Consider the following 144179-nt stretch of genomic DNA (forward strand, 5'->3'; position numbering starts at 1 on the left):
CAGCCCAGCTGCCCAGGAGGCCACCACCAGCCCCAGCCCATCTGCCCAGGACGCCACCGCCAGCCCCAGCCCAGCTGCCCAGGAGGCCACCGCCAGCACCAGCCCCGCTGGGCCATGAAGGACCGCCAGCACAAGCCCCACTGGGTCATGAAGGACCACCTGCAAAAGGCCCACTAGGCCATGACGGACCGCCAGCACAAGCACCGCTGGGCCATGAAGGACCGCCAGCACAAGCCCCGCTGGGCCATGAAGGACCGCCAGCACAAGCCCCGCTGGGCCATGAAGGACCACCAGCAGCTGAGACCCTGCAATGTAGACCGCCATCTGAAGCACCGCTGAACAGGGCACCGCCATCCGAAGCACCGCTGAACAGGGCACCGCCATCTGAAGCACCGCTGAACAGGGCAACGCCATCTCAAGCACCGCTGAACAAGGCACTGCCATCTGAAGCACCGCTGCACTGGGCACCGCCATCTCAAGCACCGCTACACAGGGCACCGCCAACTCAAGCACCGCTAGCCCATGAGCGGCGGGGGCACTGACGCAACTGGGTCAGTCATGGGGTGAGTGATGCACTCTGGGCACCAGTCCCCCTCCAGAACCAGTGGAGAGATCCATCCACTACCTCTGTCCTTAACAGGATGAAGCACTCTGGGCACCAGTCCCCCTCCAGAACCAGTGGAGAGATCCATCCACTACCTCTGTCCTTAACAGGATGAAGCACTCTGGGCACCAGTCCCCCTCCAGAACCAGTGGAGAGATCCATCCACTACCTCTGTCCTTCACAGGATGAAGCACTCTGGGCACCAGTCCCCCTCCAAAATCAGTTGAGAGATCCATCCACTACCTCTGTCCTTAACAGGATGAAGCACTCTGGGCACCAGTCCCCCTCCAGAACCAGTGGAGACTGTCATCCACTTGAGAGACTGTGGCTTTGCACTCCCCAGGATTGAACAGTGGGCAAGCCACCCACTGTAGAGACTTGAGAGACTGTGGCTTTGCACTCCCCAGGATATGGTAGTGGGCAAGCCACCCACTGTAGAGACTTGAGAGACTGTGGCTTTGCACTTCCCAGGATATGGCAGTGGGCAAGCCACCCACTGTAGAGACTTGAGAGACTGTGGCTTTGCACTCCCCAGGATTGAACAGTGGGCAAACCACCCACTGTAGAGACTTGAGAGACTGTAGCTTTGCACTCCCCAAGATTGAACAGTGGGCAACCCACCCACTATAGAGACTTGAGAGACTGTGGCTTTGCACTCCCCAGGATTGAACAGTGGGCAAGCCACCCACTGTAGAGACTTGAGAGACTGTGGCTTTGCACTCCCCCGGAAATTGCAGTGGGCAAGCCACCCACTGTAGAGACTTGAGAGACTGTGGCTTTGCACTCCCCAGGATTGAACAGTGGGCATGTGGCCCCCTCGTGGATTTGGTGTCGTGCACTCAAGCGGCTGAGGTGCCCCCCTTTCCCTCCCCCTGAGGTGCCTGTTTTCTTGCTGTCTGATGCCCCTGCAGTGTTCTCTCCATCATGGTCAGGGATCTTGTGTGGGCCTCGCCCATACAGTGTGGTCCCAGTGTTCCACGGACTTTCTTTGTGCAGTACCTGGACTACTATGCCTGGTATTTATTTTGTACATTGTGTACATATATATATATTTCTGCCTACTTGTTTTTAAAATATTCCAATGGTTACACTCATTTTCTTTGGTCTTTGCATTCTTCCATGGGGCTTTGGGGGGTGTAACTGTGATGTATTGATATGCATTAGTGTGTGTGTTGTGGTGGGTGAGGGTGGGGGTGTTGCGTGTGTGTGTCCCTGTTTTTTGCCTCCCCCTCCCCTGTGTCGTAGGTGCTGTACTCACCGTGGTCTTTGCCGCCGGTGTTCATGCTCCTGGTAGAGGAGCAGGAAGACTATTGCATGGAGAATTTGGAGCTCCGGTTCCATGGCGTCCTCGTTCCTCGTGGAGTGTGTAGAGGTGAGTATTTTCCCTTCGAAATTCCTGTTTCCGCTGTGTTTTTATCCGCGGTGAATCCGCCCTGGAAAACGTGGCAGATTGGCCTGTCATAATAGTGTGGGCGGTACATTGTCTCCCACCTGTCTGTTGGCGGTGACCGCCGCGCTGTTTGTTTGTACCGCCGTGGCGGTCTGAGTGTTAAAGTGGCTGTCTTTGTTGGCGGTTTCCGCCACGGTCGTAATTACAATTTCTTTACAGCCGGCCTATTGGCTGTCTTACAGCCGCTTTAACACTGTCCGCCAGGGTTGTAATGACCACCAGATTCTTTCAGGAGCCAAAAAGGTTCCGTCATTTATACTAACAGGACTCTACACCATCCACTCTGATAAATACAAAAAATCAAATTTTTATAAACACATGCACAATTATAACTCTTCAATAGCCTTTGTGGCGCTTTAATGACTCATCCCAATCCTGTCTTCAGAAACTGGGAATCAGCAATAGGAATGTCCATAATCTGTGATGGCACTGCAGGAGCAACAGCAGTCTGTGGTTTTCCAATTGTCTTTTCTGAACCGGTCTGTGCATTGACGTCAGTATCTGATGAGTGATGAGCCACGTGTCTGAAATGAAGGAGTGTTCTGCGATGGATTTCTCAGGATGTTAGGCTGTTACCATGTGTCCTTCGCTGGTTACAATATGGAATGGCTTGGCATCAAATGGAGTGTCAGATTTATGCTTTTTTGGCTGATGGATGAGAACTCGAGCTCTTCTTCTGAAAACATTTTATTTTGTACATCATCTCTTGTTGGCACAGGCATTCACTTTCTTTTTACAATCCAAGTCTTCTACGTGGGTCTAGTCATCAGTTTCTTGATCTTGAGTTGGACCACTGAGGTAACTTGGTCGTCATTGTTCTGCTGAAGATCAATGTTCCAGGGCTTTCACCTGTGGTCGATTGCGAAGTTGAACAATAAGCTTGTAGAGTAGTATTCAAGACAGTCTTGAGATTTAACTTTTCTAATGCAGCACACTGAAAAAGCTTTCTTTAAAATACTCATGAAATGTTCAACAAGGCCATTAGCCTGGGGCCAAAAGGTGTGCTACTCTGATGCTTTACGCCAAGCAGATTGAGAAGGTCTCTGAATTCTCGACTCTTGAAAGGTTGACCATTGTCAGATTTTAAAATTGCAGGAATGCCACATGTTGTAAAGATGCCATCTAATCTCCTGGTGACTCTTTCCAGAGAGATAGATGAAAGATCTTCTATTAATGGAAAGTGGGAGTATTCATTCACAATGACCATCAGGTGATGTCCATTGTCAAGTGGACCAAAAAAATCGACAGCAATTCTTTTCCATGTATGCTTTGGCAATTTTGACATATTTAAGGGATGTTGAGTAGTTTTTGAAGACAGGCAGTTGCGTAGATAACAGGCCTTCAATTGTCATTCAACTCTTTCATCGAGATGAGGAAACCACATTCCATTTCAGGGAGCTTGTTTGTGGCAATGATTACACTATATGCTTCATGGGTTACTTGTGGAACCGCTAAGGATAGTGCCTTTTTGTGTCATATACAGATCACCTTTGACATTTTTATACTTCGGGTATTCACACTCAATGGTAAAAGGTTGAGTATGTTTGTTCCATGACTGTTGTGTAATAATGTCTTTCAGTTTGAACATGTTACTATCCTGTCTCAGGGCCATGACAATTTGTTCCAAGGAAATAACAGCTAGTGTGTTTGGTTTCAAAATGAAGTAAATGTAGGCCTCAGCTGCCTTAGTTGGGGTACCTTGACACGGTGTAGGTACTCTGAGGAAATAGTCTGCATGGTTTTTATCTTTCCCTGGATGATGTCCAATTGTGTAGTGGCACTCTTGTAATTGTAAATCCCAACATTCAATGTGCTGAGGCATTTTATCAATTGGATTGCCAAAGACAGTCAGCAATGCTTGATGATCTGCCACAAGCGTGAACAGTTTTCCTTATACGAACAAGTGGAGTGTTCACAAACCCACACCACTGCTAAACCTTCTTTTTCAGGTTGTGAATAGGCATATTCAGTTTGGGACAAACATTTGCTTGCATGCGCTACAACATGTCTTTGAGCATTTGGGTGCCCCTTGTGCTGTACAAGGATTGTGCCTAACCCGATCAGAATAGGATCAACAACAACTTCTGTGTGTAACTTTGGATCAAAATATGCCATTTCTGTAGTGTAGGAAAGAGCCTCTTATTGATTTGTTAACCCCCACTTTTGCTGGGTATCTGATGTGATTTTGACTGAAAGTGCACTGGGTTCCTGCTAACCAGGTCCTCAGTGCCAGATCTCTTTCCCAAAACTCACCAGTTGTATCTCCAATTGGAAAAACCTTTAGCACCCCCTGTAAGTCCCTAGGAAATTGTTCCCCTGGCACCTAGGGTACTAAAGAGGGTCCCTAAAGGATGCAGCACAGATTGTGCCACCATGAGGGACTACTTTCTCCAAGCACATGAAAGGCTGTCATTCCATTGCAGGCTGCATGTCTTGGTGCAGACAAAAGTGAAAACACGCTCCCTATCACTGCATACAATACATGTAAGTCACCCCTCTAGCAGTCCTTACAGCCTTAAGGCAGGGTGCATTACATTACATGTAGGGACATTTCTGCAGGAGCAGATTTACCTCTGCTATGTCTTTGTCGATTCTCAGACATAGTATGTGACCAGGGAAGCCATCTTAAATACATTTGCTGGACACTGATCAATATGAGTTACCCAGTTACATAATGGCTTCACTGAAGATAGGAGTGTTTGGTATTAAACATCTCATATTGGTGAACCTACACTGATGTCAGTTTTGGATTTACCAATATATGCACTCAGAGGGCACCTTAGAGGTACCCCTGAAACCCTACAAGCTTCTGGTGTGCTCGCTGCCCAGTTTCTGCCAACCTGCCACCCTAGACACCGTTCTGGACCCCTAGGGTGAGAGCACTCTGCTCTCAGGAGGTCCAGAATAAAAGCCTGTACAGGAAAAGGATATAACACGCTCTCCCACAGGATGACATGTTGGTTAGCCTTCCTAAGGTGGCAAGCCTCAAAGGACTGCCACCTTTGAAATGTGAATCTGGCTCCGTTCACAGGGGGAGGAAGCCATCCCCTCTGTCCAGAGCCCATTTGGCACCTGGACAAGTTGGAAAATTAGCTAGTTAGGTAGGCGTGAAACCCACAGTGAGCTGCTGTGAGGTGGGAACAGTTTTTCAGAAGTAGCCATCTTGGCGAGGCTATACTTAGGAATTCTGGGAGATGGCTATGGAAGTAGTCACATAGGGGCATAGTGACCCCGAAGGTCAGTAGCCCATTGGCTACTACCCTATACACCTCCAATCCTGATGACCTAAGAAGAGAGAGGACACCGAAGAGCTGGAGAAGCAAAAGAGGAGAGATGAAGAAGCTGACCTGGCACCAGCCCCGCCGGTCTGTCTACATCCCTCATCGAAAACTGTGCCAAAGTCAACTCGTCCTGCAGCTGTTGACTCCAGAAACCTGGGAAGACTTCCTGCCTTTAAAAAAGACTTAAGAACCCCCGTGAACAGCAGACCTGTTTTAAAAAGTCTCCAAAAGAAAAAACTCTGAGGCTTCTGGAACCACTATAACCCGACACAGGAAGCCACCGCTGCACCCGTCACCTCTAGCCCGAGTTGAAGTGGGCCACTGGTGCCAACAGAGTTCCCCAGCCCTCCAAAGCTTGAGTGCATCGTGGTTTCACTCCTTCCTGGACTCCCCAATCAACCGAGACTGCTCCGGTAAGGAAAAACCTGACACCTAAGGACACCCCTGTATTCCTCATCCCTGAGCCATGGAGAAGAGGACCAAAGTTGTCCCCTCATCCCCGAGCATTGCAAGGCCTGAACCCACTTGCTGGTTCAGCCCGACTGGCTTCCTATGCAGAGCCTGCAGCCTCTTTTCTCAGTGACTGATCTCCATTGAAACGCATTGCGAACCCGAAGCTGAAAACCACCTCTGCACTTGGACACTCCAGGGCCTCCTGAAGAGACCTGTTGGTGCTGCCTTGGACCTTGTCCCATACTTACCTTAAGTCCTGGAGATTGGTCCTGTAGGTCAGTGTGAGATGCCCAAATGCTGTACATGTTTTTCCCCCATAGGATAACATTGGGAACCAGACGCTGAAAAGCACCCCTGCACACGGACACCCCATTACCTCCTGAAGTGACCTGTTGGTGCTGCCTTGAACCTTGCCCAATACTTACCCCAGCTCCATAAGATGGTCCTGTAAGTCGCTGCTAAGTACCAGTTTGCAGAACTTGTTTTTCCTCCCATAGGATAACATAGCAGAACTCAAAAATTGCACTCTGTCCACTTTTTAAAGTGAAAAGAATTCCTATTTAAAACCATATTTACCTGAATAATTTTTCCTTAAACGCCTAAACATGTCTAAAGATACTTGTGATTTTTTATAAATTTGTGTGGATCTCCTTTTTGAGTTGTGTGTCGCATTCATTGAGTTTTGGGTGTATTTGTAGATGTCTTGCACTCCTCTGTGTTAAGCCTAAGGCTGCTCAACCACACCACCTCTAAATGGAGCACTTTGGGATTGCATAGCAAGCCATGCCCAGTCACTGGGGAACCCGTGGACCCTTTGAACAGTAATTACATACCACATAAAGTGCCAGCTTCCTACATGTAGCATTTTCAATAGCTTGTTTGATTCTCTTAAACTTTGCTTGCATTCATACGACCAGTAAAATGAAACATTATTTTTCATTAACTCTTTCAATGGAGCAGTCACAGTGGTAAAGTCTCATATGTATCTAGAACAATAACTGGCCATGCCAAGGAATGAGTGTAACATGGAAACATCTTGTAGGGGACTAGCAGTTGACAACGCTTGCACTTTAGCTGGATCTGGTATCATGCCCTCATCAGAAAAGCTTTGGTCAGAGAATTTTAGCTTTGTCTTACTGAATTCACAATTCTCAGTATTTAGCGTTAAGCCTGCTTTGATGAGTAAATTACAAACTTGTCTGAGAGCTTCATCATGCTTCTTCTGTGTACCTCTGAAAACGAATGTCATTGCTATAGTTGAAAACATTCACAACAGTCTGTGTGATATGAGGAATGACATCCTGAAAAATCTTTGCAGCTGATGGCCTTAGGGCCTGATTTAGATCTCAGCAGATGGACTATTCTGTTGCAAATGAGATGGATATCCCATCTGCCGTATTATGATCTCCATAGGATGTAATAGGATCGTAATACAGCAGACGGAATATCCGTCATAAATGTGACAGATATCCCATCCATCTTATTACGATCTCCATAGGAGATCATGGAATGTAGTCACGTGGTCATGACATCCGTCACGTTTGTGATGAGTATTCCCCTCCGCCAAGACCAAAATCAGGTCCTTAGTCTTTTGTATTGAAACAGACTTGTGTAGAAAAGGTTGTAATGTACCTGCAATGCTCCTCAAGTTCCAACTGATGATATGCTGTATTCAAGTCTAGAGAAGACTTTTTCACCATTGAGTTGTGTTATCATGTCAGCAATGTCTGGACCTGGATGTCATTCTCTTTCAATTGCCTTGTTTGCTTGATGCACATCCACACAAATGTGCAAAGGTCCTTCACTGTCCTTTTTGGGCAATACCACTATGGGAGAAACCCATGCCGTCAGGCCAGTTGAACCCTCAATGATGTCATGCTGAAGTCATGATTCAAATTCTTTTTCAACAGCTTTTTATAAATGACATACAATTTTTTTTGTCTTTGAGCGACAGGATGGACATCCTAATTAACATGCAATTGTACTTTTATAGTCTTAAGTTCTCATAATCCATAAAACAATGAAGGGAGCTGACACTATTTCATGATGACCATTCATACTGTAGTTCACTGAGATCAGTCCCATATCAGCAGCTGTGCTGAAATCAAGTGAATACGCACTTGATGCTGTACCTTGAAGTACGTGATTTTGGAGAATGCAGTTTTGTTTTCTTTTGTTTCATAGTCACTACGAATTAACCTTTAATTTTCAAGAGTGTGGCGATGCAGCCCATGCGCACACTTCAGTTTTTGATGTCACCAGTTGTGGCAATGGAGATAGTCATTATATTTCTCCCCAGGAATAATGTTAATCGACACTCCACTGTCGATAATGAGATATTGAACAACCATTTATTTTCAGTATAATCTTCGGACAATGTTTGAATGACTTGAGTGCTTATTCATGTTGACTTTTCTGTGACTGGAATTTTTTTTCACATGCAGTCGCTCTGACATGTGGACATTTTTCTCGACACTGCACAATCATCTTCCTCACTTTCAATTAATACTGACACTGCCAATTTTGTTTGACGGTGATTCAGATAGCGATTGACTTTGGTTGGTATTGATTTGTCTCAATTGATAGTGTCATTTGGCTTTGTGGGCCTGCATTGAAGGTCACTTCTGGAACATTTGGTCGGCCATTTTGTCTTCTCGCTGTGACACACTGACTTTTTCCTTTGCCGCGCGAACAGTTACAAAATAGTTCTCTTCACTACAGCCTTTGCACTTTGTCCAATGGCGGGACATTTACCTTCGTGCAGAAGCTATGATTTGCATCTGTAACACACCTTGTTTTTTCCATGGAGACATCAACTTGTGATCTTCAGCTTTGTGTCTCGGCTTGCTGTTCATGTTCATGACTGACTCACACTGACTCACTTAGCATCCTCCATTCCATCAGCCTGTTGATTAGCACTCTCTTCATCTCTGGCAGCCATGAGAACATGCTCCAGACTAAATGTCTCTCTCAGCATTCATTGTACGCAGCAGCAGCTCCTCCTTTATGGCGTATAAGTGTCACTGCCCTCCGCTGAGAGCCAGCAGAGGGAAAAGTGAAAAATAAAATGGTAATCAAACAATATTATTATCATTTTATTTTTCTTGCAGCAATAGAGCCAGCAGAGTCTAGGTTGAGGTGGGACCATTATGACAGCAGGGGGAGGACTATTGCACACAGTAAGTGTGCATGTCGGTTTGGCCGGCTGTGCAAGGATAGTCAAACCAACATGCACACTTAGATCTGAGAGGCACAGGCTCTCAGGCCGTGCACAAGAGTTAAACCAGCCTGCTCAGGCAAATCACAGCTCTGCTTTCATGCTGGTAAACAGTTTTACCAGCATGAGAGCAGTGTCTTGATTGGCACCTGGAAGCCTGCACAGTGTGTACCAGCTCTTGGGGAATCTGGAGTCAGGACCTGAGCAGATGAAGACAGACGGTGGCTGGCACCAGCAGGTAAGTACTTTTGTATTTTTGTGCTATTTATCACATTTCCCTTCCACACCCTCCCAACACACCATCCCACCACTTATCATCAATAGCAGCAATCGCTGATCATCTGAATGAATCTGACAGGTATCAGTCGATAACTTTGAAACATATTGTTTCTTCACCATTGAATTCAATACATCTACAGTGTTTGATGAGTGTATCCAGTCTCTCAACAAATTTGTCTATGGTTTCTCCAATTCTCTGTCATTTTTTACTGAAAATGAATCTACAATCTGCATTGGATTGAACTTGAGAATCAAGGCTTCTTTAATTTGATAGTACATAACTTCATCAGCTGACAGCATTTTCTTTATGACTTCTTTTACACTAGAAGCAGCAAGATTCTTCAGGTACTTGATAATCGCTTTGTTATCTGTTTCTTCTAGCTCATCAATGAAATCATCAAATGTATCCATCCAAGCAGTCCATTTATCACCAATATTTAGCTTTTGGCAGTATTGAAGGGTGGTGGTGGTGGTTTTAAAAAGACGGCAGCGTTTTAACTGTTTACAAGCGTGGTTGACACAGCTCTGGTAAGCACATGAAATTTTCTTGTGTCTGAATTGCTCCCTTTTCAGGTGCTATTTTGTGCTTTTGATACCTGGTTGATCACTGCCTTTCAGCACTTCTGATCATATCGTTATTGTGGAGTTTTCTGTTGCTATTTGCTGATCTTTTAAAACCTGGTTGTATCCGCCTTCAGCAATAGCACTCGGTATACTATATATTGTGGGGAAACAACCTGAACAACTACGTTGGAACAATTACTTGCCTTAACAACAAATCCTGAACAACTACTAGGTCTTAAAAATGAAGTTCAGAAGAACTACTGCCTTAGCACCGATTTTGCCTTAACAACGAATGCCAGAACAACAAAATTTAAGGTAAGTGCTTTTTTAACAATGAATTTTAAGGTAAGTTTTGTGTTTTGCATTTTATTCGTTTAGATTTTAATTATTATGTGTTTAAATTTATATACATGTATATTTAATATTTATATTATTGGATATGTTGTATTTATTAATGTTTGTGTTTGTATATTTTAATGTATATATGTATAAATATTTCTTTTTTGTTTTTTTTGTTTTTAGGTATTAGGTAATAATGTAAATAATTGGGTATTTTTAAACATTTTTTTAAATCATTCTGTGTATTTAGGGGTGGTATATGTGGGATGGAGGGGTTATGAGTATTATTACTCAGGTATTAAAATATGTCTTTGAATATTTTTTTTTAATGGGGTGATATACTGTGGTTTAAGGGACGGGATATGTGGGATGTAGGGGTTATGGGTGGTGAAGTGTATTAGTAATTGGGTATTAATTTATACACGGGTATTTTTTTAGTTTTTGAAATCTGGGTGGGGGAGTGTGTTAATACTTGGGTATTTTATTAGGACTTTGAGTATTTTTGTAAATAGTTTTTTAAGGATATGCTGTTGCTTAAGGGATGGAATGTATGGATTGTGTACGTTATGGGTGGGGAAGTGTATTAATACTCAGGTATTAATTTATACACTTGTTTTTAAAAAAAATTGAATTTATGTTGTGGATTTAGGGGCGGGATATATGGGTTGTAGGGGTCATGGGTGGGGAAGTGTATTAGTAATTGGGTATTAATTTATATATTTGGGTATTTTTTTTATGTTGTGAAATCTGGGTGGGGAGTGTATTAATACTTGGGTATTTTTTTAGGAGTGTGAGTATTTCTTTCAATATTTTTTAAGCATATGCTGTGGATTAAGGGATGGAATGTGTGGGGATGGAATATGTGGGTTGTGGAAGTTATGGGTGGGGAAGTGTATTAATACTCAGGTATTAATTTATACACTTGTTTTTTTAATTTTTTTTAATTTATGTTGTGGATTTAGGGGCGGGATATATGGGATGTAGGGGTTATGGGTGGGGAAGTGTATTAGTAATTGGGTATTAATGCATATATTTGGGTATTTTTTTATTTTGTGAAATCTGGGTGGTGGAGTGTATTAATACTTGGGTATTTTATTAGTACTTTGAGTATTTTTTAAATATTTTTTATAGGATATGTTGTGGATTAAGGGATGGAATGTATGGGTTGTGGACGTTATGGGTGGGGAAGTGTATTAATACTCAGGTATTAATTTATATATATATTTTTTTTAATTTTGGAAATTATGTTGTGGATTTAGGGGCAAGATGTATGGGATGTAGGGGTTATGGGTGGGGAAGTGTATTAGTAATTGGGCATTAATTTATATACTTGGGTATTTTTTTAATTTGTGACATCTGGGTGGGGGAGTTTATTAATACTTGGGTATTTTATTAGGACTTTGAGTATTTAAAAAAAATATTTTTAGGATATGGTGTGGATTAAGGGATGGAATGTATGCATTGTGGACGTTATGGGTGGGGAAGTGTATTAATACTCAGGTATTAATTTATACACTTGTTTTTTTTATTATTTTGGAATTTATGTTGTGGATTTAGGGGTGGGATATATGGGATGTAGGGGTTATGGGTGGGGGAGTGTATTAACACCCAGGTATTAATTTATACTTTGGGATAATTTATTATTGTAATTTTAAGAATTTATGTGGGTAGGGGGTGGGATATATGGGATGCAGCTTTTTATGAGTGTTGAAGTGTATTAGTACTTAGGTATTAATTTATACTGTTGGTTATTTTTTTTATTTTTTTTAAAATTGTGGGATAATGGACGGGATAGATGGGATGTAGGCATTATGGGTGGGATAGTTTATTAATACTTAGGTATTATTTTAAATAGGTTGGTAAATTTTTACTCATTTTTAAAAAATATTGAACGGGGTAAGGTATGGGATATATTGGTTGTAGGGGTTATGGGTAGGAAAGTTTATTAATACTGAGGTATTTATTTATAGAATTGGGATTTTTTTAGTATTTTTCGAAAACTTGCTGTGGAGTTAGGTGCGGGATATATGGGATACAGGGGTTATGGGTGGGTAAGTGTATTAATATTGAAGTATTAATTGATATAGTTGAGTAATTTTTTATATAATTTTAATAATATGCTGCAGGATTAGGGGTGGGATATTTGAGATTTAGGGGCTATGGGTGGGGAAGTGTATTAGTACTTTGGGTATTAATTTGTACATTTGGGTAATATTTTATTTGTTTTTTTATAAATAAGTTGTGGGATAACAGATGGGATATATGGGATGTAGGTGTTATGGGTGCAATTATATTAATATTCAGGTATTTTTTTAGACACTTGGGCAATTTTTAATTTATTTTTTATAAATAAACTGTGGGATAAGGGATGGGATAGATTGTATGGAAGGGTTATGGGTGTGGAAGTGTTTTAGTACTTGGGTATTAATTTGTACATTTGGGTTATTTTGTATTTGTTTTTTTACAAACAAGCTGTGGTATAATGGATGGGATATTTGGTATCTAGGGTTTATGGGTGGGAAGTATATTAATACTCAGGTATTATTTTATACAATTGGGCAAGTTTTTTATTATTTTATTAAAAATATGAGTAGGATTAGGGGTGGGATATAGGGGATGTAGGGGTTATGGGTGGGTAAGCGTATTAATACTCAGGTATTTATTTATAGCTTTGGGTATTTTTTATATTGGTGTTATTTTTTTTTAGGGATGGGATTTTTTTTATTGGGGGATAATGATTTGGGAGTGTATTGATAGTGATAATTTTTTATTTAATAAAGGTGATTTTCTTGTATTTTTTTATTTTATTTATTTTTTTACTTTTTGGTGTTAAAGATGTTTATATTTTTTAGTTTGCAAATAGTTATGTAATAACATTTATATTTAAATGTTTATAATAATAATATTTTGTAGAGTAGAATATTGATTGTAAATATGTAAAACTTTATTATTTAAAATAATTTTAATTTTTGATTTATTGTAATTTGTTTTTATCATTTTTTAAAATTGCTAAAATAATTGTGTTTATTTATTTGGAAAATGTTTGATTTTTTTCTGGTGATATAAAATTATTATGATATTTTTTTTTTAATTACCAATTTTGGATGTATAATTTTAAATATATATTAAATTAAATTATTATTATTTTATTTAAATGTATTATCTAATTAACTTTTTTTCAGAAAATACATAGATATAATTTTTTTAATTGTTTTAGGTGTTAGAATTTTTTTCATTCACAAAAACACATTTTTATATGCAAATTTAATTTTTAAGTAATAAAAACAAAAAAAATTTTAAAACAATTTTTTTTTCAACATAATAGAGTTTAAAAAATGCAAAACATTTTTTTTATCTATTATGTAATATTTACAGATTTTGTATTTTTTTTTACACATTTATTTAAATTTATTTAACCATTTTTTGTGGTATTTTCTTCTTTTTCCTATTATACTCTATGAGTGAAATAGTCTGCTTTCTATCTTTAGTGCTTGACGTTGTTTGACGTTGTTTGACGTCTTCTGTTTTCAGTCGGAGGAGCGTTGCGGTCTAGATAGGACAGAAGCTGAGACCTCGTTCGGGTAAGTGGAATTATAATTTTTTTTTCAGTATGTTTTAGAGTATTTTTCCTACAGAAATAGTTGTCGGAGGTAGTTCTAAGGTAGGCAGTAGATTTTCGATGTTTGTAATGTTTTTTATGTTTAATTTTTTCTTTCCGTACCGTTTTGTACACGATAGTGGTATAGTATATAAAAAAAAATTTTTAGCAGTGTTTTATCTTTACAATAATTGTACTGCTTTTCTAATAAATATCAACAATTTTCTTTTTGATTGTGATCATTTAGTTTTAGGGCTTTACAAGGAAGGCAATTGTTCAGTTTTTTAAAATAATATTTGGTTAATTGTAACAGCCTTCGTAATTCATTTTTTTTTGTATTAGTAGTGTCCTTTATTTAGTTTTCATGTCTTTTTGTTGATTATTCATATTTTATTTAATGCTGTTGCTTTGGTAAGTATCTGATTATTATTTTTTCTTTTTTGGGGTAAAAATTGTTTTTGGGGTGTTTTTAATATTGGTTATTATTTTAAATTGGTGGTTTGGTAAGATGTTATATTTTTTTTTTTTTACTTTTTATTGTATACAGAGTTTTTTTATCATCCTTCTTGTACCACCAATTAAAACATTTTTTGGATGATTAATGTTTTTTTTTAAATTTCTGCAGTATAAATGCTTCTTCTATATTAATGAAGAAGATTTCTTCATCAACACGTATTTGGATAAAGACATGAAAACTTCAAAGGTAGGAACAGTTTTGGTTGGATTAATTAAGTGTAAAAATAATTTCAAAAATGCCAATTTAATTATTGTTTTTTTTTTAAACTGGCAAGTAATTTATGAGTAGGTTAGTGGTTGTTAGTAATGTAGAATGTATGCTAGACTGTCAAGGTAGTCTGATGCCGTTATTGTATCAAATTCTTGTATTTTTGTCAAAATTCTTTATGTCATTTCTTTGCTTTTTTGACTTGTGCGTGGGTTCAGGTTACCTGAGAGTGACTGAGCAAGTCTAATTTCTTGAAAACTTTGCTCCTTCTTCAAAATTTCCATGAAATGATACAGGTTTTGGTGGGGTTTCCCTGTTGCTTTATTGAAGGAGTTGTTCCATCCGTCTATGGCATTATTTAGTCTTTGCACCACCTTCTAAGCAGGTCTGGTAGCAGTTCCACCATTCTATTGGAAATCTTGGCTTTCTTCTGCGACCAGATCTGTTTAGGTTTCTTTGAAATAATTTAGTTAGGGTGCCAATTTGTCTTCATTTACTGTATAATAGTTAGAATCTGTTATTGTTGTGTATTACTCATCTACTTTTTGAGGTGGTACAAAGCATAATGCTGTGAGTTTTCTTAATTCAAATTGTAGTATGCAGTCTGAGAAATATTCTCTATTTAAGGATGATTTTTGAATTCTACGCCAATATGCTTGTGAAAAGTGGAAAAAGCATCCTTGAATTTGGGTTTTTGGATATATTTTCAGTATTGTGTTTATCATTGATAATTCGAAATCCAGTATCACTTTTCTAGGTGTTTTATTTAGTGTTTTGTTTTTGATTGTTGATAAAAATTCAGTGTAAGTAGAGGAATGTTTATCAGGCAATAATGCATACACTAGGGGGACTGTAGTGTTATTTTTTGTGGCATGTATAGTGTAAATTTGAGTGTATGGATGGGGTGTAGATTTAAATGTTCCATCCATCATCCAAATTGCACTATTTTGTAGGATTAGTAAGTTGTGGGTTGTGCTAAATATAAAAATTCTTTTTTGAGGGTTTTCGTTGTCATGCATGAGAAAAGTTTTTTGGAGAAGGTCATTTTTAGTTCTGGGGGGATGTTAATGTCTTCATTGGATCGTGGTCTTACATGTTGGGGGTTACTTGCCAGTTTTTCTCGTTGAAACATTCGCCTGAGGTTTGGTATAGAAGGCATGCTACCTGCAATCTGTACGGGAATACTTTGTACTACCTCCCTTATAACCTGTCCGCAGGAGTCACTGGAGGAGTGTGAAATATGTTTTATTTTTTGTACGTTTTCTCTAGTCTCTATTTCCATTGCAGAGGCAGAGTGGTTGTGCTCCGTTGTCCTAACAACGGTGTCTTCCAGAGTAACAGCTCTGCCTTTGCAATGTGAAGAGTAGAATTGTACACACCTCCAATGACTCCTGAGGTTGACAACCTTGTCTCTGCTATAAAGATACCCTCCATACTTTAGTAGCTGGTGTCCTGTTCTTGAGGTCATGTAACTTGCTTCTCCTTGCGATGCCATGTGTGAAATATCTGTTAATAAGATTAAAAAAATATATATTATAAGAACTTTTTATTTTAAAATTTTAGATATGTGGTGGAATTCCTTTTTAAAATAGTAAGTCAGTTAACATATACTGCATGCTCTTTGTAAGTGTTCCGTGTAGCTGGAATATTACCTCTTACATTTGGCGATTGTGTATTATCTGTGCTGAGGTAAGTAATTTGTGGATTTAGATTTGTAAATGTGGGTCTACTCTGTGAGTAGTGTGTGTTCTGAGGTAAGAACTTGGTGGAATTGTAATAGTACCTTTTCTTATAGTCACTGTTCAGCACCTACCTTCACGTAAGTATGTAGTGAAGTTGGTATGGTTATTTGAGAATGTACTGGACATTTGTTATCTGCTATGAGGTAAGTACTTGGTGGAGCTGGAATAGTAATTTTAGGGCTATTTACTGTTCAGCACCTGCTGTGAGGTAAGTACTTGGTGGAGTTGTAATAGTAATTTTTTTGTATAGTCACTGTCTAGCATATACCCTAATGCAAGTATGTAGGGAACTTGCAATGATTAATTTGCAATGTGCTCAATGTGTGCCATCTGTCCTGAGGTAAGTAGTTGGTGGAGTTGAAATAGTAATTTTAGTTATCTATAGTGTCCAGCACGTTCTTTGAGTTAAGTATTTGGTGGAGTTGTAATAGTATTTTTTTTATATATTCACTATCCTGCACATACTCTCACGTAAGTATGTGGGGAACTTGCAATGGTTAAATTGCAATGTGCTGAATATTTGCTATCTGCTCTGAGGTAAGTACTTGGTGGAGTTGCAATAGTAATTTTAGTTCTATTTAGTGTCCAGCATGTGCCCTGAGGTAAGTATTTGGTGGAGTTGGAAGAGTAATTTTAGGTCTGTTTAGTGTCCACCACCTGCTTTGAGGTTAGTGGTTGGTGGAGTTGTAATAGTAAAAAAAAAAATATAGTCACTATGCAGCACATACCCTCCAATAAGTATGTGGGGAATTTGTAGTAGTTAATTTGTAATGTGCTGAATGTTTGCCATCTGCTCTGAGGTAAGTAGTTGGTGGAATTGGATTAATAATTATAGTTCTATTTAGTGTCCAGCATCTGCCCTGAGGTAAGTACTTGGTGGAGTTGTAATAGTACATTTGTTTTTAAGTTACTGTCCAGTACCTACCTTCATGTAAGTATGTGGGGAATTTGCAATGGTAAAATTAGATTTTATTGAATGTCTGTCATCTGTCCTGAGGTAAGTACTTGGTGGAGTTGGAATATTAATTTTAGTTCTATTTAGTTTACAGCCCTTGCTATAAGGTAAGTACTTGGTGAAGTTGGAATAGTAATTTTAGTGCTATTTAGTGTCCAGCACCTGCTGTGTGGTAAGTACTTGGTGGAGTTGTAATAGTAAAACGTTTTTATAGTCACTGTCCAGCACATACCCTAATGTAGGTATGTGTGCAACTTGCAATGATTAATTTGCAATGTGCTCAATGTGTGCCATATGTCCTGAGGTAAGTAGTTGGTGGAGTTGGAATAATAATTTCAGTTTTATATAGTGTCCAGCACCTGCTTTGAGTTAAGTATTTGGTGGAGTTGGAATAGTATTTTTTTTTTAATAACTTTCCTGCACATACCCTCATGTAAGTATGTGGGGAACTTGCAAAGCTAAGTTTAAGAAAAAGTATTGGCAAAGCCAGTTGGTTTTCCATTTTTAGATCTCTTGTAGACAGTGCATGTGCTGTGTGTTAGAGATAATTTGTTTAGTGTTGGTGGATTTAAAGCGTTACATTACTTACTATTACTGGGTCTCAAAGTCAGTCCTCATTGTTTGGTTCCTGCTGAAGAAGTCTGCAGTCAGCACATTTAGGGGCATATTTATACTCCGTCGGCACCGAATGTGCATCCAAAATTTAGACGCACATGCAGTGCAAACGTTGCCCCGTATTTAAACTTTGACGCCCGAGCCCGCGGACGACGAAATTCCGCCGTGTCCGTCATTTTCTGGATGCGGCAACCCGCCTTGCGTTAATCATATGCAAGGTAGGCGTTCCCGTACAAAAAATGACTCATGCTTTCGGGCAAAAATTACACACGGCCGGGAGGCGGAGCCAGAAAATGACGCACAGCCCGATTTGCGTAAAAAATTAACACCTGGGTCAGGGCAGGCGTTAAAATGGGGAAAACACACCTGTATTTAATCAGAACACACAGAAGCAACAGCAGAGCAGCAGAGCAGCAAAAGGGAGACATGGAGGTGATTCTTATCCAGCGTGCACGCAGACGCAGAGCCCAGCAGCTACAACAGCAGCTACCACAACACCAGCAGGGACCCCAAAGGCAGTGCAGAAGGCAGGAGAGGATATTCCGCCCCAGAACAACCCTTCATGGCCTCAGGGAACACGACATCATCCAGAGGTAGAGGTTGAACTGGCAGGCCATTCAGCAGCTGCTAAGAAACATTGAACCGCAGTTGGCACCCACTTTGCTGACACCCCGCACCATACCAACAGAAACCAAGCTGCTTACCGTACTTCACATGCTGGCAAGTGGCTCTTTTCAAACAACTGGTGCCCTGGTTGCCGGAATATCACAGCCCGTCATTCTCTGCCTTTTTGCCCAAAGTACTGGATGCCATCATTGGACTTACACCCCGCCACATCTGCTTCCCTAACACACTGCAGAAGCAGCAGGAAACAAAACAGGGGTTTTACCTCATTAGTGGCTTCCCACATGTCCTTGGTGCAATCGACTGCACACATGTACGCCTTGTGCCACCTGCTGCAACTGAACACCTCTACCGCAACAGGAAGCACACACATTCCATCAATGTGCAGGCCATTGTCGATCACCAAGGATTGATCACCAACATTGTGGCAAAATATCCTGGGAGTGTCCATGACTCATTCATCTTCCGTCACTGCACCATCAATGAACACTTCCAGGATGGACGGTATGGCAATGGACTACTTGTTGGTAAGTACAAAAACCCACTTCTATGCACACTGCACAGAAACCCTCTAGGACACACAACACATACACCATAACAGCAACATGTCGACAGGAACACACTGAGGTTGTCACACCGCTAGCCATGTTTCTTAGGTCACCATTGAACCTGTCACACATCTGAAATTACTGTATAGCCTAATGTTAAGACATCAATGATCACAACGTGTGGAGTGGGTTGCCTAAATGTCACCTTGCAAATTGTAAGTGTCCCAATGACGTTTACATTAATCCATTGCATAAGTCTAAAGGTATGGGATGTTCAGGGTACATTGATATGAACGTGTTAACAACACTGTCAAAATGAATCTATGTATGGAACTATCATCTCACCCCCAGTGAAGACACACGGACACCTGTATCACAAGTCACAATGCTAGGGAGGGCACACTGTACTGCAAATCCCAAAACATACTGCTGACAAGCGGTCAGCAGCCAAACACTTGTTCAGCCAAGGAAACAACACGATGCAGATGGTACATCCTACAAGCCTAGGAAGGAATACAATAACACAAAAGAGTCACAGACAACACAAGAAAACTATTGCCATGAAAGGTGATTTCAATGGGGCTAGCTACATCAACATGATCCCATTCATTTTCTCTTGCAGCTGATCAGGGGTATGGCATCCAGCCATGGATACTGACACCTATTGGCAACCCGAGTACTGCAGCAGAGCGTGCCTACAATGACGCACATAGGAGGACACGCACCATAGTGGAGAGGACCTTCGGCATCCTCAAGTGGAGGTTCCGGTGCCTCGACATCACTGGTGGTAGCCTCCTATATTCCCCAGAGATGGTCTGTAAGATCATCCTAACATGTGCAATATTGCACAACAATTGCATCAAAAGGAACATTCCCCTCCTGGAACCAGAGCCACACATGCCTGAAGAGGAGGAAGAGGGGGATGCTGGCCTGCAACATGAGGGGGAACTACAGAACACGGCCGCTGGTATAAGCAGGCGGCAACATATCGTGAACAATTTCTTTTAAATATAATCAACATCACCACTTTAATGAACTAATTTAAATAAACACCGATAATAATCACCATATCATGGTCTGGCTAATCATTTTTGCACACTTTCATCTCTAACTATCAGAATAAGAGTGTTGCCTCATGGAGCATTGCTGATATACTGATTAGGACACTGAAAATCCCAGAGCTAATGTGATGCGTAACACACAATGGTCACAGACAAACACACTGTAAATGACATATATCATGTACATTTCTCCTTTGAAGGCCAATAGCAAAGGACCACACCTATTTCACACATACATGTTGAAATCAAGGTCCAACGCAGCATATGGCACACAACTAAGACACCATCACTCAATAATGGGAAAACAAGCCTCATACATGAGGCAGTCGATGTGCTTTTGCATCAGTAACAGGAATGTCTAACCAGACCCTTGACAGCAGTTATTCCAACTGCATCCAATATTTGCAAGGACTATCTGTGACAAGAGTTCCATAGAAGCTATACATAGACAGCACAATTGCCACACATAAGAGCAGCATTGCGCACATGACATTCCATGTACATGTTAGCCCATTTCCTAACTCCTGACACACCCATGCACCTGATCACAACCCACCTGTCTGAAGAGGTCCCTGGAATACTAAGATGTGTACTGTGATATTCCCTTCTCTACACACACAGACTAACAATAGCAATCCAGTGTGCTACACCCTTTCCTATGGTATGCCATTGTCATAGTACATCTGACTGCATGGACGTCAGGTCCATTTAATACACTGACTTCTAGTTTCTAAGCCCTGTTAGCACCTGTAGATTGCTTCCCGTGTGAAAAAGTCTGCTGGCCGTTAGAATGCAAATCTCACCTACAGGACTTGTGAGAAACTGATGCAGGCCACACCTGTAATCACCTCCATGCACACCACCCATTTCAACAAGCACTGCCCCTGCTGATGCCTGGAACAGCATAGGAGTTGCCATTTTGTCAAATACACCGTTAAGCATTGCTACTAATTAAGCTGTGTAACACAGCCCTTGGGTTCATTTGTCACCTTCAAAAACACAGGACATACACAGTTTGACATGTCAACTCTCTAGTTCGTCTGCCAAACAGTCTTAGTCAGACCACTGATTATGTAACTTGTCAAATTGCTGGATCCTGATTCACCCTTCATTCTGTCAGCCTGACTGGCATCTGTCTGTGCGTCACACTAAAGTATCCCTGTGTCTACATATGTACCACACTTGCGTTAGCAAACCTCTCATTCATAAGGGGGTATTTGGACATGGGCTTCTTCAATGCATACCCAAATACATTGTATAGCATCATCTGCCTTTTAACTGTACCATTTGAGTTAAATCCTCTGTGAAAAGCAAACTTCATGGCCCATCCCTTGTATGGGTCTCATATATGCATGAATGACAAAGTGTGACAGTGTCCCAGGGCCGAATGGAGGGATTGGGTACGGTTCCTTCAGCAGAACCAGCAACCTCTGATAATGTCCATGAAAAATCCACACATGTCAGGACCCTGACAGTTCACACACAGATTCACAGTGCTCACAACATATTGATGGGCCATGTGTGGTCAATAGCTGCAAGAATAATCAGCACAGAGGCTATGATGTTCCCAGATGCAGTGGGAATTGCAGAGGCTAACCTGTGTACAAACGTTGTAATGACACCTGCCGGAATATGACACCTGAGACATTATCTCACTCAGCACATCAAGGTTGCCCTGTTGACTGTCTCATTACACGTCTTTAGTGACAGGGTGGGACCATCCCCATGTAGGTTCTCATGTCCACATCCACTTTACTCACATTGATCAACAAAGGATACTCAGTAGATACAGGAATAGCTGCCACTGAGTCATGATGAGTCCTGGACCGAACTGTGACAAATTACACCCCAAAAGATATACGGGATCATCATTGGACCACACACATGAACAAGACACCTATGTGCAATTGATCACTGGAAATATGTGGACACGTGCTGCCTCGTCTGTTGGTCCACCACAGCCACTTGAGAGTTGTGGCTCACTTCTATGACCCCAACTGTGGTGTCATCATACATTTGTGATTCACATTTGTCTGTCTGGGCAAAGAACATGGTACCCATTCCTCAATGCATGTGTATGACTCACTGTGGGAATCACCAACTAGTGCCTAGGAAGCTGTTACCAAAACTCTAGGACATAGGATGTTGTAAATGTGGACCATTGACATAAACAAGTGTCTGCCATCTATCTGGTGCATGCTTTGTCACATGTGGTGTCTACGTTACCCTAAATCTTGCAAGTCCACATTACGGATGTTGCTACATGTATGACTAACACATGTCCTCTTTCATTTCCACAATGACTTGCATCTAAGGATTGGACACATGGATGTCACATTCATACAAGCATATGTGCAATAATGCTTCATGTGATACACACACACTTGGTCAACAAATACATTAGTTGCCAAATCACACACATTGAGACAAAGGCATTTAGGTATTGTACATATGTGCATCTCATTGCTATCCTCTCCTTATGCCAAACATGCCCAATTTGTGCAACACATATATGTAGGCCACACGTATGACCATCTAGTGTGTCAGCCAACCGTAAAAATACTGTGAAGGAAGTAGCGGATCATGGTCCGCTGCAGAATGATGTCACACATGTGAACATACACCATCAACACCATAGTGGGTGCCATCAGCCTATCTTTGATGTGTTCCAAATGTAACATAACATAAAAACTGAAAAAATGCCCAAAACCAGTTCATGCACTGCAATTTTGACGTTCCTAGCGTTATGCGTCATTTTTTGTCCCCAATACTGTATTTGCGTCATTTTTTTGGGACGCACAGGAGTGAACATTAGGCCGCATCCAGATATTTGTACAGACCGTGGATGCAGGCTAATTTTCACTCCTGTGCGTCAAAAAAAATGACGCAAATACAGTATTGGTGGACAAAAAATTACGCATAACGCGAAAAAGGGCAGACATTTTATACAGGAAGTGATGTAATAAGATATCCTGTTTACAGATCATGTACAGTGGGTGTACTTTCACTTTCACTTTGCAGTCTATGATTCTTCTAGACTGTGTGGCTGTGTAGAGAGTGGTGTCCTAAGATTTTGTGCTTTTTTGTCCTGTGTGCTGTCTCTATTGTCAATTTGTGAAATAAATATTGTTGGTGTATACTGTCCTACTGTGTTTTGTGTACATTTGTCCATTTATCTAGTGTTTTTGTTGTTTGTGGGAGTCTGTTGTGGGTAGTGGTAGTTTGGGGATAGTTGGGCTCTTTTAGTGGTTGAGTTTACTTTTCTTCTGTATTTGTACCCTTACTTTCCCCCTTTTCCCCTTTCTATTTCTTTAACCCCTATTCCCTTTCACATTTCTACAATGTCTGGTAGGCTACGTCTTGGCAGGATGGGTGAAGAGGAGTTGGGGGGCTTCATAGGTCTTGTGTGCCATTTCTTGCCACTGATGATTGAGGCAGGGGGCAGGGTGATACAGGGGTATCACACAGAGGCACGCAGAATCCGGTGGGGAAAGATGCTGCATCACCTGCAGCGTGTGTATGCCAGCCAGAGGAGTGACCACCAGCTGAACCACCGGTGGGCTGACCTCATCACCAGGGAGCAGGATCTCTTGGACCACCTGGGAATCGTGATTGGTGGCCCTGTTGGTGAGTACTAATCATGTAAATGTGCACGATTAAATGCTCTGTAGTGACATCAGATGATTTGTACTATGTCTGCCAGCTAACTTGCTGACTGTGTGTAATGCTGGGGAAACATACAGGGATAATTGATGCACTATGGGAAGGATCACAATTGCTAGATGTCAGGTAGCACGTGCTCAGCAAACTCACAGGATACTTTTTCGTGAAGTAAATTGGTGCGGCCTTTGTGTCAGACAACCAAACAAAATAGGAGCCAATCATTTCTATATAGGGCACTTTTGCCACAGAAGTAAAGATGTACCAACATATTGGCTAACTTTGTTGACGCAATAGCTTGACTGACTTTAGAATCATTACATGATGCAGAAAATGAGTGCTGGCTTCACGTCAATTGATTATAGCAAAGTGGCTCAGACATATGTCTTGTGAGTCTGGTGAGTGTGGAAGGAAAGCGTTCACGGAAGTACTATGAATGTTTGGGATTTTTGTGGTCCTTTATCTTTTTGGATACATGTCATATCTGGATTTGGAAACATTGTGAAAAGGTGTAAGGTGCCCTCAGCTAACATCTTAGATTGTTTGTTGGAGTTAGTTGTGCCACATTCCAATTAGGGTTGACAGTCCAAAGGTATGCACATGGGTTCACATCTCCATGGTTGGTGCAAATCACCATAGCTGGGCCACATCAAATGTGTAAACTGTAACAACATGAGGTCTTACAAAAGTCCCTGTCCCTCTGTACATTGTACCTATGTGTCATAAACATGTCCTGGCCACATAGCATGTTTGACTGGTGATGCAGTCCTCAAGTAACCAGGCTGTGGATATCTCTCTTGGATGCACATGATGAGACGATTACACTCCATATTTCTTTCAGGTCACAAATGACGGGGCATGTTTGCCACCACATGATAGTTAGGGCCAATGCATGTGTGCAGATTTGTGTGTAACTGTCACAGGAGACCCATGCTATGTACAAGTTGGCCGTGATATATCAGATGCAGTATCATCATGTCTGAATGGCTGCCATTTCCTTATTCAGCCTACACATTGTATATGTTTATGAAATTGTTGGTCTGTACACAGATTTTCAGCACATTTCTTCCTTCCATGCCTTACAGGTGGACTGGCACCCTACACTGTGGGAGAGGTGGCTACATTTGAGGACCCTGACCACTCCAGTAAGTGTTGATATGTTTGTTATGTGTTGTGTTTGCTGGTTATGGACTCCTGTGTGTTGTGGGCATAGCAAGGTGTGATGCGTTGGGCAATCATTTGTCTTGTTCCATGAGTGGGATTTCAGTTTCTCAAATGTTTTGAGTTGGCCAATGCGTATCCTATGGTATTATCTAGGGATTTTAGGCCATTCCTGTAGGCACCACTGTAGGAGGCTGGACTGGCTTGTAGTGAGTACCAAGGGGTACTTGCACCTTGCACCAGGCCCAGTTATCCCTTATTAGTGTATAGGGTGTCTAGCAGCTTAGGCTGATAGATAATGGTAGCTTAGCAGAGCAGCTTAGGCTGAACTAGGAGACGTGTGAAGCTACTACGGTACCACTTAGTGTCATATGCACAATATCATAAGAAAACACAATACACAGTTATACTAAAAATAAAGGTACTTTATTTTTATGACAATATGCCAAAGTATCTTAGAGTGTACCCTCAGTGAGAGGATAGGAAATATACACAAGATATATATACACAATAGCAAAAATATGCAGTATAGTCTTAGAAAACAGTGCAAACAATGTATAGTTACAATAGGATGCAATGGGGAAACATAGGGATAGGGGCAACACAAACCATATACTCCAAAAGTGGAATGCGGACCACGAATGGACCCCAAACCTATGTGACCTTGTAGAGGGTCGCTGGGACTATTAGAAAATAGTGAGAGTTAGAAAAATAACCCTCCCCAACACCCTGAGAAGTGAGTGCAAAGTGCACTAAAGTTCCCCTAAGGACAAAGAAGTCGTGTTAGAGGAATAATGCAGGAAAGACACAAACCAACAATGCAACAACTGTGGATTTCCAATCTAGGGTACCTGTGGAACAAGGGGACCAAGTCCAAAAGTCACAAGCAAGTCGGAGATGGGCAGATGCCCAGGAAATGACAGCTGCGGGTGCAAAGAAGCTTCTACTGGACAGAAGAAGCTGCGGTTTCTGCAGGAACGAAAAGGGCTAGAGACTTCCCCTTTGGAGGACGGATTCCTCTCGCCGTTGAGAGTTGTGCGGAAGTGTTCTCCCGCCAAAAGAATGCCAACAAGCCTTCCTAGCTGCAAATCATGCGGTTAGCGTTTTTGGACGCTGCTGTGGCCCTGGAGGGACCAGGAGGTCGCAAATTGGACCAGGAGAGAGAGGGGACGTCGAGCAAGACAAGGAGCCCTCTCAGCAGCAGGTAGCATCCAGAGAAGTGCCAGAAACAGGCACTCCGAGGATGCGTGAAACAGTGCTCACCCGAAGTCGCACAAAGAAGTCCCACGTCGCCGGAGAACAACTTAGGAGGTCGTGCAATGCAGGTTAGAGTGCCGTGGACCCAGGCTGGACTGTGCACAAAGGATTCCCGCCGGAAGTGCACGGAGGCCGGAGTAGCTGCAAAAGTCGCGGTTCCCAGCAATGCAGTCTAGCGAGGTGAAGCAAGGACTTACCTCCACCAAACTTGGACTGAAGAGTCACTGGACTGTGGGGACCACTTGGACAGAGTTGCTGGATTCGAGGGACCTCGCTCGTCGTGCTGAGAGGAGACCCAAGGGACCCATAATGAAGCTTTTTGGTGCCTGCGGTTGCAGGGGGAAGATTCCGTCGACCCACGGGAGATTTCTTCGGAGCTTCTAGTGCAGAGAGGAGGCAGACTACCCCCACAGCATGCACCACCAGGAAAATAGTCGAGAAGGCGGCAGGATCAGCGTTACAGAGTTGCAGTAGTCGTCTTTGCTACTACGTTGCAGTTTTGCAGGCTGTAGGAGGCTGGACTGGCTTGTAGTGAGTACCAAGGGGTACTTGCACCTTGCGCCAGGCCCAGTTATCCCTTATTAGTGTATAGGGTGTCTAGCAGCTTAGGCTGATAACTAATGGTAGCTTAGCAGAGCAGCTTAGGCTGAACTAGGAGACGTGTGAAGCTACTACAGTACCACTTAGTGTCATATGCACAATATCATAAGAAAACACAATACACAGTTATACTAAAAATAAAGGTACTTTATTTTTATGACAATATGCCAAAGTATCTCAGAGTGTACCCTCAGTGAGAGGATAGCAAATATACACAAGATATATATACACAATAGCAAAAATATGCAGTATAGTCTTAGAAAACAGTGCAAACAATGTATAGTTACAATAGGATGCAATGGGGAAACATAGGGATAGGGGCAACACAAACCATATACTCCAAAAGTGGAATGCGAACCACGAATGGACCCCAAACCTATGTGACCTTGTAGAGGGTCGCTGGGACTATTAGAAAATAGTGAGAGTTAGAAAAATAACCCTCCCCAAGACCCTGAAAAGTGAGTGCAAAGTGCACTAAAGTTCCCCTAAGGACAAAATAGTCGTGTTAGAGGAATAATGCAGGAAAGACACAAACCAGCAATGCAACAACTGTGGATTTCCAATCTAGGGTACCTGTGGAACAAGGGGACCAAGTCCAAAAGTCACAAGCAAGTCGGAGATGGGCAGATGCCCAGGAAATGCCAGCTGCGGGTGCAAAGAAGCTTCGACTGGACAGAAGAAGCTGAGGTTTCTGCAGGAACGAAAAGGGCTAGAGACTTCCCCTTTGGTGGAAGGATCCCTCTTGCCGTGGAGAGTCGTACAGAAGTGTTTTCCCGCTGAAAGAACGCAAACAAATCTTGCTAGCTGCAAATCGTGCGTTTGGCGTTTTTGGACGCTGCTGGGGCCCAATAGGGACCAGGAGGTCGCAAATTGGACCTGAAGAGAGAGGGGACATCGAGCAAGACAAAGAGTCCTCACTGAAGCAGGTAGCTCTCGGAGAAGTGCCAGAAATAGGCACTAAGAGGATGCGTGAAACGGTGCTCGCCGAAGTTGCACAAAGGAGTCCCACGTCGCCGGAGACCAACTTAGAAAGTCGTGCAATGCAGGTTAGAGTGCCGTGGACACAGGCTTGGCTGTGCACAAAGGATTTCCGCCGGAAGTGCACAGGGGCCGGAGCAGCTGCAAAGTCGCGGTTCCCAGCAATGCAGCCCAGCGAGGTGAGGCAAGGACTTACCTCCACCAAACTTGGGCTGAAGAGTCACTGGACTGTGGGGGTCCCTTGGACAGAGTCGCTGGATTCGAGGGACCTCGCTCGTCGTGCTGAGAGGAGACCCAAGGGACCGGTAATGCAGCTTTTTGGTGCCTGCGGTTGCAGGGGGAAGATTCCGTGGACCCACGGGAGATTTCTTCGGAGCTTCTGGTGCAGAGAGGAGGCAGGCTACCCCCACAGCATGCACAAGCAGGAAAACAGTCGAGAAGGCGGCAGGATCAGCGTTACAGAGTTGCAGTAGTCGTCTTTGCTACTATGTTGCAGGTTTGCAGGCTTCCAGCGCGGTCAGCGGTCGTTTCCTTATCAGAAGGTGAAGAGAGAGATGCAGAGGAACTCGGCTGAGCTCATGCATTCGTTATCTGAAGTTTCCCCAGAGACAGAGACCCTAAATAGCCAGAAAAGAGGGTTTGGCTACCCAGGAGAGAGGATAGGCTACTAACACCTGAAGGAGCCTATCAGCAGGAGTCTCTGACGTCACCTGGTGGCACTGGCCACTCAGAGCAGTCCAGTGTGCCAGCAGCACCTCTGTTTCCAAGATGGCAGAGGTCTGGAGCACACTGGAGGAGCTCTGGACACCTCCCAGGGGAGGTGCAGGTCAGGGGAGTGGTCACTCCCCTTTCCTTTGTCCAGTTTCGCACCAGAGCAGGGGCTAAGGGGTCCCTGAACCGGTGTAGACTGGCTTATGCAGAATTGGGCACATCTGTGCCCAAGAAAGCATTTCCAGAGGCTGGGGGAGGCTACTCCTCCCCTGCCTTCACACCATTTTCCAAAGGGAGAGGGTGTCACACCCTCTCTCAGAGGAAGTTCTTTGTTCTGCCATCCTGGGCCAGGCCTGGCTGGACCCCAGGAGGGCAGCTGCCTGTCTGAGGGGTTGGCAGCAGCAGCAGCTGCAGTGAAACCCCAGGAAGGGCAGTTTGGCAGTACCAGGGTCTGTGCTACAGACCACTGGGATCATGGGATTGTGCCAACTATGCCAGGATGGCATAGAGGGGGCAATTCCATGATCATAGACATGTTACATGGCCATATTCGGAGTTACCATTGTGAAGCTACATATAGGTAGTGACCTATATGTAGTGCACGCGTGTAATGGTGTCCCCGCATTCACAAAGTTCAGTGAATTGGCTCTGAACAATGTGGGGGCACCTTGGCTAGTGCCAGGGTGCCCACACACTAAGTAACTTTGCACCTAACCTTTACCAGGTAAAGGTTAGACATATAGGTGACTTATAAGTTACTTAAGTGCAGTGTAAAATGGCTGTGAAATAACGTGGACGTTATTTCACTCAGGCTGCAGTGGCAGGCCTGTGTAAGAATTGTCAGAGCTCCCTATGGGTGGCAAAAGAAATGCTGCAGCCCATAGGGATCTCCTGGAACCCCAATACCCTGGGTACCTCAGTACCATATACTAGGGAATTATAAGGGTGTTCCAGTAAGCCAATGTAAATTGGTAAAAATGGTCACTAGCCTGTCAGTGACAATTTGGAAGTAATGAGAGAGCATAACCACTGAGGTTCTGGTTAGCAGAGCCTCAGTGAGACAGTTAGGCACCACACAGGGAACATATACATGCACACCTATGAGCACTGGGGCCCTGTGTGACAGGGTCCCAGTGACACATACATATAGGCCACAAACCTATGAGCACTGGAGTCCTGACCAGCAGGATCCCAGTGACACATAACAACCATACTGAAAACATAGTGTTTTCACTATGAGCACTGAGGCCTGGCTATCAGGATCCCAGTGAGACAGTGAAAACAGTGACAACCACCCTGACATACACTCACAAACAGGCCAAAAGTGGGGGTAACAAGGCTAGAAAGAGGCTACCTTCTCACACAGGCTTCCAGCGCGGTCAGCAGTCGATTCCTTGGCAGAAGGTGAAGAGAGAGATGCAGAGGAACTCGGCTGAGCTCTTGCATTCGTTATCTAAAGTTTCCCCAGAGACAGAGACCCTAAATAGCCAGAAAAGAGGGTTTGGCTACTTAGGAGAGAGGATAGGCTAGCAACACCTGAAGGAGCCTATCACAAGGAGTCTCTGACGTCACCTGGTGGCACTGGCCACTCAGAGCAGTCCAGTGTGCCAGCAGCACCTCTGTTTCCAAGATGGCAGAGGTCTGGAGCACACTGGAGGAGCTCTGGACACCTCCCAGGGGAGGTGCAGGTCAGGGGAGTGGTCACTCCCCTTTCCTTTGTCCAGTTTCGCGCCAGAGCAGGGGCTAAGGGGTCCCTGAACCGGTGTAGACTGGCTTATGCAGAATTGGGCACATCTGTGCCCAAGAAAGCATTTCCAGAGGCTGGGGGGAGGCTACTCCTCCCCTGCCTTCACACCATTTTCCAAAGGGAGAGGGTGTCACACCCTCTCTCAGAGGAAGTTCTTTGTTCTGCCATCCTGGGCCAGGCCTGGCTGGACCCCAGGAGGGCAGATGCCTGTCTGAGGGGTTGGCAGCAGCAGCAGCTGCAGTGAAACCCCAGGAAGGGCAGTTTGGCAGTACCAGGGTCTGTGCTACAGACCACTGGGATCATGGGATTGTGCCAACTATGCCACGATGGCATAGAGGGGGCAATTCCATGATCATAGACATGTTACATGGCCATATTCGGAGTTACCATTGTGAAGCTACATATAGGTGGTGACCTATATGTAGTGCACGCGTGTAATGGTGTCCCCGCACTCACAAAGTCAGTGAAATTGGCCCTGAACAATGTGGGGGCACCTTGGCTAGTGCCAGGGTGCCCTCACACTAAGTAACTTTGCACCTAACCTTTACCAGGTAAAGGTTAGACATATAGGTGACTTATAAGTTACTTAAGTGCAGTGTAAAATGGCTGTGAAATAACGTGGACGTTATTTCACTCAGGCTGCAGTGGCAGGCCTGTGTAAGAATTGTCAGAGCTCCCTATGGGTGGCAAAAGAAATGCTGCAGTCCATAGGGATCTCCTGGAACCCCAATACCCTGGGTACCTCAGTACCATATACTAGGAAATTATAAGGGTGTTCCAGTAAGCCAATGTAAATTGGTAAAATTGGTCACTAGCCTGTTAGCCTGAAATAAATGAGAGAGCATAACCACTGAGGTTCTGGTTAGCAGAGCCTCAGTGAGACAGTTAGGCACCACACAGGGAACACATACATATAGGCCACAAACTTATGAGCACTGGGGTCCTGACTAGCAGGGTCCCAGTGACACATAACAAACATACTGAAAACATAGGGTTTTCACTATGAGCACTGGGCCCTGGCTAGCAGGATCCCAGTGAGACAGTGAAAACACCCTGACATACACTCACAAACAGGCCAAAAGTGGGGGTAACAAGGCTAGAAAGAGGCTACTTTCTCACAACCACAGTGAGTACTGGGGTGAGTCATGTGGATGACACTTGTATCAACAAGAGTCGCACTGGAAGTCAGCTCAGATTTAGTCAGCCTGTCAGACCCGCATTCTCCCAGATTGGTACTGCAAATCGCTTTCCAACAGACTTCTGCTTCCCTATTCACCAAGGTACTTATTAAACTGTAGGTAGAACCTCCTAGCAACATGTACTTCCACATGTAGTGCTACAAGTATGTGGAACTTGAGTGCAATGGCCTAGGTGTGCATGCTAATCATGATCATGGGTGTTCTTGCAGCTCTGTGTCTGATGTAAGTAAGGCCTTACTGGAAGTATATGTTGTGTACCAAGTTCTGCATTTCCTGACATGTGTGGCCCTATGATTGGTCTAGGGTTTGTGGACTCCTAATTGTTGACAGACCTTACCTGTGGTGTGTGTGTAGAGCCAAACACATGTGGAATTTTCTATACACTCCTCGGTGTACATGTTGTTGGAAATTGATAGTTGTTTATCAACCTCCCCACCCTCAAACACTGGCATGGGTTTGTGAATGGGGTACCTAGTACTGATGCTACCAGTATGTTACACATACATGTGAATAAGTGACTGTTTGGTTGGAACCTAGTATACACACTCAGGTTTGGCACTTGGTACTATACAGGCAAGTCCAGTTACAACTTGCAGACCATGTGGCTTTAGTTTTCCATTCCGTACACTGACATTTGTAGCCCAGGTCTTGGCGGAGGATATGCAGCATGATTGTTAGCTGATAACTGGCAGAACTCAGATGGCAAGTCAAAGCCAGTTGTTACACATCTTGTAGGTTATGGATGTGCTATGTGTGATGTGACCTTTGTAGGCTGGCCTGCCATGTACTTCCTCAGGGACATTCAATGATCTGTATTGTGATATGAGCTGTTACAAGTACAGTAGATGTATTGTCTGATTAACTTCTTGTGCCATTTCACAAAATGCAGTTACTAATGTAGAATATTTGCATTTGTCTTCACAGCTGCAAACATGACTCCAGACCAGGTCCGTGAATTCCAGCGGTGGGCAATGAGATACCAGCGCATCATGCTGGTGGAGTCGGGGTTCAGGAGGATGGCCTGTCGATATCGCCATGAACGGGCCTCTGGGGCATGGAGGGCCTTCCCACAGGGTGGCCCTACTTTGCCCACCACAGCCACCACTTCAAGCCAGGTGGCCCCACCCACAGCTGGGACTGTTGTGCCTACATCTGCTGGACTTACAGGCCCCAGCATTGCTACAGGTGCAGGACAGCCCACTGGCCTTGGCTCCGCACACACACAGACCTCCTCCACCGGTACCCAGACTGCCCCAACTCCATCTGTTGACCCTGCAGCCTTCCACAACATGGAACGAAAGATGGACCGTGTGCTATGCAAGTTAAGCCACCTGAGCCGGGATGTGCACCACATTAACCGGCGTGTGAATCGATCAAGAGGACCCTCCGCAGGGCCAACCTCTAGACTGTTTTTGATATGGACATGATTCCCTCCCCTCCCACCTCTTTCCTTGTTCTTATACTTACTGGGCTTAGGGGGCTTAATTTTAGGTTAGTATAGGCTGTTAGTTTAGTTAGTGTTAGTGGATGGGGTGGGGGGTCCTGATTGTTTCTATTTTTTCTTATTACATGTGTGGGTGGGTGGGTGGGCGATTATGTTGGGGTTCTTGTGTATTTAATGAAAAACTAATAAAAAAATTAATAATAAAAATATACAAAAAAATATATATCTGTTTAGGATAGTATAGTATGTGTTTAGGTTAGTATGTGTTGTCCTCCATGTGTTCCGTCTCATAAGGGGGGTGGAGGGTGGATGTTTAGAACGTTTCGTTACACGTGATAAGTAAGTGTAGCTTAGGTTAGTTAGGGACTGTAGTGGGTAATGAGTAGTCAGGGTAGATTAGGGTAGGTAAGATTTTTCCCTCAGTTTCCTCTTCTGTGACTAGCATTTAATAAATATTTGGTTAACCCTTGACAGTATGTGTTAAATGGTACATGATCCTGGGCTTGGAATCAGTGTACATGAATGTTGTACGATTACATTTCTGTCCTATGCTACAAACAAATCCCAAATGAGCTGTAAAATTGGCAGCTAACCCAGAGCTACCTTGCAAAGTTTCCACCCTTCGTTGCAACCACCAATCACAGTTAATATGGATGACAATGTGTTTCTGTTGATAAGTGTGTTTTCTACGTCACAAACAGTGCTTCCAGACTTGGAATTGGGGGAACAGTTTAAGGTCTAACTGCAGTGTGATGATCAAGGACACCCTTATAAGATGAGTTCTGGTAGGCACTCTAGTATTCTTGTCTTCATGACTCACATACGTCATTTGTGACACAGTTCAGCATGATTACCTATTTGTATGTAAACTCAGACACCTTCATTCATGCAGTTTTTGTAGTGTTTGCTTAGATTAGTGTGCACTGTTATATGTGTTAGTATTGCATGGTGACAACATTTTGCGGCCACTATTTGATGACTTAGATATCCCTTGAGGAAGCATTATTCTGTCCAACACAGCATGATGGTGTAATGGTTTCTCACTTCATCAGATATGTCCCTCAGGATGGGCAGAGTATGATGCAATCATGGGCACTGTGCAGATTTCTCTGACTACATAATATCAGGACAGTTGTATTGAAAAGCTACGTAATTTGACAGTAGGCACATTTCAGTTATCTACTGCACAGTTGATATGTCACATTACCCAGAGACAGATTTGTTGTGTAAGTGCTATTTATTGAAAAGTGCTGTAGTGCTATCTTTACATTGTCCATGATTGTGAGTCCATTAGAGTGACATCTTACATTGTGATCCTAAAGAAGGGGTTACGGAAATGCTTTTGACATGCTGGGGTTGATGTTTCAGACAGTGCAGAGGGACAGGATTTGCCAATGAGTAGGAGAGAGACAATCACTGGGCAGGCTGACAAGATATACAGTGGTAAGCAGAACAGTCATTAAGTAGAGTTGTTGCAAGACTGGCATGTTACAAAGCGCAGGGCCTTGGTAATAGTTGGCCATGTGGCAGAGACTAGTGCTTCCGGGTACTTTTCCTTGTGAAGGTGATCTGTTCCATTTCTTCTTCTTCTGATGTGTGTGTTGCCTCCTCTGTTCTTGGTGGTGGTGGTTGTGAAGGGGCAACACACACCTCAGTGTTAGAAGAAGTGGAGTCAGACCTGTGAAGGTCTTAAGGGCAGTACTGCAGCAAGGAGGATCTGCTCGTTCTTGAGAATAGCAGCCACATTACAATGGTAGGCAGCCAGGTCGGCCCTGAGGGGTTCAATGTTGCATTCGTGCATGCGTTGACAGGATTGCTTTTGTAGGTGTTGGGTCAACTGTATAACAGCTGTGCTGATTTCCTTCTGGGTTTTTTGCTGTTCCTGCAAGATAGATATTAGGGCTTCCATAGCTGCTGCCTGATCTGCAGATGACATCATGCACAAACGCAACCCCTCTAGGCTGGCTGCCATAGTTTGCATCCCCACCCGCACCTCCTTGGCCAGCTCCCACTGTACCCCAACTACAGTTCTCTCAAAGCTGGTGCCTGTGTCGTCTAAGTCCTCAGATGTATTGGGGTGGTGGTTGGATCCTCTGCGATGGCTGCTTGTTCTGTGCTTCTCCTTGTGACTGAAGGTGGCGTCTGGAGAGTTTCGTGGACCTTTTGGATAGTCTCCTGGGGAATGTTTATCAGCTGGTCATCCATGTCATCAGGGTAATCTGGGACAGGCATATCCGTAGGAGATCCATCTTCCTCTGCAATGAAACAGGGTACAATTAGTGTGTCTGTGTTGTGGCATGAGTGATGTGACATGCCTGCCTTGTGATGAATTCAGTGTGATCTTGTTTCGTGTTCATTGCTCCAGTCCTTCAAATGGGCATTCTCCCAGGCCTATAGCCCACCTGCATGTCACATGTATGTTATTAAGGTATTAGACTTGACGGCATAATCTCTTCTAGGTGTTGGTTTTGGCCAAATAGAGAATTGCCACCTTCTTGTCCTACTTAACCCTCCTTCTACATCCATTCTCATAGTGAGACCTTTCACTGGCTGTGGGTGTTCTGATGGCACTGTCAGCACATTTAACAATCTGGACCTCCCCTAATCTCTGATCTTTCACATCCACTTAACTGTATTTGACATGTGGCATATCCTATGCATAGCAATGTTATGACACGATATGGATGTTGGCATTGGTAATCTGTACTGCTGATGTTGAGGAATGTGTGGTACATTGGATTGCCCTGATTGTCGTAGCAGTGTCCTATTTCCTCCTCTGACTGTGCAGGTGTATGTCAGTGACCAGTTACATGTGTGCTCCCCCTCAATGCTGTTGTCCTGAGTAGTATGACATTTGGGATGTTACATTGTGACCCAGTGTAGGAGGCTGGACTGGCTTGTAGTGAGTACCAAGGGGTACTTGCACCTTGCTCCAGGCCCAGTTATCCCTTATTAGTGTATAGGGTGTCTAGCAGCTTAGGCTGATAGATAATGGTAGCTTAGCAGAGCAGCTTAGGCTGAACTAGGAGACGTGTGAAGCTACTACAGTACCACTTAGGGGGTCATTCTGACCCTGGCGGCCGGTGGCCGCCAGGGCCACCGACCACGGGAGCACCGCCAACAGGCTGGCGGTGCTCCCACGAGCATTCTGACCGCGGCGGTTCAGCCGCGGTCAGAAGCGGCAAGTCGGCGGGCTCCCGCCGACTTACCGCTGCTCGGGGGAATCCTTCATGGCGGCGGAGCGCGCTCCGCCGCCATGAGGATTCTGACCCCCCCTACCGCCATCCTGTTCATGGCGGGAAAGCCTTGCAGACACTGAAATAAGCGACGGTGGGCCACTGCACCCGTCGCACCTTCCCACTCCGCCGGCTCGATTACGAGCCGGCATCCTCGTGGGAAGGGATTTTTTCCCTGGGCTGGCGGGCGGTCTTTTGGAGACCGCCCGCCAGCCCAGGGAAAAACTCATAATACCCTCCGCGGTCTTCTGACCGCGGAGCGGTATAATGGGGGCGGAATTCTGGCGGGCGGCCTCCGCCGCCCGCCAGAAACAGAATAACCCCCTTAGTGTCATATGCACAATATCATAAGAAAACACAATACACAGTTATACTAAAAATAAAGGTACTTTATTTTTATGGCAATATGCCAAAGTATCTTAGAGTGTACCCTCAGTGAGAGGATAGGAAATATACACAAGATATATATACACAATAACAAAAATATGCAGTATAGTCTTAGAAAACAGTGCAAACAATGTATAGTTACAATAGGATGCAATGGGGAAACATAGGGATAGGGGCAACACAAACCATATACTCCAAAAGTGGAATGCGAACCACGAATGGACCCCAAACCTATGTGACCTTGTAGAGGGTCGCTGGGACTATTAGAAAATAGTGAGAGTTAGAAAAATAACCCTCCCCAAGACCCTGAAAAGTGAGTGCAAAGTGCACTAAAGTTCCCCTAAGGACAAAGTAGTCGTGTTAGAGGAATAATGCAGGAAAGACACAAACCAGCAATGCAACAACTGTGGATTTCCAATCTAGGGTACCTGTGGAACAAGGGGACCAAGTCCAAAAGTCACAAGCAAGTCGGAGATGGGCAGATGCCCAGGAAATGCCAGCTGCGGGTGCAAAGAAGGTTCGACTGGACAGAAGAAGCTGAGGTTTCTGCAGGAACGAAAAGGGATAGAGACTTCCCCTTTGGTGGACGGATCCCACTCACTTTGAAGAGTCGTACAGAAGTGTTTACCCGCCGGAAGGACGCCAACAAGCCTTGCTAGGCGTAAATCGTGCGTTTGGCGTTTTTGGACGCTGCTGGGGCCCTGGAGGAACCAGGAGGTCGCAAATTGGACCTGAAGAGAGAGGGGACGTCGATCAAGACAAAGAGCCCTCACTGAAGCAGGTAGCACCCGGAGAAGTGCCAGAAACAGGCACTACAAGGATGTGTGAAACGGTGCTCGCCGAAGTTGCACAAAGGAGTCCCACGTCGCCAGAGACCAACTTAGAAAGTCGTGCAATGCAGGTTAGAGTGCCGTGGACCCAGGCTTGGCTGTGCACAAAGGATTTCCGCCGGAAGTGCACAGGGGCCGGAGTAGCTGCAAAGTCGCGGTTCCCCGCAATGCAGCCCAGCGAGGTGAGGCAAGGACTTACCTCCACCAAACTTGGGCTGAAGAGTCACTGGACTGTGGGGGTCACTTGGACAGAGTCGCTGGATTCGAGGGACCTCGCTCGTCGTGCTGAGAGGAGACCCAAGGGACGGGTGATGCAGCTTTTTGGTGCCTGCGGTTGCAGGGGGAAGATTCCGTCGACCCACGGGAGATTTCTTCGGAGCTTCTTGTGCAGAGAGGAGGCAGACTACCCCCACAGCATACACAAGCATGAAAACAGTCGAGAAGGCGGCAGGATCAGAGTTACAGAGTTGCAGTAGTCGTCTTTGCTACTATGTTGCAGGTTTGCAGGCTTCCAGCGCGGTCAGCGGTCGATTCCTTATCAGAAGGTGAAGAGAGAGATGCAGAGGAACTCGGCTGAGCTCATGCATTCGTTATCTAAAGTTTCCCCAGAGACAGAGACCCTAAATAGCCAGAAAAGAGGGTTTGGCTACCTAGGAGAGAGGATAGGCTAGCAACACCTGAAGGAGCCTATCACAAGGAGTCTCTGACGTCACCTGGTGGCACTGGCCACTCAGAGCAGTCCAGTGTGCCAGCAGCACCTCTGTTTCCAAGATGGCAGAGGTCTGGAGCACACTGGAGGAGCTCTGGACACCTCCCAGGGGAGGTGCAGGTCAGAGGAGTGGTCACTCCCCTTTCCTTTGTCCAGTTTCGCGCCAGAGCAGGGGCTAAGGGGTCCCTGAACCGGTGTAGACTGGCTTATGCAGAATTGGGCACATCTGTGCCCAACAAAGCATTTCCAGAGGCTGGGGGAGGCTACTCCTCCCCTGCCTTCACACCATTTTCCAAAGGGAGAGGGTGTCACACCCTCTCTCAGAGGAAGTTCTTTGTTCTGCCATCCTGGGCCAGGCCTGGCTGGACCCCAGGAGGGCAGCTGCCTGTCTGAGGGGTTGGCAGCAGCAGCAGCTGCAGTGAAACCCCAGGAAGGGCAGTTTGGCAGTACCAGGGTCTGTGCTACAGACCACTGGGATCATGGGATTGTGCCAACTATGCCAGGATGGCATAGAGGGGGCAATTCCATGATCATAGACATGTTACATGGCCATATTCGGAGTTACCATTGTGAAGCTACATATAGGTAGTGACCTATATGTAGTGCACGCGTGTAATGGTGTCCCCGCACTCACAAAGTTCAGGGAATTGGCTCTGAACAATGTGGGGGCACCTTGGCTAGTGCCAGGGTGCCCTCACACTAAGTAACTTTGCACCTAACCTTTACCAGGTAAAGGTTAGACATATAGGTGACTTATAAGTTACTTAAGTGCAGTGTAAAATGGCTGTGAAATAACGTGGACGTTATTTCACTCAGGCTGCAGTGGCAGGCCTGTGTAAGATTTGTCAGAGCTCCCTATGGGTGGCAAAAGAAATGCTGCAACCCATAGGGATCTCCTGGAACCCCAATACCCTGGGTACATCAGTACCATATACTAGGGAATTATAAGGGTGTTCCAGTAAGCCAATGTAAATTGGTAAAAATGGTCATTAGCCTGTTAGTGACAATTTGGAAAGAAATGAGAGAGCATAATTACTGAGGTTCTGATTAGCAGAGCCTCAGTGAGACAGTTAGGCACCACACAGGGAACATATACATGTACACCTATGAGCACTGGGGCCCTGTGTGACAGGGTCCCAGTGACACATACATATAGGCCACAAACCTATGAGCACTGGGGTCCTGACCAGCAGGATCCCAGTGACACATAACAACCATACTGAAAACATAGGCCCTCATTCCGACATTGGCCGGCGGCGGTCGCCGCCGGCTTGTCGGGGGCCGCCAGAATACCGTTCCGCGGTCGAAAGACCGCGGCGGTGATTCTGACTTTCCCGCTGGGCTGGCGGGCGGCTGCCTTCAGGCCGCCCGCCAGCCCAGCGGGAAAGAGGCTTCCACGATGAAGCCGGCTCGGAATCGAGCCGGCGGAGTGGAAGCTGTGCGACGGGTGCAGTTGCACCCGTCGCGTATTTCACTGTCTGCAAAGCAGACAGTGAAATACATTTAGGGGCCCTCTTACGGGGGCCCCTGCAGTGCCCATGCCAGTGGCATGGGCACTGCAGGGGCCTCCAGGGGCCCCGCGACCCAACCTACCGCCATCCGGTTCCCGGCGGGAGAACCGCCGGGAACTGGATGGCGGTAGGGGGGGTCGGAATCCCCTCGGCGGCGCAGCCGCCTTGGAGGATTCCTATGGGCGGCGGTACACTGGCGGGAGACCGCCAGTGTTGCCGGTCCGACCGCGGCTTTACCGCCGCGGTCGGAATGCCCATTGGAGCACCGCCGGCCTGTCGGCGGTGCTCCCGCGGTCCTCCACCCTGGCGGTTTGAAACCGCCAGGGTCGGAATGAGGGCCATAGTGTTTTCACTATGAGCACTGAGGCCTGGCTATCAGGATCCCAGTGAGACAGTGAAAAAAGTGACAAACACCCTGACATACACTCACAAACAGGCCAAAAGTGGGGGTAACAAGGCTAGAAAGAGGCTACCTTCTCACACAACCCCCCCCCAAACGAAGGACAATAAGGCTAACCTTGGCCAGTTGAGACTTTATTGTCTAATTGGTGATAAGTAGAGAGTAGCTCTGCAATAGACTGGTTACTCCCTTTATCATCCACTATATGGTTACTTCCCTGTGGGGATGTAAACCACCCTGTTTGAAGTTTTTTAGCTAAGCAACAATGTGAAGATGTATTTTCAGAGTTTCTATCAGTAAGTTTTAGTTTAGAGCAGTGGGAATTGTCCACTGAACCTATTTGTAGTGATGGAAATGCCAGACAGGGATGCTGTCTCAGAAAAGCCATAGCTGGGCAAAAACGTTGTCCATCTGGCTGGAAGAGAGAACAGGGATGCTGTTTCTCTTGAGTTGGAGTAGGGCAGGGATGCTGTCCTATGATCTCCACACTAGGGCAGGGATGCTGTCCTAAGTGTTGTGAGGTAGTGCAGGGTTTCTGCACTAAAGTTTCTCTGGGAGGGTTGGAGGGATGCTCCATGTTAACTAAAATGGTGCTGTTTTTCTCACCAATGTTAGTTATCCCACAGAGAAGTACTTCCACCTCAGGGAGTCCAGCTTTGCCAGCTGATGATTCCCTTGGAACAGGTGCCACCCCAGGAGAGGTTTCTCCCACCACAGGAATAGTATCCTGAATGGTAGGGTGGTTAGGGGATACTGTGATACCCTTTTTACCTGTTGATGGAGAGGGATCCTGAGTTTTCAGGCCTTCTCTCCTTTGCTTTTTCATTTCACTTGAAATGAGAGGGAACAATTCCTCAGGGATGCCCAGCATGGCTGCATGGGCATAAAACTCTACATCAGCCCAACCTGAGGCCTCTAGGTCATTACCTAAGAGACAGTCTACAGGTAAGCTAGGTGATACCACCACCTGCTTAGGGCCAGTAACTCCACCCCAACTAAACTGAATTATAGCTAAGGGAAGAAACTTAGTGGAGTTATGGAGATCAATAATCTTATACTGTTGTCCAATGATGTGTTGTTCAGGAGGCACTAGGTTTTCAGTCACCAAAGTGAAACTGGCACCTGTGTCCCTGTAGGCCAAGGCCTCAACACCATTTATTGAAACTGTCTGCCTGTACTTATCCATTGTAAGGGGACAAGCAGCCAGTGTGGCAAGGCCAATGCCACTAGGTGTGACAGAAACTGTCTTGGGACTGACTACCCCAGTTTCTATGATGGACCCATAAGTGAACCCAACTACACCCTTTGCTTGACTGTTGCCAGCAGTCCCACCACTAGTACCACTACTGCTAGGGGCACTAGAGCTTGATGTATTAGTGGTGGTAGGCTCAGGGGGTTTACCTGGACAGGACTTATCCCCTGGCCTATGGCCTCTATTTTTACACACAAAGCACCAAGGCTTTTTAATGTGTGCAGGTTGGGAAGAAGAGGAAGAATTTGTTTTATCCCCACCCTCTGAAGAGTGTTTAAGATTTGAAGTGGGATCTTTGGTTTTACCCTTATCCCCATGCTTATCTTGAGATTTTTCACCATCTTTCTTCTTATTGCCATCTTTGTCACCCCCTGTATGAACTTTTCTGTTCACCCTTGTTCTGACCCATTTGTCTGCCTTCTTTCCCAATTCTTGGGGAGAGGTCAGATCAGAGTCTACCAGGTACTGGTGAAACAAATCAGACACACAATTATTAAGTATATGCTCTCTCAGGATTGTGTTATACAGGCTTTCATAATCAGTAACTTTACTGCCATGTAACCACCCCTCCAAGGCCTTCACTGAATGGTCAATGAAATCAACCCAGTCTTGTGAAGACTCCTTTTTGGTCTCTCTGAACTTTATCCTGTACTGTTCAGTGGTTAAGCCATAACCATCCAGGAGTGCATTCTTAAGAACTTGGAAATTATTAGCATCATTTTCTTTCACAGTAAGGAGCCTATCCCTACCTTTTCCACTAAATGATAGCCATAGGATAGCAGCCCACTGCCTTTGAGGGACATCCTGTACAACACAGGCCCTCTCAAGTGCAGCAAACCACTTGTTAATGTCATCCCCCTCCTTATAAGGGGGAACTATCTTGTGCAGATTCCTGGAATCATGCTCTTTTGCAGGATGACTATGGGGAATACTGCTGCTGCCACCATGGGTATCTAAACCCAACTTCTGTCTTTCCTTCTCTAATTCAAAAGACTGTCTATCCAAATCCAGCTGTTGCTTTTTAAGCTTCAGTCTGGTTTGTTCCACCCTCAACTTATTGAGTTCCCTCTCTAACATTCTGTCATCAGGGTTGGTGGGAGGGACATTTCTAGAAACAGAGCTATGATGGGAATGAACAGAAGGAGACCTGTCCCTTACAGAAGCCAACTTAACAGCTTGGTTTACAGAAACATTACTACCAGTATGGTGAGAATAAATGCTTTTGCTATGATGTGAGACAACACTATTTATTTGGTGTGGCTCATCATCATTACCATCTATGCTAGATTGTCTAGTAATGGGCAGGCTAGGAAGTTTCTTTCCTGAATCTTTTCCTGGGGGAGTCCCTGAATCAGATTGGGAACTATTAGGTACTTTTTCAACAGATGGGGCACGTATGGCCTTATCCTGTTCTCTAAGCATGTTAAGTAACAGTTCCAAGGAAGGATTCTTCCCTACACTCAAACCTCTCTCTATACAGAGACTCCTTGCTCTTTTCCAGCTAAGGTTGTCATATGCAAGTTTTGACAGATCAACACTTTGGCCTGTGCCAGACATTTTTTAGAGAGAGTTAAACTGATAGAAAAAGAGAAAAAAGTTTTCAGAACTTTTTGGAAAGACAGAAAAAAACTTTTTAAACTTTTAAGAACTTTTTGAAAGTTTAGAGGTACTTTTCAGCACTTAGAAAAGAGTGAAAAAGAGGAAATGCAAAACTTTTTGGCTATGTGTATATACACTGACCTTGTTTTGTATATTTTTCTCTTATGAAAAGTACAATGACAAGAGTGGTAAGTAGTCTCAAGCACTTATCCCACCACTGCACAACCAATGTAGGAGGCTGGACTGGCTTGTAGTGAGTACCAAGGGGTACTTGCACCTTGCACCAGGCCCAGTTATCCCTTATTAGTGTATAGGGTGTCTAGCAGCTTAGGCTGATAGATAATGGTAGCTTAGCAGAGCAGCTTAGGCTGAACTAGGAGACGTGTGAAGCTACTACAGTACCACTTAGTGTCATATGCACAATATCATAAGAAAACACAATACACAGTTATACTAAAAATAAAGGTACTTTATTTTTATGGCAATATGCCAAAGTATCTTAGAGTGTACCCTCAGTGAGAGGATAGGAAATATACACAAGATATATATACACAATAGCAAAAATATGCAGTATAGTCTTAGAAAACAGTGCAAACCATGTATAGTTACAATAGGATGCAATGGGGAAACATAGGAATAGGGGCAACACAAACCATATACTCCAAAAGTGGAATGCGAACCACGAATGGACCCCAAACCTATGTGACCTTGTAGAGGGTCGCTGGGACTATTAGAAAATAGTGAGAGTTAGAAAAATAACCCTCCCCAAGACCCTGAAAAGTGAGTGCAAAGTGCACTAAAGTTCCCCTAAGGACAAAGTAGTCGTGTTAGAGGAATAATGCAGGAAAGACACAAACCAGCAATGCAACAACTGTGGATTTCCAATCTAGGGTACCTGTGGAACAAGGGGACCAAGTCCAAAAGTCACAAGCAAGTCGGAGATGGGCAGATGCCCAGGAAATGCCAGCTGCGGGTGCAAAGAAGGTTCGACTGGACAGAAGAAGCTGAGGTTTCTGCAGGAATGAAAAGGGCTAGAGACTTCCCCTTTGGTGGACGGATCCCACTCACCTTGGAGAGTCGTACAGAAGTGTTTTCCCGCCGGAAAGACGCCAACAAGCCTTGCTAGGCGCAAATCATGCGTTTGGCGTTTTTGGACGCTGCTGGGGCCCAGGAGGGACCAGGAGGTCGCAAATTGGACCTGAAGAGAGAGGGGACGTCGAGTAAGACAAAGAGCCCTCACTGAAGCAGGTAGCACCCAGAGAAGTGCCAGAAACAGGCACTACAAGGATGCGTGAAACGGTGCTCGCCGAAGTTGCACAAAGGAGTCCCACGTCGCCAGAGACCAACTTAGAAAGTCATGCAATGCAGGTTAGAGTGCCGTGGACCCAGGCTTGGCTGTGCACAAAGGATTTCCGCCGGAAGTGCACAGGGGCCGGAGTAGCTGCAAAGTCGCGGTTCCCAGCAATGCAGCCCAGCGAGGTAAGGCAAGGACTTACCTCCACCAAACTTGGGCTGAAGAGTCACTGGACTGTGCGGGTCACTTGGACAGTATCGCTGGATTCGAGGGACCTCGCTCGTCTTGCTGAGAGGAGACCCAAGGGACCGGTGATGCAGCTTTTTGGTGCCTGCTGTTGCAGGGGGAAGATTCCGTCGACCCACGGGAGATTTCTTCGGAGCTTCTGGTGCAGAGAGGAGGCAGACTACCCCCACAGCATACACAAGCAGGAAAACAGTCGAGAAGGCGGCAGGATCAGCGTTACAGAGTTGCAGTAGTCGTCTTTGCTACTATGTTGCAGGTTTGCAGGCTTCCAGCGCGGTCAGCGGTCGATTCCTTATCAGAAGGTGAAGAGAGAGATGCAGAGGAACTCGGCTGAGCTCATGCATTCGTTATCTAAAGTTTCCCCAGAGACAGAGACCCTAAATAGCCAGAAAAGAGGGTTTGGCTACCTAGGAGAGAGGATAGGCTAGCAACACCTGAAGGAGCCTATCACAAGGAGTCTCTGACGTCACCTGGTGGCACTAGCCACTCAGAGCAGTCCAGTGTGCCAGCAGCACCTCTGTTTCCAAGATGGCAGAGGTCTGGAGCACACTGGAGGAGCTCTGGACACCTCCCAGGGGAGGTGCAGGTCAGGGGAGTGGTCACTCCCCTTTCCTTTGTCCAGTTTCGCGCCAGAGCAGGGGCTAAGGGGTCCCTGAACCGGTGTAGACTGGCTTATGCAGAATTGGGCACATCTGTGCCCAACAAAGCATTTCCAGAGGCTGGGGGAGGCTACTCCTCCCCTGCCTTCACACCATTTTCCAAAGGGAGAGGGTGTCACACCCTCTCTCAGAGGAAGTTCTTTGTTCTGCCATCCTGGGCCAGGCCTGGCTGGACCCCAGGAGGGCAGCTGCCTGTCTGAGGGGTTGGCAGCAGCAGCAGCTGCAGTGAAACCCCAGGAAGGGCAGTTTGGCAGTACCAGGGTCTGTGCTACAGACCACTGGGATCATGGGATTGTGCCAACTATGCCAGGATGGCATAGAGGGGGCAATTCCATGATCATAGACATGTTACATGGCCATATTCGGAGTTACCATTGTGAAGCTACATATATGTAGTGACCTATATGTAGTGCACGCGTGTAATGGTGTCCCCGCACTCACAAAGTTCAGGGAATTGGCTCTGAACAATGTGGGGGCACCTTGGCTAGTGCCAGGGTGCCCTCACACTAAGTAACTTTGCACCTAACCTTTACCAGGTAAAGGTTAGACATATAGGTGACTTATAAGTTACTTAAGTGCAGTGTAAAATGGCTGTGAAATAACGTGGACGTTATTTCACTCAGGCTGCAGTGGCAGGCCTGTGTAAGATTTGTCAGAGCTCCCTATGGGTGGCAAAAGAAATGCTGCAGCCCATAGGGATCTCCTGGAACCCCAATACCCTGGGTACCTCAGTACCATATACTAGGGAATTATAAGGGTGTTCCAGTAAGCCAATGTAAATTGGTAAAAATGGTCACTAGCCTGTTAGTGACAATTTGGAAAGAAATGAGAGAGCATAACCACTGAGGTTCTGATTAGCAGAGCCTCAGTGAGACAGTTAGGCACCACACAGGGAACATATACATGCACACCTATGAGCACTGGGGCCCTGTGTGACAGGGTCCCAGTGACACATACATATAGGCCACAAACCTATGAGCACTGGGGTCCTGACCAGCAGGATCCCAGTGACACATAACAACCATACTGAAAACATAGTGTTTTCACTATGAGCACTGAGGCCTGGCTATCAGGATCCCAGTGAGACAGTGAAAACAGTGACAAACACCCTGACATACACTCACAAACAGGCCAAAAGTGGGGGTAACAAGGCTAGAAAGAGGCTACCTTCTCACACAACCCCCCCCCAAACGAAGGACAATAAGGCTAACCTTGGCCAGTTGAGACTTTATTGTCTAAGTGGTGATAAGTAGAGAGTAGCTCTGCAATAGACTGGTTACTCCCTTTATCATCCACTATATGGTTACTTCCCTGTGGGGATGTAAACCACCCTGTTTGAAGTTTTTTAGCTAAGCAACAATGTGAAGATGTATTTTCAGAGTTTCTATCAGTAAGTTTTAGTTTAGAGCAGTGGGAATTGTCCACTGAACCTATTTGTAGTGATGGAAATGCCAGACAGGGATGCTGTCTCAGAAAAGCCATCGCTGGGCAAAAACTTTGTCCATCTGGCTGGAAGAGAGAACAGGGATGCTGTTTCTCTTGAGTTGGAGTAGGGCAGGGATGCTGTCCTATGATCTCCACACTAGGGCAGGGATGCTGTCCTAAGTGTTGTGAGGTAGTGCAGGGTTTCTGCACTAAAGTTTCTCTGGGAGGGTTGGAGGGATGCTCCATGTTAACTAAAATGGTGCTGTTTTTCTCACCAATGTTAGTTATCCCACAGAGAAGTACTTCCACCTCAGGGAGTCCAGCTTTGCCAGCTGATGATTCCCTTGGAACAGGTGCCACCCCAGGAGAGGTTTCTCCCACCACAGGAATAGTATCCTGAATGGTAGGGTGGTTAGGGGATACTGTGATACCCTTTTTACCTGTTGATGGAGAGGGATCCTGAGTTTTCAGGCCTTCTCTCCTTTGCTTTTTCATTTCACTTGAAATGAGAGGGAACAATTCCTCAGGGATGCCCAGCATGGCTGCATGGGCATAAAACTCTACATCAGCCCAACCTGAGGCCTCTAGGTCATTACCTAAGAGACAGTCTACAGGTAAGCTAGGTGATACCACCACCTGCTTAGGGCCAGTAACTCCACCCCAACTAAACTGAATTATAGCTAAGGGAAGAAACTTAGTGGAGTTATGGACATCAATAATCTTATACTGTTGTCCAATGATGTGTTGTTCAGGAGGCACAAGGTTTTCAGTCACCAAAGTGAAACTGGCACCTGTGTCCCTGTAGGCCAAGGCCTCAACACCATTTATTGAAACTGTCTGCCTGTACTTATCCATTGTAAGGGGACAAGCAGCCAGTGTGGCAAGGCCAATGCCACTAGGTGTGACAGAAACTGTCTTGGGACTGACTACCCCAGTTTCTATGATGGACCCATAAGTGAACCCAACTACACCCTTTGCTTGACTGTTGCCAGCAGTCCCACCACTAGTACCACTACTGCTAGGGGCACTAGAGCTTGATGTATTAGTGGTGGTAGGCTCAGGGGGTTTACCTGGACAGGACTTATCCCCTGGCCTATGGCCTCTATTTTTACACACAAAGCACCAAGGCTTTTTAATGTGTGCAGGTTGGGAAGAAGAGGAAGAATTTGTTTTATCCCCACCCTCTGAAGAGTGTTTAAGATTTGAAGTGGGATCTTTGGTTTTACCCTTATCCCCATGCTTATCTTGAGATTTTTCACCATCTTTCTTCTTATTGCCATCTTTGTCACCCCCTGTATGAACTTTTCTGTTCACCCTTGTTCTGACCCATTTGTCTGCCTTCTTTCCCAATTCTTGGGGAGAGGTCAGATCAGAGTCTACCAGGTACTGGTGCAACAAATCAGACACACAATTATTAAGTATATGCTCTCTCAGGATTGTGTTATACAGGCTTTCATAATCAGTAACTTTACTGCCATGTAACCACCCCTCCAAGGCCTTCACTGAATGGTCAATGAAATCAACCCAGTCTTGTGAAGACTCCTTTTTGGTCTCTCTGAACTTTATCCTGTACTGTTCAGTGGTTAAGCCATAACCATCCAGGAGTGCATTCTTAAGAACTTGGAAATTATTAGCATCATTTTCTTTCACAGTAAGGAGCCTATCCCTACCTTTTCCACTAAATGATAGCCATAGGATAGCAGCCCACTGCCTTTGAGGGACATCCTGTACAACACAGGCCCTCTCAAGTGCAGCAAACCACTTGTTAATGTCATCCCCCTCCTTATAAGGGGGAACTATCTTGTGCAGATTCCTGGAATCATGCTCTTTTGCAGGATGACTATGGGGAATACTGCTGCTGCCACCATGGGTATCTAAACCCAACTTCTGTCTTTCCTTCTCTAATTCAAAAGACTGTCTATCCAAATCCAGCTGTTGCTTTTTAAGCTTCAGTCTGGTTTGTTCCACCCTCAACTTATTGAGTTCCCTCTCTAACATTCTGTCATCAGGGTTGGTGGGAGGGACATTTCTAGAAACAGAGCTATGATGGGAATGAACAGAAGGAGACCTGTCCCTTACAGAAGCCAACTTAACAGCTTGGTTTACAGAAACATTACTACCAGTATGGTGAGAATAAATGCTTTTGCTATGATGTGAGACAATACTATTTATTTGGTGTGGCTCATCATCATTACCATCTATGCTAGATTGTCTAGTAATGGGCAGGCTAGGAAGTTTCTTTCCTGAATCTTTTCCTGGGGGAGTCCCTGAATCAGATTGGGAACTATTAGGTACTTTTTCAACAGATGGGGCACGTATGGCCTTATCCTGTTCTCTAAGCATGTTAAGTAACAGTTCCAAGGAAGGATTCTTCCCTACACTCAAACCTCTCTCTATACAGAGACTCCTTGCTCTTTTCCAGCTAAGGTTGTCATATGCAAGTTTTGACAGATCAACACTTTGGCCTGTGCCAGACATTTTTTAGAGAGAGTTAAAGTGATAGAAAAAGAGAAAAAAGTTTTCAGAACTTTTTGGAAAGACAGAAAAAAACTTTTTAAACTTTTAAGAACTTTTTGAAAGTTTAGAGGTACTTTTCAGCACTTAGAAAAGAGTGAAAAAGAGGAAATGCAAAACTTTTTGGCTATGTGTATATACACTGACCTTGTTTTGTATATTTTTCTCTTATGAAAAGTACAATGACAAGAGTGGTAAGTAGTCTCAAGCACTTATCCCACCACTGCACAACCAATGTAGGAGGCTGGACTGGCTTGTAGTGAGTACCAAGGGGTACTTGCACCTTGCACCAGGCCCAGTTATCCCTTATTAGTGTATAGGGTGTCTAGCAGCTTAGGCTGATAGATAATGGTAGCTTAGCAGAGCAGCTTAGGCTGAACTAGGAGACGTGTGAAGCTACTACAGTACCACTTAGTGTCATATGCACAATATCATAAGAAAACACAATACACAGTTATACTAAAAATAAAGGTACTTTATTTTTATGGCAATATGCCAAAGTATCTTAGAGTGTACCCTCAGTGAGAGGATAGGAAATATACACAAGATATATATACACAATAGCAAAAATATGCAGTATAGTCTTAGAAAACAGTGCAAACAATGTATAGTTACAATAGGATGCAATGGGGAAACATAGGGATAGGGGCAACACAAACCATATACTCCAAAAGTGGAATGCGAACCACGAATGGACCCCAAACCTATGTGACCTTGTAGAGGGTCGCTGGGACTATTAGAAAATAGTGAGAGTTAGAAAAATAACCCTCCCCAAGACCCTGAAAAGTGAGTGCAAAGTGCACTAAAGTTCCCCTAAGGACAAAGTAGTCGTGTTAGAGGAATAATGCAGGAAAGACACAAACCAGCAATGCAACAACTGTGGATTTCCAATCTAGGGTACCTGTGGAACAAGGGGACCAAGTCCAAAAGTCACAAGCAAGTCGGAGATGGGCAGATGCCCAGGAAATGCCAGCTGTGGGTGCAAAGAAGCTTCAACTGGACAGAAGAAGCTGAGGTTTCTGCAGGAACGAAAAGGGCTAGAGACTTCCCCTTTGGTGGACGGATTCCTCTCGCCTTGGAGAGTCGTGCAGAAGTGTTTTCCCGCCGGAAGGACACCAACAAGCCTTGCTAGGCGCAAATTGTGCGTTTGGCGTTTTTGGATGCTGCTGGGGCCCAGGAGGGACCAGGAGGTCGCAAATTGGACCTGAAGAGAGAGGGGACGTCGAGCAAGACAAAGAGCCCTCACTGAAGCAGGTAGCACCCGGAGAAGTGCCACAAACAGGCACTACGAAGATGCGTGAAACGGTGCTCGCCGAAGTTGCACAAAGGAGTCCCACGTCGCCGGAGACCAACTTAGAAAGTCGTGCAATGCAGGTTAGAGTGCCGTGGACCCAGGCTTGGCTGTGCACAAAGGATTTCCGCCGGAAGTGCACAGGGGCCGGAGTAGCTGCAAAGTCGCGGTTCCCAGCAATGCAGCCCAGCGAGGTGAGGCAAGGACTTACCTCCACCAAACTTGGGCTGAAGAGTCACTGGACTGTGAGGGTCACTTGGACAGAGTCGCTGGATTCGAGGGACCTCGCTCGTCGTGCTGAGAGGAGACCCAAGGGACTGGTGATGCAGCTTTTTGGTGCCTGCGGTTGCAGGGGGAAGATTCCGTCGACCCACGGGAGATTTCTTCGGAGCTTCTGGTGCAGAGAGGAGGCAGACTACCCCCACAGCATGCACAAGCAGGAAAACAGTCGAGAAGGCGGCAGGATCAGCGTTACAGAGTTGCAGTAGTCGTCTTTGCTACTATGTTGCAGGTTTGCAGGCTTCCAGCGCGGTCAGCGGTCGATTCCTTATCAGAAGGTGAAGAGAGAGATGCAGAGGAACTCGGCTGAGCTCATGCATTCGTTATCTAAAGTTTCCCCAGAGACAGAGACCCTAAATAGCCAGAAAAGAGGGTTTGGCTACCTAGGAGAGAGGATAGGCTAGCAACACCTGAAGGAGCCTATCACAAGGAGTCTCTGACGTCACCTGGTGGCACTGGCCCTCAGAGCAGTCCAGTGTGCCAGCAGCACCTCTGTTTCCAAGATGGCAGAGGTCTGGAGCACACTGGAGGAGCTCTGGACACCTCCCAGGGGAGGTGCAGGTCAGGGGAGTGGTCACTCCCCTTTCCTTTGTCCAGTTTCGCGCCAGAGCAGGGGCCAAGGGGTCCCTGAACCGGTGTAGACTGGCTTATGCAGAATTGGGCACATCTGTGCCCAACAAAGCATTTCCAGAGGCTGGGGGAGGCTACTCCTCCCCTGCCTTCACACCATTTTCCAAAGGGAGAGGGTGTCACACCCTTTCTCAGAGGAAGTTCTTTGTTCTGCCATCCTGGGCCAGGCCTGGCTGGACCCCAGGAGGGCAGCTGCCTGTCTGAGGGGTTGGCAGCAGCAGCAGCTGCAGTGAAACCCCAGGAAGGGCAGTTTGGCAGTACCAGGGTCTGTGCTACAGACCACTGGGATCATGGGATTGTGCCAACTATGCCAGGATGGCATAGAGGGGGCAATTCCATGATCATAGACATGTTACATGGCCATATTCGGAGTTACCATTGTGAAGCTACATATAGGTAGTGACCTATATGTAGTGCACGCGTGTAATGGTGTCCCCGCACTCACAAAGTTCAGGGAATTGGCTCTGAACAATGTGGGGGCACCTTGGCTAGTGCCAGGGTGCCCTCACACTAAGTAACTTTGCACCTAACCTTTACCAGGTAAAGGTTAGACATATAGGTGACTTATAAGTTACTTAAGTGCAGTGTAAAATGGCTGTGAAATAACGTGGACGTTATTTCACTCAGGCTGCAGTGGCAGGCCTGTGTAAGATTTGTCAGAGCTCCCTATGGGTGGCAAAAGAAATGCTGCAGCCCATAGGGATCTCCTGGAACCCCAATACCCTGGGTACCTCAGTACCATATACTAGGGAATTATAAGGGTGTTCCAGTAAGCCAATGTAAATTGGTAAAAATGGTCACTAGCCTGTTAGTGACAATTTGGAAAGAAATGAGAGAGCATAACCACTGAGGTTCTGATTAGCAGAGCCTCAGTGAGACAGTTAGGCACCACACAGGGAACATATACATGCACACCTATGAGCACTGGGGCCCTGTGTGACAGGGTCCCAGTGACACATACATATAGGCCACAAACCTATGAGCACTGGGGTCCTGACCAGCAGGATCCCAGTGACACATAACAACCATACTGAAAACATAGTGTTTTCACTATGAGCACTGAGGCCTGGCTATCAGGATCCCAGTGAGACAGTGAAAACAGTGACAAACACCCTGACATACACTCACAAACAGGCCAAAAGTGGGGGTAACAAGGCTAGAAAGAGGCTACCTTCTCACACCCAGGCACAGGATGGACCCTGACATATGCAGCATGGGTATGTCCTTAGTGCTGTGTAGCTCCTATTGTTGTTGAAATTGGCTGATGTTTGCAACAACTATGGGCATTGACAATTGACAGTACTGGGGCCTTTGTCTTTTTTCAGGGGATTGTTGAAGTTGTCATCCTCAACCCCCTAATTTAGGTGTGTATGATCTATGGGGAGGTTACTGCCATTGGCTACTTGAGCTGCACACAGAGCGGAAGTGGTAATGGCAACTGTTGTCGCAGTTACATTCCAGTTGTCGGTATGGCTAGAGGTTGTTAAGAGGGCCCTGTGAGAAAGTAGCCTCTTTCTAGCCTTGTTACCCCCACTTTTGGCCTGTTTGTGAGTATGTATGTGTTCCCTGTGTGATGCCTAACTGTCTCACTGAGGCTCTGCTAACCAGAACCTCAGTGGTTATGCTCTTTCTGCTTTCCAAATTGTCACTAACAGGCTAGTGACCAATTTTACCAATTCACAGTGGCATACTGGAACACCCTTATAATTCCCTAGTATATGGTACTGAGGTACCCAGGGTATTGGGGTTCCAGGAGATCCCTATGGGCTGCAGCATTTCTTTTGCCACCCATAGGGAGCTCTGACAATTCTTACACAGGCCTGCCACTGCAGCCTGAGTGAAATAACGTCCATGTTATTTCACAGCCATTTACCACTGCACTTAAGTAACTTATAAGTCACCTATATGTCTAACCTTCACCTGGTGAAGGTTGGGTGCAAAGTTACTTAGTGTGTGGGCACCCTGGCACTAGCCAAGGTGCCCCCACATCGTTCAGGGCAAATTCCCCGGACTTTGTGGGTGCAGGGACACCATTTCACGCGTGCACTATACGTAGGTCACTACCTATGTATAGCGTCACAATGGTAACTCCGAACATGGCCATGTAACATGTCTAAGATCATGGAATTGTCACCCCAATGCAATGGCATTGGGGAGACAATTCCATGATCCCCCGGGTCTCTAGCACAGAACCCGGGTACTGACAAACTGCCTTTCCCGGGGTTTCACTGCAGCTGCTGCCAACCCCTCAGACAGGTTTCTGCCCTCCTGGGGTCCAGCCAGGCCTGGCCCAGGAAGGCAGAACAAAGGACTTCCTCAGAGAGAGGGTGTTACACCCTCTCCCTTTGGAAATAGGTGTCAGGGCTGGGGAGGAGTAGCCTCCCCCAGCCTCTGGAAATGCTTTGATGGGCACAGATGCTGCCCATCTCTGCATAAGCCAGTCGACCCCGGTTTAGGGATCCCCTAGCTCTGCTCTGGCGCGAAACTGGACAAAGGAAAGGGGAGTGACCACTCCCCTGACCTGCACCTCCCAGGGGAGGTGCCCAGAGCTCCTCCAGTGTACCCCAGACCTCTGCCATCTTGGAAACAGAGGTGTTGCTGGCACACTGGACTGCTCTGAGTGGCCAGTGCCATCAGGTGACGTCAGAGACTCCTTCTGATAGGCTCTTACCTTTCTTACTAGACTATCCTCCTTCCTAGGTAGCCAAACCTCCTTTTCTGGCTATTTAGGGTCTCTGCTTTGGGGAATTCTTCAGATACCGAATGCAAGAGCTCACCAGAGTTCCTCTGCATCTCTCTCTTCACCTTCTGCCAAAGGATCAACCGCTGACTGCTCAGGACGCCTGCAAAACTGCAAAGATGACTACTGCAACCTTGTATCCCTGATCCTGCCACTTTCTCGCCTTTTTCCTGGTGGTGCATACTCTGGGGGTAGCCTGCCTCCTTCTTGCACCAGAAAGCTCTGAAGAAATCTCCCGTGGGACGACGGAATCCTCCCCTGCAACCGCAGGCAACAAAAGACTGCATCACCGGTCCTCTGGGTCCCCTCTCAGCACGATGAGCGTGGTCCCTGGACACTCAGCAACTCTGTCCAAGTGACTCCCACAGTCCAGTGACTCTTCAGTCCAAGTTTGGTGGAGGTAAGTCCTTGCCTCCCCAGGCTAGAATGCATTGCTGGGTACCGCGTGATTTGCAGCCGCTCCGGCTCCTGTAAACTCTTCCAGGATTTCCTTCGTGCACAGCCAAGCCTGGGTCCCCGACACTCTAACCTGCAGTGGACAACCTTCTGTGTTGTCCTCCGGCGTCGTGGGACTCCCTTTTGTGACTTCGCGTGGACTCCGGTTCACTCCTCTTCTAAGTGCCTGTTCCAGTACTTCTACGGGTGCTGCCTTCTTCTGTGAGGGCTCGCTGACTTGCTGGGCGCCACCTCTGTCTCCTCATCCAAGTGGCGACATCCTGGTCCCTCCTGGGCCACAGCAGCATCCAAAAATCCTAACCGCGACCCTTGCAGCTAGCAAGGCTTGTTTGCGGTCTTTCTGCGTGGGAACACCTCTGCAAACTTCTTCACGACGTGGGTCATCCATCCTCCAAAGGGGAAGTTCCTAGTCTTCTTCGTTCTTGCAGAATCCACAGCTTCTACCATCCGGTGGCATCTTCTTTGCACCCTCAGCTGGCATTTCCTGGGCATCTGCCCACTCTCGACATTGTTGCGACTCTTGGACTTGGTCTCCTTGTTCCACAGGTACTCAGGTCCGGAAATCCACTTTGGTTGCATTGCTGGTGTGGGTTCTCCTTGCAGAATTCCCCTATCACGACTTCTGTGCTCTCTGGGGAATATAGGTGCACTTTACACCTACTTTTCAGGGTCTTGGGGTGGGCTATTTTTCTAACCCTCACTGTTTTCTTACAGTCCCAGCGACCCTCTACAAGCTCACATAGGTTTGGGGTCCATTCGTGGTTCGCATTCCACTTTTGGAGTATATGGTTTGTGTTGCCCCTATACCTATGTGCTCCTATTGCAATCTACTGTAACTTTGCATTGCTTGCATTACTTCCTTTTGCTATTACTGCATATTTTTGGTATTGTGTACATATATCTTGTGTATATTTGGCATCCTCATACTGAGGGTACTCACTGAGATACTTTTGGCATATTGTCATAAAAATAACGTACCTTTATTTTTAGTATATCTGTATATTGTGTTTTCTTATGATATTGTGCATATGACACCAGTGGTATAGTAGGAGCTTTGCATGTCTCCTAGTTCAGCCTAAGCTGCTCTGCTATAGCTACCTTCTATCAGCCTAAGCTGCTAGAAACACCTCTTCTACACTAATAAGGGATAACTGGACCTGGCACAGAGTGTAAGTACCCCTTGGTACCCAGTACAAGCCAGGCCAGCCTCCTACAGGTCCTAGTTAATGTGGGGGGTATGGTGGCTGATGTGTGCCAGGATGTCAGTTTGACGTTGTGCCCTTCCCTCCTGGTGTGGATTTCCCTTTGCTCCATCGTTGGCATGACAGCATGCCCGCATGGGACTGTTGTTGGTGTAGTGTAATGGTGTGCCCCAGATTCTGTCTGTGCAGGCCATGCCCCCATGCCATGCCCCTTTACCCATGCCACTCCATGTATATGATGACTTCCATGCATTTTGTGGTCGGTGTTCCCCGCCTGCTTACGGTTAACATTAGTGCATTTTAATTCCCCATGCGACTTACCCTGCATGTGCGTTGTCTCCTGGGCGTCTGCGCTATCCTGTCCTTGAATCCCTGTGACGATCTCTTCAGAGCTGCCGGCTGCGACCATCTCCTCCATGTGGTCCAGGGCCTCCTGGTGTGCTGGACTCCCACCTCCAGTCTGCAGTGCTGCCTTCCTGTTCCTGGCCATCTTTTCCTTGGTCCTGCGCTTGCAGTCATGCCAGCGTTTCTTGCACTCGATGACTGTTCTGCGTACACTGTTAATCTTGTCAACAATTTGTTGCCATATAGCCTCTCTCCAACTGATTGGCAACTTTGAGGTGACAAACAGTTGGTGCTGGTGTTCCGTCACCTCTTTAACCAGAATTTCCTGTTCCTCTGCACTGAAGCAACACTTTATTTTCTTCTTAAAAGTGTCCTGGTTCCTGTGTGGTTCCTCCTGACTGGTTCCTGGTCTGTTGTCATCTTCCTGAGGTCTGTAGTGGCATCTGGGATCCATTTTGGCTCTCCTCTGGTGAAATGGCAGTGTTTGCGTTTTTTTTTTACTCTATTGCGTCAAAAAACAGCACATATCCGGTTTGCGGGGTCGTAAATCGACCCACAGTCATTTCCGCCGCGTTAACGACGTTTTGCTTTACGACTTGACGCTGCGGTGTGCGTAAAAAAGAATAACTCCCACCTGTGGTTTGTGCCGCCGTGCGTCAAAGTATAAATTTGACGCCCGCATGGCGCACCAAAATGGCGTTAGCCGGCAGTAATATTTTTGACGCAAAACTGCGCCGGCGCCATTGCAGGCGGTACTCCTTGCTCCCTATTATGACTTTTCGGCTGGGCCAGCGGACGGTAACAGTGTTACCGTCCGCTGGCCCAACGGAAAAGTCACATCAACATTGCTGCCGGCTCGTAATAGAGCCGGGCGCAATGCTGATGTGCAGCTGGTGCAGTAGCACCGGTCACGCATTTCACACGCGACGGGGCTATGCCTGGGGGCCCCTGTGTGCCAAGTGCATGGGCAGTGCAGGGGCCCCCGGGGCACCCCAAGTCCCCTTACCGCCAGCCGTTCCATGGTGGTGTTTACCGCCACGGACAGGCTGGCGGTTGGGGACTCATAATCCCCAGGGCAGCTGTGTTTGCACCGCTGCCCTGGGGATTATGACCGCCAGGCGGAAGCCTGGCGGTATGTTGGAGGGGCCGGCGGTATGGCCGTGGCTATTGCGCCACAGTCATAATAGCTGGCGGAACACCGCCAGCCTGTTGGCGGTGTTACCTCCAGCTTACCGCCGGCCGCCAGGGTTGTAATGACCCCCTTAGTTTGCTTAATTTATAAAGTAATAATTGTCTCTAGCCTTGAATTGTTAGGTGAGTAATGTCATGCCTTTCGATTAAATTTAGTAGGTGAAGTCATTTTTTTACTATTTCACACTTGAATTCTTTTATAGATATATTTTGTTTGTATTATAAATTTTTTTAGTAGTCTTATCATACTTATTTGTTAACATTTTTTTTAATACAATTGGTAATTGTTTAATCAAATGGTTTTTGAAAAATGGAAATCGTTTACCTTTGATAACACAGGTGTTGTGTTTATTTTTTGGTGACTTTCCTGAAATATACTCCTGTATTACAAAAGTGAAAAACTACCTTCATTTTTTTTTTTTTAGCTGTGTTTTAGCTTTGTATATTTATTTATATTTATATTTCTTTTAAGTATATTTTACCTTGCAATGTCAGTAGATGGCAATGCTGGATAAAATATAGATTATTTTCTATCCGTAGTGGTTTACACGTCCTCTCTGTAAGCTGTTCAGTGTAATAATGAATACAAAATGGAGGTCGTTGGTTTATATATGTGTTTTTGTAAGTAATGTTATAATTGTAAATGAAATATGTTTTGGACGTGTTTTTTTATTCTGTAGTCATTTGTGACAGAACATATATATAATTTTGAAGTATATTTATAGCGTAGTTTGTATGTTTTTTCTCTGTTAGTCATCGATTGTTGAGGAGAAGAAATACTTCCTGGGAGATGTAGAAACTGTTGTATGACTATCGTTTTATACAGTGTTTTTTTCTTCAGTGTTCTATCCTTTTTATGTTTCTTTTAAAACGATTTATTTGAAATTAAAACTGTGTTTATATGTTTTCAATTTGTGCAGATTTTTTTTTGTTTTATGAAGGAAAAATATTGTTGTTGTCGATGTCACTGTTTTTTTCACGTAGTACTGTAGTGGTTCCCATATTTGTTATATAGGTAGTCGTTGTTTAGGTATAATGCAGATTAAGCGTTTTTTTCGTTGTTTAGATTTCGTTGTAGAAAAATTTGTTGTTTAGGCGTTTTAGGTGTTGGGCAGTCTTTGCTTGGGTAGTCGTTGTTTAGGTAGTCAGGGCCATATTTATACTTTTCGACGCACAACTGCGCCAACGTAGTTGTGCGTCAAAAAACCTAACGCCGGCTAACGCCATTCTGCAGCGCCATGCGGGCGCCGTATTTATTCAATGACGTTAGCCGGCGGATCTGCCTGGTGTGCGTGAAAAAAAATGACGTACACCAGGCAGCGCCGGCGTAGGGGAATATGGAGCTTGGGCGCCAAAAAATGGGGCAAGTCAGGCTGAGGCAAAATTTTCACCTCAACCCGATTTGCGCCATTTTTTTTTACTCCCAACCCCCATTGAAATGACTCCTGTCTTAGCAAAGACAGGAGTCATGCCCCCTTGCCCAATGGCCATGCCCAGGGGACTTCTGTCCCCTGGGCATGGTCATTGGGCATAGTGGCATGTAGGGGGGCACAAATCAGCCCCCCCTATGCCACAAAAAAATAAAAATAAAATTACTTACCTGAACTTACCTTATGTTCCCTGGGATGAGTCCCTCCATCCTTAGGCGTCCTCCTGGGGTGGGCAAGGGTGACAGGGGGGGTCCCTGGGGGCATGGGAGGGCACCTCTGGGCTCCTTCCGAGCCCACAGGTCCCTTAACGCCTGCCCTGACCAGGCGCTAAAAAACGTTGCAAAAGCGGCTGGACGTCATTTTTTTTGACCCGCCCACTCCCGGACGTCATTTTTGCCCGGGAGTGTAAATACGGCGCACATGCCTCGGAGTCACTTTTTTAGACGGGAACGCCTACCTTGCATATCATTAACGCAAAGTAGGTGTCCACGCAAAAAAATGACGCATACTCCATGGACTTTGGCGCTAGACGCGTCTAACGCCAGAGTATAAATATGGAGTTTGTTTTGCGTCGAATTTGCGCCAAAAAAAACGACGCAAAGCCGGCGCAAACGGAGTATAAATATGCCCCTCATTGTTTAGGCAGTAGTGGTTCAGTGGAATATTCGTACTGGAGTGGTACCCATATTCGTTATATAGGAGGTCGTTGTTTAGGCATAACTCAGTTTATGCGTTTTTTTCGTTGTTTAGACTTCGTTGTAAAAAAAATTGTTGTTTAGGCATTTTCGATGTTGGGCAGTCGTTGTTTAGGCAGTCGTTGTTTAGGCAGTAGTGGTTCAGTGGCATATTCTATATTGTGTAGTAGTGTGATAAATTTCAAAATGGCCTAGGTGTTAGTTTCTTGGCCAAAATGTGTAGACTTCCCAGTGAAGTATTTTTTATCCGAAAATGCTTCACACCAGCTGGAGTTGCGCTTTCACTCCACGTATGCCAAATGTTGATTCTGCACTTCGATGAAGGCACACATGGCACACACAAGCAGTTTGCAAACTCTTTGGGAGAGCACTGTAGATCTTCAGGTTACTTATCCTGTATCTTGTTGTTAGTTGTAGGGTCCTCCCAGCCTGGGTACTGCCCTTTTTATCATCATTTTCGTTTTCCAATGGCGCTAGAGTGAGCTGAGTCTAGGGTGGGCAGGAGGAGAAGTAGTGTGCATAGTAGGTGTGCGTGTCCAATGAATATGCCACACATGGAGCTATGTATTACACGTCTTTATTAGTATGCGTGTAACCACAAACTCAACATTCTAAACCTGCATTCATTTCACCACGTTCTAACATTCATGTCATCACTCTACAGAGTCTTTCAAAAGTGAAAAGGGTTCTGACATTCACACATACATGACACTACATATTGGATGTGCGAAGAACTCTGTCAGGTGGAAAAACTGCTGTGCTGCTACACAGACTGCCACTCTGGACTGCTCTGCAAGAACTGCTTTTCTGCTGTGCTGCGCTGCTGCCTGCTACCCTCTTCACTGCTGAGGAAGGAATGGCCCATATCACTTAAACCCAGAGTGACTTCAAAGGCATGCTGGCATGCACCCTGTTGTAAGTCTCAGGGACATCAACAACTTCTCATCAACCTACAACAGAACCTGGACTTTGCTTGGTGCAAGTCTTGCTCTGTCAAGTAGTGCCAATCCAGTCCACGGCCCTTAGAAGTGGATATCATGTGCTGCAACCAGCAGAACCCGCGCATTGAAGCTGAAGGGCCGATCAGAACTGGTGCATCCCCTCAATGCTGACACATCACTGCTGCTGCGAGGATCATGGACACTGCATTGCCAGCTGCATTAGGCAGTGTCTCCAGCTTCTGAACATATCTGACTTTGAGGGGCTCAGATCCAATTCATCGCCTACATCCGAAAGATCAACAACGATGCATCACCTCTCTTGCTCCTCAAATCTCAGCCTCTTTATTGATGCATCTAAGAACCAAGGTACTTATCAACAGGCCAAGCCAGGTCCCTGTATCCAACTGCACTCCATTGCAATCTGCCTAATTTTTTAGATTTACCCCATTCCAAAGCAACCAGATAGCTCCGGTTGGTGCTTTAAGCTTGTAAGTAATTCGATTTTATTTAATCGTTAAAATTTCATAACTCTGATGATACTGGGGTCGGGCCCACCTGGTGTCCGTAGCGGGGGGCCTGTCTCGGTCCTTATATTCCACTCCTGGTGGGGGGGGCCTGGCAACCCCAATATCTCCCCACTGAGGAGAGGAAGACAAGGATGGTGCAGCAGCTGCCTGCGAACCTACGGTGAGGCTAAGGGGAGGAGGCGTCTCGGCTCCCTCTCCCTCCTATGGTGCGTAGAGAACACATCCCGAGCCCTCAGAGGCTTCTAGGCTGCTCCGATTCAACTTCCTGGGCCGCAGCAGGGACGCATCAAAGGAACTGCCTGCTGGTACACTGGGGGCACGATCTGGTGCGTTCCTGTCCCCCAGGGGGTACCAACGAAGAGCGAGATTCGCGCTGTATGCGCTACAAGTAATCCACCCGGGTCACAGCAGTGATTTATTTCCTCAGTGGTCTGACGAAGGGCTTGCAAGGCGCTAGCCTGGCAACATGGGGAGTGCTCAGTATGTGCTTGGAACCATACGAAGAAGCACTCACTAGGCGCTAGGAATACACAGTAAAGCGCTCCTCAGGTGCCTAGCTCCACAACAGGGGCCTCTAGGTGTAGCGCTATCCTCACGCTAGACATAGATGGTCTGCAGATGGCAGTGGCCATAGCACCCGGTCTTTGGACGACACAAGGGAAGCACAGGGCGGCAGGGCCCAGCAACAGACCAGCACCAGGGTGATCCAGTCAGCGGTAGTTCCTTCTAGTGACCCAGCAGGTCACAGGTCAGCCCAGCAGCAGCAGCCCAAGGCGATTCCTGGTGAGTCCCTCCAGCAGCATTCTGTGTCCAGTTCAAGGTAGGATTTTTTGTGTCTTTATAGGAAAAAAATACCCTGTACTTATACTCAGTTTTGCAAAGAATTTTCAATGAGAGGGAGAGGAGTTTCCAACCAGGAGTGTTCTAGGAGTGTCCCCTCTTTCCTCCAGCACAGGCTTCAGACATCAGTTGGGGGTAAACAAGCCTTTTGTGTGCAGCCAGGGCACAACCTTCACAGATGCAAGTGTGCCCCACCCTCCTTCTCCTAGCCCAGGAACTCCATTCAATATGTAGATGTACCTCTGTGACACCTCCACCCTCCCTGTGTACAGGCTTTTTGAAAAGTATGCCCAAAGCCCAGCTGTCACTCTGCCCAGACATGGATTGGAGTCAAGCTGCAAAACACCAGAGTCATAAGCACAGAGAAATGCTCACTTTCTAGAAATGGCATTTCTGTAATGATAATAAAAATCCACCTACACCAGTAAGCGGCATTTCTCTCTAGCATACCAAACATGCCTATGCTACCCTTCATAAATTAGACAATACCCCCTAGACATTAGGCAGGGAACTTCTAATGTAATCATATGAAAAGGCAGCACTCACAGCAGTGAGAAACCAAAATAGGCTATTTGTCTTTACCAGGACAGGCCACGCTACCAGGCACATGTCCTGCCTTCTACATATATAGCACCCTGCCCACAGGGCTAGCTAGGGCTTACCTTAGGAGTGCCTTACATGTAGTAAAAGGGGAGTTCTGGACCTGGCAAGTAAATTTAGATGCCAGGTCCCTGTGGTAGTAAACTGCGCACACAGGTCCTTAAGCTACTTCTGTGGGTGGTACAAGCTGTGCTGAAAGCCCACTAGTAGCATTTAATTTATAGGCCCTGGTTATATGGATACCACTGTTCAAGGGATTTACAGGTAAATTAAGTGTGCTAATCAGGTATAAGCCAATCATACCAAGTTTACAAGGGAGAGCACATGCACTTTAGCACTGATTAGCAGTGATAAGGGTACCAGAGTCATAACAGGTAAAAAAGAGTCAGACACGTTAGGTGGCGAAGGCAAAAGGTTTGGGGAATGACCCTGTAGAAAGAGCCAGGTCCAACACACGCTATTATTCTAAACTGGTCTGGAGTCTTTTTGTAGCGTTTTTACTGGGTTACTGTTGAAGTGTTGCACAAATACTTTACACATTGCTTCTTAAGTTAAACCTGTCTGCTCTGAGCCAAGATATAAGAGAGTACGCACAGGTTAATTTAGAGTATGTATTTGACTTACCATGATTAGGATTGTGGTTCCTGTTTGGACAGGGTGCATACCTCTGCCAACCAGAAACCCAATTTCTAACATTGGTTATAAGTGGTCAGAATAGGGCTTGTGTTTGTGCAATACAATACGTTGGGTTGCTGTACACTACTACTCCATATCTAGTCCAATCTATCAATTCTTCCTGATTGACACATTTTAAAACTCTCAAAGTTTTCCCTATTTCCATTTTTCCTATTGTGTCAGTGACCTCACCTGCCAAGCTGAAGCCTGAGCTGGCTAACCTAGAAAGCTACACAATGGCTCAACTCAAGGGTTTTTGCCGGGAGAAGAGGTTGCTTGCAAAAGGGAGCACTGTGAAAGCAGAGCTCAAATAGGCTATGAGGGCATGGGCGAGTCCTACCAGACCCGCATAGACAATGAGAAAAAAGGGTCAGAATCTTAAGAGGAATTGGAACAGGACCTGCCTGAGAATCTTGGCACGCTACTTATTGGGGAGCAGGGGAAACATACTCCCAAGACTGGAAGTACATCCACCTGCAGTAAGCACTGTGTCATCTGAGAACCTATCCCCAGAGGAGCTGGAGGACAGGAGGGAGGGGAGGAACATTAAAGCTAGAGCTTGCAAACTTGGAAGTAGACTAGGCTTCAGAGGAGAAGATACTGGAGGAGAGCAGAAGGGCACATGAGTTCAGTTTCGTGGATTCCAGCAGTATTGGTGGCAGCGTGCCTGCAGTGTTTACTGGAGAAGGACAGTTCTGCATCCCAAAAGATTTGGTGCCAAGTTATGTAGTGGGGATGATATTGACAAAATGTCAGCCAATGAAGTGGTTTTAAGGGTACACATAGTTCCTGTGGAATCCTGGGCGGTAGCATGTGGTGATACATGCCAACAGTAGAGAGGGACATAATCATAATTCTAGAGAAGGAAGGCCAGACACACTACACTGTCATGAAAACCATTCTTTTTAACAATTTTGGGCTGACCCCTGAGAGTTATAGGCAGAGAGTCAGGGTCAGCCACAACAACTCAACATAAATCTAAGTGGACTTCCTTAATTATGCCAGTAAGGCACCGAAGGGCTGGGTGAGTGGCAGCAAGGTAGGAAGCTTGCTCAGGAGGAAGATATCTGGGTCAGCACTATAGTGCTCAAGAAGGCATTTGGGGGACTCCAAAAAGGGTGGTCAGGGTTCCCACCAGAAGAAAGAGGGAGGAACGGAATTCTCTCCAGTTAACCGGTGAAAGGATCCCATTCCCAGTCTGGCCACCAGAAAAAGATCTTCCCTGACAAAAGTCAGAACAAAAACCCTAAATGCTATGAGTGCTATGATTATAGGCACTGCAGGTGGGATCACAAAAGTCCCAAGAGGGCACAACCTCTCGCTAGAAAGACACCATTGGTGGTGAGTGTAGTCCTTGGGGAAGAGTGTGTCCTAGCCAATGAGGGGGGGCTCAGTGAGGTTACCCTAGTGTCCCTGGGTACCATGGAGATGTCCCAAAAACCCATTTGCCTTCCAATACTGTAAATTATAGGCAGTGGGTTACCATCATTGGGCAAGGTCTTGAGACTCTGAGGGACACAGGTGCCAGTATGACTAACGCAAGGTCCCAGCTGGTGGCCACAGAACAGATTTTACCCAATACATTCCACCAGGTTGTAGAACCTGACAACCTTGAGGTTCACTACCCAGTGGCCATTGTTCCATTTGAGTAGGGGTGACTCAGTGTAGGAGGCTGGACTGGCTTGTAGTGAGTACCAAGGGGTACTTGCACCTTGCACCAGGCCCAGTTATCCCTTATTAGTGTATAGGGTGTCTAGCAGCTTAGGCTGATAGATAATGGTAGCTTAGCAGAGCAGCTTAGGCTGAACTAGGAGACGTGTGAAGCTACTACAGTACCACTTAGTGTCATATGCACAATATCATAAGAAAACACAATACACAGTTATACTAAAAATAAAGGTACTTTATTTTTATGACAATATGCCAAAGTATCTTAGAGTGTACCCTCAGTGAGAGGATAGGAAATATACACAAGATATATATACACAATAGCAAAAATATGCAGTATAGTCTTAGAAAACAGTGCAAACAATGTATAGTTACAATAGGATGCAATGGGGAAACATAGGCTGAACTAGGAGACGAGTGAAGCTCCTACAGTACCACTTAGTGTAATATGCACAATATCATAAGAAAACACAATACACAGATATACTAAAAATAAAGGTACTTTATTTTTATGACAATATGCCAAAAGTATCTCAGTGAGTACCCTCAGTAGGAGGATAGCAAATATACACAAGATACATATACACAATACCAACATATGCAGTAATAGTCTTAGAAAACAGTGCAAACAATGTATAGTTACAATAGGATGCAATGGGGACACATAGGGATAGGGGCAACACAAACCATATACTCCAAAAGTGGAATGCGAACCACGAATGGACCCCAAACCTATGTGACCTTGTAGAGGGTCGCTGGGACTATTAGAAAATAGTAAGGGTTAGAAAAATAGCCCACCCCAAGACCCTGAAAAGTGAGTGCAAAGTGCACTAAAGTTCCCCAAAGGACATAGAAGTCGTGATAGGGGAATTCTGCAGGAAAGACACAAACCAACAATGCAACAACAATGGGTTTCCAGTCGAGGGTACCTGTGGAACAAGGGGACCAAGTCCAAAAGTCACAAGCAAGTCGGAGATGGGCAGATGCCCAGGAAATGCCAGCTGTAGGTGCAAAGGAGCTGCTACTAGTCAGTAGAAGCGTAGGTTTCTGCAAGAATGACAAGGGCTAGAGACTTCCCCTTTGGAGGACGGCTCCCTCACACAGAGGAGAGTCGTGCTGAAGTGTTTTCCCGCCGAAAGACCACCAACAAGCCTTGCTAACTGCAAATCATGCGGTAAGTGTTTTTGGATGCTGCTATGGCCCAGGAGGGACCAGGATGTCGCAAATTGCGTCACGAGAAAGAGGGGACGTCCAGAAAGACAAAGAGCCCTCTCAGCAGCAGGTAGCACCCGGAGAAGTGCCAGAAACAGGCACTATGAGGATGCGTGAAATGGTGCTCACCGGAAGTCGCACAAAGGAGTACCACGTCGCCGGAGACCAACTTAGAAAGTCGTGCAATGCAGGTTAGAGTGCCGTGGACCCAGGCTTGGCTGTGCACAAAGGATTTCTGCCGGAAGTGCACAGAGGCCGGAATAGCTGCAAAAGTCGCGGTTCCCAGCAATGCAGTCTGGCGTGGGGAGGCAAGGACTTACCTCCACCAAACTTGGACTGAAGAGTCACTGGACTGTGGGGGTCACTTGGACACAGGTGCTGGATTCGAGGGACCTCGCTCGTCGTGCTGAGAGGAGACCCAAGGGACCGGTAATGCAGCTTTTTGGTGCCTGCGGTTGCAGGGGGAAGATTCCGTCGACCCACGGGAGATTTCTTCGGAGCTTCTAGTGCAGAGAGGAGGCAGACTACACCCACAGCATGCACCACCAGGAAAACAGTCGACAAGGCGGCAGGATCAGCGTTACAGAGTTGCAGTAGTCGTCTTTGCTACTATGTTGCAGTTTTGCAGGCTTCCAGCGCGGTCAGCAGTCGATTCCTTGGTAGAAGGTGAAGAGAGAGATGCAGAGGAACTCGGATGAGCTCTTGCATTCGTTATCTAAGGAATCCCAAGAGACAGAGACCCTAAATAGCCAGAAAAGAGGGTTTGGCTACCTAGGAGAGAGGATAGGCTAGCAACACCTGAAGGAGCCTATCACAAGGAGTCTCTGACGTCACCTGGTGGCACTGGCCACTCAGAGCAGTCCAGTGTGCCAGCAGCACCTCTGTTTCCAAGATGGCAGAGGTCTGGAGCACACTGGAGGAGCTCTGGGCACCTCCCAGGGGAGGTACAGGTCAGGGGAGTGGTCACTCCCCTTTCCTTTGTCCAGTTTCGCGCCAGAGCAGGGCTAAGGGGTCCCTGAACCGGTGTAGACTGGCTTATGCAGAAATGGGCACCAAACGTGCCCATGAAAGCATTTCCAGAGGCTGGGGGAGGCTACTCCTCCCCTGCCTTCACACCATTTTCCAAAGGGAGAGGGTGTAACACCCTCTCTCAGAGGAAGTCCTTTGTTCTGCCATCCTGGGCCAGGTCTGGCTGTACCCCAGGAGGGCAGATGCCTGTCTGAGGGGTTGGCAGCAGCAGCAGCTGCAGTGAAACCCCGGGAAAGGCAGTTTGGCAGTACCAGGGTCTGTGCTACAGACCACTGGGATCATGGGATTGTGCCAACTATGGACTATGCAATTCCATGATCATAGACATATTACATGGCCATATTCGGAGTTACCTTTGTGAAGCTACATATAGGTAGTGACCTATATGTAGTGCACGCGTGTAATGGTGTCCCGCATTCACAAAGTCCGGGGAATTGGCCCTGAACAATGTGGGGGCACCTTGGCTAGTGTCAGGGTGCCCTCACACTAAGTAAATTAGCACCCAACCTTTACCAGGTAAAGGTTAGACATATAGGTGACTTATAAGTTACTTAAGTGCAGTGTAAAATGGCTGTGAAATAACGTGGACGTTATTTCACTCAGGCTGCAGTGGCAGGCCTGTGTAAGAATTGTCAGAGCTCCCTATGGGTGGCAAAAGAAATGCTGCAGCCCATAGGGATCTCCTGGAACCCCAATACCCTGGGTACCTCAGTACCATATACTAGGGAATTATAAGGGTGTTCCAGTAAGCCAATGTAAATTGGTAAAATTGGTCACTAGCCTGTTAGTGACAATTTGGAAAGAAATGAGAGAGCATAACCACTGAGGTTCTGATTAGCAGAGCCTCAGTGAGACAGTTAGTCACTACACAGGTAACACATTCAGGCACACTTATGAGCACTGGGGCCCTGGATGACAGGGTCCCAGTGACACATACAACTAAAACAACATGTATACAGTGAAAAATGGGGGTAACATGCCAGGCAAGATGGTACTTTCCTACACAACCCCCCCCCCAAACGAAGGACAATAAGACTAGCCATGACCTGATGAGTCTTCATTGTCTAAGTGGAAATATCTGGAGAGTCCATCTGCATTGGAGTGGCTACTCCCAGGTATATGTTCCACTGTATAGTCCATTCCCTGTAGGGATATTGACCACCTCAATAATTTAGGATTTTCACCTTTCATTTGTTTTAGCCAAAGTAGAGGTTTGTGGTCTGTCTGAACAATGAAGTGAGTGCCAAACAGGTATGGCCTCAACTTCTTCAGAGCCCAGACCACAGCAAAGGCCTCCCTCTCTATGGCAGACCAACGCTTTTCTCTAGGGGTCAACCTCCTACTAATAAAAGCAACAGGTTGATCCTGGCCCTCAGAATTAAGTTGTGATAGGACTGCCCCTACTCCTAATTCAGATGCATCAGTTTGGACATAGAATTTTTTAGAGTAACAAGGGCTTTTCAGGACAGGTGCAGAGCACATGGCCTGCTTCAGCTCCTCAAAAGCTTTCTGACAGTTTGCTGTCCATAATACCTTTTTAGGCATTTTCTTGGATGTGAGGTCATTAAGAGGGGCTGCAATGGAGCCATAGTTCTTAATGAACCTCCTGTAATACCCAGTGAGGCCTAGGAAGGCTCTCACCTGAGTCTGAGTGGTAGGGGGAACCCAATCAATAATTGTTTGGATTTTCCCCTGAAGTGGTGCAATCTGTTCCCCACCAACAAGGTGTCCCAGATAAACCACCTTACCCTGCCCTATCTGGCACTTTGAGGCATTGATAGTGAGGCCTGCCTTTTGCAGGGCCTCTAAAACTTTCCATAGGTGGACCAGGTGATCATCCCAGCTGGAGCTAAAGACAGCTATATCGTCCAAATATGCTGCACTAAAAGCTTCCAGCCCTTGCAGGACTGTGTTCACCAACCTCTGAAAAGTGGCAGGTGCATTTTTCAATCCAAAAGGCATTACTGTGAACTGGTAATGGCCTCCAATGGTTGAAAATGCAGTTTTAGGTTTAGCATCTTCTGATAATTTGATCTGCCAATACCCTGCAGTCAAATCAAAAGTGCTTAGATACTTGGCAGATGCCAGTGTATCTATGAGCTCATCTGCCCTGGGTATAGGGTGAGCATCAGTTTTGGTTACCAGGTTGAGACCTCTATAGTCTACACAAAACCGCATTTCCTTCTTTCCATCTTTGGAATGGGGTTTTGGTACAAGTACCACAGGAGAAGCCCATGAACTTTCAGAGTGCTCAACCACTCCTAGTTCTAACATTTTCTGCACCTCTTGCTTTATGCAGTCCCTGACATGGTCAGGCTGCCTATAGATCTTACTTTTGACAAGCAAGCTGTCTCCAGTATCTATAGTGTGCTCACACCAAGAAGTGGTACCTGGCACAGTAGAGAAGAATTCAGAGAATTGATCTAGGAGATTTATGCAATGGTCTTTCTGCTCAGCAGTGAGACAATCAGCCAAAACTACACCTTCCACAAGAGCATCTTGTTCTGTGGAAGAGAAGAGATCAGGTAGAGGATCACTGTCTTCTTCCTGTCCCTCATCTGTTGCCATGAGCAGGGTGAGATCAGCCCTGTCATAGTAGGGTTTCAGGCGGTTGACATGGAGCACCCTAAGGGGACTCCTGGCAGTGCCTAAGTCAACTAAATAGGTTACTTCACCCTTTTTCTCAACAATTGTGTGGGATCCACTCCATTTATCTTGGAGTGCTCTTGGGGCCACAGGCTCCAAGACCCACACTTTCTGCCCTGGTTTGTACTGAACCAAAACAGCCTTCTGATCATGCCATTGCTTCTGGAGCTCTTGGCTGGCCTGAAGGTTTTTACTGGCCTTTTTCATATACTCAGCCATCCTTGATCTGAGGCTGTAGGAGGCTGGACTGGCTTGTAGTGAGTACCAAGTGGTACTTGCACCTTGCACCAGGCCCAGTTATCCCTTATTAGTGTATAGGGTGTCTAGCAGCTTAGGCTGATAGATAATGGTAGCTTAGCAGAGCAGCTTAGGCTGAACTAGGAGACGTGTGAAGCTACTACAGTACCACTTAGTGTCATATGCACAATATCATAAGAAAACACAATACACAGTTATACTAAAAATAAAGGTACTTTATTTTTATGACAATATGCCAAAGTATCTTAGAGTGTACTCTCAGTGAGAGGATAGGAAATATACACAAGATATATATACACAATAGCAAAAATATGCAGTATAGTCTTAGAAAACAGTGCAAACAATGTATAGTTACAATAGGATGCAATGGGGAAACATAGGGATAGGGGCAACACAAACCATATACTCCAAAAGTGGAATGCGAACCACGAATGGACCCCAAAGCTATGTGACCTTGTAGAGGGTCGCTGGGACTATTAGAAAATAGTGAGAGTTAGAAAAATAACCCTCCCCAAGACCCTGAAAAGTGAGTGCAAAGTGCACTAAAGTTCCCCTCAGGATAAAGAAGTCGTGTTAGAGGAATAATGCAGGAAAGACACACACCAACAATGCAACAACGCTGGATTTCCAATCTGGGGTACCTGTGGAACAAGGGGACCAAGTCCAAAAGTCACAAGCAAGTCGGAGATGGGCAGATGCCCAGGAAATGCCAGCTGCGGGTGCAAAGAAGCTTCTACTGGACAGAAGAAGCTGCGGTTTCTGCAGGAACGCAAAGGGCTAGAGACTTCCCCTTTAGAGGACGGATCCCACTTGCCTTGTAGAGTCGTGCAGAAGTATTTTCCCGCCGAAAGAACGCCAACAAGCCTTGCTAGCTGCAAATCGTGCAGTTAGTGTTTTTGGATGCTGCTGTGGCCCAGGAGGGACCAGAAGGTCGCAAATTGGACCAGGAGAGAGAGGGGACGTCAAGCAAGACAGGGAGTCCTCTTAGCAGCAGGTAGCACCCAGAGAAGTGCCAGAAACAGGCACTACGAGGATGCGTGAAACGGTGCTCACCCGAAGTCGCACAAAGAAGTCCCACGTCGCCGGAGAACAACTTAGGAGGTCGTGCAATGCAGGTTAGAGTGCCGTGGACCCAGGCTGGACTGTGCACAAAGGATTTCCGCCGGAAGTGCACGGAGGCCGGAGTAGCTGCAAAAGTCGCGGTTCCCAGCAATGCAGTCTAGCGAGGTGAGGCAAGGACTTACCTCTACCAAACTTGGACTGAAGAGTCACTGGACTGTGGGGGCCATTTGGACAGAGTTGCTGGATTCGAGGGACCTCGCTCGTCGTGCTGAGAGGAGACCCAAGGGACCGGTAATACAGCTTTTTGGTGCCTGCGGTTGCAGGGGGAAGATTCCGTCGACCCACGGGAGATTTCTTTGGAGCTTCTAGTGCAGAGAGGAGGCAGACTACCCCCACAGCATGCACCACCAGGAAAACAGTCGAGAAGGCGGCAGGATCAGCGTTACAGAGTTGCAGTAGTCGTCTTTGCTACTTTGTTGCAGTGTTTCAGGCTTCCAGTGCGGTCAGCAGTCGATTCCTTGGCAGAAGGTGAAGAGAGAGATGCAGAGGAACTCGGATGAGCTCTTGCATTCGTTATCTAAAGTTTCCCCAGAGACAGAGACCCTAAATAGCCAGAAAAGAGGGTTGGGCTACCTAGGAGAGAGGATAGGCTAGCAACACCTGAAGGAGCCTATCAGAAGGAGTCTCTGACGTCACCTGGTGGCACTGGCCACTCAGAGCAGTCCAGTGTGCCAGTAGCACCTCTGTTTCCAAGATGGCAGAGGTCTGGAGCACACTGGAGGAGCTCTGGACACCTCCCAGGGGAGGTGCAGGTCAGGGGAGTGGTCACTCCCCTTTCCTTTGTCCAGTTTCGCGCCAGAGCAGGGCTAAGGGGTCCCCTGAACCGGTGTAGACTGGCTTATGCAGAATTGGGCACATCTGTGCCCAAGAAAGCATTTCCAGAGGCTGGGGGAGGCTACTCCTCCCCTGCCTTCACACCACTTTCCAAAGGGAGAGGGTGTAACACCCTCTCTCAGAGGAAGTCCTTTGTTCTGCCATCCTGGGCCAGGCCTGGCTGGACCCCAGGAGGGCAGCTGCCTGTCTGAGGGGTTGGCAGCAGCAGCAGCTGCAGTGAAACCCCAGGAAGGGCAGTTTGGCAGTACCAGGGTCTGTGCTACAGACCGCTGGGATCATGGGATTGTGCCAACTATGCCAGGATGGCATAGAGGGGGCAATTCCATGATCATAGACATGTTACATGGCCATTTTCGGATTTACCATTGTGAAGCTACATATAGGTAGTGACCTATATGTAGTGCACACGTGTAATGGTGTCCCCGCACTCACAAAGTCACGGAAATTGGCCCGGAACAATGTGGGGGCACCTTGGCTAGTGCCAGGGTGCCCTCACACTAAGTAACTTTGCACCTAACCTTTACCAGGTAAAGGTTAGACATATAGGTGACTTATAAGTTACTTAAGTGCAGTGTAAAATGGCTGTGAAATAACGTGGACGTTATTTCACTCAGGCTGCAGTGGCAGGCCTGTGTAAGAATTGTCAGAGCTCCCTATGGGTGGCAAAAGAAATGCTGCAGCCCATAGGGATCTCCTGGAACCCCAATACCCTGGGTACCTCAGTACCATATACTTGGGAATTATAAGGGTGTTCCAGTAAGCCAATGTAAATTGGTAAAAATGGTCACTAGCCTGTTAGTGACAATTTGGAAAGAAATGAGAGAGCATAACCACTGAGGTTCTGATTAGCAGAGCCTCAGTGAGACAGTTAGTCACTACACAGGTAACACATTCAGGCACACTTATGAGCACTGGGGCCCTGGGTTACCAGGGTCCCAGTGACACATACAACTAAAACAACATATATACAGTGAAAAATGGGGGTAACATGCCAGGCAAGATGGTACTTTCCTACACAACCCCCCCCCCAAACGAAGGACAATAAGACTAGCCATGACCTGATGAGTCTTCATTGTCTAAGTGGAAATATCTGGAGAGTCCATCTGCATTGGAGTGGCTACTCCCAGGTCTATGTTCCACTGTATAGTCCATTCCCTGTAGGGATATGGACCACCTCAACAATTTAGGATTTTCACCTTTCATTTGTTTTAGCCAAAGTAGAGGTTTGTGGTCTGTCTGAACAATGAAGTGAGTGCCAAACAGGTATGGCCTCAACTTCTTCAGAGCCCAGACCACAGAAAAGGCCTCCCTCTCTATGGCAGACCAACGCTTTTCTCTAGGGGTCAACCTCCTACTAATAAAAGCAACAGGTTGATCCTGGCCCTCAGAATTAAGTTGTGATAGGACTGCCCCTACTCCTAATTCAGATGCATCAGTTTGGACATAGAATTTTTTAGAGTAACAAGGGCTTTTCAGGACAGGTGCAGAGCACATGGCCTGCTTCAGCTCCTCAAAAGCTTTCTGACAGTTTGCTGTCCATAATACCTTTTTAGGCATTTTCTTGGATGTGAGGTCATTAAGAGGGGCTGCAATGGAGCCATAGTTCTTAATGAACCTCCTGTAATACCCAGTGAGGCCTAGGAAGGCTCTCACCTGAGTCTGAGTGGTAGGGGGAACCCAATCAATAATTGTTTGGATTTTCCCCTGAAGTGGTGCAATCTGTTCCCCACCAACAAGGTGTCCCAGATAAACCACCTTCCCCTGCCCTATCTGGCACTTTGAAGCCTTGATAGTGAGGCCTGCCTTTTGCAGGGCCTCCAAAACTTCCCATAGGTGGACCAGGTGATCATCCCAGCTCGAGCTAAAGACAGCTATATCGTCCAAATATGCTGCACTGAAAGCTTCCAGCCCTTGCAGGACTGTGTTCACCAACCTTTGAAAAGTGGCAGGTGCATTTTTCAAACCAAAAGGCATTACAGTAAACTGGTAATGTCCTCCAATGGTTGAAAATGCAGTTTTAGGTTTAGCATCTTCTGACAATTTGATCTGCCAATACCCTGCAGTCAAATCAAAAGTGCTTAGATACTTGGCAGATGCCAGTGTATCTATGAGCTCATCTGCCCTGGGTATAGGGTGAGCTTCAGTTTTGGTTACTAAGTTGAGACCTCTATAGTCTACACAAAACCGCATTTCCTTCTTTCCATCTTTGGAATGGGGTTTTGGTACAAGTACCACAGGAGAAGCCCATGGACTTTCAGAGTGCTCAACCACTCCTAGTTCTAACATTTTCTGCACCTCTTGCTTTATGCAGTCCCTGACATGGTCAGGCTGCCTATAGATCTTACTTTTGACAGGTAAACTGTCTCCAGTATCTATAGTGTGCTCACACCAAGAAGTGGTACCTGGCACAGTAGAGAAGAGTTCAGAGAATTGATCTAGGAGATATATGCAATGGTCTTTCTGCTCAGCAGTAAGACAATCAGCCAAAACAACACCTTCCACAAGAGCATCTTGTTCTGTGGAAGAGAAGAGATCAGGTAGAGGATCACTGTCTTCTTCCTGTCCCTCATCATTTACCATGAGCAGGGTGAGATCAGCCCTGTCATAGTAGGGTTTCAGGCGGTTGACATGGAGCACCCTAAGGGGACTCCTGGCAGTGCCTAAGTCAACTAAATAGGTGACTTCTCCCTTCTTTTCAACAATTGTGTGGGGTCCACTCCATTTATCTTGGAGTGCTCTTGGGGCCACAGGCTCCAAGACCCACACTTTCTGCCCTGGTTGGTACTGAACCAAAACAGCCTTCTGATCATGCCATTGCTTCTGGAGCTCTTGGCTGGCCTGAAGGTTTTTGCTGGCCTTTTTCATGTACTCAGCCATCCTTGATCTGAGGCCAAGTACATAATCCACAATATCCTGCTTAGGAGCTTTTAAAGGTTGTTCCCAACCCTCCTTTACAAGTGTGAGTGGACCCCTAACAGGGTGTCCAAAAAGAAGTTCAAAGGGGCTGAAGCCCACTCCTTTCTGGGGTACCTCCCTGTAGGCAAAAAGGAGGCATGGTAGAAGGATATCCCATCTCCTGCGGAGTTTTTCAGGGAGACCCATAATCATGCCTTTGAGAGTTTTATTAAATCTCTCCACCAGTCCATTTGTTTGTGGATGATAGGGTGTAGTGAACTTGTAAGTTACACCACACTCCTTCCACATGGCCTTTAAGTATGCAGACATGAAATTGCTTCCCCTGTCTGATACTACTTCCTTTGGGAAGCCAACTCTGGAAAATATTCCCAGGAGGGCCTTTGCCACTGCAGGTGCTGTAGTGGTCCTTAAAGGAATTGCTTCAGGGTATCTTGTGGCATGGTCCACTACCACCAAGATAAACCTATTGCCTGAAGCAGTAGGAGGGTCAAGGGGGCCAACTATGTCAACCCCTACCCTTTCAAAGGGAACCCCAACCACAGGCAGTGGAATAAGGGGTGCCTTTGGGGTGCCACCTGTCTTGTCACTGGCTTGACAAGTTTCACAGGACTTACAAAAATCTTTGGTGTCCTCAGACATCCTAGGCCAATGAAACAAGGGAACAAGTCTGTCCCAAGTTTTCATTTGACCCAGGTGCCCAGCTAGGGGAATGTCGGGGGCAAGAGTTAGGAGGAACTTTCTGTACTCCTGAGGAATCACTAATCTCCTGGCAGCTCCAGGTTTAGGATCCCTATGCTCAGTGGACAAGAGGTTGTCCTCCCAGTAAACTCTGTGAGAGTCACTGACATCCCCATTAGCCTGTTTGACAGCTTGCTGTCTTAGACCCTCTAATGTGGGACATGTTTGCTGTGCCACACTCAGCTCCTCCCTGGCAGGCCCCCCTTCACCCAAAAGCTCAGCAGTGTCTGCTTCCAGCTCCTCTGGTGTAGATTCTGCACAGGGAGGGAATTCTTGTTCCTCAGAAGTTGAATCCACTGTAGAGGGAGGGATAGTAGGAAGTGGTTTGCTTCTACTAGCCCTAGCTTTAGGGAGCACTTGGTCCATTGTTCCAGGATCCAAGCTTCCCCGTCCTTTTTGCTTTTTGGCCTGAGCCCTTGTCAAAGCAAAAATATGCCCTGGGATGCCCAGCATTGCTGCATGGGCCTCCAACTCCACATCTGACCAAGCTGATGTCTCCAAATCATTTCCTAGTAGACAGTCTACAGGTAAATCTGTGGCTACCACAACTTTCTTTGGACCAGAAACCCCCCCCAGTTGAGATTAACAACAGCCATGGGGTGGCTAAGTGTGTTGTTGTCAGCATCGGTTACTTGGTACTGGTGACCAAGTAGGTGTTGTTCAGGGTGGACCAGTTTCTCTATGACCATAGTCACACTTGCTCCAGTGTCCCTGTAGGCCTGAACCTCAACACCATTTATTAGGGGTAGCTGCTTGTACTTATCCATATTAAGGGGACAAGCAACTAAGGTGGCTAAATCAATAGCCCCCTCAGAGACTAACACAGCCTCTGTGGCCTCCCTAACAAGGCCAACCCCAACTAAGTTACCAATAGTGAGCCCAGCTACTCCCTTGGATTGGCTATTAGTAGGTTTGCTCCCACCACCACTGCTATTAGTAGGGACACTAGGGGTAGCAGTAGGGGTTGTAGTGGTTGGAGGCTTGGTGCTTTTCTTTGGACAACTGGGATCTGTTGTCCAATGGCCTTTTACTTTACATAAATAGCACCATGGTTTCTTTTCTTTGTTTTGATTAAAGGAGGATTTGGACCCACCACCCCCACCAGAGTGTTTTTGTGGGCCTGATGAAGACTCATTTTTAGATTTGTCCCCACCCTTGTCAGAATACTTACCATCCTTCTTTTTGTTGCCATCTTTGTCACCCCCTGTATGAACTTTTCTGTTCACCCTTGTTCTGACCCATTTGTCTGCCTTCTTTCCCAATTCTTGGGGAGAGGTCAGATCGGAGTCCACCAAGTACTGGTGCAACAAATCAGACACCCAATTATTAAGAATATGCTCTCTCAGGATCAAGTTATACAGGCTGTCATAATCAGTAACTTTACTGCCATGTAACCACCCCTCCAAGGCCTTCACTGAATGGTCAATGAAATCAACCCAGTCTTGTGAAGACTCCTATTTGGTATCTCTGAACTTTATCCTGTACTGTTCAGTGGTTAAGCCATAACCATCCAGGAGTGCATTCTTAAGTACTGTAAAATTATTGGCATCACTTTCTTTCACAGTAAGGAGCCTATCCCTACCTTTTCCACTAAATGATAGCCATAGGATAGCAGCCCACTGCCTTTGAGGGACATCCTGTACAACACAGGCCCTCTCAAGTGCAGCAAACCACTTGTTAATGTCATCCCCCTCCTAATAAGGGGAAACTATCTTGTGCAGATTCCTGGAATCATGCTCTTTTGCATGATGACTTTGGGGAATACTGCTGCTGCCACCATGGGTTTCTAAACCCAGCTTCTGTCTTTCCTTCTCTAATTCTAAAGACTGTCTATCCAAATCCAGCTGTTGCTTTTTAAGCTTCAGTCTGGTTTGTTCCACCCTCAACTTATTGAGTTCCCTTTCTAACAATCTGTCATCAGGGTTGGTGGGAGGGACATTTCTAGATACAGAGGTATGATGGGAATGAACAGAAGGAGACCTGTCCCTTACAGAGGGCACCCTAACAGCTTGGCTAACAGAAACATCAGTACCACTGTGGTGTGAATAAATGCTTTTGCTATGATGTGAGACAACACTATTTGTATGGTGTGGCTCTACATCATTACCAACTATGCTAGACTGTCTTGTAATGGGAAGGCTAAGAAGTTTCTTTCCTGAACCTTTACCTGGGGGAGTTCCTGGATCAGATTGAGAACCATTAGCTACTTTTTCAACAGATGGGGCACTTTTAGCCTTATCATGTTCTCTAAGCATGTTAAGTAACAGTTCCAAGGAAGGATTCTTCCCTACACTCAAACCTCTCTCTATGCAGAGACTCCTTGCTCCTTTCCAGCTAAGGTGATCATATGCAAGTTTGGACAGATCAACATTTTGGCCTGTGCCAGACATTTTTAGAGAGAGTTAAAGTGATAGAAAAAGAGAAAAAAGTTCGTCAGAGCTTTTAGAAAGACTGGAAAAAAAACTTTTAAAACTTTTTAGAACTTTTTAGAAAGTTAGAAGTACTTTTCAGCACTTAGAAAAGAGTGAAAAGAGGAAATGCAAAACTTTTTGGCTATGTGTATATACACTGAACTTGTTTTGTATATTTTTCTCTTATGAAAAGTACAATGACAAGAGTGGTAAGTAGTCTCAAAGCACTTATCCCACCACTGCACAACCAATGTAGGAGGCTGGACTGGCTTGTAGTGAGTACCAAGGGGTACTTGCACCTTGCACCACGCCCAGTTATCCCTTATTAGTGTATAGGGTGTCTAGCAGCTTAGGCTGATAGATAATGGTAGCTTAGCAGAGCAGCTTAGGCTGAACTAGGAGACGTGTGAAGCTACTACAGTACCACTTAGTGTCATATGCACAATATCATAAGAAAACACAATACACAGTTATACTAAAAATAAAGGTACTTTATTTTTATGACAATATGCCAAAGTATCTTAGAGTGTACTCTCAGTGAGAGGATAGGAAATATACACAAGATATATATACACAATAGCAAAAATATGCTGTATAATCTTAGAAAACAGTGCAAGCAATGTATAGTTACAACAGGATGCAATGGGGAAACATAGGGATAGGGGCAACACAAACCATATACTCCAAAAGTGGAATGCGAACCACGAATGGACCCCAAACCTATGTGACCTTGCAGAGGGTCGCTGGGACTATTAGAAAATATTAAGGGTTAGAAAAATAGCCCACCCCAAGACCCTGAAAAGTGAGTGTAAAGTGCACTAAAGTTCCCCAAAGGACATAGAAGTCGTGATAGGGGAATTCTGCAGGAAAGACACAAACCAACAATGCAACAACAATGGATTTCCAGTCGAGGGTACCTGTGGAACAAGGGGACCAAGTCCAAAAGTCACAAGCAAGTCGGAGATGGGCAGATGCCCAGGAAATGCCAGCTGTAGGTGCAAAGGAGCTGCTACTGGTCAGTAGAAGCGTAGGTTTCTGCAAGAACGACAAGGGCTAGAGACTTCCCCTTTGGAGGACGCATCCCTCACACCGTGGAAAGTCGTGCAGAAGTGTCTCCCCGCCGAAAGACCGCCAACAAGCCTTGCTAGCTGCAAATCGTGCGTTAAGCGTTTTTGGATGCTGCTATGGCCCAGGAGGGATCAGGAAGTCGCAAATTGCGTCAGGAGAGAGAGGGGACGTCGAGCAAAACAAGGAGCTCTCTCAGCAGCAGGTAGCACCCGGAGAAGTGCCAGAAACAGGCACTACGAGGATGCGTGAAATGGTACTCACCCGAAGTCGCACAAAGAAGTCCCACGTCACCGGAGACCAACTTAGAAAGTCGTGCAATGCAGGTTAGAGTGCCGTGGACCCAGGCTGGAATGTGCACAAAGGATTTCCGCCGGAAGTGCACGGAGGCCGGAGCAGCTGCAAAAGTCGCGGTTCCCAGCAATGCAGTCTAGCGAGGTGAGGCAAGGACTTACCTCCACCAAACTTGGAATGAAGAGTCACTGGACTGTGGGGGCCACTTGGACAGAGTTGCTGGATTCGAGGGACCTCGCTCGTCGTGCTGAGAGGAGACCCAAGGGACCGGTAATGCAGCTTTTTGGTGCCCGCGGTTGCAGGGGGAAGATTCCGTCGACCCACGGGAGATTTCTTCGGAGCTTCTAGTGCAGAGAGGAGGCAGACTACCCCCACAGCATGCACCACCAGGAAAACAGTCGAGAAGGCGGCAGGATCAGCGTTACAGAGTTGCAGTAGTCATCTTTGCTACTTTGTTGCAGTGTTGCAGGCTTCCAGCGCGGTCAGCAGTCGATTCCTTGGTAGAAGGTGAAGAGAGAGATGCAGAGGAACTCGGATGAGCTCTTGCATTCGTTATCTAAAGTTTCCCCAGAGACAGAGACCCTAAATAGCCAGAAAAGAGGGTTTGGCTACCTAGGAGAGAGGATAGGCTAGCAACACCTGAAGGAGCCTATCAGAAGGAGTCTCTGACGTCACCTGGTGGCACTGGCCACTCAGAGCAGTCCAGTGTGCCAGCAGCACCTCTGTTTCCAAGATGGCAGAGGTCTGGAGCACACTGGAGGAGCTCTGGACACCTCCCAGGGGAGGTGCAGGTCAGGGGAGTGGTCACTCCCCTTTCCTTTGTCCAGTTTCACGCCAGAGCAGGGCTAAGGGGTCCCCTGAACCGGTGTAGACTGGCTTATGCAGAATTGGGCACATCTGTGCCCAAGAAAGCATTTCCAGAGGCTGGGGGAGGCTACTCCTCCCCTGCCTTCACACCATTTTCCAAAGGGAGAGGGTGTAACACCCTCTCTCAGAGGAAGTCCTTTGTTCTGCCATCCTGGGCCAGGCCTGGCTGGACCCCAGGAGGGCAGATGCCTGTCTGAGGGGTTGGCAGCAGCAGCAGCTGCAGTGAAACCCCGGGAAAGGCAGTTTGGCAGTACCAGGGTCTGTGCTACAGACCACTGGGATCATGGGATTGTGCCAACTATGCCAGGATGGTATAGAGGGGGCAATTCCATGATCATAGACATATTACATGGCCATATTCGGAGTTACCATTGTGAAGCTACATATAGGTAGTGACCTATATGTAGTGCACGCGTGTAATGGTGTCCCCACACTCACAAAGTCCAGGGAATTGGCCCTGAACAATGTGGGGGCACCTTGGCTAGTGCCAGGGTGCCCTCACACTAAGTAACTTAGCACCCAACCTTTACCAGGTAAAGGTTAGACATATAGGTGACTTATAAGTTACTTAAGTGCAGTGTAAAATGGCTGTGAAATAACGTGGACGTTATTTCACTCAGGCTGAAGTGGCAGGCCTGTGTAAGAATTGTCAGCGCTCCCTATGTGTGGCAAAACAAATGCTGCAGCCCATAGGGATCTCCTGGAACCCCAATACCCTGGGTACCTCAGTACCATATACTTGGGAATTATAAGGGTGTTCCAGTAAGCCAATGTAAATTGGTAAAATTGGTCACTAGCCTGTTAGTGACAATTTGGAAAGAAATGAGAGAGCATAACCACTGAGGTTCTGATTAGCAGAGCCTCAGTGAGACAGTTAGTCACTACACAGGTAACACATTCAGGCACACTTATGAGCACTGGGGCCCTGGATGACAGGGTCCCAGTGACACATACAACTAAAACAACATATATACAGTGACAAATGGGGGTAACATGCCAGGCAAGATGGTACTTTCCTACAGCTAGGCCAAGACTTTTGCCAGGCTTGTCATACACTTTTACTGGTCCCCGGAGGAATATTTCCTCAGATATCTTGCTTGACCTGCCAGGCTAGTGAGAGGAGAGGGTAGAATCTAAAACTCTCCTGAGTTAATTCTCATTGGCACTGCCTTTGAAAGGGTGCTCATGAACATTGTAGGGCCCATTGATCCCCAGACAACCTCTGGCTGCATGCTTATCCTGGTTCTGGTGGACCATGCTACAAGGTACCCAGAGACCATCCCCCTGAGAACTGCAGCTACACCTGCAGTGGCTAAGGTCCTAATGGGGATTTTTACCCGAGTGGGGTTCCCCAAGGAAGTGATGTCTGACAGGGGCACCAACTTTATGTTTACTTACATGCAGATAATGTGGAGAGAGTGTGGAATTATCTATAAGTTCTTCACACCCTATCATCCACAAGCCAATGGGTATAGGAGGCTGGCCTGGTGTGTGGTGGGCACCTATGGTACTTACGCCTTATACCAGGTCCAGGTATTGCTTATTAGTATAGTGTAGTCAGTGTCTAGAAGCCAGGCTCTCTAGAAGTAGCTGTGGATGAGCAGCCAAGGCTTATCTCAGAGACATGCAAAGCTCATGCAATACTACTGCAGTCACACTTAGTACTTGCACACCTGAAAGAAAACACCCAGTGTTACAAAAATAAAGGTACCTTATTTTGGTGACACAAATACAAAAAATACCATAGAGGCTATACTCCCTTAGGAGGTAAGTTATACGCAAGTTATTTACATTCGTTTGCAGAAACAGGCATGACAACAGTTAGAAAACAGTGCAATTAGTGAAAATCTCAATAGGAAGAAATGGGCCTATTGGGAGAACAAACCATATACTAAAAAATTGAATGTGAAAGTCGGAGCTGGGAGTACTTGGAAAGCCCAAAGGAAAGTACCACACCCACCCCGACCCCAGCGCCCAGGAAAACAGGAGTATATCACAGTAAGGTTCCCACAACACACACAGAAGTAAAGAATAATGATGCAAAACCCAGAAGAGACTGCAAGACACCAACAGTGGATTCCTGGACAAGAGGACCTGTGGAAGAAGGGGACCAAGTCCAAGAAGCACAGCAGAGTCCAGGAAGGGCAGGAGCCCCTACCCACCGGGATGAAGGTGCAAAAGGAGAACCACCGGTGAAAAAGAGTCAGCACTGCACCCAAGAAGACGAAGTCGGGTTCCTGGAGGATGCAGGTGATGACCCACGTCGGACGGATGATTGCAGTCGGGTTTGCATCTTCGGGTTCCACCAACTGGAAGGACTAGGTGGACTCTACCCAGGAGGGGAGTCACAGGGGGCCGTCAGCAACAGAGAGATCCAACAGAAGCCCAGGCAACACCCACAGGATGGTGACAGAAGAGTCCCAGAAGAGGCCCATGCAGCACTAAGAGAAAGGCTCCCATGCTGCCGGAGAACCACTCAGGGATCTGTGCATTGCAGGAAGGAGTGTTGGGGGCTGGGGCTTCGGGATGCCTGAAGTTCTTGGAGGAAGAGTGCCAACAAGCCTTGGCAGCTGCAAAGGATGCAGTGTACAGGGGTACTACCCTGCGTGGGCAGGCAAGGACTTACCTTCACCCAAGTTGGATAATTGGAAGAGAGGACCGTAAGGACCACTTCAGTCTATCACCTGTGATGCAGGATCCACGTAACTCAGCAGGAAAGGAGATCCACGCAGCCAGTCATCGTCACGGTTGGTGCCTAAAGAAGCAGGGGAGTGACTCCTTCACTCCAAGAGAGATTCTTTCTTTCTTCTGATGCAGGCTGAAGACGGCTGTCCTCAGAGGATGCACGGCCAGGGAAATGTTGCAGTTGCTGGAAGGAGCCAGAGATACAATGTTGCAGAAGGTGTCTTGCTTCTTTGTTGTAGCTTGCGGGGTCCTGAAGAGTCCAGATGCAGTTTCTTCGTGTCAGAAGTCGAAGTGGAGGGTGCAGAGGATTCCTGCTGGAGATTGCAATCCGAATCTCAGGAACCACCCAAGAGAAAGACCCTAAATAGCTCTGAAAAGGGTATTGGTCACCTAGCTGGGTGACCACCTGTCAGGAGGGGGTTCTGAAGTCACCTACTGGCATTGGCCACTCAGAGGCTCCCAGAGTTCCTTGCCAACCATGAATCCAAGATGACAAAACCCAGGAACCCCCTGGAGGAACTCTAAGCACCACCCCTGGGGTAGTGATGGACGAGGAGTGGTCACTCTCCTTTCCTTTGTCCAGATCCCTGAACTGGTGTAGACTGTTTCTATGCAAGGAGGGCACCAAATGTGCTCTTCAAAACTTTTCCAGTGGCTTGGGGAGGCTAACCCTCCCAAGCCTGTAACACTTATTTCCAAAGGGAGAGGGTGTAACACCCCTCTCCCAAAAGAAATCCTTTGTTATGTCTTCCGGGCTTGAGCTTCTCAAACAACAGAAGGGCAGAAACCTGTCTAGGAGGTGGCAGCAGCTTGGGCTTCCTGTAAACCCTCAGAAGGCTGCAATGGCAATACTGGGGGTCCCGTAAAGAGCCCCCCCTAGAGTGCATGGAATCCCACAACCAATGCTTTCAATAGCCTTAGGTATGATTCCAACATGTTTGATACCAAAGATGCCTATGTTGGGAGTTACAATTCAGGGTGCAATGGCCATGCCCAGGGAAACCTGGTCCCCTCTGCTGGCCATTGGGGTGGTGGGCATGACTCCTGTCTTGTCTTAGACAGGAGTCATGTGTGTATGGATGGTTTTGCTTCAGAAAATTATGCTAGGCTGGTTAGAGGCACTTTTTTGCCTCTATCCAGCCTTGGGGCATATTTATAGTTCCTTAGCGCCACCTTGCGCCACATTACGTTAATGTGGCCCAGCGAGGCCAAAATCCCAGCACCTTATTTAAAGGGTGGCAAAATGCATGCATTGCGCCACCCTGTAACCCTTTGCACTACATTATGCCTGCGCCAGGCATAATGTATGCAAAGGGGGCATCCCCCCGTTAGAGGAGCTGGAAAAATGGCATAAGGATGCTTGTTTCCAGTCCAAGGAGGACCTGGCTTGGCAGTTCGGGCTGGACTGTTCCCAAGGGGAGTAGGGTCAAGACTGATTTGCATATGGCTGGGTCCAAACTGGAATGGCATGGGTGGCAAAAAAACAATGGATTTAGGCCCAGATCTCTGCACTGAGGGTGAATGTTTGACATTGTTCAGCATTCCATCCATCCCTTGTTCTTTTTGCGTTTGTCGTCCCAAGTGGTAAGGGGATGCCCAGATGTGGGTCAATTGCTCCCCCCCCCCCCCATGCCACTGGAGTCAAGCTAGCCTGGCTGATGAAGGTTGATACCCTGAAACCAGTCCTAGAATGCTTGTTTCCAGTCCAGGGAGGACCTCTCTCCGCAGTTTGGGCTGGACTGTTCCCATGGGGAGCAGGGTCAAGACTGAGTTGCATATGGCTGGTTCCAACCTGGAATGGCATAGGTGGCAAAAAAAGATGGATTTAGGCCCATATCTCTGTACTGGGGGTGAACGTTTGACATTGTTGAGCATTCAATCCATCCCTTGTTCTTTTTGCGTTTGTCGTCCCAAGTGGGAAGGTTATGCCCAGATGTAGGTACCTTGCTCCCCATGCCACTGGAGTCAAGCTAGCCTGGCTGATGAAGGGTGATACCTTGAAACCTGTCCTAGGATGCTTGTTTCCAGTCCAGGGAGAACTTGGCTTGGCAGTTCGGGCTGGACTGTTTCCATGGGGAGCAGGGTCAAGACTGATTTGCATATGGCTGGGTCCAAACTGGAATGGCATGGGTGGCAAAAAAGCGATGGATTTAGTCACAGATCTCTGTACTGGGGGTGAATGTTGCAGGAGGCTGGTCTGGCTTGTAGTGGGTACCCAGGGGTACTTACACTCTGTACCAGGTCCAGTTATCCCTTATTAGTGTAGAAGAGGTGTTTCTAGCAGCTTAGGCTGATAGAAGGTAGCTATAGCAGAGCAGCTTAGGCTGAGGGTCACTCTCTTCTTCCTGTCCTTCATCTGTTGCCATGAGCAGGGTGAGATCAGCCCTGTCATAGTAGGGCTTTAGGCGATTGACATGGAGCACCCTAAGGGGACTCCTGGCAGTGCCCAAGTCAACCAAGTAGGTGACTTCTCCCTTCTTTTCAACAATGATGTGGGGTCCACTCCATTTGTCTTGGAGTGCTCTTGGGGCCACAGGCTCCAATACCCACACCTTCTGTCCTGGTTGGTACTGAATCAGAACAGCCTTCTGGTCATGCCATTGCTTTTGGAGCTCTTGGCTAGCCTGGAGGTTTTTACTGGCCTTTTTCATTTACTCAGCCATTCTGGATCTTAGGCCGAGTACATAGTCCACTATGTCTTGCTTAGGAGCTTTTAAAGGTTGTTCCCAACCCTCCTTCACAAGTGTTAGAGGACCTCTTACAGGGTGTCCAAATAGGAGTTCAGAGGGGCTGAAGCCCACTCCTTTCTGGGGTACCTCCCTGTAAGCAAAAAGGAGGCAAGGTAACAGGACATCCCATCTCCTTCTGAGTTTTTCAGGGAGTCCCATTATCATTCCTTTGAGAGTTTTATTAAACCTCTCTACCAGTCCATTTGTTTGTGGATGATAAGGTGCGGTGAATTTGTATGTTACACCACATTCCTTCCACATGGCCTTCAAGTATGCAGACATAAAGTTGCTACCCCTGTCTGATACCACCTCTTTTGGGAAACCCACCCTGGAAAAGATTCCTAGGAGGGCTTTTGCCACTGCAGGAGCTGTAGTGGTCCTTAGAGGAATTGCTTCAGGATATCTTGTGGCATGGTCCACTACCACTAAGATAAACCTATTGCCTGAAGCAGTAGGAGGGTCAAGGGGGCCAACTATGTCAACCCCTACCCTTTCAAAGGGAACCCCAACAACAGGCAGTGGAATAAGGGGAGCCTTTGGGGTGCCACCCGTCTTGCCACTGGCTTGGCAGGTCACACAGGACTTACAAAAGTCTTTTGTGTCCTCTGACATCCTAGGCCAATGAAACAGGGGGACAAGCCTTTCCCATGTTTTGATTTGACCCAAATGTCCAGCCAAGGGAATGTTGTGTGCCAGAGTTAGGAGGAACTCTCTGTATTGCAGGGGAATGACCAATTTCCTGGCTGCTCAAGGTTTTGGGTCCCTTGCCTCTGTATACAAGAGGTTGTCCTCCCAGTAAACTCTATGTGAGTCACTGACATCCCCATTTTGCTGTTTGACAGCTTGCTGTCTTAGACCCTCTAATGTGGGACAGGTTTGCTGTGCCACACTCAGCTCCTACCTGGCAGGCCCCCCCCTCCACCCAAAAGCTCAGCAGTGTCTGCTTCCAGCTCCTCTGGTGAAGGTTCTGCACAGGGGGGAAATTCTTCTTCCTCAGAAGTTGAATCATCTGTAGAGGGAGGGATAGTGGGTAGGGATTTACACTTACTAACCCTAGCTTTAGGGAGCACTTGGTCCATTGTTCCAGGATCCAAGTCACCCTGTCCTTTTTGCTTTTTGGCCTGAGCCCTTGTCAAAGCAAAAATATGCCCAGGAATGCCCAGCATTGCTGCATAAGCCTCCAACTCCACTTCTGCCCAAGCTGATGTCTCTAAATCGTTCCCTAGTAGACAGTCTACAGGTAAATCTGAGGCAACCACAACTTTCTTTGGACCAGTAACCCCCCCCAGTTGAGATTCACAACAGCCATGGGGTGGCTAAGAGTGTTGTTATGAGCGTCTGTCACTTGGTACTGGTGACCAAGTACGTGTTGTTCAGGGTGTACCAGTTTCTCTATTACCATGGTAACACTGGCACCTGTGTCCCTGTAGGCCTGAACCTCAACACCATTGATTAGGAGAAGTTGCTTGTACTTATCCATATTAAGGGGACAAGCAAAAAGGGTGGCCAAATCAATGGCACCTTCAGAGACTAACACAGCCTCTGTGGTCTCCCTAACAAGACCAACCTCAACTAAATTACCAAAAGTGAGCCCAGCTACTCCCTTGGATTGGCCATTAGTAGGTTTGCTCCCACCACCACTGCTATTACTAGGGGCACTAGAGATTGCAGTAGGGGTTGTGGTAGTGAGAGGCTTGGTGCTTTTCTTTGGACAACTGGCTTCAGTTGTCCAATGGCCTTTTACTTTACATAAATAGCACCATGGGTTCTTTACTTGATTAGAAGAGGATTTGGACCCACCACCCCAACCAGACTGTTTTTGTGGGCCTGATGAAGACTCATTTTTAGATTTGTCGCCACCCTTGTCAGAAGACTTACCATCCTTTTTCTTGCCATCCTTGTCACCCCCTGTATGAACATTTCTGTTCCCCCTTGTTCTGACCCATTTGTCTGCCTTCTTTCCCAATTCTTGGGGAGAGGTCAGATCTGAGTCCACTAGATATTGGTGTAACAAATCAGACACACAGTTATTCAGAATATGCTCTCTCAAGATTAAATTGTACAGGCTTTCATAGTCGGAAACTTTACTGCCATGTAACCACCCCTCCAAGGCCTTCACTGAATAGTCAACAAAGTCTACCCAGTCTTGTGAGGACTCTTTTCTGGTTTCTCTGAACTTAATCCTGTATTGTTCAGTGGTTAAGCCAAATCCATCCAAGAGTGCATTCTTCAAAACTGTAAAATTATTGGCATCACTTTCCTTCACAGTAAGGAGCCTATCCCTACCCTTTCCACTGAAAGATAGACATAGGATAGCAGCCCACTACCTTTGAGGGACCCCCTGCACCATACAGGCCCTCTCAAGTGCAGCAAACCACTTGTTAATGTCATCCCCCTCCTTGTAAGGGGGAACTGTCTTGTGCAGATTCCTAGAATCATGCTCTTTCACAGGATCGCTATCAGGAATACTGCTGCTGCCACCATGGGGTCCAAACCCCAACCTCTGTCTCTCTTTTTCTAAGTCTAGGGATTCCCTGTCTAGAGCCAGCTGTTGCTGGTTAAGCTTTAGCCTGGTCTCTTCCACTCTCAACTTATTGAGTTCCCTTTCTAACATCTTGTCATCAGGGTGGGTGGGTTGGGAATGTCTTGACACAGAAGAATGATGTGAATGAACAGAGGGAGACCTGTCCCTAACAGTTGGCACCCTAGCAACCTGGACTGCAGGAACAAAAATATCCCTACTGTGATGGGAGCTTCCAGTACTATCAGCTATGCTAGGTGGTCTTCTAAGGGGCAGGTTAGGAAGGGCACCCTCTAACTCTCTTACTGGGGGCTCCCCTGAGTCCGAGTGTGAGCTGTCTCCTAACTTCTCTATTGAAGTGCCAGCTAAGGCCTTATCATTTTAGACAAGCATGTTAGTCAATAATTCTCTAGAGGGATTCTTTCCTACCACTAAACCTCTATCAATGCCGAGACTCCTTAGGCTCTTAAAGTTAAGGTGGTCATAAGCTGTGCTGACCAAATTAAGAGGAATTCCTACATCAGACATGATAGAAAAGGTTTAGGGACAGATAAAAGAGAGAAAACGTTTTAGGACTTTTTAAAGAACAGGAAAAAAAATTATTTTAACTTTTTGAAACTTTTTAGAAAGTTTAGGAGTACTTTTCAGCACTTAGCAGATATTGTAAGAGAAGAAAAGCAAAACATTTTGGTTAGGTGTACATACACTGAACTTGTTTTGTATATTATTCTCTTATGAAAAGTACACAATGACAAAGTGGTAAGTAGTTGCAAGTACTTATCCCACCGCTGCACAACCAATGTAGGAGGCTGGCCTGGCTTGTAGTGGGTACCAAGGGGTACTTACACTCTGTACCAGGTCCAGTTATCCCTTATTAGTGCAGAAGAGGTGTTTCTAGCAGCTTAGGCTGATAGAAGGTAGCTATAGCAGAGCAGCTTAGGCTGAACTAGGAGACATGCAAAGCTCCAACTATACCACTGGTGTCATATGCACAATATCATAAGAAAACACAATACACAGATATACTAAAAATAAAGGTACTTTACTTTTATGACAATATGCCAAAAGTATCTCAGTGAGTACCCTCAGTATGAGGATGCCAAATATACACAAGATATATGTACAGAATACCAAAAATATGCAGTAATAGCAAAAGGAAGTAATGCAAGCAATGTAAAGTTACAGTAGATTGCAATAGGAGCACATAGGTATAGGGGCAACACAAACCATATACTCCAAAAGTGGAATGCGAATCACGAATGGACCCCAAACCTATGTGAGCTTGTAGAGGGTCGCTGGGACTGTAAGAAAACAGTGAGGGTTAGAAAAATAGCCCACCCCAAGACCCTAAAAAGTAGGTGTAAAGTGCACATATAATCCCCAGAGAGCACAGAAGTCGTGATAGGGGAATTCTGCAAGGAAGACCAACACCAGCAACGCAACCAAAGTGGATTTCTGGATGTGAGTACCTGTGGAACAAGGGGACCAAGTCTAAGAGTCATGACAAAGTCGAGAGTGGGCAGATGCCCAGGAAATGCCAGCTGAGGGTGCAAAGAAGCTGCCACTGAATGGTAGAAGCTGTGGATTCTGCAAGAACGAAGAGGGCTAGAAACGTCCCCTTTGGAGGATGGATGTCCCACGTCGTGAAGAAGCTTGCAGAGGTGTTCCCACACAGAAAGACCACAAACAAGCCTTGCTAGCTGCAAGGGTTGCGGTTAGGGTTTTTGGATGCTGCTGTGGCCCAGGAGGGACCAGGATGTCGCCACTTGGATGAGGAGACAGAGGGGGCGCCCAGCAAGTCAGGGAGTCCTCACAGAAGCAGGCAGGACCCGCAGAAGTACCGGAACAGGCACTTGGAAGAGGAGTGAACCGGAGCTCACCCGAAGACACAAAAGGGAGTCCCACGACGCCGGAGGACAACTCAGAAGGTTGTGCACTGCAGGTTAGAGTGTCGGGGACCCAGGCTTGGCTGTGCATGAAGGAAATCCTGGAAGAGTGCACAGGAGCCGGAGCAGCTGCAAATCACGCGGTACCAAGCAATGCAGTCTAGCGTGGGGACGCAATTGCTTACCTCCACCAAACTTGGACTGAAGAGTCACTGGACTGTGGGAGTCACTTGGACAGAGATGCTGAGTTCCAGGGACCACGCTCGTCGTGCTGAGAGGGGACCCAGAGGACCTGTGATGCAGTCTTTTGTTGCCTGCGGTTGCAGGGGGAGGATTCCGTCGTCCCACGGGAGATTTCTTCAGAGCTCCTGGTGCAAGAAGGAGGCAGGCTACCCCAAGATCATGCACCACCAGGAAACAGGCGAGAAAGCAGCAGGAGAAGCGATACAAGGTTGCAGTAGTCGTCTTTGCTACTTTGTTGCGGTTTTGCAGGCGTCCTGAGCAGTCAGCGGTCGATCCTTTGGCAGAAGGTGAAGAGAGAGATGCAGAGGAACTCTGATGAGCACTTGCATTCGTTATCTGAAGAATTCCCCAAAGCAGAGACCCTAAATAGCCAGAAAAGGAGGTTTGGCTACCTAGGAAGGAGGATAGGCTAGTAACACAGGTAAGAGCCTATCAGAAGGAGTCTCTGACGTCACCTGCTGGCACTGGCCACTCAGAGCAGTCCAGTGTGCCAGCAACACCTCTGTTTCCAAGATGGCAGAGGTCTGGAGCACACTGGAGGAGCTCTGGGCACCTCCCCTGGGAGGTGCAGGTCAGGGGAGTGGTCACTCCCCTTTCCTTTGTCCAGTTTCGCGCTAGAGCAGGGCTGGGGGATCCCTGAACCGTTGTAGACTGGCTTATGCAGAGATGGGCACCATGTGTGCCCATCAAAGCATTTCCAGAGGCTGGGGGAGGCTACTCCTCCCCAGCCCTGACACCTTTTTCCAAAGGGAGAGGGTGTAACACCCTCTCTCTGAGGAAGTCCTTTGTTCTGCCTTCCTGGGCCAGGCCTGGCTGGGCCCCAGGAGGGCAGAAACCTGTCTGAGGGGTTAGCAACAGCAGCAGCTGCAGGGAAACCCCGGGAAAGGCAGTTTGGCAGTACCCGGGTCTGTGCTAGAGACTCGGGGGATCATGGAATTGTCTCCCCAATGCCAGAATGGCATTGGGGTGACAATTCCATGATCTTAGACATGTTACATGGCCATGTTCGGAGTTACCATTGTGACGCTATACATAGGTAGTGACCTATGTATAGTGCACACGTGTAATGGTGTCCCCGCACTCACAAAGTCCGGGGAATTTGCCCTGAACGATGTGGGGGCACCTTGGCTTGTGCCAGGGTGCCCACACACTAAGTAACTTGGCACCCAACCTTCACCAGGTGAAGGTTAGACATATAGGTGACTTATAAGTTACTTAAGTGCAGTGGTAAATTGCTGTGAAATAACGTGGACGTTATTTCACTCAGGCTGCAGTGGCAGGCCTGTGTAAGAATTGTCAGAGCTCCCTATGGGTGGAAAAGAAATGCTGCAGCCCATAGGGATCTCCTGGAACCCCAATACCCTGGGTACCTCAGTACCATATACTAGGGAATTATAAGGGTGTTCCAGTATGCCAATGTGAATTGGTGAAATTGGTCACTAGCCTGTTAGTGACAATTTAGAAAGCAGAGAGAGCATAACCACTGAGATTCTGGTTGGCAGAGCCTCAGTGAGACAGTTAGTCATCACACAGGGAACACATACAAGGCACGCTTATGAGCACTGGGGCCCTGCCTGGCAGGGTCCCAGTGACACATAGACTAAAACAACATATATCCAGGAATATGGGGGTAACATGCCAGGAAAGATGGTACTTTCCTACAAATGTTTGACATTGTTCAGCATTCCATCCCTCACTTGTTCTTTTTGCGTAAGGAAATCTATACCATTTTTAAGGCAGTTTTAACGCCTGTTCAAGAGCTGGCGTTAAAAGGGGTCTTCCGTTCTTTAGAATTGGGCCCTATGTACTCTGCAGGTGTAGCGCCAATATTTTGGCGCTACCCCTGCAGAGTACATCAATAGCGTCATGAATGATGATGCTATTGCTCTGTAACCTGCACCATAGTGCGCCGTATTTTAATCACGGTGCTAAGGGGCGCAGGGAAAATGGCACTGCACTCGGTGCGGCACCACTTTCCATAAATCGGTCCCCAATGTCATTTTTTTGTTCAAAACGCCCTTCGTCCATTTTGCCACCTGCAACTGGCTAGCGTCTTGTTTTTTTTACGATGGCCTACCCTTTGCACCGGCTTCAGCCATTCCATAAATATGGTGCCTGGCTGCCGCTCAGGAATGGCCCAAGCCGGTGCAAAACTTTTTGATGCAAAACTGCGTTAATGCAGTTTTGCATCAAAAAGTATAACTATGCCCCTCTGTTCCTTCGCATCAGTCTCCATACAGTACTTCGCAAAGCATGCATCAGCTCTCCTAAGGAAGCAAAGCATTGCCTTCAATGTAGGAGAAATACTGACGTTGTCAGCCCCATAACAATGTTTAACTTACCTTTATGGGATACTTTCAAACCAAAGCTGTCACGTAACGTTTGGATAAAGCTGTCACCTTATCAGGGCTCGTTCCAAGGGATCGATTTCCTGTCATAACACTCTGTACTTAAATCCCAGCATGTCCTGCAGTATGATTGAGATGCGCGTGCCCTTCTCTTCGAGACTGTCATCTTCTGATACTTATCCTCTCCCAGCAAGCAGACGAAACGGAGCCTCAGTTGAAATAAATACAATTAAAACAGCAGGAGCCTCAACCTGCTGCGCGTCCTTCTTCGAATTTCCTCTTGAGGTTTCGACATTCTGTGTGCGATGTTATAAAATGACATGAACATGGTATTTTGTTCACGTTGCGAATGGCATTTATTATTGTTTTCAGGCTTTATGATGAAATGCAATATAGTGAGGCGGAACAAAGCCCGCTCCTTGGACTTTCTGTTACACGCCTTGTCAAAGGCATTGAAATTATACTTTGCGACGGGTTGACGAGTCTTATATTTCGAACCCGTGCTGTGGGTTTTAAACGGATGTTTTCTCGCTACAACTCGTTTCACTTCAGTGTACTGCTGTCATTAATGCAAACTGAGGAGAAGCATTGCCTTGCTCTCCCGGAGGCTGATCGGCCCGCCTTTGGATTTTCACATCAGAACACACAACAGGTTCTACTAACAGGGGCTACTAGTGAGGAAACGGAAAGGTCCAAATGAAACAGAAACCATCATAAAGTGGTACATAATGACAACTAAATATTGCTTCCATACAAGTGGCAACATTTGGTATGACAGTTGTTCTCAGATTATACGTATTTTCAACTCACCAGTGTTAGAAATGGGGTCTCTAGTTGGCAGTCAGTTTACACTCTGTCCAAGTAGGGACAGTCATTCTAGTCAGGGTAAGGGAGTCACACATGTAAAATAACCCCTGCCCAACCCCCTGGTAACTTGGCACAAGCAGTCAGGCTTATGTCAGAGGCAATGTGTAAAGTATTTGTAACCGCACACACAGCAACGCAGTGAAAACTCTACAAATGGACACCACGCCGGTTCAGAAACATAGCCAATATTCTTCTGGATAAAACAAGACCAAAATAACAAAAATATAGCATACTCAAGAAAAGATATCACTGTCGAAAATTAAGACTCTTAATTCATAAAAGTCAATGGTTGCGTTGTTTTAACAAAAAGTACCTGGTAAGCATTGGTTCGTTACTCACAAGTGAGGCCGTACGCCAATTCTTCCCCCGCCGGGCAGGCAATGTGTTTTATCTTTCCCCATAGGAGGATGATGCGTTGATTTCCAGACAGGCAGCTTCGTGTACGTGCAGTGATGTAGAAGATTTGGTGCCTAGTGACAATGCGTGTAAAATCCAGAAGCACAGCAATTATCGATCTCTACTGAGGCAGTTGATGAGTCGATTTTGCAGCTGTGAAAACAGGTGCTGCATCGATTTTTCAGCCGCGGTACAGGCACTGCTTTGATTTTTCTACCTCAATGGCTCTGGTGCGTAGATTTTCACTCAGGTTACCAACTTCCATTTCTAAGGGCCCAGGGACTGGATTTGGCCCCACTTAGCAAGTTAGGGCTTTCAGCAGAAGAGCCCATGCACTGGTAGAGTAAGGCTTTGATGTCCCTGAGACTTCACAACAGGAGGCAAGCTCAGTTCAAGCCCTTGGAGAACCTTGGAAAGCAGGATGTAGAAAGCAAAGTCCAGTTGTTTCACTCCCAGGGCAGAAGCAGAAGCAGCAACTAGCTAGCACAGCAAAGCAAAAGGCAGAGTGTCAGGTCTCCCAACTGTCATACTGACCCAGACGTGTATTTCACAGCCAGACAGAGGCACGGAATAGTTAAGCAAGAAAATGCCCACTTTCAAAAAGTGGCATTTTCAAACTTACAATATAAAAAACAATTTTACCAAAAGATGTATTTGAAATTGTGAGTTGAGAGACCCCAAACTCCCCATCTGTATCTGTTCCCGGTAGGAAACTGCACTTAAAAGATATTTGAAGGCAATCCCCATGTTACACTATGGGAGAGATAGGCATTGTAATAGTGAAAAACAAATTTAGTAGTATTTCACTATCAGGACATGCAAAACACAGTAGTACATGGTCCACTTTTAAATACACTGCACCTTGCACATGGGGCTGCCTTGGGCCTAGCTTAGGGTCACCTATATGTAGTGAAAGGGAAGGTTTGAGCCTGACAAGTGGGTGTACTTGCCAGGTCGACAAGTCTGAGACACGTTTACAGGGCTACTCATGTGGGTGGCACACTCAGTGATGCAGGCCACTAGTAACATTTGATTTACAGGCCCTGGGTGTAGGAGGCTGGAGTGGCTTGTAGTGAGTACCAAGGGGTACTTGCACCTTGCACCAGGCCCAGTTATCCCTTATTAGTGTATAGGGTGTCTAGCAGCTTAGGCTGATAGATAATGGTAGCTTAGCAGAGCAGCTTAGGCTGAACTAGGAGACGTGTGAAGCTACTACTGTACCACTTAGTGTCATATGCACAATATCATAAGAAAACACAATACACAGTTATACTAAAAATAAAGGTACTTTATTTTTATGACAATATGCCAAAGTATCTTAGAGTGTAACCTCAGTGAGAGGATAGGAAATATACACAAGATATATATACACAATAGAAAAATATGTAGTATAGTCTTAGAAAACAGTGCAAACAATGTATAGTTACAATAGGATGCAATGGGGACACATAGGGATAGGGGCAACACAAACCATAAACTCCAAAAGTGGAATGCGAACCATGAATGGACCCCAAACCTATGTGACCTTGTAGAGGGTCGCTGGGACTATTAGAAAATAGTGAGAGTTAGAAAAATAACCCTCCCCAAGACCCTGAAAAGTGAGTGCAAAGTGCACTAAAGTTCCCCTAAGGACAAAGAAGTCGTGTTAGAGGAATAATGCAGGAAAGACACATACCAACAATGCAACAACGCTGGATTTCCAATCTGGGGTACCTGTGGAACAAGGGGACCAAGTCCAAAAGTCACAAGCAAGTCGGAGATGGGCAGATGCCCAGGAAATGCCAGCTGCGGGTGCAAAGAAGCTTCTACTGGACAGAAGAAGCTGCGGTTTCTGCAGGAACGCAAAGGGCTAGAGACTTCCCCTTTGGAGGACGGATCTCACTCACCTTGTAGAGTCGTGCAGAAGTGTTTTCCCGCCAAAAGAATGCCAACAAGCCTTGCTAGCTGCAAATCGTTCGGTTAGCGTTTTTGGACGCTGCTGTGGCTCAGGAGGGACCAGGAGGTCTCAAATTGGACCAGGAGATAGAGGGGACGTCGAGCAAGACAAGGAGCCCTCTTAGCAGCAGGTAGCACCCAGAGAAGTGCCAGAAACAGGCACTACGAGGATGTGTGAAATGGTGCTCACCCGAAGTCGCACAAAGAAGTCCCACGTCGCCGGAGAACAACTTAGGAGGTCGTGCAATGCAGGTTAGAGTGCCGTGGACCCAGGCTGGAATGTGCACAAAGGATTTCTGCCGGAAGTGCACGGAGGCCGGAGTAGCTGCAAAAGTCGTGGTTCCCAGCAATGCAGTCTAGCGAGGTGAGGCAAGGACTTACCTCCACCAAACTTGGACTGAAGAGTCACTGGACTGTGGGGGCCACTTGGACAGAGGTGATGGATTCGAGGGACCTCGCTCGTAGTGCTGAGAGGAGACCCAAGGGACCGGTAATGCAGCTTTTTGGTGCCTGCGGTTGCAGGGGAAAGATTCCGTCGACCCACAGGAGATTTCTTCGGAGCTTCTAGTGCAGAGAGGAGGCAGACTACCCCCACAGCATGCACCACCAGGAAAACAGTCGAGAAGGCGGCAGGATCAGCGTTACAGAGTTGCAGTAGTCGTCTTTGCTACTTTGTTGCAGTGTTGCAGGCTTCCAGCGCGGTCAGCAGTCGATTCCTTGGCACAAGGTGAAGAGAGAGATGCAGAGGAACTCGGATGAGCTCTTGCATTCGTTATCTAAAGTTTCCCCAGAGACAGAGACCCTAAATAGCCAGAAAAGAGGGTTTGGCTACTTAGGAGAGAGGATAGGCTAGCAACACCTGAAGGAGCCTATCACAAGGAGTCTCTGACGTCACCTGGTGGCACTGGCCACTCAGAGCAGTCCAGTGTGCCAGCAGCACCTCTGTTTCCAAGATGGCAGAGGTCTGGAGCACACTGGAGGAGCTCTGGACACCTCCCAGGGGAGGTGCAGGTCAGGGGAGTGGTCACTCCCCTTTCCTTTGTCCAGTTTCGCGCCAGAGCAGGGCTAAGGGCTCCCCTGAACCGGTGTAGACTGGCTTATGCAGAATTGGGCACCTCTGTGCCCAACAAAGCATTTCCAGAGGCTGGGGGAGGCTACTCCTCCCCTGCCTTCACACCATTTTCCAAAGGGAGAGGGTGTGACACCCTCTCTCAGAGGAAGTCCTTTGTTCTGCCATCCTGGGCCAGGCCTGGCTGGACCCCAGGAGGGCAGCTGCCTGTCTGAGGGGTTGGCAGCAGCTGCAGTGAAACCCCAGGAAGGGCAGTTTGGCAGTACCAGGGTCTGTGCTACAGACCACTGGGATCATGGGATTGTGCCAACTATGCCAGGATGGTATAGAGGGGTCAATTCCATGATCATAGACATGTTACATGGCCATATTTGGAGTTACCATTGTGAAGCTACATATAGGTAGTGACCTATATGTAGTGCACGCGTGTAATGGTGTCCCCGCACTCACAAAGTCCGGGGAATTGGCCCTGAACAATGTGGGGGCACCTTGGCTAGTGCCAGGGTGCCCTCACACTAAGTAACTTTGCACCTAACCTTTACCAGGTAAAGGTTAGACATATAGGTGACTTATAAGTTACTTAAGTGCAGTGTAAAATGGCTGTGAAATAACGTGGACGTTATTTCACTCAGGCTGCAGTGGCAGGCCTGTGTAAGAATTGTCAGAGCTCCCTATGGGTGGCAAAAGAAATGCTGCAGCCCATAGGGATCTCCTGGAACCCCAATACCCTGGGTACCTCAGTACCATATACTAGGGAATTATAAGGGTGTTCCAGTAAGCCAATGTAAATTGGTAAAATTGGTCACTAGCCTGTTAGTGACAATTTGGAAAGAAATGAGAGAGCATAACCACTGAGGTTCTGATTAGCAGAGCCTCAGTGAGACAGTTAGTCACTACACAGGTAACACATTCAGGCACATTTATGAGCACTGGGGCCCTGGGTTACCAGGGTCCCAGTGACACATACAACTAAAACAACATATATACAGTGAAAAATGGGGGTAACATGCCAGGCAAGATGGTACTTTCCTACACAACCCCCCCCCAAACGAAGGATAATAAGACTAGCCATGACCTGATGAGTCTTCATTGTCTAAGTGGAAATATCTGGAGAGTCCATCTGCATTGGAGTGGCTACTCCCAGGTCTATGTTCCACTGCATAGTTCATTCCCTGTAGGGATACGGACCACCTCAACAATTTAGGATTTTCACCTTTCATTTGTTTTAGCCAAAGTAGAGGCTTGTGGTCTGTCTGAACAATGAAGTGAGTGCCAAACAGGTATGGCCTCAACTTCTTCAGAGCCCAGACCACAGCAAAGGCCTCCCTCTCTATGGCAGACCAACGCTTTTCTCTAGGGGTCAACCTCCTACTAATAAAAGCAACAGGTTGATCCTGGCCCTTAGAATTAAGTTGTGATAGGACTGCCCCTACTCCTAATTCAGATGCATCAGTTTGGACATAGAATTTTTTAGAGTAACAAGGGCTTTTCAGGACAGGTGCAGAGCACATGGCCTGCTTCAGCTCCTCAAAAGCTTTCTGACAGTTTGCTGTCAATAATACCTTTTTAGGCATTTTCTTGGATGTGAGGTCATTAAGAGGGGCTGCAATGGAGCCATAGTTCTTAATGAACCTCCTGTAATACCCAGTGAGGCCTAGGAAGGCTCTCACCTGAGTCTGAGTAGTAGGGGGAACCCAATCAATAATTGTTTGGATTTTCCCCTGAAGTGGTGCAATCTGTTCCCCACCAACAAGGTGTCCCAGATAAACCACCTTACCCTGCCCTATCTGGCACTTTGAAGCCTTGATAGTGAGGCCTGCCTTTTGCAGGGCCTCCAAAACTTTCCATAGGTGGACCAGGTGATCATCCCAGCTGGAGCTAAAGACAGCTATATCGTCCAAATATGCTGCACTGAAAGCTTCCAGCCCTTGCAGGACTGTGTTCACCAACCTTTGAAAAGTGGCAGGTGCATTTTTCAAACCAAAAGGCATTACAGTAAACTGGTAATGTCCTCCAATGGTTGAAAATGCAGTCTTAGGTTTAGCATCTTCTAACAATTTGATCTGCCAATACCCTGCAGTCAAATCAAAAGTGCTTAGATACTTGGCAGATGCCAGTGTATCTATGAGCTCATCTGCCCTGGGTATAGGGTGAGCATCAGTTTTGGTTACCAAGTTGAGACCTCTATAGTCTACACAAAACCGCATTTCCTTCTTTCCATCTTTGGAATGGGGTTTTGGTACAAGTACCACAGGAGAAGCCCATGGGCTTTCAGAGTGCTCAACTACTCCTAGTTCTAACATTTTCTGCACCTCTTGCTTTATGCAGTCCCTGACATGGTCAGGCTGCCTATAGATCTTACTTTTGACAGGTAAACTGTCTCCAGTATCTATAGTGTGCTCACACCAAGAAGTGGTACCTGGCACAGTAGAGAAGAGTTCAGAGAATTGATCTAGGAGATTTATGCAATGGTCTTTCTGCTCAGCAGTAAGACAATCAGCCAAAACTACACCTTCCACAAGAGCATCTTGTTCTGTGGAAGAGAAGAGATCAGGTAGAGGATCACTGTCTTCTTCCTGTCCCTCATCAGTTGCCATGAGCAGGGTGAGATCAGCCCTGTCATATTAGGGTTTCAGGCGGTTGACATGGAGCACCCTAAGGGGACTCCTGGCAGTGCCTAAGTCAACTAAATAGGTGACTTCTCCCTTCTTTTCAACAATTGTGTGGGGTCCACTCCATTTATCTTGGAGTGCTCTTGGGGCCACAGGCTCCAAGACCCACACTTTCTGCCCTGGTTGGTACTGAACCAAAACAGATTTCTGATCATGCCATTGCTTCTGGAGCTCTTGGCTGGCCTGAAGGTTTTTGCTGGCCTTTTTCATGTACTCAGCCATCCTTGATCTGAGGCCAAGTACATAATCCACAATATCCTGCTTAGGAGCTTTTAAAGGTTGTTCCCAACCCTCCTTTACAAGTGTGAGTGGACCCCTAACAGGGTGTCCAAAAAGAAGTTCAAAGGGGCTGAAGCCCACTCCTTTCTGGGGTACCTCCCTGTAGGCAAAAAGGAGGCATGGTAGAAGGATATCCCATCTCCTGCGGAGTTTTTCAGGGAGACCCATAATCATGCCTTTGAGAGTTTTATTAAATCTCTCCACCAGTCCATTTGTTTGTGGATGATAGGGTGTTGTGAACTTGTAAGTTACACCACACTCCTTCCACATGGCCTTTAAGTATGCAGACATGAAATTGCTTCCCCTGTCTGATACTACTTCCTTTGGGAAGCCCACCCTAGAAAATATTCCCAGGAGGGCCTTTGCCACTGCAGGTGCTGTAGTGGTCCTTAAAGGAATTGCTTCAGGGTATCTTGTGGCATGGTCCACTACCACCAAGATAAACCTATTGCCTGAAGCAGTAGGAGGGTCAAGGGGGCCAACTATGTCAACCCCTACCCTTTCAAAGGGTACCCCAACCACAGGCAGTGGAATAAGGGGTGCCTTTGGAGTTCCACCTGTCTTGCCACTGGCTTGACAGGTTTCACAGGACTTACAAAAATCTTTTGTGTCCTCAGACATCCTAGGCCAATGAAACAATGGAACCAGTCTGTCCCAAGTTTTCATTTGACCCAGGTGCCCAGCTAGGGGAATGTCGTGGGCAAGAGTTAGGAGGAACTTTCTGTACTCCTGAGGAATCACTAATCTCCTGGCAGCTCCAGGTTTAGGATCCCTATGCTCAGTGTACAAGAGGTTGTCCTCCCAGTAAACTCTGTGAGAGTCACTGACATCCCCATTAGCCTGTTTGACAGATTGCTGTCTGAGACCCTCTAATGTGGGACAGGTTTGCTGTGCCACACTCAGCTCCTCCCTGGCAGGCCCCCCTTCACCCAAAAGCTCAGCAGTGTCTGCTTGAAGCTCCTCTGGTGTAGGTTCTGCACAGGGAGGGAATTCTTCTTCCTCAGAAGTAGAATCCACTGTAGAGGGAGGGATAGTAGGAAGTGGTTTGCTTCTACTAGCCCTAGCTTTAGGGAGCACTTGGTCCATTGTTCCAGGATCCAAGCTTCCCTGTCCTTTTTGCTTTTTGGCCTGAGCCCTTGTCAAAGCAAAAATATGCCCTGGGATGCCCAGCATTGCTGCATGGGCCTCCAACTCCACATCTGACCAAGCTGATGTCTCCAAATCATTTCCTAGTAGACAGTCTACAGGTAAATCTGTGGCTACCACAACTTTCTTTGGACCAGTAACCCCCCCCAGTTGAGATTAACAACAGCCATGGGGTGGCTAAGTGTGTTGTTGTGAGCATCGGTTACTTGGTACTGGTGACCAAGTAGGTGTTGTTCAGGGTAGACCAGTTTCTCTATGACCATAGTCACAGTGGCTCCAGTGTCCCTGTAGGCCTGAACCTCAACATCATTTATTAGGGGTAGCTGCTTGTACTTATCCATATTAAGGGGACAAGCAACTAAGGTGGCTAAATCAATAGCCCCCTCAGAGACTAACACAGCCTCTGTGGCCTCCCTAACAAGGCCAACCCCAACTAAGTTACCAATAGTGAGCCCAGCTACTCCCTTGGATTGGCTATTAGTAGGTTTGCTCCCACCACCACTGCTATTAGTAGGGACACTAGTGGTAGCAGTAGGGGTTGTAGTGGTAGGAGGCTTGGTGCCTTTCTTTGGACAACTGGGATCTGTTGTCCAATGGCCTTTTATTTTACATAAATAGCACCATGGTTTCTTTTCTTTGTTTTGATTAAAGGAGGATTTGGGCCCACCACCCCCACCAGAGTGTTTTTGTGGGCCTGATGAAGATTCATTTTTAGATATGTCCCCACCCTTGTCAGAAGACTTACCATCCTTCTTTTTGTTGCCATCTTTGTCACCCCCTGTATGAACTTTTCTGTTCACCCTTGTTCTGACCCATTTGTCTGCCTTCTTTCCCAATTCTTGGGGAGAGGTCAGATCAGAGTCCACCAAGTACTGGTGCAACAAATCAGACACACAATTATTAAGAATATGCTCTCTCAGGATCAAGTTATACAGGCTGTCATAATCAGTAACTTTACTGACATGTAACCACCCCTCCAAGGCCTTCACTGAATGGTCAATGAAATCAACCCAGTCTTCTGAAGACTCCTTTTTGGTCTCTCTGAACTTTATCCTGTATTGTTCAGTGGTTAAGCCATAACCATCCAGGAGTGCATTCTTAAGAACTTTGTAATCATTAGCTTCATTTTCTTTTACAGTAAGGAGCCTATCCCTACCTTTTCCACTAAATGATAGCCATAGGATAGCAGCCCACTGCCTTTGAGGGATATCCTGTACAGCACAGGCCCTCTCAAGTGCAGCAAACCACTTGTTAATGTCATCCCCCTCCTTATAAGGGGGAACTATCTTGTGCAGATTCCTGGAATCATGCTCTTTTGCAGGATGACTATGGGGAATACTGCTGCTGCCACCATGGGTTTCTAAACCCAGTCTCTGTCTCTCCTTTTCTACTTCTAAAGTCTGTCTATCCAAATCCAGCTGTTGCTTCTTGAGCTTCAGTCTGGTTTGTTCCACTCTCAATCTATTGAGCTCCCTTTCTAACAATCTGTCATCAGGGTGGGTGGGAGGGACATGCCTTGAAACAGAAGTATGGTGAGAATGGACAGAAGGAGACCTGTCCCTTACAGAGGGCACCCTAACAGCTTGGCTAACAGAAACATCAGTACCACTGTGGTGAGAATAAATGCTTTTGCTATGATGTGAGACAACACTATTTGTATGGTGTGACCCAACATCATTACCAACTATGCTAGACTGTCTAGTAATGGGCAGGCTAGAAAGTTTCTTTCCTGAATCTTTTCCTGGGGGAGTCCCTGGATCAGATTGGGAACCATTAGCTACTTTTTCAACAGATGGGGCACTTCTTGCCTTATCTTGTTCTCTAAGCATGTTAAGTAACAATTCCAAGGAAGGATTCTTCCCTACACTCAAACCTCTCTCTATGCAGAGACTCCTTGCTCCTTTCCAGCTAAGGTGATCATATGCAAGTTTGGACAGATCAACATTTTGGCCTGTAACAGACATTTTTAGAGAGAGTTAAAGTGATAGAAAAAGAGAGAAAAGTTTGTCAGAGTTTTTAGAAAGACAGAGAAAAACTTTTTAAACTTTTTAGAACTTTTTAGAAAGTTTAGAAGTACTTTTCAGCACTTAGAAAAGAGTGAAAAGAGGAAATGCAAAACTTTTTGGCTATGTGTATATACACTGACCTTGTTTTGTATATTTTTCTCTTATGAAAAGTACAATGACAAGAGTGGTAAGTAGTCTCAAAGCACTTATCCCACCGCTGCACAACCAATGTAGGAGGCTGGACTGGCTTGTAGTGAGTACCAAGGGGTACTTGCACCTTGCACCAGGCCCAGTTATCCCTTATTAGTGTATAGGGTGTCTAGCAGCTTAGGCTGACAGATAATGGTAGCTTAGCAGAGCAGCTTAGGCTGAACTAGGAGACGTGTGAAGCTACTACAGTACCACTTAGTGTCATATGCACAATATCATAAGAAAACACAATACACAGTTATACTAAAAATAAAGGTACTTTATTTTGATGACAATATGCCAAAGTATCTTAGAGTGTACCCTCAGTGAGAGGATAGGAAATATACACAAGATATATATACACAATAGCAAAAATATGTAGTATAGTCTTAGAAAACAGTGCAAACAATGTATAGTTACAATAGGATGCAATGGGGACACATAGGGATAGGGGCAACACAAACCATATACTCCAAAAGTGGAATGCGAACCACGAATGGACCCCAAACCTATGTGACCTTGTAGAGGGTCGCTGGGACTATTAGAAAATAGTGAGAGTTAGAAAAATAACCCTCCCCAAGACCCTGAAAAGTGAGTGCAAAGTGCACTAAAGTTCCCCTAAGGACAAAGAAGTCGTGTTAGAGGAATAATGCAGGAAAGACACAAACCAACAATGCAACAATGCTGGATTTCCAATCTGGGGTACCTGTGGAACAAGGGGACCAAGTCCAAAAGTCACAAGCAAGTCGGAGATGGGCAGATGCCCAGGAAATGCCAGCTGCGGGTGCAAAGAAGCTTCTACTGGACAAAAGAAGCTGCGGTTTCTGCAAGAACGCAAAGGGCTAGAGACTTCCTCTTTGGAGGACGGATCCCTCTCGCCTTGTAGAGTCGTGCAGAAGTGTTTTCCCGCCGAAAGAACGCCAACAAGCCTTGCTAGCTGCAAATTGTGCGGTTACCGTTTTTGGATGCTGCTGTGGCCCAGGAGGGACCAGGAGGTAGAGGGGACGTCGAGCAAGACAAGGAGCCCTCTTAGCAGCAGGTAGCACCCGTAGAAGTGCCAGAGACAGGCACTACGAGGATGCGTGAAATGGTGCTCACCCGAAGTCGCACAAAGAAGTCCCACGTCGCCGGAGAACAACTTAGGAGGTCGTGCAATGCAGGTTAGAGTGCCGTGGACCCAGGCTGGACTGTGCACAAAGGATTTCCGCCGGAAGTGCACGGAGGCCGGAGTAGCTGCAAAAGTCGTGGTTCCCAGCAATGCATTCTAGCGAGGTGAGGCAAGGACTTACCTCCACCAAACTTGGACTGAAGAGTCACTGGACTGTGGGGGCCACTTGGACAGAGTTGCTGGATTCGAGGGACCTCGCTCGTCGTGCTGAGAGGAGACCCAAGGGACCGGTAATGCAGCTTTTTGGTGCCTGCGGTTGCAGGGGGAAGATTCCGTCGACCCACGGGAGATTTCTTCTGAGCTTCTAGTGCAGAGAGGAGGCAGACTACCCCCACAGCATGCACCACCAGGAAAACAGTCGAGAAGGCGGCAGGATCAGCGTTACAGAGTTGCAGTAGTCGTCTTTGCTACTTTGTTGCAGTGTTGCAGGCTTCCAGCGCGGTCAGCAGTCGATTCCTTGGCAGAAGGTGAAGAGAGAGATGCAGAGGAACTCAGATGAGCTCTTGCATTCGTTATCTAAAGTTTCCCCAGAGACAGAGACCCTAAATAGCAAGAAAAGAGGGTTTGGCTACTTAGGAGAGAGGATAGGCTAGCAACACCTGAAGGAGCCTATCACAAGGAGTCTCTGACGTCACCTGGTGGCACTGGCCACTCAGAGCAGTCCAGTGTGCCAGCAGCACCTCTGTTTCCAAGATGGCAGAGGTCTGGAGCACACTGGAGGAGCTCTGGACACCTCCCAGGGGAGGTGCAGGTCAGGGGAGTGGTCACTCCCCTTTCCTTTGTCCAGTTTCGCGCCAGAGCAGGGCTAAGGGGTCCCCTGAACCGGTGTAGACTGGCTTATGCAGAATTGGGCACATCTGTGCCCAAGAAAGCATTTCCAGAGGCTGGGGGAGGCTACTCCTCCCCTGCCTTCACACCATTTTCCAAAGGGAGAGGGTGTAACACCCTCTCTCTGAGGAAGTCCTTTGTTCTGCCATCCTGGGCCAGGCCTGGCTGGACCCCAGGAGGGCAGCTGCCTGTCTGAGGGGTTGGCAGCAGCAGCAGCTGCAGTGAAACCCCAGGAAGGGCAGTTTGGCAGTACCAGGGTCTGTGCTACAGACCACTGGGATCATGGGATTGTGCCAACTATGCCAGGATGGTATAGAGGGGGCAATTCCATGATCATAGACATGTTACATGGCCATTTTCGGAGTTACCATTGTGAAGCTACATATAGGTAGTGACCTATATGTAGTGCACGCGTGTAATGGTGTCCCCGCACTCACAAAGTCCGGGGAATTGGCCCTGAACAATGTGGGGCACCTTGGCTAGTGCCAAGGTGCCCTCACACTAAGTAATTTTGCACCTAACCTTTACCAGGTAAAGGTTAGACATATAGGTGACTTATAAGTTACTTAAGTGCAGTGTAAAATGGCTGTGAAATAACGTGGACGTTATTTCACTCAGGCTGCAGTGGCAGGCCTGTGTAAGAATTGTCAGAGCTCCCTATGGGTGGCCAAAGAAATGCTGCAGCCCATAGGGATCTCCTGGAACCCCAATACCCTGGGTACCTCAGTACCATATACTAGGGAATTATAAGGGTGTTCCAGTAAGCCAATGTAAATTGGTAAAATTGGTCACTAGCCTGTTAGTGACAATTTGGAAAGAAATGAGAGAGCATAACCACTGAGGTTCTGATTAGCCGAGCCTTAGTGAGACAGTTAGTCACTACACAGGTAACACATTCAGGCACACTTATGAGCACTGGGGCCCTGGGTTACCAGGGTCATAGTGACACATACAACTAAAACAACATATATACAGTGAAAAATGGGGGTAACATGCCAGGCAAGATGGTACTTTCCTACACAGGGCACCTCCAGTGCACTTTAACTAGGGACTTATTAGTAAATCAAGTATGCCAATCATGGAGAAAACCAATCACTAACCCAATTTAGACAGAGTGCACTTGCAATTTATCACTGGTCAGCAGTGGTAAAATGACCAGAGTCCTTAAGCCAACAAAAACAGGTAAGAAAAAATAGGAGGAAGGAGGCAAAAAGTTTGGGGATGACCCTGCAAAAAAGGCCAGGTCCAACAACCAGGCACACGCTTATGCAGTAATATGGGGTCCTGAAAAGATGGAGTAGAGATGTGTATGGGACATATGATTCTGAAAGCACAATAGTTGCTGCACCTATATTTTCCCCTTAAAAGACTATTGGATGCAAGGCAAAAGATATGTTGTGATATGGGGTTATGGCAGCAGATCTGCCTCCCAATGGTGGTATTGTCAATGTGTATATGGGTCCTGGAAATGGATCCACACAGTATGTCTTCTGTCTGGGTGTGTAGGACATTTGAAAGTTTTTTTTTGCAGTCCAACAATCTCACGCTTTCAATGGAAGTACAAGGCAAAAAGGATACAAGAGGAAATAACCTTAGGAAGCCAACCAATGCCATCACTGTCAGCAGCAGTTTTTTCAAAATGACAAGCTTTTGCATGGTATTCCCTGAGAATTTTGTCTTCACTACCCTGTTTTTGGAGGAACCCATTCGTATTGGCTTTAGGACTCTGCACACTTTACTCCTGCTAACCAGTGCTAAAGAGCCTGTGCTTTCCCTTCTGATCATGGTAAAATTGGCATGGACCTAATGCCCACATTTAATTTACTTACAAGACCCAGTAAATAATACTACATGTATCCAGGGCCTGTAAATTAAATGCTACCAGCGGCACACATTGTGCCACACACTAAGGTGTCACTGTATAACATGTATACAGGACAACCTCTGTAGCCTGTGTGGCAGTTTTAAAACTACCATTTCATCTGGCAAAATAAAGGTTTTGCAGGACCTAAACGTCCTTTTTAATACTTATAAGTCACCTCTGCTCTCCGCTGATGTGATGTGTAGTCCTCCTAGAAGTGACAAAAGGGCATGGGTGTAGGGAGGTCAGGGTCATCCTAACAGGATGGATGGGGAGTGCCTTAGCCCCTTCCCTGATTACACTTCAAACTGTAGCCTGATGGTTGTACCCAGCCCCTCCTGACTTCAGAAGATGTCTACCCTGTAACTGACAGACACAGGTCACACCTGAGAATGCCTTTGTTTCTCTTGGCAGGCTAAAGCCAAATCCTGGGGAAAGCGAGGAACTGGCAAGAACCAGTTTTGGGCTAGCCCTCAGGCTGGCACTCGTCCTAAAAGAGGTATCACCAGAATTTGAAATGGGAGTACTCCTGGACCTGTGAAGATTCAGAAGAAGGACAGGCCTGCTGTCTGAAGAAGGAAATCTAAACCTGCATGTCTTGAACCCCAGAAGTGACTTGAAGGGTCAGTTGGATGACCTTCTGTTTTAGCTACAGGGATAGAAGTTTCCAGAGGCCTTTCCTGGTTTGCAGCTGACAATGCCCAACTGTACCTGACCTGGTCCCCTCTACGCGCCTCTGTTTGTGTGAGTCTTGAACCCCAAGTGCTGTCCAGCAGGTCCTGGACCATTGCCGAAAGTTAGACTGTACTTCTCTCTACTAACTGAAGGTTTCACTGGTTCTGACATCAGTTGCACAGAGCAATACAGGGCCTTGCATTGCAGCAATGTGCAGCTCCTGATTAGGTTGTCCACTGCATTCGAGGCAGAGCAATGCAGAGCCTTGCATCACAGCACCACACAGCTCCTAATAAGTGGCTTGAACAGATCCAACGCAGACGGACATATAGCTTTGCATCTCAGAACCGCTCAGTTCCTGATTGGTGGCTTCACCGGATCCCAGAGTGACACAGAGCATTGCAGGATCATGCCACACCATCTTCACATTAGAGTAAGAAGGTAAAAATTCTAGTGGGATAAACCTGGTCCTGTATTCTGTTTGTGCTCCATAGCCATCATCCTGAATATGTGACTGTCCAGTTCTGGCACACCAAGATGCTTGCAGTGGTCCCGTCACATCTTTTAGCTATATTTTGACCAAAAACATTAGGAAATCATAAGTCTGGTTCTAATGATTGGCATTTTGTCACTTTCGTGTTATTTTATTTATTAGAATTGTATTTATTAAAATATTGTCTATTTTTCAAAATTGATTTGCAATTCTTGTTGTGTGGTGTTTTCACTTTATCACTGTTTGCATGCTGCATACATTCTTTAAACATTGCCTCTATTTTAGGCCTAACTGCTTGTGTGCCAAGCTACCAGAGGGTAAGCACATACTTATGTACTAACTTTTGTGCTTCACACTGAAAAGGACACTGATTAATATGTGAAATGGGCTCTCATCCCCCTTTAACTAATAATCTGATTTTGTACATTTGTATTCAGCTATGGGATTCAGCAGTTGTGTTTATGCAGTGCCACTCGGTGATTTGTGTAAAACCAAAAATCCCTTTCAAGGGGCAGGTCTGAGTATCAAGGTCAGTAAATGACAGATAGAGCAGGTATCAGTTGTATACTTAGGCCCATATTTATACTTTTTTAGCACTGAATTTGCGTAATTGTTTTACGCAAAAGTGGCGCAAACTTACAAAATACAATTGTACTTTGTAAGTTTGCGCCGCTTTTGCATCAAAAAGCTGCGCAAATGCGGCGCTAAACAAGTATAAATATGGGCCTTAGACTACCAAGTTGGTTGGGGCAAGATGCAGCCCTCTAGCCCGACACATACCTCCATGAACTGGGACCTTCCTAGGCCTCACTGGGTACTACAGGAGATTTGTTATTGGGTATGGCACCATTGTTGCTCCCTTAACTGAGCTGACATCAAAGAAGCAGCTGAAAAATTTGATATGGTTGGAATGTGCCAGGAAGCATTTCACACCCTGAAGGAAGCCATATGCGCAATGTGAAAAATGGGGTCTCTGTTTGGCAGTCAGTTTGTACTCTGTCCAAGCAGGGACATCACTCTAGTCAGGGGAAGGGAGATACACAGCTCAGATAACCCCTGCTCACCCCCTTGGTAGCTTGGCACAAGCAGTCAGGCTTATCTCAGAGGCAATTGTGTAAAGTATTTGTACAAACACACACAGTGAGACAGTGAAAACACCACAAAAGGACTCAACACTAGTTGAGAAAATAAGCCAATGCTTATCTAAATCAAACAAAACCAAAACAAAAAGAATCCAACATACACAAGCAAGGTTATGAATTTTTAAAGCCTGAACTTGAATATAGCGCTTGGAAACACAAATGCTTCAATTTACAGTTGTTGCGGCATTGTGATGGAGTCGTTCCCAACAATACGACACTAATGACGCTAGTCACGGAGTCACATGGAGCCCCAGGTACAGCACCTTTGGCAACAAAGAAACAAGCTGGTGCACGGAGTCAGGGAAGAGAGGCGTTGCTGGATTCAGTGTGAGGTGTAGGTCCCTGACGATACGGCAAGATCTGTTGGGTGGCCTCACAGGGTCGTGGTCACATCACGGGGCCGATGGCGCTGTGGTGGAGTCGGTTGTCACAGACGTTGGTGACACATCACTTCGGGACCCACGAAGTCACAGAACTTTGGCGAATCTGCATCCGGCCTGCGGTATCGGATGGGGTTGTTGCACTCCAGCGGGGACCACAGCTTTGGGTTGCAGGCAGCGGCGTGGAGTCGTGCAGAGGCGCCAGTTTTGGAGTTGTCTGGAGTCAATGTGCCTGGATCTTCTTGTTTTCTCACCATAACTCACTTCCAAGGGCCCAGGAACTTTATTGACACCACTTGGCAAGTCAGGGTCCTCAGCAGGAGTACTCAGGTGCTGGCAGGTGAAGTCTGTGATGTCCCTGAGACTTCTTAACAGGAGGCAAGCTCAGTCCAAGACCTTGGAGAAACTTCACAAGCTGGATTTCAGAAAGCAAAGTCCAGTCATTTCCCTCTTAAGGCAGAAGCAGCAGCAGCAGGCCATCACAGCAATGCAATAGGCAGAGTGGCAGGTCATCCTCAAACACTAAGCTCTTCTCCTTGGCAGAGGTTCCTCGTGATCTAGAAGTAATCTGAAATTCTGGGTGGTTGGGTCCACTACTTATACCCAGTTCTGTTTTTGAAGTAGACAAACTTCAAAAGAAAATCGCTGTTGTTCACAAGATCCTGCCTTGCCCAGGCCTGGCCCCAGACACACACCGGGGGGTTGGAGACTGCATTGTGAGAGGACAGGCACAGTCCTTTCAGGTGTAAGAGTTAGCTCCTCCCTCCCCACTCTAGCCCAGGAGACTTATTAGGATATGCACCAAATTTATATATATATATTTACATACTTATATATATATATATATATATATATATATATATACATATATACATGAAAACATACATACACAGATGCATGTACACATACATAAAATAAAATCACCCACCAGTGCTCCTCAAACAACTGACAAAAGTTAAATACCTCCAAGCAAAGTGAACCAACTAATACCCAAAACCAATTCCAAGAATGAAGCAACACAGCATATTAATACTTGCTTCAACATCAACTTCCTAAAACAGTCCTGCTTTTATTGAATTTAATTTATGGTTAATTACAACATTAATAGCATTTAATATCGCTGAAATATATGTATGCAATTGATTCTTCCATGAACATTGTGTGCATTACAGTTTAGAGTACCTAGTTCTGTGGGGAATATTGGGTTACCCTGGTTATTTGTAACACTTTCTAAAAGTGGCATTTTCCAACAGACAATCTAAAAACTAGGTCACGAAAAGATGTATTTTTAAATTGTGAGTTCAAAGATGTCAAACTCCAAACCTCCATCTGCTCCCAATGGGAAACTGCACCTAAAAGATATTTAAAGGCAGTCCCCATGTTAACCTATGAAAGATATTGGCCCTGCGATAGTGAAAATCGAATTTGGCAGTATTTCACCATCAGGACATGTAAAACACACCAGTATATTCCCTACCTTTTAAATACACTGAACTCTGCCCATAGGGATACCGAGAGCCTACCTTAGGGGGCAACTTACATGTACTAAAAGGGAAGGTTTGGGCCTGGCAAGTGGGTGCACTTGCCAGGTCGACTAGGCAGTTTAAAACTGCACACACAGACACTGCAGTGGCAGGTTTGAGACATGTTTACAGGGCTACTCATGTGGGTGGCACAATCAGTGCTACAGGCCCACTAGTAGCATTTGATTTACAGGCCCTGGGCACCTCTAGTGCACTTCACTAGGGACGTACTAGTAAATCAAATATGCCAATCATGGATAATCCATCACCAATACAATTTAGACAGAGAGCACTTGCACTTTAGCACTGGTTAGCAGTGGTAAAGTGCCCAGAGTAGCAAAACCAGCCAAAACGAATTGCAGCACCGGGTCCAAAAACAGGAGGTCAGAAGCAAAAAGTACAGGGAAACTATGCCAAGAGCTGCCAGGTATAACACACAGTACCAGTTCTGAAGGCACCGGACCTCTCCAAATAATGTTTTGTGCATGAAAATGCTTTAAGGGAAGCCTAAATGATGATATCTTAGACCAACCTGTAGCATTGATCATCAGGAGGTTACTTCCAAGGGAACAGAGGTGGAGTGCAACTGAATGAGAAACATTTGCAGTGGTCTGGGTATTGAGCATATTCAGACCATACCTGTTTGGCACTCACTTCCAGGTTCAGACAGACTACAGACCCCTCTGATTGCTGAAGCAAACGAAGGGTGAGAATCCAAAACTATTAAAGTGGCCCATCTCCCTAAAGGGTATAGACTTTATGGTGGAACATCGGCCTGGGATGACTACACCAGTGCTGATAGTCTTTGTGTTGCCTCCCCATAAGCAATGAGAATTTTCAGCTGAGGAGACACATGATGGAAATTACCACCTTTTGAATGGTATTCCACTAGATTTATACCTTTACTGCCATAGTTATTGCTGAAGCCATTTTTAAAGGCTTTACGACTCTACACACTTTAATCCTGCAAGCTAGTGTTAAAGTGCTTGTACTCTCTTGAATAAGCATGGTAATATTGGTATAAACCTAATGGGTGAATTTACGTTATTTATAAGTTCCTAGTAAATAACCCTGCAGGTACCCTGGCCTGTAAATGAAATGCCACTAACAAGCTTCAGCACTAATTGTGCCTCCCACTAAAGTAGAACTGTAAAGCACGTCTACAGGATTGCCACTGCAGCCTGTCTGGCAGTTGTAAAACTGCAACTTCAGCCTGGCAAAATATACAGTTTATCACGCCTGAACCTTCTATGTTAATATTTATAAGTTACCCCAAAGGTAGGCCCTAAAGGCTCATTGGTCAGGGTGCCTAGTAGTTAAAAAGTAGGACATGGATACCTAATATTTAAAATTTCCTGTTTGTCAACCACCCTACCCCCAAGTTATTTGTCACTGCAGCAAGACTAGCTCTCCCATAGACTAACACATGTTTACCTTATTACATTTATTAATTGCTAAGTTCAGATTAAAAATAGCTAGATAAATACTTCCTCCACTAATTTTTTTCATAATTTACATTCCTCTTTAAAGGTAAGGTCAGATTTTAAATTATTAGTCTGGAAACACCTCTTTTAGAAAGTTGTCATTTTCCTTCTAATCTAAGGTGTAGGATCACTTGAGGGTCACAATGGCTCCCCTCTGGTGTGATGTGAATCCTTCTCAGACAGCAGACAAAAAGGATTGCGTGTTGAGAGGTGAAGATCTTTCTGACAGGATGTTTGGGGAGGAACTGAGCCTATACCCAGATTACACTTCAACTAGTAGCCTGGGGTGCTTTACCCTTTCCCTCCTGATTTCACAATATGTCTACCCTGTCCCTGGCAGATGCAGCAAACAACTGGGCCTGCCTGTCCTTTGTTTATCTGGTCAGGCTGGAGTCAAAATAAGGGAAATATATATTTATTTGGTAGGTGTCCAGCAACCAGGACATGGCTGTCCCTCAGCCAGTAAGCTACCAACTGACTTCCTAGGAAAGCTAGCTCAGCAACTGGAACTTAGAATGCATTGGCACTCTAAGCTCTAATGGCAAATCATAACAGAGTGGCACCCCAAGACCTTGAAATCAGAACACTGCTGGACCTGAGAACATTTAGAAGAAGGACTGCCCTGCTGTCTGGGGGAGGAATACTAGACTATCTCGCCTTGAACCCAGGAACCCATAAGTGTCCCCAAGGGTGAGTAGGTTGAACTCCTGAGCAGTGCAGTGCAATGCAGGGACTTTTATTGTAGCACAGTGTCCCTTCAGATCTGCAACTTCACTGGATGCGTCACAGAGCAATTGAGAGCATTTCATCACAGCACCGCTCAGCTCCTCATTGGCGGCTTCACCGGATCCAACACAGTGTGACACTGAGCCTCGCAGGGCTATGTTGCACCATTTTTGCATGAAAGGCAGAAGGTAAATCTTCCTGCTGGACAAACTAGGTCCTGTATTTGGTCTGCCCTCCATCCCAGTTGACCTGAATTTGTGACTTTGTCCTGGTTTGGCACGACCACAGTTGGTGCTTCACATCTTTTGCCAATATTTTTAACTAAAACTTTGAGAACTCATAACTTCAGTTCAACTAATTTAATTTTTGTAATTTTTATGCCATTTTATTAATTACATATCCTCTATGTTTCTGTTTCAGGGCTGCATGAATACTTTACACATTGCCTCTAAGTTAAACCTGACTACTTGAGTGCCTAGCTTCCAGAGGGTTAAGCACATGGTTTATTTAGTAACTTTTGTGGTTCACCCTGATGAGGATTGTGTTTATTATTTGATGTAGGGTCTCACCCCATTCAACCAATAATCTGTTTTCTTATACAGGTCCTCTGAGTTTCCAGTGGGGTTAGCAGTAGCGGCTCGGCCATTTGGAATGGCACACGCCACTGGACCAGTAAATGTGAGAAAGAAGCCTCTTTCTAGCCTTGTTACCCCCACTTTTGGCCTGTTTGGGAGTATATGTCAGGGTGTTTTCACTGTCTCACTGGGATCCTGCTAGCCAGGGCCCAGTGCTCATAGTGAAAACCATATGTTGTCAGTATGTTTGTTATGTGTCACTGGGACCCTGCTAGCCAGGACCCCAGTGCTCATAAGTCTGTGGCCTATATGTATATGTTCCCTGTGTGATGTCTAACTGTCTCACTGAGGCTCTGCTAACCAGAACCTCAATTGTTATGCTCTCTCTGCTTTCCAAATTGTCCCTAACAGGCTAGTGACCAATTTCACCAATTCACATTGGCATACTAGAACACCCCATTCCCTATTATATGGTACTGAGGTACCCAGGGTATTGGCGTTCCAGGAGATCCCTATGGGCTGCAGCATTTCTTTTGCCACCCATAGGGAGATCTGACAATTCTTACACAGGCCTGCCAGTGCAGCCTGAGTGAAATAACATCCACGTTATTTCACAGCCATTTACCACTGCACTTAAGTAACTTATAAGTCACCTATATGTCTAACCTTCACCTGGTGAAGGTTGGGTGCAAAGTTACTTACTGTGTGGGCACCCTGGCACTAGCTAAGGTGCCCCCACATTGTTCAGGGCCAATTCCCCGGACTTTGTGAGTGCGGGGACACCATTTCACGCGTGCACTATACATAGGTCACTACCTATGTATAGCGTCACACTGGTAACTCCGAACATGGCCATGTAACATGTCTAAGATCATGGAATTGTCACAATTCCATGATCCCCCAGGTCTCTAGCACAGAACCCGGGTACTGCCAAACTGCCTTTCCAGGGGTTTCACTGCAGCTGCTGCTGCGGCCAACCCCTCAGACAGGTTTCTGCCCTCCTGGGGTCCAGCCAGGCCTGGCCCAGGAAGGCAGAACAAAGGACTTCCTCAGAGAGAGGGTGTTACACCCTCTCCTTTTGGAAATAGGTGTCAGGGCTGGGGAGGAGTAGCCTCCCCCAGCCTCTGGAAATGCTTTGATGGGCACAGATGGTGCCCATCTCTGCATAAGCCAGTCTACACCAGTTCAGGGATCCCCCAGCCCTGCTCTGGCGCGAAACTGGACAAAGGAAAGGGGAGTGACCACTCCCCTGACCTGCAACTCCCAGGGGAGGTGCCCAGAGCTCCTCCAGCGTGCCCCAGACCTCTGCCATCTTGGATTCAGAGGTGTGCTGGCACAATGGACTGCTCTGATTGGCCCGGGCCAGCAGGTGACGTCAGAGACTCCTTCTGATAGGCTCTTACCTTTCTTACTAGCCTATCCTCCTTCCTAGGTAGCCAAACCTCCTTTTCTGGCTATTTAGGGTCTCTGCTTTGGGGAATTCTTCAGATACCGAATGCAAGAGCTCACTAGAGCCTGCAAAACCACAACAAAGTAGCAAAGACGACTACTGCAACCTTGTATCGCTTCATCCTGCCGGCTTTCTTGCCTGTTTCCTGGTGGTGCATGCTCTGGGGGTAGCCTGCCTCATTCTTGCACCAGGAGCTCTGAAGAAATCTCCCATGGGTCGACGGAATCTTCCCCCTGCAACCGCAGGCAACAAAAGACTGCATCACCGGTCCTCTGGGTCCCCTCTCAGCACGACGAGCATAGTCCATGGAACTCAGCAACTCTGTCCAAGTGACTCCCACAGTCCAGTGACTCTTCAGTCCAAGTTTGGTGGAGGTAAGTTGTTGCCTCCCCACGCTAGACTGCATTGCTGGGTACCACGTGATTTGCAGCTGCTCCGGCTCCTGTGCACTCTTTCAGGATTTCCTTTGTGCACAGCCAAGCCTGGGTCGCCGACACTCTATCCTGCAGTGCACAACCTTCTGAGTTGTCCTCCGGCGTCGTGGGACTCCCTTTTGTGACTTCGGGTGGACTCTGGGTCACTCCTCTTCTAAGTGCCTGTTCCGGTACTTCTGCGGGTGCTGCCTGCTTCTTTGAGGGCTCCCAGACTTGCTGGGCGCCCCCTCAGTCTCCTCATCCAAGTGGCGACATCCTGGTCCCTCCTGGCCCACAGCAGCATCCAAAAACCCAAACCGCGACCCTTGCAGCTAGCAAGGCTTGTTTGTGGTCTTTCTGCGTGGGAACACCTCTGCAAGCTTCTTCACAACGTGGGACATCCATCCTCCAAAGGGGAAGTTCCTAGTCCTCTTCGTTCTTGCAAAACACTAAGGGGGTTATTCTAACTTTGGAGGAGTGTTAATCCGTTCCAAAAGTGACGGTAAAGTGACGGATATACCACCAGCCGTATTACGAGTTCCATAGGATATAATGGACTCGTAATACGGCTGGTGGTAAATCCGTCACTTTTCCGTCACTTTTGGGACGGATTAACACCTCCTCCAAAGTTAGAATAACCCCCTAAGCTTCTTCCATCTGGTGGCAGCTCCTTTGCACCCTCAGCTGGCATTTCCTGGGCATCTGCCCACTCTCGACACTGTTGCGACTCTTGGACTTGGTCCCCTTGTTTCTCAGGTACTCAGGTCCGGAAATCCACTGTTGCTTTGCTTGTGTTGGTTTTTCTTGCAGAATCCCCCTATCACGACTTCTGTGCTCTCTGGGGGTTGTAGGTGCACTTACACCTACCTTACAGGGTCTTGGGGTGGGCTATTTTTCTAACCCTCACTGTTTTCATACAGTCCCAGCGACCCTCTACAAGCTCACATAGGTTTGGGGTCTAACCGTGGTTCGCATTCCACTTTTGGAGTATATGGTTTGTGTTGCCCCTATACCTATGTGCTCCTATTGCAATCTACTGTAACTTTACACTGCTTGCATTACTTCCTTTTGCTATTACTGCATATTTTTGGTATTGTGTACATATATCTTGTGTATATTTGGCATCCTCATACTGAGGGTACTCACTGAGATACTTTTGGCATATTGTCATAAACATAAAGGGGGTCATTCTGACTCCCGCCGGGCGCGGTCACAGCGCGCCCGGCGGGAGCCGCCAAAATACCGTACCGCGGTCGGAAGACCGCGGCGGGTATTTTGAGTTTTCCCCTGGGCTGGCGGGCGGCCTTCAAAAGGCCCCCCGCCAGCCCAGGGGAAAACGACCTTCCCACCATGAAGCCGGCTCGTAATCGAGCCGGCGGAGTGGGAAGGTGCGACGGGTGCTACTGCACCCGTCGCGTATTTCACTGTCTGCTATGCAGACAGTGAAATACAAGCGGGGCCCTCTTACGGGGGCCCCTGCAGTGCCCATGCCATTGGAATGGGCACTGCAGGGGCCCCCAAGGGCCCCGCGACACCCCCTACCGCCATCCTGTTCCTGGCGGGCTAACCGCCAGGAACAGGATGGCGGTAGGGGGTGTCAGAATCCCCAAGGCGGCGCAGCATGCTGCGCCGCCTTGGAGGATTCTGACGGGCAGCGGAAAACCGGCGGGAGACCGCCGGTTTTCCTGCACTGACCGCGCCCAAAGCGCCGCGGTCAGAATGCCCTGCGGGGCACCGCCGGTCTGTCGGCGGTGCTCCCGCCGACCCTGGCCCCGGCGGTCTGAGACCGCCGGGGTCAGAATGACCCCCAAAGTACCTTTATTTTTAGTATATCTGTGTATTGTGTTTTCTTATGATATTGTGCATATGACACCAGTGGTATAGTAGGAGCTTTGCGTGTCTCCTAGTTCAGCCTAAGCTGCTCTGCTATAGCTACCTTCCATCAGCCTAAGCTGCTAGAAACACCTCTTCTACACTAATAAGGGATAACTCGTCCTGGCACAAGGTGTAAGTACCTCTGGTACCCACTACAAGCCAGGCCAGCCTCCTACAGTAAACACTTGCAAAGCCAATTTGTTCAAATTAGTTTGCTTTGCCAATGAAGACCTACTTGATTTGCCAATAGCTGTTTGCTGATGCTTAATAGAATGGGCAAAAAAACAATATTATTAAAATGAGGTGTACTTATGTATACGTGTGCATTTGTCATCATTCATGCACACAGAAGTGGCAGGCAATCTCAGTGGGAAACCAACATAACAAGCTATGGGATGTGGATTTTAAAGGAAGAAGCTGCATCCATGGCGGAGGGGGAGAGAGCAAGGATGTACATGCACTCCCACAAAGTGCTAAAGGCAAATAAACAAGCATTTTTGTACACTTTAGTATGTTACCTAAACCTGGCCATCTTATGCTTGCAATACAAATGCTGATTACAGAAAAACATCCTGTCAGTTAAAAAAAATAATTCACTGACGTTGGTGATATACTAGAGATAGCTTCTATACAACAAGCCTTTCAGTTTTGTCATTTTATTTTTTTGTGTTGCAAGGACAAGAATTAATCATCACTTAAACAATTATTGAAATTGCATGCAGCTACAATGCTACAATTAAACCATTTAAAGCACTGTCACTGCTTAAAGTTAATATTGAGGGTAAACAATAGTTTTGCAAGACAGGTAAAACTGTCTCAAAGGCAAGACCTATAAAGTAGTTCCATAAATGTAAGAGCTGGAAGGAGACAAGTCATCCAATCAAAACATAGTAAAGACTAAGGGGCATATTTATAATGCTGTAGTGACACCTTGTGCCACATTAATGTCATTATTTTTTACGTTAATGTGGCACAATGTGACCGAAATCCCCAAAGCTGTATGCATGCATTGCACCACTCTGTAACCCTTTGCGCTACATTCAGCCTTCGCCAGACATAATGTATGCAAGGGGGGAATTCCCTGTTAGGGGAGCCATAAAAATGGCATAGGGAAATCTATGAGATCTTCTTGCGCCATTTTTACAGCACTTTTAACGCCTGATCAAGAGCAGGAGTTAAAAGGGGGCTTCCATTCTTTAGAATGGGGCCCTCTTTACTCTGCATGAGCAGCGCCAATATTTTGGTGCTACTCCTGCAGAGTACATCAGTAGCGTAGTGAGAAATTACGCTATTGCCCCCTAACCTGCGCCATGGTGCGCCGTATTTTAAATATGGCACACACACGGTGGTGGTGGGTGGTGCTAACGGGTGCAGGGAAAGTGGTGCTGCACTCAGTGCATCGCCGCTTTCCATAGATCTGCCCCTAAATACTGCAAGAGCGGGATCAAGAAAGAAAGAGAAAAAAGGAATAAGAGCCACTGAATGAGAAGCTGAAAATTAGATAGGAAAGGAAGCCATCCCGTCAAGAGCAAAGAGCTAACACATTCCATTATTTGTATAGATATTCACGTTTTGGAGACAACAGATTAGACATAAAAACGAAAATTAATGTTTAATAAGTACTAAACAGACTGCAATGAAATACAGAAGTACATATTTATTAATCACTCACATCTGGGCAAATCATATCCAGACTAAGGGACTCATTTAGACCTTGATGGATGAGGTACTCTGTCATAAACATGACAGATATCCCATCTGCAAGTGCATTGTAGCCTGTGGCACTTGTTATACCGCAGACAGGATATCTATCACCTTTCTGATACAGTAACTCGTCTGTCAAAGTCTATATATGGCCCTTGTCACTAATCACCAGAATACTTTGCAGGCTGTTTGGGAAAAGCTCGCTACCCTTACATGAAGAAAATTGGGAAAACCGTTACATTTTGAGTATCATGGGCAATATAATATCCCACCAGCAAAAATATTAAACACATATGTTTTCTTCTTACACAAATTTGAGGAGAATAATAATTCAGGCTTAGGCAATTTGTCCATCAATAAATAGAGCTCTGCGTTTTTGTCAGTGGTGTGCCTTTCTTTGCCAACTGCAATAAATTCTGTTATGGCAGCCTTAACAGTCTAGCCCCCTCAGAACTGTGGTTCCAAGAGTGGAGCTAGTTAAGTCAGTTAGATCAGCTACGGTGAGAAATGGGTAGAAGTCTCTGAAACAAATGTACTAGCATTCCAGTTTATAACCTGCTCAAGATCGGCACTGCGAGTTACCAATCAAAATTGTTGAATAAACAGCTCTTAAAATGTTGAACTAGATGCTTTGTTTTACATTAAGTAGAGCAGTTCTTATTATTACATTAAAGAGTCATAGTGTATGGTCAGCTGATTAGTATGCAAGCGAACTGTTTGCACTGCAGTGTTACCAAAAGACCTGAGCATGATATTACTGTACTCTGTTATAATCTTGTGTAATTTCCTGAATTTAGGCCCATATTTATACTTTTAGACGCACAACTGCGCCAACGCAGTTGTGCGTCAAAAATTTTAACGCCGGCTAACGCCATTCCAAAGCACCATGCGGGCGCCTTATTTATTGGATGACGTTAGCCGGCGCTGCAGACTGGTGTGCGTCAAAAAAATGACTCACACCAGGCAGCGCCGGCGTAGGGGAAAATGGAGCTTGAGCGTCAAAAAATGGGGCAAGTCAGGTCTGAGGCAAAATTTTGGCCTCAACCCGATTTGCGCCATTTTTTTTTACGCCCAACCCCCATTGAAATGACTCCTGTCTTAGCAAAGACAGGAGTCATGCCCCCTTGCCCAATGGCCATTCCCAGGGGACTTATGTCCCCTGGGCATGGTCATTGGGCATAGTGGCATGTAGGGGGGCACAAATCAGGCCCCCCTATGCCACAAAAAAAATCGAAAAAATATACTTACCTGAACTTACCTTAACTTCCCTGGGATGGGTCCCTCCATCCTTTGGTGTCCTCCTGGGGTGGGCAAGGGTGGCAGGGGGTGTACCTGGGGGCATGGGAGGGCACCTCTGGGCTCCTTCTGAGCCCACAGGTCCCTTAACGCCTGCCCTGACCCAGGCGTTAAAAAACGGCGCCCATCAGGCTGGGCGCAGTTTTTTTAAGGCCTGCCCCCTCCTGTGCGTCAAAATGACGTCACAGTATAAATATGGCGCACAGGCCTTAAAGTCATTTTTTAGAAGGGAACGCCTACCTTGCATATAATTAACACAAGGCTGGTTCACCCTTCTAAAAAATGACGCACATGGTGGAACTTTGACGCCTGCGGGGTCGGACGTCAAAGTATAAATATGGGGCAGTGTTTGCACCAAATGTGCGTCAAACATTTTGACGCACATTCGGCGCAAACAGAGTATAAATATGCCCCTTAATGTTATGGATGTGACGCTTAATTCGTAGAGTATGAGCAGATGATGTTTTAACACCTAACACTGATAAATCAACTCAAACGTTAATTTTCACTTGCATTTTTCCCAAGTAGATCATGTAGGCAAGTTTAAAAAAACATATATTTCTTCATACAGGGTAAGTGACATAGAAAGTGAGCATATGGTACATGAAGGCATTTGCGTCATTTTTTTACGCAAAAGCGGCGCAAACTTGCAAAATACAAGGCGCAAATGCGGCGCTAAAGATGTATAAATATGGGCCGAAGTGTCAACTTCCACTTCCTTCTCTGAGGCCTTCTCCTTGGTCTTTATCGAGCCCTTGGATATTTTAGGTTTGGATTCTGGAGGGATCGCATTTCTCACCCTGTTTACAATCTCTGCTGCATCATCCTCCAAATCAAGTATGTTTAGTTAGGTACCTTGAAAAATGTTTGATGTGTGACATGGCAGGTTAAAGTATTTGTTCTGTTCTGAATTTATTAAATTTGTTGAAGAATGCCCTGCAAAAAAAACCATGTGTTTTCCACCACTGAGCTTGTGTATATGTGTGTGTGGGTGCGTGGATGCGCATACTATGGGTGATTAATGCCTGTTTTTGGTTGAGGTGATTTTTGTCTGTGGCTGTTTTTATTCTGGCCCCTTTTAGAGTTTATTTTAAACACTTCTTGTCAGTTTCAATTTCTGTGCTTTTATTATTTTTTGTCTTGATTGATGACTTTTTAACTTCTCATTGCTGCTTTAGTTGTAGTGTATAGGCATATGGATGGGTGCTGACACAGTTTGGCTGTGTATTTGTGTTATGTTCCCCCTGAAATGATGCATGTGTTTCGGTGGTGAGTGCAAAAAGGGCCCCCAGAGCAGACTGTCATGTTTCCTTTGTCCTTCCTTGCCATGTGCTCATTCACCATTTTGTGAAACCAGTGTGTGCCTCATAGGTGGCAATCCTTGACTTATGCATTTCCAAGCCATAGGTTTGTCTCCCATTTTATGAAACCAGAATGTGTTTCTGATCATTGTTAATAACCATTTTAATCCACTTTTAAAAGACTTCTGCTGGGCACATTTTATGTTATGGATACTTTGGACCCTAAACACATGTGTTGTTAGTTTTTACCTTCATTGTTTCTTTTATATTCTTCCTGTAATTATATTGTAGCTGTGGGCTGGTTGCAGTACTCTGTAATCCATAGTTATTATTACTTTTTATCAATTTTGACAGCCTCCTCTAGCTTCCATAGCAGTACAGTTGGCCCTCATGGGACACTAGGTGCCAGTTTTACTAACATTTGGTGCAACGCAATGCAGCAACACAACCTGCTGTTCTGCGTCAAAAGAGGAAAGCAGGGGTGCGCCATATTTACTAACATATGGCCCATTCCTGCTCTTTCTATGCTCTGTGGAGCTGTGTGCAACCTCACACCAACTCAGAAACCATTGCCCTTTTGGTACAAGGCATGTGTTACAACCATTTTCCTCTTTCTATGTATGCTGCAGAATTTAGCACACATAGGAAAAGGAAATACTAAGGAGATATAAGCATATTTCTCCTTGTTATGCCTTTGTGGGGCTGGTGTAGCAATTTGATGTATTCTGAGGTTTACTACACTTAGTATATCTAAGAATGTCCCAAAATACATGGGTGGATGCATGGTAACACCCATACAACACCCATGGAATTCCTTCACAATGCAGATTAATGGAAGGCAGCAATGTGGGCTGCAGGCATTATTTTGGATTGCCAAGCCACACAGAGCCACCAAAGGTAGCTTTGTATAGCTTAGTAAATCTCACTGAAACCCTTGCGTTGCCTTCTGTGGTGCAATGATAATGCAAGAGCTTAGTAAATTTGGCCCCCAGTTTTTATCATGTACATTTTCACTGGCATTAGTTTAGGTAGTTTTCGTGTCCCAAAATAATTAATTTACATAAAGTGATAATATTGTTATGACAATTACTTCTACTGCATTAACACGAATGGGTAAGAATGATGAAATCTGACTTTCGCCTTTCCTGTAACCTTAAGTATTAAAGTCTATAGGTGGAAAAGTGTGAGACAGATGATGAGAAGTCTGTGACTTAAATGGCAACTAAGTCATGATACATCTCTCCTACTGCTTGTGCTGCTCACCAACAAGAATTGAAAAAGATGGCATATCACACAAAGGCTCCTGCCAAGAAAGTGGCCAGCGAGATGCCACTGGTAACATCTCTAGTATCAAGCCCTCATTCTTTTTCCACCAAGGTGTACAACATTGAGTTAATCTTGCATCCTGTTCTGGGCAGAGATATGATAGGAGGAAGACTACTCCTGAATCAATAATGGTACCAACATTGCCCAAATGAAAGCAGATGTTGGGGGCCACAGTGTCCACTGTAAAATACAACATCCAATTCTGAGGGAACAGGACCTAAGAGACATGGCTTTTGCTGAGAGAGAAGAACTTGAACAGATTGAAGGAGGTGATGATGTTGATAAATATGTCATCACAAGAAGCAGCTTTGTAGCTCGTAATTTGAATGTATTACCGGCAGCAACCTCAGCTTGGCATAGTAAAAAGAGAGATGCCATGGATACCCAAAAGCATACAAGCAATCCTCCTCCATGGAGATCACTTAATTTTGCATCATCACAAAATACAAACACAGCAATCAACTAAAGTATAATTTTCGATCAGGAGTTTCTGCATCACAAAACCCATAATCTTGCCCCCTTATATATACACTGGAAAACTGGCCAAAATCTCAGCTTTAACCTCCTCCCTTTTTCTTTAGTTGAAGGAGATAGGTGTCTAGAGTTTATGGAGGCCCTTTGTACAAAGGCTCCAAGCTAGACTAACTTTTCAACTGTTTCTTTGCCACAGCTGCACCATCAATTACTTAGTTTGATAATACAATTGAAGAGAAAACTGTGTAGTCAATCTATCCAAATTAATCACGTGGGTCAGTTGTCAAGCTCCTATTTACATGTATATCACACATATTTTGGCCACTTCACAGTGGTTAATCACTGACGCTACCATAACTGATACTTTTAGAGATGTTTGTTGGCATGCAACAGTTGCAAACTTGTCCATGGACAAAGCATACATGACTTCAAATATTCTGGAATAATCAGTATCAAAGTCTAGAAATGGCTTAAACCCATAGCTCTCATTTGATGCCATTGACAATAGCAGTAATATTGTCAAAGCCATGGCAGATAAAGGATACTTTATAATGCTGTGTTTAGCTCATTGCATCAACCTAATTGTGCGGGTGTTCCTCAAAAGAAGACTTCATCCACAGCACAGTGGTTACCTGTCCCAGGATTGGTACAAATTTTAGCAGTTCCTTCTAAGCCCGGTAAAAGTTGAAGATCATTCTGAATGCTAATTATGATCTCATAAAAGCCCTCATACAATACGTAATTGTCTAAAATTCTACCTTCTACATGCTGGAACATCTGTGTCAGCAGTACAGATCTAGAAATGACTATGTGCTACAAAATATAGAGATGCTATTGCCAAAGGCATGCCAATGGAGACCCACAAATGGGGGTTAATAGAGTGCCTGATCCAAATGTTATTGCTTTCTGAGATTCTGGCACAGGATGTCAATAGGGATTATCATACTGTAGGAGGCTGGACTGGCTTGTAGTGAGTACCTAGGGGTACTTGCACCTTGCACCAGGCCCAGTTATCCCTTATTAGTGTATAGGGTGTCTAGCAGCTTAGGCTGATAGATAATGGTAGCTTAGCAGAGCAGCTTAGGCTGAACTAGGAGACGTGTGAAGCTTCCACAGTACCACTTAGTGTCATATGCACAATATCATAAGAAAACACAATACACAGTTATACTAAAAATAAAGGTACTTTATTTTTATGACAATATGCCAAAGTATCTCAGAGTGTACCCTCAGTGAGAGGATAGGAAATATACACAAGATATATCTACACAATACCAGAAATATGCAGTATAGTCTTAGAAAACAGTGCAAACAATGTATAGTTACAATAGGATGCAATGGAGACACATAGGGATAGGGGCAACACAAACCATATACTCCAGAAGTGGAATGCGAACCACGAATGGACCCCAAACCTATGTGACCTTGTAGAGGGTCGCTGGGACTATTAGAAACTAGTGAGGGTTAAAAAAATAGCCCACCCCAAGACCCTGAAAAGTGAGTGCAAAGTGCACTAAAGTTCCCCAAAGGACAAAGAAGTCGTGATAGGGGAATAAGGCAGGAAAGACACGAACCAACAATGCAACAACGCTGGATTTCCAATCTGGGGTACCTATGGAACAAGGGGACCAAGTCCAAAAGTCACAAGCAAGTCGGAGATGGGCAGATGCCCAGGAAATGCCAGCTGCGGGTGCAAAGAAGCTTCTACTCGACAGAAGAAGCTGCGGTTTCTGCAGGAACGCAAAGGGCTAGAGACTTCCCCTTTGGAGGAAGGATACCTCTCGCCTTGTAGAGTCGTGCAAAAGTGTTTTCCCGCCGAAAGAACGTCAACAAGCCTTGCTAGCTGCAAATCGTGCGGTTAGCGTTTTTGGACGCTGCTGTGGCCCAGGAGGGACCAGGAGGTCGCAAATTGGACCAGGAGGTAGAGGGGACGTCGAGCAAGACAAAGAGCCCTCTTAGCAGCAGGTAGCACCCGGAGAAGTGCCAGAAACAGACACTACAAGGATGCGTGAAATGGTGCTCACCCAAAGTTACACAAAGGAGTCCCACGTCGCCGGAGACCAACTTAGAAAGTCGTGCAATGCAGGTTAGAGTGCCGTGGACCCAGGCTTGGCTGTGCACAGAGGATTTCCGCCGGAAGTGCACAGGGGCCGGAGTAGCTGCAAAAGTCGCGGTTCCCAACAATGCAGTCTAGCGAGGTGAGGCAAGGACTTACTGTAGGAGGCTGGACTGGCTTGTAGTGAGTACCAAGGGGTACTTGCACCTTGCACCAGGCCCAGTTATCCCTTATTAGTGTATAGGGTCTCTAGCAGCTTAGGCTGATAGATAATGGTAGCTTAGCAGAGCAGCTCAGGCTGAACTAGGAGACGTGTGAAGCTACTACAGTACCACCTAGTGTCATATGCACAATATCATAAGAAAACACAATACACAGTTATACTAAAAATAAAGGTACTTTATTTTTATGACAATATGCCAAAGTATCTCAGAGTGTACCTTCAGTGAGAGGATAGGAAATATACACAAGATATATATACACAATAGCAAAAATATGCAGTATAGTCTTAGAAAACAGTGCACACAATGTATAGTTACAATAGGATGCAATGGGGAAACATAGGGATAGGGGCAACACAAACCATATACTCCAAAAGTGGAATGCGAACCACGAATGGACCCCAAACCTATGTGACCTTGTAGAGGGTCGCTGGGACTATTAGAAAATAGTGAGAGTTAGAAAAATAACCCTCCCCAAGACCCTGAAAAGTGAGTGCAAAGTGCACTAAAGTTCCCCTAAGGACAAAGAAGTCGTGTTAGAGGAATAATGCAGGAAAGACACAAACCAACAATGCAACAACTGTGGATTTCCAATCTAGGGTACCTGCGGAACAAGGGGACCAAGTCCAAAAGTCACAAGCAAGTCGGAGATGGGCAGATGCCCAGGAAATGCCAGCTGCGGGTGCAAAGAAGCTTCTACTGGAAAGAAGAAGCTGAGGTTTCTGCAGGAACGAAAAGGGCTAGAGACTTCCCCTTTGGTGGACGGAGTCCTCTCGCCGTGGAGAGTCGTGCAGAAGTGTTTTCCCGCCGAACGAACGCCAACAAGCCTTGCTAGCTGCAAATCGTGTGGTTAGCATTTTTGGATGCTGCTGTAGCCCAGGAGGTCGCAAATTGGACCAGGAGAGAGAGGGGACGTCGAGCAAGACAAGAAGCCCTCTTAGCAGCAGGTAGCACCCAGAGAAGTGCCAGAAACAGGCACTACGAGGATGCGTGAAACGGTGCTCACCCGAAGTCGCACAAAGAAGTCCCACGTCGCCGGAGAACAACTTAGGAGGTCGTGCAATGCAGGGTATAGTGCCGTGGACCCAGGCTGGACTGTGTACAAAGGATTTCCGCCGGAAGTGCACGGAGGCCGGAGTAGTTGCAAAAGTCGCAGTTCCCAGCAATGCAGTCTAGCGAGGTGAGGCAAGGACTTACCTCCACCAAACTTGGACTGAAGAGTCACTGGACTGTGGGGGACACTTGGACAGAGTTGCTGGATTCGAGGAACCTCGCTAGTCGTGCTGAGAGGAGACCCAAGGGACCGGTAATGCAGCTTTTTGGTGCCTGCGGTTGCAGGGGGAAGATTCCGTCGACCCACGGGAGATTTCTTCGGAGCTTCTAGTGCAGAGAGGAGGCAGACTACCCCCACAGCATGCACCACCAGGAAAACAGTCGAGAAGGCGGCAGGATCAGCGTTACAGAGTTGCAGTAGTCGTCTTTGCTACTATGTTGCAGGTTTGCAGGCTTCCAGCGCGGTCAGCAGTCGATTCCTTGGCAGAAGGTGAAGAGAGAGATGCAGAGGAACTCGGCTGAGTTCTTGCATTCGTTATCTACAGTTTCCCCAGAGACAGAGACCCTAAATAGCCAGAAAAGAGGGTTTGGCTACTTAGGAGAGAGGATAGGCTAGCAACACCTGAAGGAGCCTATCACAAGGATTCTCTGACGTCACCTGGTGGCACTGGCCACTCAGAGCAGTCCAGTGTGCCAGCAGCACCTCTGTTTCCAAGATGGCAGAGGTCTGGGGCACACTGGAGGAGCTCTGGACACCTCCCAGGGGAGGTGCAGGTCAGGGGAGTGGTCACTCCCCTTTCCTTTGTCCAGTTTCACGCCAGAGCAGGGCTAAGGGGTCCCCTGAACCGGTGTAGACTGGCTTATGAAGAATTGGGCACATCTGTGCCCAAGAAAGCATTTCCAGAGGCTGGGGGAGGCTACTCCTCCCCTGCCTTCACACCATTTTCCAAAGGGAGAGGGTGTCACACCCTCTCTACGAGGATGTTCTTTGTTCTGCCATCCTGGGCCAGGCCTGGCTGGACCCCAGGAGGGCAGATGCCTGTCTGAGGGGTTGGCAGCAGCAGCAGCTGCAGTGAAACCCCAGGAAAGGCAGTTTGGCAGTAAGAGGGTCTGTGCTACAGACCACTGGGATCATGGGATTGTGCCAACTATGCAAGGATGGCATAGAGGGGGCAATTCCATGATCATAGACATGTTACATGGCCATATTCGGAGTTACCATTGTGAAGCTACATATAGGTAGTGACCTATATGTAGTGCACGCGTGTAATGGTGTCCCCGCACTCACAAAGTTCAGGGAATTGGCTCTGAACAATGTGGGGGCACCTTGGCTAGTGCCAGGGTGCCCTCACACTAAGTAACTTTGCACCTAACCATTACCAGGTAAAGGTTAGACATATAGGTGACTTATAAGTTACTTAAGTGCAGTGTAAAATGGCTGTGAAATAACGTGGATGTTATTTCACTCAGGCTGCAGTGGCAGGCCTGTGTAAGAATTGTCAGAGCTCCCTATGGGTGGCAAAAGAAATGCTGCAGCCCATAGGGATCTCCTGGAACCCCAATACCCTGGGTACCTCAGTACCATATACTAGGGAATTATAAGGGTGTTCCAGTAAGCCAATGTAAATTGGTAAAATTGGTCACTAGCCTGTTAGTGACAATTTGGAATAAATGAGAGAGCATAACCACTGAGGTTCTGGTTAGCAGAGCCTCAGTGAGACAGTTAGGCACCACACAGGGAACACATACATATAGGCCACAAACTTATGAGCACTGGGGTCCTGACTAGCAGGGTCCCAGTGACACATAACAAACATACTGAAAACATAGGGTTTTCACTATGAGCACTGGGCCCTGGCTGGCAGGATCCCAGTGAGACAGTGAAAACACCCTGACATACACTCACAAACATTCCTAAAGTGGGGGTAACAAGGCTAGAAAGAGGCTACTTTCTCACACTTACCTCCACCAAACTTGGACTGAAGAGTCACTGGACTGTGTGGGTCACTTGGACAGAGTTGCTGGATTCGAGGGACCTCGCTCGTCGTGCTGAGAGGAAACCCAAGGGACCGGTAATGCAGCTTTTTGGTGCCTGCGGTTGCAGGGGGACGATTCCGTCGACCCACAGGAGATTTCTTTGGAGCTTCTAGTGCAGAGAGGAGGCAGACTACCCCCACAGCATGCACCACCAGGAAAACAGTCGAGAAGGCGGCAGGATCAGCGTTACAGAGTTGCAGTAGTCGTCTTTGCTACTATGTTGCAGTTTTGCAGGCTTCCAGCGCGGTCAGCAGTCGATTCCTTGGCAGAAGGTGAAGAGAGAGATGCAGAGGAACTCAGATGAGCTCTTGCATTCGTTATCTAAGGAATCCCAAGAGACAAGGGGGGTCATTCTGACCCTGGCGGTCGTTGACCGCCAGGGTCAACGACCACGGGAGCACCGCCAACAGGCTGGCGGTGCTCCCAAGGGCATTCTGACCACGGCGGTTCAGCCGCGGCCAGAAAGGGAAAACCGGCGGTCTCCCGCCGGTTTTCCGCTGCCCTACAGAATCCTCCATGGCGGCGGAGCGCGCTCCGCCGCCATGGGGGATTCTGACACCCCCTACCGCCATCCTGTTCCTGGCGGGTCTCCCGCCAGGAACAGGATGGCGGTAGGGGGTGCCGCGGGGCCCCTGGGGGCCCCTGCAGTGCCCATGCCAATGGCATGGGCACTGCAGGGGCCCCCGTAAGAGGGCCCCACATAGTATTTCAGTGTCTGCAAAGCAGACACTGAAATACTCGACGGGTGCAACTGCACTCGTCGCACCTTCCCACTACGCCGGCTCAATTCTGAGCCGGCGTCCTCGTGGGAAGGTTGATTTGCCCTGGGCTGGCGAGCGGCCTTTTGGCGGCCGCCCGCCAGCCCAGGGCAAATCCCAAAATACCCTCAGCGGTCTTGCGACCGCGGAGCGGTATTTTGTTGGGGGAAGTCTGGCGGGCGGCCTCCGCCGCCCGCCAGACTCGGAATCACCCCCAGAGACCCTAAATAGCCAGAAAAGAGGGTTTGGCTACCTAGGAGAGAGGATAGGCTAGCAACACCTGAAGGAGCCTATCACAAGGAGTCTCTGACATCACCTGGTGGCACTGGCCACTCAGAGCAGTCCAGTGTGCCAGCAGCACCTCTGTTTCCAAGATGGCAGAGGTCTGGAGCACACTGGAGGAGCTCTGGGAACCTCCCAGGGGAGGTACAGGTCAGGGGAGTGGTCACTCCCCTTTCCTTTGTCCAGTTTCGCGCCAGAGCAGGGATAAGGGGTCCCTGAACCGGTGTAGACTGGCTTATGCAGAATTGGGCACATCTGTGCCCAAGAAAGCATTTCCAGAGACTGGGGGAGGCTACTCCTCCCCTGCCTTCACACCATTTTCCAAAGGGAGGGGGTGTAACACCCTCTCTCAGAGGAAGTTCTTTGTTCTGCCATCCTGGGCCAGGCCTGGCTGGACCCCAGGAGGGCAGATGCCTGTCTGAGGGGTTGGCAGCAGCAGCAGCTGCAGTGAAACCCCGGGAAAGGCAGTTTGGCAGTACCAGGGTCTGTGCTACAGACCACTGGGATCATGGGATTGTGCCAACTATGCCAGGATGGTATAGAGGGGGCAATTCCATAATCATAGACATGTTACATGGCCATATTCGGAGTTACCATTGTGAAGCTACATATAGGTAGTGACCTATATGTAGTGCACGCGTGTAATGGTGTCCCCGCACTCACAAAGTCCAGGGAATTGGCCCTGAACAATGTGGGGGCACCTTGGCTAGTGCCAGGGTGCCCACACACTAAGTAACTTTGCACCTAACCTTTACCAGGTAAAGGTTAGACATATAGGTGACTTATAAGTTACTTAAGTGCGGTGTAAAATGGCTGTGAAATAACGTGGACGTTATTTCACTCAGGCTGCAGTGGCAGGCCTGTGTAAGAATTGTCAGAGCTCCCTATGGGTGGCAAAATAAATGCTGCAGCCCATAGGGATCTCCTGGAACCCCAATGCCCTGGGTACCTCAGTACCATATACTAGGGAATTATAAGAGTGTTCCAGTAAGCCAATGTAAATTGGTAAAATTGGTCACTAGCCTGTTAGTGACAATTTGTAAAGAGAGAGCATAACCACTGAGGTTCTGGTTAGCAGAGCCTCAGTGAGACAGTTAGGCATCACACAGGGAACACATACCTATAGGTCACAAACTTATGAGCACTGGGGTCCTGACTAGCAGGGTCCCAGTGACACATAACAAACATACTGAAAACATAGGGTTTTCACTATGAGCACTGGGCCCTGGCAAGCAGGATCCCAGTGAGACAGTGAAAACACCCTGACATACACTCACAAACAGGCCTAAAGTGGGGGTAACAAGGCAAGAAAGAGGCTACTTTCTCACACAACCCCCCCCCAAACGAAGGACAATAAGGCTAACCTTGGCCAGTTGAGACTTTATTGTCTAAGTGGTGATATGTAGAGAGTAGCTCTGCAATAGACTGGTTACTCCTTTTATCATCCACTATATGGTTACTTCCCTGTGGGGATATAAACCACCCTGTTTGAAGTTTTTTTGCTAAGCAACAATGTGAAGATGTATTTTCAGAGTTTCTATCAGTAAGTTTTAGTTTAGAGCAGTGGGAATTGTCCACTGAACCTATTTGTAGTGATGGAAATGCCAGACAGGGATGCTGTCTCAGAAAAGCCATAGCTGGGCAAAAACTTTGTCCATATGGCTGGAAGAGAGAGCAGGTATGCTGTTTCTCTTGAGTTGGAGCAGGGCAGGGATGCTGTCCTATGAGCTCCACACTAGGGCAGGGATGCTGTCCTAAGTGTTGTGAGGCAGTGCAGAGTTTCTGCACTAAGGTTTCTCTGGGACGGTTGGAGGGATGCTCCATGTTAACTAAAATGGTGCTCCTTTTGTCACCAATGTTAGTTATCCCACAGAGAGGTACTTCTACCTCAGGGAGTACAGCTTTGCCAGCTGATGATTCCCTTGGAACAGGTGCCAACCCAGGAGAAGTTTCTCCCACCACAGGAATGGTATCCTGAATGGCAGGGTGGTTAGGGGATACTGTGATACCCTTTTTACCTGTTGATGGAGAGGGATCCTGAGTTTTCAGGCCTTCTCTCCTTTGCTTTTTCATTTCAGTAGAAATGAGAGGGAACAATTCCTCTGGGATGCCCAGCATGGCTGCATGGGCATAAAACTCTACATCAGCCCCAACCTGAGGCCTCTAGGTCATTACCTAAGAGACAGTCTACAGGTTAGCTAGGTGATACCACCACCTTCTTAGGGCCAGTAACTCCACCCCAACTAAACTGAATTATAGCTAAGGGAAGAAACTTAGTGGAGTTATAGACATCAATAATTTTATACTGTTGTCCAATGATGTGTTGTTCAGGAGCCACTAGGTTTTCAGTCACCAAAGTGATACTGGCACCTGTGTCCCTGTAGGCCAAGGCCTCAACACCATTTATTGAAACTGTCTGCCTGTACTTCTCCATTGTAAGGGGACAAGCAGCCAGTGTGGCAAGGCCAATGCCACTAGGTGTGACAGAAACTGTCTTGGGACTGACCTACCCCAGTTTCTATTATGGACCCATAAGTGAACCCAACTACACCCTTAACTTGACTGTTGCCACCAGTCCCACCACTAGTACCACTACTGCTAGGGGCACTAGAGCTTGATGTATTAGTGGTGGTAGGCTCAGGGGTTTACCTGGACAGGACTTATCCCCTGGCCTATGGCCTCTGTTTTTTACACACAAAGCACCAAGGCTTTTTAATGTGTGTGGGTTGAGAAGAAGAGGAAGAATTTGTTTTATCCCCACCCTCTGAAGAGTGTTTAAGATTTGAAGTGGGATCTTTGGTTTTACCCTTATCCCCATGCTTATCTTGAGATTTTTCACCATCTTTCTTCTTATTGCCATCTTTGTCACCCCCTGTATGAACTTTTCTGTTCACCCTTGTTCTGACCCATTTATCTGCCTTCTTTCCCAATTCTTGGGGAGAGGTCAGATCAGAGTCTACCAGGTACTGGTGCAAACAAATCAGACACACAATTATTAAGAATATGCTCTCTCAGGATCAAGTTATACAGGCTGTCATAATCAGTAACTTTACTGCCATGTAACCACCCCTCCAAGGCCTTCACTGAATGGTCAATGAAATCAACCCAGTCTTGTGAAGACTCCTTTTTGGTCTCTCTGAACTTTATCCTGTATTGTTCAGTGGTTAAGCCATAACCATCCAGGAGTGCATTCTTAAGAACTTTGTAATCATTAGCTTCATTTTCTTTCACAGTAAGGAGCCTATCCCTACCTTTTCCACTAAATGATAGCCATAGGATAGCAGCCCACTGCCTTTGAGGGACATACTGTACAGCACAGGCCCTCTCAAGTGCAGCAAACCACTTGTTAATGTCATCCCCCTCCTTATAAGGGGGAACTATCTTGTGCAGATTCCTGGAATCATGCTCTTTTGCAGGATGACTATGGGGAATACTGCTGCTGCCACCATGGGTTTCTAAACCCAGTTTCTGTCTCTCCTTCTCTACTTCTAAGGTCTGTCTATCCAAATCCAGCTGTTGCTTCTTGAGCTTCAGTCTGGTTTGTTCCACTCTCAATCTATTGAGCTCCCTTTCTAACAATCTGTCATCAGGGTGGGTGGGAGGGACATTCCTAGACACAGAAGTATGATGAGAATGAACAGAAGGAGAACTGTCCCTTACAGAGGGCACCCTAACAGCTTGGCTAACAGAAACATCATTTCTACTGTGATGAGAATGAATGCTCTTGCTATGATGTGAGACAACACTATCTGTATGGTGTGACTCAACATCAGTACCAACTATGCTAGACTGTCTAGTAATGGGCAGGCTTGGAAGTTTCTTTCCTGAATCTTTTCCTGGGGGAGTCCCTGGATCAGATTGGGAACCATTAGCTACTTTTTCAACAGATGGGGCACTTCTAGCCTTACCCTGTTCTCTAAGCATGTTAAGTAACAATTCCAAGAAAGGATTCTTCCCTACACTCAAACCTCTCTCTACACAGAGACTCCTTGCTCCTTTCCAGCTAAGGTGGTCATATGCAAGTTTGTACAGATCAACATTTTGGCCTGTGCCAGACATTTTTAGAGAGAGTTAAAGTGATAGAAAAAGAGAAAAAGTTTGTCAGAGCTTTTAGAAAGACAAAAAAAAAACTTTTAAAACTTTTTAGAACTTTTTAGAAAGTTAGAAGTACTTTTCAGCACTTAGAAAAGAGTGAAAAGAGGAAATGCAAAACTTTTTGGTTATGTGTATATACACTGAACTTGTTTTGTATATTTTTCTCTTATGAAAAGTACAATGACAAGAGTGGTAAGTACTCTCAAAGCACTTATCCCACCGCTGCACAACCAATGTAGGAGGCTGGACTGGCTTGTAGTGAGTACCTAGGGGTACTTGCACCTTGCACCAGACCCAGTTATCCCTTATTAGTGTATAGGGTGTCTAGCAGCTTAGGCTGATAGATAATGGTAGCTTAGCAGAGCAGCTTAGGCTGAACTAGGAGACGTGTGAAGCTACTACAGTACCACTTAGTGTCATATGCACAATATCATAAGAAAACACAATACACAGTTATACTAAAAATAAAGGTACTTTATTTTTATGACAATATGCCAAAGTATCTCAGAGTGTACCCTCAGTGAGAGGATAGGTAATATACACAAGATATATATACACAATACCAGAAATATGCAGTGTAGTCTTAGAAAACAGTGCAAACAATGTATAGTTACAATAGGATGCAATGGAGACACATAGGGATAGGGGCAACACAAACCATATACTCCAGAAGTGGAATGCGAACCACGAATGGACCCCAAACCTATGTGACCTTGTAGAGGGTCGCTGGGACTATTAGAAAATAGTGAGGGTTAGAAAAATAGCCCACCCCAAGACCCTGAAAAGTGAGTGCAAAGTGCACTAAAGTTCCCCAAAGGACAAAGAAGTCGTGATAGGGGAATAAGGCAGGAAAGACACGAACCAACAATGCAACAACGCTGGATTTCCAATCTGGGGTACCTGTGGAACAAGGGGACCAAGTCCAAAAGTCACAAGCAAGTCGGAGATGGGCAGATGCCCAGGAAATGCCAGCTGCGGGTGCAAAGAAGCTTCTACTCGACAGAAGAAGCTGCGGTTTCTGCAGGAACGCAAAGGGCTAGAGACTTCCCCTTTGGAGGACGGATCCCGCTCGCCTTGTAGAGTCGTGCAGAAGTGTTTCCTGCCGAAAGAACGTCAACAAGCCTTGCTAGCTGCAAATCATGCAGTTAGCATTTTTGGACGCTGCTGTGGCCCAGGAGGGACCAGGAGGTCGCAAATTGGACCAGGAGGTAGAGGGGCCGTCGAGCAAGACAAAGAGCCCTCTTAGCAGTAGGTAGCACCCGGAGAAGTGCCAGAAACAGGCACTACGAGGATGCGTGAAACGGTGCTCACCCGAAGTTACACAAAGGAGTCCCACGTTGCCGGAGACCAACTTAGAAAGTCGTGCAATGCAGGTTAGAGTGCCGTGGACCCAGGCTTGGCTGTGCACAGAGGATTTCCGCCGGAAGTGCACAGGGGCCGGAGTAGCTGCAAAAGTCGTGGTTCCCAACAATGCAGTCTAGCGAGGTGAGGCAAGGAGTTACCTCCACCAAACTTGGACTGAAGAGTCACTGGACTGTGTGAGTCACTTGGACAGAGTTGCTGGATTCGAGGGACCTCGCTCGTCGTGCTGAGAGGAGACCCAAGGGACCGGTAATGCAGCTTTTTGGTGCCTGGGGTTGCAGGGGGACGATTCCGTCGACCCACGGGAGATTTCTTCGGAGCTTCTAGTGCAGAGAGGAGGCAGACTACCCCCACAGCATGCACCACCAGGAAAACAGTCGAGAAGGCGGCAGGATCAGCGTTACAGAGTTGCAGTAGTCGTCTTTGCTACTATGTTGCAGTTTTGCAGGCTTCCAGCGCGGTCAGCAGTCGATTCCTTGGCAGAAGGTGAAGAGAGAGATGCAGAGGAACTCGGATGAGCTCTTGCATTCGTTATCTAAGGAATCCCAAGAGACAGAGACCCTAAATAGCCAGAAAAGAGGGTTTGGCTACCTAGGAGAGAGGATAGGCTAGCAACACCTGAAGGAGCCTATCACAAGGAGTCTCTGACGTCACCTGGTGGCACTGGCCACTCAGAGCAGTCCAGTGTGCCAGCAGCACCTCTGTTTCCAAGATGGCAGAGGTCTGGAGCACACTGGAGGAGCTCTGGGCACCTCCCAGGGGAGGTACAGGTCAGGGGAGTGGTCACTCCCCTTTCCTTTGTCCAGTTTCGCGCCAGAGCAGGGCTAAGGGGTCCCTGAACCGGTGTAGACTGGCTTATGCAGAATTGGGCACATCTGTGCCCAAGAAAGCATTTCCAGAGGCTGGGGGAGGCTACTCCTCCTTTGCCTTCACACCATTTTCCAAAGGGAGGGGGTGTAACACCCTCTCTCAGAGGAAGTTCTTTGTTCTGCCATCCTGGGCCAGGCCTGGCTGGACCCCAGGAGGGCAGATGCCTGTCTAAGGGGTTGGCAGCAGCAGTAGCTGCAGTGAAACCCCGGGAAAGGCAGTTTGGCAGTACCAGGGTCTGTGCTACATGTAGGAAAGTACCATCTTGCCTGGCATGTTACCCCCATTTTTCACTGTATATATGTTGTTTTAGTTGTATGTGTCACTGGGACCCTGGTAACCCAGGTCCCCAGTGCTCATAAGTGTGCCTGAATGTGTTACCTGTGTAGTGACTAACTGTCTCACTGAGGCTCTGCTAACCAGAACCTCAGTGGTTATGCTCTCTCATTTCTTTCCAAATTGTCACTGACAGGCTAGTGACCATTTTTACCAATTTACATTGGCATACTGGAACACCCTTATAATTCCCTAGTATATGGTACTGAGGTACCCAGGGTATTGGGGTTCCAGGAGATCCCTATGGGCTGCAGCATTTCTTTTGCCACCCATAGGGAGCTCTGACAATTCTTACACAGGCCTGCCACTGCAGCCTGAGTGAAATAACGTCCACGTTATTTCACAGCCATTTTACACTGCACTTAAGTAACTTATAAGTCACCTATATGTCTAACCTTTACCTGGTAAAGGTTAGGTGCAAAGTTACTTAGTGTGAGGGCACCCTGGCACTAGCCAAGGTGCCCCCACATTGTTCAGAGCCAATTCCCTGAACTTTGTGAGTGCGGGGACACCATTACACGCGTGCACTACATATAGGTCACTACCTATATGTAGCTTCACAATGGCAACTCCGAATATGGCCATGTAACATGTCTATGATCATGGAATTGCCCCCTCTATGCCATCCTGGCATAGTTGGCACAATCCCATGATCCCAGTGGTCTGTAGCACAGACCCTGGTACTGCCAAACTGCCCTTCCTGGGGTTTCACTGCAGCTGCTGCTGCTGCCAACCCCTCAGACAGGCAGCTGCCCTCCTGGGGTCCAGCCAGGCCTGGCCCAGGATGGCAGAACAAAGAACTTCCTCTGAGAGAGGGTGTGACACCCTCTCCCTTTGGAAAATGGTGTGAAGGCAGGGGAGGAGTAGCCTCCCCCAGCCTCTGGAAATGCTTTGTTGGGCACAGAGGTGCCCAATTCTGCATAAGCCAGTCTACACCGGTTCAGGGGACCCCTTAGCCCTGCTCTGGCGCGAAACTGGACAAAGGAAAGGGGAGTGACCACTCCCCTGACCTGCACCTCCCCTGGGAGGTGTCCAGAGCTCCTCCAGTGTGCTCCAGACCTCTGCCATCTTGGAAACAGAGGTGCTGCTGGCACACTGGACTGCTCTGAGTGGCCATTGCCACCAGGTGACGTCAGAGACTCCTTGTGATAGGCTCCTTCAGGTGTTGCTAGCCTATCCTCTCTCCTAGGTAGCCAAACCCTCTTTTCTGGCTATTTACGGTCTCTGTCTCTGGGGAAACTTCAGATAACGAATGCAAGAGCTCATCCGAGTTCCTCTGCATCTCTCTCTTCACCTTCTGCCAAGGAATCGACTGCTGACCGCGCTGGAAGCCTGCAAACCTGCAACATAGTAGCAAAGACGACTACTGCAACTCTGTAACGCTGATCCTGCCGCCTTCTCGACTGTTTTCCTGCTTGTGCATGCTGTGGGGGTAGCCTGCCTCCTCTCTGCACCAGAAGCTCCGAAGAAATCTCCCGTGGGTCGACGGAATCTTCCCCCTGCAACCGCAGGCACCAAAAAGCTGCATTACCGGTCCCTTGGGTCTCCTCTCAGCACTACGAGCGAGGTCCCTCGAATCCAGCAACTCTGTCCAAGTGACTCCCACAGTCCAGTGACTCGTCAGTCCAAGTTTGGTGGAGGTAAGTCCTTGCCTCCCCACGCCGGGCTGCATTGCTGGGAACCGCGACTTTGCAGCTACTCCGGCCCCTGTGCACTTCCGGCGGAAATCCTTTGTGCACAGCCAAGCCTGGGTCCACGGCACTCTAAACTGCATTGCACGACTTTCTAAGTTGGTCTCCGGCGACGTGGGACTCCTTTGTGCAACTTCGGTGAGCACCGTTTCACGCATCTTCGTAGTGCCTGTTTCTGGCACTTCTCCAGGTGCTACCGGCTTTAAAGAGGGTTCCTTTTCTTGCTCGACGTCCCCTCTCTCTGCTGGTCCAATTTGCGACCTCCTGGTCCCTCCTGGGCCTCAGCAGCGTCCAAAAACACTAACCACACGATTTGCAGCTAGCAAGGCTTGTTAGCGTTCTTTCGGCGGGAAAATACTTCTGCACGACTTTCCACGGCGAGTGGGATCCGTCTACCAAAGGGGAAGTCTCTAGCCCTTTTCGTTCCTGCAGAAACCTCAGCTTCTTCTGTCCAGTAGAAGCTTCTTTGCACCCACAGCTGGCATTTCCTGGGCATTTGCCCATTTCCAACTTGCTTGTGACTTTTGGACTTGGTCCCCTTGTTCCACAGGTACCCTAGATTGGAAATCCACAGTTGTTGCATTGCTGGTTTGTGTCTTTCCTGCATTATTCCTCTAACACGACTACTTTGTCCTTAGGGGAACTTTAGTGCACTTTGCACTCACTTTTCAGGGTCTTGGGGAGGGTCATTTTTCTAACTCTCACTATTTTCTAATAGTCCCAGCGACCCTCTACAAGGTCACATAGGTTTGGGGTCCATTCGTGGTTCGCATTCCACTTTTGGAGTATATGGTTTGTGTTGCCCCTATCCCTATGTTTCCCCATTGCATCCTATTGTAACTATACATTGTTTGCACTGTTTTCTAAGACTATACTGCATATTTTTGCTATTGTGTATATATATCTTGTGTATATTTCCTATCCTCTCACTGAGGGTACACTCTAAGATACTTTGGCATATTGTCATAAAAATAAAGTACCTTTATTTTTAGTATAACTGTGTATTGTGTTTTCTTATGATATTGTGTATATGACACTAAGTGGTACTGTAGTAGCTTCACACGTCTCCTAGTTCAGCCTAAGCTGCTCTGCTAAGCTACCATTATCTATCAGCCTAAGCTGCTAGACACCCTATACACTAATAAGGGATAACTGGGCCTGGTGCAAGGTGCAAGTACCCCTAGGTACTCACTACAAGCCAGTCCAGCCTCCTACATTGGTTGTGCAGCGGTGGGATAAGTGCTTTGAGACTACTTACCACTCTTGTCATTGTACTTTTCATAAGAGAAAAATATACAAAACAAGTTCAGTGTATATACACATAACCAAAAAGTTTTGCATTTCCTCTTTTCACTCTTTTCTAAGTGCTGAAAAGTACTTCTAACTTTCAAAAAAGTTCTAAAAAGTTTTAAAAGTTTTTTTTTGTCTTTCTAAAAGCTCTGACAAACTTTTTCTCTTTTTCTATCACTTTAACTCTCTCTAAAAATGTCTGGCACAGGCCAAAATGTTGATCTGTCCAAACTTGCATATGACCACCTTAGCTGGAAAGGAGCAAGGAGTCTCTGTGTAGAGAGAGGTTTGAGTGTAGGGAAGAATCCTTCCTTGGAATTGTTACTTAACATGCTTAGAGAACAGGATAAGGCTAGAAGTGCCCATCTGTTGAAAAAGTAGCTAATGGTTCCCAATCTGATCCAGGGACTCCCCCAGGAAAAGATTCAGGAAAGAAACTTCCAAGCCTGCCCATTACTAGACAGTCTAGCATAGTTGGTACTGATGTTGAGTCACACCATACAGATAGTGTTGTCTCACATCATAGCAAGAGCATTCATTCTCATCACAGTAGAAATGATGTTTCTGTTAACCAAGCTGTTAGGGTGCCCTCTGTAAGGGGCAGGTCTCCTTCTGTTCATTCTCATCATACTTCTGTATCTAGGAATGTCCCTCCCATGACCTCGCTCGTCGTGCTAAGAGGAGACCCAAGGGACCGGTAATGCAGCTTTTTGGTGCCTGCGGTTGCAGGGGGACGATTCCGTCGACCCACGGGAGATTTCTTTGGAGCTTCTAGTGCAGAGAGGAGGCAGACTACCCCCACAGCATGCACCACCAGGAAAACAGTCGAGAAGGCGGCAGGATCAGCGTTACAGAGTTGCAGTAGTCGTCTTTGCTACTATGTTGCAGTTTTGCAGGCTTCCAGCGCAGTCAGCAGTCGATTCCTTGGCAGAAGGTGAAGAGAGAGATGCAGAGGAACTCGGATGAGCTCTTGCATTCGTTATCTAAGGAATCCCAAGAGACAGAGACCCTAAATAGCCAGAAAAGAGGGTTTGGCTACCTAGGAGAGAGGATAGGCTAGCAACACCTGAAGGAGCCTATCACAAGGAGTCTCTGACGTCACCTGGAGGCACTGGCCACTCAGAGCAGTCCAGTGTGCCAGCAGCACCTCTGTTTCCAAGATGGCAGAGGTCTGGAGCACACTGGAGGAGCTCTGGGCACCTCCCAGGGGAGGTACAGGTCAGGGGAGTGGTCACTCCCCTTTCCTTTGTCCAGTTTCGCGCCAGAGCAGGGCTAAGGGGTCCCTGAACCGGTGTAGAAATCATTTCCAGAGGCTGGGGGAGGCTACTCCTCCCCTGCCTTCACACCATTTTCCAAAGGGAGGGGGTGTAACACCCTCTCTCAGAGGAAGTTCTTTGTTCTGCCATCCTGGGCCAGGCCTGGCTGGACCCCAGGAGGGCAGATGCCTGTCTAAGGGGTTGGCAGCAGCAGAAGCTGCAGTGAAACCACGGGAAAGGCAGTTTGGCAGTACCAGGGTCTGTGCTACAGACCACTGGGATCATGGGATTGTGCCAACTATGCCAGGATGGTATAGAGGGGGCAATTCCATGATCATAGACATGTTACATGGCCATATTCGGAGTTACCATTGTGAAGCTACATATAGGTAGTGACCTATATGTAGTGCACGCGTGTAATGGTGTCCCCGCACTCACAAAGTCCGGGGAATTGGCCCTGAACAATGTGAGGGCACCTTGGCTAGTGCCAGGGTGCCCACACACTAAGTAACTTTGCACCTAACCTTTACCAGGTAAAGGTTAGACATATAGGTGACTTATAAGTTACTTAAGTGCAGTGTAAAATGGCAGTGAAATAACGTGGACGTTATTTCACTCAGGCTGCAGTGGCAGGCCTGTGTAAAAATTGTCAGAGCTCCCTATGGGTGGCAAAAGAAATGCTGCAGCCCATAGGGATCTCCTGGAACCCCAATACCCTGGGTACCTCAGTACCATATACTAGGGAATTATAAGGGTGTTCCAGGAAGCCAATGTAAATTGGTAAAATTGGTCACTAGCCTGTTAGTGACAATTTGTAAAGAGAGAGCATAACCACTGAGGTTCTGGTTAGCAGAGCCTCAGTGAGACAGTTAGGCATCACACAGGGAACACATACCTATAGGTCACAAACTTATGAGCACTGGGGTCCTGACTAGCAGGGTCCCAGTGACACATAACAAACATACTGAAAACATAGGGTTTTCACTATGAGCACTGGGCCCTGGCTGGCAGGATCCCAGTGAGACAGTGAAAACACCCTGACATACACTCACAAACAGGCCTAAAGTGGGGGTAACAAGGCTAGAAAGAGGGTACTTTCTCACACATACCAAAAGCAGAGCCATCCCATGTTTGCACTTTGCTGTAGGCACATTTGCATATTTGGAAGAATATATCAATGTAAAAGAAATGGCGATTGGTTTGGTCAACAGCTTAATTCCTTGTCAAGTTACTCATTTCAGGCTGCAACCAGAGATTGTGTCCTTCAAAGAATACATCTGTTCCACCATAAAAGAACCATGTTTTAAATAAGGATGATCTACTTCCATTCCATTTTCATCACTGAATGCCTCTATTTATTAAATTCGATTTTCAAGAATGAGATTGAACTGGAAAATGAAAGATTCCTACTTTTACGGCAAAGAAGATTGGACATTTGTTGTTCACCATCCTCTGGAGACCATGTAATTGCTCCAAGTCCAATTGAATGTTGCAGCTGCTGCAATGGTAGTTGCTAGTGTGGGCCCATTGCGAGTTTCTTGCTGGCCCAGGGGGAAACGGCCTACAGCATCGTCTCCGGCTCATGATAGAGCCGGCGGCAATGCTGTAGTGCGAAGTGTGCCCCAGCACCCGTTGCAATGTTCACTGTCTGCAAAGCAGACAGTGAACATTGCGATGGGGCTGGCCAAGGGGGCCCCTGCACTGCCAATGCCAAGTGCATGGGCAGAGCAGGGGCCCCCTGGGGCACCCTACACCTCGTCTCTGCCAGCCTTTTTCTTGGTGGGGTTGCCGCCATGAAATCAATGGCAGAGGTGGGAGTCATAATCCTCAGGGCGAGACTGCTTGCAGCGATGCCCTGGCAGATTAGGACCAACAGCACCACCAGACCGTCATATAGATGAAATCTGGTGGTCCTGGCTGTCTGACTGTGGCGCTACCACTGCAGTCATAATATTGCGCTCAGACCGCTCCATTGGCAGTGGTTCGACCGCCACCGCGACCTGACGTGATGGGGACCCTAATGTCCTGCAACCTACTTGCTCCATCAAAAGAATCTCCCACCTTGTGGTGAGGGTGTTCTGAAAGCAATGCTAAACTGTTACAGGAGTAGGGTAAAAATGGCTAAAGTCACCAATTCCATCCCTCTTCCCATTGAACATTCTGGTACTGAATAGATTTCTCAGTGGTTGGCTAAGGCTAGGTAGTCTGCACCTTTTTTATAATCAATTCCTCCACAGAGAATCTAGTTGCTGAAGACACTTCCTCTTGATTTCTGATTTGTAAGCCAGGGTTCAAGAGAACAAACCATTCTTTGCCAATAAGTATATGAACTTTGGGATATGCATTAGACTACGTTTATTATTAATTGTGTAAATTGTTTAATTGCTATATTTTTTAAATGTGTTAATTGTAGTAGATATATATTCAATTTTATTAGTAGTAATAGTAAACTATGTTTTAGTAGTGGGTTGTTCTGTTTCTAGGGGAAGAGGATGGGAATCTAACCTTTCTGAAGTCTGACACTTCCCCTACTGTTGGCGAAACTGGATTATTAGTATTAATATTTTATTTGCTTATTTTTATATAGTTTGTTTTTATTTTGTATTTTTGAAATTCTTATATTATTTTTAGTAAAATACATCTTTTGTGGACATTAATATTTTATTATTAACAGTTTTTACTAGTTCATTTTCTTACATTAATTTTGTATATATATATATATATTTAGATATAGATATATTTACCTATTTTAGACAATATACCCTTCCAGGATATTTTTAAGCTGATATTTCCATCAAGTCCATTATAAGTATTGGAACATGATATTGTGCTACATTATATTTTTGTCAATTACATTGTTTACTACAGGATTGTGTCAGGGGACCCAGTTCCACACACCAACCAGGGACCTCCATTCTGCTAACCTTCTCTTCACCCATGCCCCTCAGAACTGGCGAGCCAAAGAAGAGGGCCGCACCTTTTCCTATCTAAACCTCAAAGCCTGGAACAACCCCCCTTTGCAACATTTGAGCTTACAGCGCAATCACAGATTTCCTCACAAAACTGAAAACCTGGGTTTTCCACTAGGCTCCAGTCAGGACAGCTACACCTTTATTAGGCAAGAGGATACTCTCCTAAACAGCATGCGCACCGTACAAATAAACATAACATAATGTAACTTAATGTAACATAACATACTATAACTTAAGGAAATGTAACTTAAAATAATATGCATTGATGACCCATAAAATGTTAAAGAAGGAGGGTTACAAAATTGCAGTGTCACCCACAGAATTATCTCTATCCTACCCATGGGACATCTTGGTACTAAAAATGTATTTTAAAAACGAATATTTATGTAAGGCTGGGTAGTGTATATTTTTTCATGGTCTGCAACACACAGAGAATCCAGTGTGCATGAAAATCTCCAGAATC

The sequence above is a fragment of the Pleurodeles waltl genome, chromosome 6, assembly GCF_031143425.1.
Source record: "Pleurodeles waltl isolate 20211129_DDA chromosome 6, aPleWal1.hap1.20221129, whole genome shotgun sequence".
Lineage (NCBI taxonomy): Eukaryota > Metazoa > Chordata > Amphibia > Caudata > Salamandridae > Pleurodeles > Pleurodeles waltl.